Raw genomic sequence first — 142,673 nt, 5'->3', positions numbered from 1 at the left:
CATTATCAGAACATTTTCCTTGATGCGAGTGGTGCGGATGCAGCCGCGGCCAACAACGATGAAGAAGATGCAATGCCCACTCGTTGGAAAAGGCTGAGCCAGTTCTTCAGCGATGATTACAGAGAGTCCAGCCGAGACGAGTGGGAACAGTTCTTGCTGGAGCCATGTATTCCACCAGATGAGGATCCCATTCAGTGGTGAAACGAAAACACGAAGCGCTTCACAAAACTTATTCGCTTAGCACACCGTTATTTGTGAGTCCCGACAACGTCTTTGCCGTCAGAGCGCGTTTTCTCCGCGGCCGGCCTTATTGTTAACAGACTAAGGAGCCGACTTCCCCCCGATCATGTTTACATGCCCGTATTTCTTAACAAGAACATGTAAAACAATAGAAAAAAAGCAAAAAAGATTTGCTGACAGTTTAAAAGTTAAGTGTATAATAGCCTAATTGCTGCAGGCTGCTTTACGTTTTTTCTTTGTTCACTTATTATTATTATATATTTTTTTGCTTTTAATCTGTACTTTTATTTGTTTGCACGCATTGTTAAAGGTTTTCAGCTACAAAACACGATGTGTAATGTTCAAGCTTATTGTGTGTAAGCTTGTTCAAAATGACGAAAACAAATGTTGCTGAAAAATAACAGCTGACTCATTAAACTTAATTTAAATAAACGAATATTCGAATATTCTTTTTTTGTGAGCTCAAATATGCGAATGTGATATTTGTGGAAAACGCCCATCCGTAGTAAGTCAGTCTTGTATCTAGCAATGTACTACAACTGTTGGAACATGAAAACCCTTTCCAGGGATCTTTAATATGTAAATAATTGTTATTCTGCCTTTACAATATCCAATAAAGAACCAGGAAGCGTCTTGCTCTGTTGGTGTGTTTTACTGGAAGTACTGTAAAACTGTAACATACAGAAACCAAGAAAATGCATATTATAATCTCAATAGGGTGAATATACAATGCAAATATAAAATAAATAGCTTAGAATAAACTAAAAACCCCAAAAAAACGATCGCATTAGCAAGCGACTAGCACAATGCCAATATACATGGAAAATGCCATAGGGAAGCTAACAATACTAGCGCAACATATTTCCTTACAAATTACGAAATGAAAACATGTTAAAATTACTAAATTTGGTATCTAAAGGAAGCTAAGATCACTATCAAACAAATACTTACAGACAGATCTTTTTTAGGGACCAAAATAATAATTTACAGACTTTAACACTCTGGAATTCGACTTGCTGAGGAACTGTTTGGAGAATCACTGAACTACGGACGCTCTGCATGGACAAAACGCAAGAAACTCAAAACACAAATAACTCTTCCCACAAGGGGGCAGTACACTCCCCGCCTGGTATACTGCTATAACACTCTTAACCTTTAACTAATAACACAATTTCTGAAATAGGTCTTGTGTACACCTTAGCAGTACCTTCTTTAATTATTCGTACATCTACTTTACGTACTCTCTTATCTCGGCCAGGATAAGTGTCCACAATAAGTCCAGTAGGCCATTCGTTTCTTTTGACCTGAGTGTTCTTTAGGAGAACGACGTCACCAATGTCTAAGTTTGGTTGATCTGCTTGCCATTTTCTTCTTGGTTGAAGCGTTGCAAGATACTCTTCTCGCCATCGTTTCCAGAATGAGTTGGCAAGACTTTGCACCTTTTTCCATTGCTTACGGTACAAGTCCTTAGGATCAAAGTCTCCAGGAGGAACAGAGACGGGACAGATTTTCTGAGTGAGAAGGGCACTTGGTGTCAGCAAGTCGGGTTGTTGAGGATCGGATGACACAGGTACTAATGGACGACCATTCATTATGGCTGTTACCTCTGCCATGAGCGTCACAAGAACCTCATGAGTCAGATTTGGAGAGTGAACTTTCAGCATCATAGCGTCCAAAATACGTCGGGCCACTCCGATCATTCTTTCCCACACCCCTCCCATGTGAGAGGAGTGAGGTGGGTTGAATTTCCAAGTGCATGCCTCATTTTTAAGGTAGGATTGAAGCTCTGGATCTTCTGAACTTATCTGAAGCTCTTTGCATGCTCCAACGAAGTTCGTTACACAATCTGATCGAAAGAGCTTTGTGGGGCCTCTTATGGCCAGGAACCTTCTGAGAGCATTTATGAAACTTGAAGTTGAGAGGGACTCAACTACCTCGATGTGAACTGCTCGTGTGACTAAACAGGTAAACATTACTGCCCAGCGTTTGTTCTCTAACACTCCACCTCTTGTCCGGTGAATGCAGATGTTCCACGGTCCAAACACGTCCACTCCGACATGTGTGAAAGGAGGAGTTTGGATGAGACGATCAGCTGGAATGTCTGCCATCTTTTGTTGTAGTACATTTCCTCTTAACCTGCGGCAGGTTGTGCATTTGTTGAGAAGATTTGTCACCAACCTTTTTCCTCCAAGGATCCACAGTCCAGCAGACCTGATGGCTCCTTCTGTGATGTGTCTACCTTGGTGCACAACCTGCTCGTGGTAGAACTGAACCAGCAAAGCAGCAATGTGATGCTTCTTTGGAATCACAATGGGCTGGCTTTGTTCTTGAGTTATTTCTGCAGAAGTCACACGTCCTCCTACTCGCACCAGTCCTTCTTTGTCCAAAAACACATTAAGATTCTTCAGTGGACTGTGTTTTAGTATGTCCTCTCCTTTGTTCAAAGTTTGTATTTCCTTTTCAAATATCTCACCTTGAACAGTTCGAAAAATAACTAACTTTGCTTGTGTTAAAGCGTCCATCTTTGATTCATTTGACTCAGGAGCTTTTGAGATAGATCTGACCTTTTCAATGAGTTTGGCAATAGCTTGTGTAAGACGTTTCCAACTGGAGAAGCGTTCAAACCTGTGTGAGCCGAGCGATTTTGTCACAGTCGTAGTTGCAAATGTTGAGACTTGTGGGCGGACTTCAGTGTCTGTGGCAGGTTCAACAAGTTGAAAGCTGTTTGGTTGCACAGGACACTCTCCATCACTTTTCCTCAAGAAGTCAGGACCTGTAAACCAATTGGTAGAACTTAGTAGTGAAGCTGGCACATGCCGTGTTCCATGATCGGCAGGATTGCTTTCCGTGCTCACAAAGTGCCACTGACTGGGTTCAGATGACTTTCTGATGCGAGCAACACGGTTGGCCACGTAGACATAGAACCTTCGGCTGGTGTTGTTGATGTAGCCTAAGACTACTCGGCTGTCAGTGTAGTATTTCACTTTGTGAATTTTGATGTCAAGTTCATTTAATAGCATGTCTGCCAGCTCCACCGCCAGAACTGAAGCACATAGCTCCAAGCGAGGTACTGTGTGGACTTGTCTAGGAGCTAATTTGGACTTGCCCATGCAGAAGCCTACGTGGACGTGACCTTCGGTGTCTATGGCTCGAAGGTACGCAACTGCTGATATGGCTGATGTAGAAGCGTCTGCAAAGACACACAGCTCTCTTTGACAGGTAGATTGCAGTGACATGTTCACATACTGTCTGGGGATTTGTAGTTTCTCAAGGTCAACAAGCGAGTTTTTCCAAGATTTTCATTGTGCCTCTTTTTCTGCTGGCAGTGGAGTGTCCCATTCACAGTTCTCTGAGCACAATTCTCTGATGAGAGCCTTGCCTTGCATGATGATGGGGGCCGCAAACCCAAGGGGATCATACAAGCTGTTAACAGCAGAAAGAATGCCCCTTCTTGTGAATGGCTTGTCTTCTCTTGACACGAGGAAGGTGAAACAGTCATTTTGCAAATCCCAGTTCAGTCCTAAAGTTCTCTGTAAGGGCAGGGGTTCTGCACCAAGGTCAAGGTTTTTCAGTTCCTTTGCACGTTCTTCAGATGGAAACGCTTCCATTACATCTGGGCTATTGGAGGCTATTTTGTGCAAGCGAATGTTAGAGTCGGCAAGCATTTCTTTGGTGCTTTTCAGAGTTTGGATGGCACTGGCGTCTGAAGGAAAGGAAGCCAGTCCGTCGTCCACGTAAAAGTTTTTAAGAACAAACTTTTTGGCCTCGTCACTGTACTCCTCTTGTGTAGCCAGCGCCGCCCTCCGGAGGCCATATATTGCTATAGCAGGAGACGGGCTGTTTCCAAACACGTGTACAGTCATCCTGTACTCTCTGATGACCTTTGTGGGATCGTTACCTTCATACCATAGGAAACGCACAAAGTCACGGTGGTCCTCACGAATGACAAAACAATAGAACATTTGCTCTATGTCCGCAGTGATTGCCACAGGTTCTTTGCGGAAACGCAAGAGGACCCCAATAAGTGTGTTGTTCATGTCTGGGCCGCTCAACAAAACATTGTTCAGAGACGTGTCTTTATGAGTGGCACTGGAGTCAAACACCACACGTATCTGGTTAGGTTTGCGAGGATGGTAGACACCAAAGAACGGTAGGTACCAACACTCTTGGTCTTTGTCGAGTGGCGGGACGGGTTCTGCATGTCCTGACTCAAACATTTTCTGCATAAAATTCAAGAAATGCTCTTTCATTTGAGGCTTTTTGTCAAGCACGCGACGCAGCGAATTGAGACGTTTGACCGCTTGGTCTCGGTTATTGGGTAGTCTGTGCCTGTTTGGTTTGAAAGGTAGTGGCGCTACCCAGCTGTTGGACTCGTCCAAAAACATTTGCTCATCCATGATCTCCAGGAAAAGTTCATCATCCACTGACATAGCGGGTTTGTCATCATGTGGTGTTCTCATGAACAATTTGTTGGTGAGACAGTCGTTTTCATCTATGTCAACCAAGCTGGTCATGCTCAAAGAGTTAAATGGGGAGACAGTGCTCAGGATCTTTTCTTTGACATGGAATGAGTTGGGGCAAGAGTCCAAAAGAGATGTGCGTCCATTGCTCAACACTGTTGTGCGGTAAACATTGATTTTGCTTGGCACGTGAGCACCCCCAAGGCAGACCTCTCCTATTATGACCCAGCCAAGGTCAAGGCGCTTGTGCAATCTTGGTATGTCCCGACCGAGGAGGATCAGTATTGAAGCATTAGGGTCCAAATCTGGAATCTTGGCTGCCAAATGCTTGAGGTGAGTGTGGTGTATTGCGACCTCCGACGTTGGGATCTCAGATCGATCATCTGGGAGCATGTTGCACTCGATTAATGTGGGAAGCCGGACGCTAGTTTTGCCGTCGAGAGATTCTACTATGAAACCGTCAGCTTGGCGTGCCCTTGTCTCACTTACACCTGAGCAGGTTTTCAAAGTGTAAACTTTGGTGCCTGTGTTAACGTTAAAGATCTCAAAGAATTCCGTCTTAGCTAAAGACCTATTGCTTTGCTCGTCTAACACAGCATAGGCTTTCACTGCCTTTTCTTTGTGTCCAGCAGGATAAATGTTTACTAGACAGATTTTGGAGCATGAGCGTGAGCTGGTACCCTTGCCACAGATCTCTGTACATTTGGACACAATGGCTTGGATAGAACTTTCTCGTTGCTCCCCGCCATGCCCGTCTGCGGCTGCAGAGCCTGGAGCTTCTGTTTTCCAGGGTGCTGGGCCAGGGTGCAGCGCGGTGGTGTGGTAGTCGCTTTCACACTCATTGCAATGTACACTTGTGTCGCAGTCTTTTGCCATGTGGTCGACAGAGGAACAGCACTTGTAACAAATGTTCTTTTCCTTCAGAATGGCTTTTCTCTCATCCAAGGTCTTTGCTCTGAAACCACGACACTTGCGGAGGGAGTGTGGTTTGTTGTGGAGCGGGCACAGTTTATCTGGATCAACCATCTTTTGGTCAGAGGCGTCACAATAGCCTTTTGGAGCAGTTATTTCAGTTTTTCGAACAGATACTGCAGTTTTGAAGTTGGGCTTGTTCAGTCTTTCAGGCCTATAAACACTTGGGCAACCAGTAGAGAGCAAGGGGGCAAAGCTTGGGTCATTGAGAGTTTTAGCTTTGTCGCACACAAACTTCACGAAAACAGGGAATGGCGGGTATGAAGCATGGTGATGCTCTTTGTAATAGGATGCTGAAGTAATCCATTTCTCTTGAAGGTGGAATGGGAGTTTTTGAACAATAGGAGTGATGCCCCGGGACGTATCTAGGTAACTCAGGCCAGGTAGGAGACCATCTACATGGGCAGCATCGAGCTCTGAGATGAGATCACCTAGCTCCCTCAACTTATGGTTTTCTCTGTTTGCGATTTTGGGAAAATCTTCCAACCTTTTCAGGAAAGCATTCTCTATCGCTTCTGGGGACCCATAGCTATCCTCCAGTCTTTGCCACACCATTTTGACACCAGCTGTGGCATCATAGGTGTGTACAGCCCTTAATCGTTTTGCTTGCTCTGATGATTTGGGGCCTAACCACTTGCAGAGGAGATCCAACTCCTCTCTTGGTGATAAATAGAGTCCTTCTATAGCATTCAAAAAAGATGCCTTCCAAGCCCAGTAATTTTCAGGCTTATCATCAAACGTCAGGAGCCCTGAGCTTACCAACTCTCTGCGCACCAAATATTTGGCTAAATCTGATGTGGATTGGACTCGTTTGCACTGACAGCAGGGTGTGGAGACGATAGCCTGGGCTGGAAAGGGTGAGACTGATGGCTAGAGCGTGGCTGAATTCTGTGGTCAGTAGTAACTGGGGTTGGATACTGCGAGTGAGATGGGAAAAAGGCATTTTTGAACGAGCTTTGGGCATAAGAATGATCTGCCCCACTGGTGATGCCATACTGTGAGGAATGCTCCATCGGTAGCTCTTGAAACCCATAATCACTAATCTCACTGTTTTGAATGCTGTGCTCTTTGATTTTATTTGGCACAAAATCACCACTGTACTTTACTCGCTGAGCTGCTGGAAGCACTAGTGTGGTAGCTTGTGCAGAGTCACAGCGGGTACTAGCCAGCGGAGGTGGAACTGGTATGGGCTGGGCGACGTTGTCGCTGTTTTTTGGAACCCAGGTATCTCCACCTTCATCCTCAGCTGCTGCCTCCAGGACCTCTGCTTCGGCATTGGCGGCTGCAGCTGCACTCTGTAGATGCAGTTTAAGGAGGTCAGCGCTGAGCTCTGCTTTCTTTTTTGTAGCTTCAGCTTCGATGTGGGCTTGTTGTTTTATCACCTCTGCTTCTCTTTCAGCGTATGATGCCTGTGCTTGAGTGGCAGCTGCTTTAGCACGTACTTTTGCTGCCAAAACGCTTGCGTTGGACCTTTGACTGGCCCGTGACCGCTGACTGGCGCGTGAGATGTTAGAACAGTTCGATCTCGTTTCCCACAGGTCACCAATGTTGCTGACTGTACTTTGGTGGTCCGGGACAGCAGTGTTGTCTTCTGGATCGACTTTTGGCTGACCTTCCATCTGTCTTTTTACTATTCTGCCTTTACTAGTGTGTGTGTACTAGCTTTACAGATAGCTAACAATAAAGAACCAGGAAGCGTCTTGCTCTGTTGGTGTGTTTTACTGGAAGTACTGTAAAACTGTAACATACAGAAACAAAGAAAATGCATATTATAATCTCAATAGGGTGAATATACAATGCAAATATAAAATAAATAGCTTAGAATAAACTAAAAACCTCAAAAAAACGATCGCATTAGCAAGCGACTAGCACAATGCCAATATACATGGAAAATGCCATAGGGAAGCTAACAATACTAGCGCCACATATTTCCTTACAAATTACGAAATGAAAACATGTTAAAATTACTAAATTTGGTATCTAAAGGAAGCTAAGATCACTATCAAACAAATACTTACAGACAGATCTTTTTTAGGGACCAAAATAATAATTTACAGACTTTAACACTCTGGAATTCGACTTGCTGAGGAACTGTTTGGAGAATCACTGAACTACGGACGCTCTGCATGGACAAAACGCAAGAAACTCAAAACACAAATAACTCTTCCCACAAGGGGGCAGTACAATTGTATACTGTAAATATATGAAGGGAGGTATTGGCAAAATCTCACCTGTAGAAAATCACTATGAGAAATACAAGATTAAGAATTTGACTGTGTTATTTAAAATTGTAATTAAAACACATTGGACCTTTTAACCCAGTCAGTGGAATTGTCAGACGGTCCCTTGGGTGCGGTATAGCACGTCAATAATTTCTTCAGTTTAAATTTTCAGAATATACCTAGATTGTTTTTAACTCATTTTTTTATGTTAATATAAATTAGTTGCATATTGTTAAAACTAATCATGGTATTGATATCTTTGTGTGACTGTCGACTTTATAGATCAGTGGTATAATTAATTATAAAGAAAATGCAGCGCATTGGATTCTTTTTGACCCCATTTGCTTGCCTGTATATAGTTTCCATAATCATCAATAAAATCTATTCTGAGATCTGAGGTCTTATATCACAGTATTAATTGACTGAGAAGCATTACTCGTCATTGGGGAATCCTGGAGTGTGACGTGAGGGGATCCCCAGTATTACAGCTCAGTGACGCAAAAGCCATGACACAAAGTTACGGAAACTAAACAACCGAAAGCAATATGTGTCTTCCTTAGATGTAATGTTAGTTCTGTAATTCAGCGTTGGGTAAAACACCATTAGAATACTGCTTACTTGGTAACAGCAAAGAGGTTGAAATAAACATACGCACAATCAGCTTTTCCACATGCCCGATAATCAAAACTTCTGCTTAGCGCTTGCTTAATTTCTGCAGATCAGTTTTTGTAACTGTATTACTTAATCCACCTGTTGCTTTGGCCTTATTTAACAGCCGCTTGCACCACCTACTGGTGAGCGACTGACAGCAGTTGGAGATCATGCCTCTTCTGCTATTCCTGCAGCTCCCGGATGTGAAAGGGCGAATTATCTGCCGAATTTTAACCACTGAATTTGTGGAAGCGAATTTGGAAAGTGAAATAAAATGGACCGAAATTTGCCTGTCGAATATTATACATCGTATTTTTTAACCGATTTAATATTTTGGAAGTGAATTCTTGAACGTGAATATGAATTATTGATTTTTTTAATTATGAAAAGGTGTGTGAAATATTTTCAATTGAATTATTCACAGCTTAAATGAACAACTATATAAAATTTCAGGACCTAACAATGCAAGCCCTGGAAATTCAAGGCATTAAAATGCAAGTACTGTTAATGCAATGCATTATTTTTCAGTTAGTGCTATTCAGCATGCTTTTTTGTTTCAAAGACATAAGTCATTATTTTACTTCCATATTTCACACTCCAGACCAGTAGGTGGCGGAAATGTATAGGGTAAAAACAGTAGCAAAACTCGAGGGCTTGTTGATCTGAATGTGAGAACTTGTCATATTAAAGGTACAGGTTGTAGGACCTGCCACTAGAAGGCGCACTACCAAAACAATAACAATCATGTAGTTTGATGACCCTAAGAAGGAGTGTGGAATGATGGGATTTGTTGCCTTCTACACAACCGCTGACGCGAGTTCACCGATTTGCGTGAGTAGATTACATTACAAAGTCAATGCAAAGATGCGATCAGACTATGAATCAGACACGCCCTCACGCGGGTCTAGAGATGCGATGCCCCGCGTTTGGCGTGTATGCCCCATAATACTAATCTTGTTGATCGTTATAATAGCATACGTTTTCTGTAAAGATACAAATCAAAACAACTCTTCTGTCGAGTAAAACACAAGCGAGATCAACATCTGTGAAGTGCCACTGTATTTGGCGACTGTGAAAAATTGAAACTTTTAATATATATAGTTTATATATACATATATGCACAAACCAATGGCGCTTCAGCCCGCCAAATATATAAGTCGCATAGTAGCACAATTCACTATCTCCACAGCACCTTTTGCAAGCAGTGCTTGCACCTCCTGCCGGAGAAGAAGTCTGAACAAAATCTCTGAAGCAGGGCAGTCTGTGAGCGAACTGCAGCGAGTAGCCTCATCGAATTGTTTTCAAAACACATCTTTAGATTCCCAGAATGGCTGCCCAGTCCATATAATGGAAGGTGAGAGGTTTTTATTTTCTCGGACAAAAGCTAGCCTTGAAAAAGCAGGGAGTCTACGTTTGTATAAGTGATTGCGAGAGGATGAGGAAGTTTGCTCTTTAAAGTTTGTGGGTCCGATATCACAGCGTAAAATATTCGGGCACATGCTGCACCTGCAGGACATGGCCCACTGAAAATAAAACTCAGAGGTGTTTGAAGAGGTGAGGAGTGGAGGCGAGCTGTTTTTGGGGGCGTTCCGGCCGAGGCGAGAACAAGGCACCTCTTTTTCCTCTCTAGACTGGATTGCTGTTTTAGCCTAGGCTTCCTCTGAGGCTGATGCTGCGCTGGCTTTGCAGGCTGAGCAACGGGGCTCTTCTGTCGGCCTGCAGCTGACGTGACAGGGCGTTTAGGGAGGAAGTGACCCAGCGCCTGTTACGTCTTCTGAGCCTCCGAAAACCATTCAGTGAACTCATAAACAGTGGAGCCGAATAGCCCTTTCGGCGAGACTGGTGAGTCGAGGAAGGCCATTTTCCCAGTGTCCCTGATCACTGTCAGCGTTAGTCAGCGGTGGTGCTCCAGCACCACCAGGCTGGCCATGGTCTTGCCGATCGCTTGTGCTGTGGCCTTTGTAGCGCTCGGAGCAAGATCTGTTGCTGTGCGCAGCTCTTTAAAGGCCTGCTGGTGCTCTTGGCCAGACTTGTTCATACTACGGAGAAGTTTGGCTTGAAACACAAAGGATCGCCATTGTGTGCAATGCCAAGCCGGCCTGTCCGGCTGCTGCGTAAACCCTGTTGGCAATGGCCAAGGTAGTCCTGCAGGTCTTGGAAGGATGCGCTGCATGGGCCTTTAAGCCGAGGGCAGATTGTGGGCACAGATATGCAGCAATCGCTTCCTCCCTGGGGGGAGTTTGGTGTATTCTCTTCCATCAGCGCCATCAACAGTGGTGAGAGCTGCTGTAGGTAGAGGGGTTCACCCGTGCTGAGTAGGGGGCTCGCCATGTCTTGGTGAGCTCGTCATGGACGGCTGACAAGAACGGGGCAGGGCGCTGGTGGGAGGATTGCTGGTGGGTCTCTGGCAGAAACCATTCATCCAATAGGTCATGGGCGAGCTCATCCGGAGCCGACCACTCAAGGCCCAGATCCTCCACAGCCTTTGCGAGGTCGCGGATCAGTTCAGCGTCTGGCTTTGGTCTCTGCACCTGGGGGGGAGGGGCTGCTTCGGGCTCCTCGTCGGAATCACCCCTTTCCTCCATTTCTGATGCTACAAAGGTCACAGAGTCATCGACTGTGACATCATTGATGACTGCTCGCATCCGAAAAGGTGCGCTGGTCCTCAGCATGCGAGGACATGGGGAGGGCGGGGCACGCAGGTGCTGAGCCGACGTGACACTGCCCGCTGGAAAAAGAAATTCGCTGCCTGCAGTTTTTTCCTCTTAGGGGAGGATAAACATGGGATGGACTGGTGGTCGGAATCACCTTGATGGAACAAGACGACTCGCGAGCATAGATTGGAAAGGATTATCCTCCCACAAAAAGAGCACAAGCCATCAGCGAGCGCAGCCTCTGCTTGGTCGCAGCCGAGGCAGGCGTCGCACTCGCTATGCATGTCTTCAGCATAAAAGATTCCCTTGCATGAAGTCATTTGAAAAACTGGTGCTGGCCCACCTGAAGGACATCACTGGACCCTTGCTGGATCCTCTTCAGTTTGCCTACAGAGCAAACAGGTCTGTGGACGATGCAGTAAACATTGGACTGCATTATGTTCTGCAACACCTAGACAGACCGGGGACTTATGTGAGGATCCTGTTTGTGGACTTCAGCTCGGCCTTTAACACGATCATCCCAAACCTCCTCCTGCCCAAACTAACTCAGCTCTCCGTGCCCACCTCCGTCTGTCAGTGGATCAACAGCTTCCTGACAGACAGGCAGCAGCTAGTGAGGCTGGGAAAATACACATCCAGCACCCGTACAATCAGCACCGGAGCTCCCCAGGGCTGTGTTCTCTCCCCACTGCTCTTCTCCCTGTACTCCAACGATTGCACATCTAAGGACCCCTCTGTCAAGCTCCTGAAGTTTGCAGACGACACCACACTCATCGGCCTCATTCAGGACGGTGACGAGTCTGCTTACAGACAGGAGGTTAAAGAGCTGGCTGTCTGGTGCAGTCTCAACAACCTGGAGCTTAACACACTCAAAACAGTGGAGATGATCGTGCACTTCAGGAGAAACCCCCCTGCACTCCCCCAACTCACAATCATGAACAGCACTGTGACTGCAGTGTAGTCATTCAGGTTCCTGGGCACCACTATCTCTCAGGACCTGAAGTGGGACATTCACATTGACTCCATTGTGAAAAAGGCCCAGCAGAGGTTGTACTTTCTTTCTCCAGCTGAGAAAGTTTAACCTGCCACAGGAGCTGCTGAAACAGTTCTACTCCACCATCATCGAATCCATCCTCTGCACTTAAGTAACTGTCTGGTTCAGCTCAGCTTCTAAATCTGACCTCAGAAGACTACAGAGGGCAGTCCGGACTGCTGAGCGAATCAACGGTTCAACCCTCCCTTCTATTCAAGAACTGTACTTATCCAGAGTGTGCAAAAGGGCTGTTAAAATCACTCTGGACCCCTCACATCCAGCACACTCCCTCTTTGAACTGTTGCCATACTACAGAGCACTGAGCACCAGAACGACCAGACACAGGAAAAGTTTCTTCCCTCAGGCAATCCATCTAATGAACAATTGATAAAAACTGTGGAACACACTACACTTTATATTTATATATACATACACTTATTTATCTAACACCGTACTTATCCATACATAATTATTTTGCACATAATATACCTGTACATACATAATGCTCATTGTAATATACCTGCCATACATTGTCAATTTGTATATTTTCGTTCCTTACCTACCTATTTGTATTTTTTACATTTTTTATTCCATTTTGTGTTTTTGTTCTGTCACTGTCATTATGTTGCACTGTGGAGCTTCTGTCACAAAAACAAATTCCTTGTATGTGTGAACATACCTGGCAATAAAGCTCATTCTGATTCTGATTCTGAGATGCCGGATGCCAGCAGTGATGTTTGTGTCGCTGCTTCGGCTTCTCCATGGCGTTGTGCAGAGCTGGAGCTTCTTAACGGCTTCTTGCTTACAGAAGAGTCAGCAAAGAGATGATCCTTGTTGCTGAAGGAGAATTATCTGATGAATGTCACTATGGGCTGATATATATAACGATCGGCCCAGCCCCTTTTGGCATGCTGAAGCACCATTGGTTTGTACAGCTACACAAACATGAACAAATCAGGCTTCAGCAGAAAGGGGGAAAAATAGTTTTTTCCATACATAATGAGAGTGAACGTTCTAAAGGGAACTCACTTGTACACTTGTATATGCAGATGTGAGAGAGCAGAGCCGGGGGCGGGGTTGTGGTGTGAATGAAGACATTTTTATTAGTCATGACTTGCCAAGAAAGAAATTTGTGTTTTATGCATACGTATCAGTTATGTGTAATACAGTGCAAACTATTTGTACTGAGTATCCTTAGCTTTTACAGAATTTAAATATACTGCATTCATTTTGTGATTCAGGTATTGTCTGGTGAGAAGCACCCGGCTGCAGCCTGCAGATAAAGGCGGGGGCCCTGCATGTGTTGCCCCACCAATACCTACTGTGATTGGTTTGATCGTCTTTCATAGGGATACATGATAGGAAATGTGTGTGTATATAGGAGTAGGATGGAGTATGTTGTTTAAAAAGCTAAGAACGCTGTGCAGTTTTACAAAGCCTTCATTATAATGCACAGAAGAAGAAGAAGAAGAAGAAGAAAAATATATTAGCCTGTAACCCTCCATGTCCCTGAAATTATTGTTTTGCTAAATTAAGCTGATCTTTAGGCTAACAGACGAACAACCCAATACATTTAGTAAATTAATTGGGTTAATTATCCACAGTGGGAGGATCAGGTCTTCAGATAGAAGAAATAATTATTAATTAAATAACTTTTGTAAATTTGTTTATTTTATATCATCAGAGTTTAAGAAAGGAAATGAAAAGGATGTATCATTATTGTTTTAATTTACATAGCATGACAAGACAATTATTTTTACATATAATTATCTTTCATCTGATAAATGACACAGCAATAGGCTAATGTGTCTGCTGTGTGCCATTTAAATTTTTATGAAACTTTCATTTTCTTTACTACACTGCAAAGCACAGACTTTTCCTCCCATTTATTTCAGGAAAATATGCTGCTCGTCATTATTTTAAAAGTGAAGAAATCATGAAACTTTTTTTTCTACCTGCAAGTGTAGATTCTAAAAGCACATACCTGTAATCTGCTGCTATAGTAACGAATGTGATTTCATGCGCATCATGCTCTTATTTTAGTGCAGTTGTTAAGATTGTGGTTATTTCAGCAAGCAGTTTCATACATTTGAACAGTGTTAAGTTAAACTTTTATATATCATTCAGTGGTACTATTTAGAGATCAGTGATGTGCATGCATTTTAGACACTTATTTTTATTTTTTTTACTCAAAGTCAATGTAATAAATTCACATCCTTGCATAAGCCACATTTTAAGCGTTTAGAAAACAATTGGCCTAAAAGGAAAATGCTTAACGTGGAGTAATGCATTAAAACGTGTTTTAAAATGACCAAACTCAGTAAACATTTTTAATTATATTTACAAACAAGCAGGTTATGGGAGGAAAATGCTAACACGTAATTAAACACATTGCGTTCGTATTCTGGCCTCAAATCTGCTTGCCTGTGAATAGCATGCTTTATTAATAGTTTGTTTACTGAGTTTGGTCTTTTTAAAGCACCGTTTTAGTGCATTAAGCCACGTACTTTCACGTTAAGCATTTTAGAATGTCCCAATGATTCATTTGTGAATTCGAGTGGTCCAGAAGACTAAACTTGCAGCAGCTAACCTCTCGTGATTCAATAAATCAGACATAGTGAGTCAAGTTAACAATAAACATGTGCATTATAATGAAGGCTTTGTAAAACTGCAGTTTTTAGCTTTTTAAACAACATACTCCTTTCTACACTAACTACGCACACATTTCCTTTCATGTAGCTATGTCTATGAAAGACGATCGAATCAGAGTAGGTATGGGGCAGGTGCAGCCCCGCCTCGATCTGCAGACTGAGAAACAGTTGTGACATGCTTTGATCTCACCGCCACACGGTCACGTGGTTCATGGATAATTCCAAACAACTTTGCGCTGTTAATATTATTTTTGAATGTGATCAATTGTTACAGACCATAGTTTCACTATATTCGCAGCGATTTAGTAAATATTAACACATAATGTGCATTGATTGTGCATGGACAACTACGCTGAATATGATTTACAATAGCATTTTATTCTGGGGAATGAAACAGCACTATGTTCTCATACTCTTTGGCAGTCAAATGTGACCAAACACCTTAAGTGTAACTTTTAACCAATAAAATAATTGTACTACATTTTAACTCAGTTCTGTTTACTTAATTTGGAGAGATTAACGAATTCGACCATAGTGTTTACATGTAAGCTAAATAAAGTGATCGGGTTGATATGCACGTTTATATGTCACAAGCTTCTAATCAGTTTTACTCTTTTGGCATGCGCACACTGCATGAGTATAAAGAGTTTCCCGCTGTTAAACAAATTAATGTAATTAATGTAAACAAATTAATCACCCCTTACGATTTGATCGAAATTTTACTTGTGGATCTGGCCAATTCAATCTGACTGACATGTTTACATGTGACTTTTTTATTGTGATTGTGCTTCTAGTCCTATTACGATCAGAGTGGCATCCATGTAAACGCAGCTTCACATCTGCATATACAAGTGCACGAGTTCTGCAACAGGAATACAACAAAAGGAGTAGCAAAAGTCAAATCTCTAGGATTTGAACTTGTACTTCCAGATCTGAGAGGTTGTAAGACTTGACGTTGTGCAGCGAAATTGAATTAAAGTGCAAAAGTAAATATGTCGTAAACATTTGTGTCATTTTCTTTGTGTGAATGTCATTCTACACGTTTGTAGCTATTAATCTACAAATTCCAATTCAAAACACGGGTGTTTTGATTATTGTCTGTGTGTGCAAATTGAAAGATTCAGCTTTCCACATCAAAGCTGAGTGAACATTTAGTGTGAGAGTGTTGTTATGTCCTGTGTTCATGTTTATAGATTGCAATACTGTGTCAGTCCACTAGAGGCTGCAGGAGTCAATGTTCTGTGGTAAGAAGAGCAGAAGGAGAAAAGGAATAAAGAAGTCTTCGTCATGATGTGAATCTAGGCATTCTCTGTCTTTAATTCTTCATTACATGTCCCAAAAACTGGAAGTACTACAAATACAAATATTAACATGCAAGTTCTCACATTCAGATCAACAAGCTCTCGAGTTTAGCTACTGATTTACCTCCAAACAAATGCACCTTTAACGTTGGTTTGCCAATCCGCCAAAAAATTTGAGAGAAGAAGAAGACTGTTCATGTGTAAAACATTTTAAGACACCATGCTCACATTTGTGTGGTTTTTGAAACATCAACTTTTAAGTTTACTTGATCTACTTTCATTATATAGAGTAGACTGATGGTCTGTTTAACTTAAAAACCTTTAATAAGTTGTGTTAGTCTGAAGAAAGAAAGTCGTCTGGAATGGCATGTTTGGGTGGACTATCCTGTTAAAGTAGTTAATAGATAATCTAAAAAAATTTTCCTTTCACTATTTCCACTGCCTGCAAAAGCAATGCAATATTTGGCAAAGTGAGAAGTAAGAGACCATGAAGAAATATTCTTCTTCTACTTCTTTTTTTCCTTGAGCCAGCATAAATGTCTATTTAATTAATTTAGCTTTTTTTTCTTTCATCTTCATTTACTTTCAGTCTGTAATCATTTTTGTTCCATATTTGAATAACGACATTGGAAGCATAAATTGGGCAATTTTAAATTTAGCAGTTGTTATCTGTGAATTCCAACCGATCTCACGGCAATTCTTAACATATTTTACAAGGTGGCTAATTCGTATGAATTCGTACGACCACACTTGTACAAATTCATATGATTTTTGCCAAATCGTACATATTTTACGAGTTGCACAATTCTTATGAATTTGTACGAGTGACCTACACCTAACCCATCTCTAAACCTAACCGACACTGGGGATTAGACAAATCGTATAAAAGTGAGGTTGTACAAATTTGTACGAATTAGCCACCACATAAAATACGTACGAATTGGTCGTGAGATAGCATTGTTAATTCACAAAAATTGTCAAGTTTTTTAATCTTCCTATTTTTATTATGAGGTTATAACAGGAAAGACAGATAATCTGATTTATATAATGTCACGATCGGTGTTACAAAGAACCACGGGAGAGATCCAAGTGCAGGTATGTGACTTTATTAAAGGGGCAAATCCAAAGGGTAAACAGTCCAGGCAGGGTCAAAACCAGAGAATCCAAACATAAACCAAAACAGATAAGAACACACAGCAAGGGCAAGACAACGGGTTAACATGAACATTAAACAAGGACTCCGTGACTAAGACTCAGACAGACCAGGTATAAATACACAAAAGGATAATGGGGAAACAGGAGACAGGTGGGGAACAATCAATTAACTAAACAAGGAGGAAGGTGACCAAATAAGGAGACAGGAAGTGATAATATGATAAACACCGTGGGAACTGAGGACACCTAGTGGAAACCCAGGGAACACAACCCAGACACTGTGACAGTACCCCCCTTCTACGGAGCGGCTCCCAGACGCTCCAAGACAGACACAAAACAGAGACCAGGAGGGAGGCGGACAGGTGGAGGCTCAGTGGGAGGGACGGAGGGCCAGAAAAGAAAAACATGGGGAACAGGCACCAGAATGTAAACACAACACAGAAAGACCAGGAGGGAGGAGGACCGGAGGAGGTTCAGGGGGAGGGACGGAGGGACGGAGGGCCAGACTAACAGAAGGGAACAGGGACAGACATTGACACAAAAAGGAAAAAACAACATGAAGCCCCCCAGGGCGGAGCAGAAGACCACCACACCCTTGTGGTCAAGGCCAGAGTCCTCCAGGGCGGAGCGGAAGACCACCACAACCGTGTAGTCAGGGCCAGCGCCCCCCAGGGCGGAGCAGAAGACCACCACGTCCGCGTGGTCAGAGCGGAAGCCACCCAGGGCGGAGCAGAAGACCACCACGTCCGCGTGGTCAGAGCGGAAGCCCCCCAGGGCGGAGCAGAGGACCACCACGTCCGCGTGGTCAGAGCGGAAGCCCCCCAGGGCGGAGCAGATGACCACCACGCCCCTGTGGTCGATGCCGGAGTCCAACAGGGCGGAGCAGAAGGCCACCCAGTGACTTGACCTGACTCTGAATGGTCCACGATGACTAGCCTTGTCTCTGGAAAGTCCATGGTACCTAGCCCTGGCTCTGGAAGGTCATCAGTGACTGGCCCTGACTCTGGATGGTCATCGGTGATTAGCCCTGACTCTGGGAGGTCATCGGTGACTAGCCCTGACTCTGGGAGGTCATCGGTGACTAGCCCTGACTCTGGAAGGTCAACGGTGACTAACCCTGAATCTGGAGGGTCCATAAGCACCTGACTAGCCTCTGGAAGTTCAACTGGAACCTCACTCAACTCTGAAAATTCAACAGTCACCTGACTCGACTCTGGAAGGTCAACAGGAACTTGACTCGACCTTGGAGGGTCAACAGGAACAAGCCCTGACTCTAGACCGGTCTCGGGCACCGCATCGGGAGCGGCCTCGGGCACCGCCTCGGCCTCCGGAACAGCATCGGGCACCGCCTCGGCATCGGGCACCGCCTCGGCCTCCGGAACGGCATCGGGCACCGCCTCGGCCTCCGGAACGGCATCGGGCACCGCCTCGGCCTCCGGAACGGCATCGGGCACCGCCTCGGCCTCCGGAACGGCATCGGGCACCGCCTCGTGCCCGATGGCATGATTAAAACAATAAAAGATGATGATGCATATTTTCAAATATGCCACACCTGCCTGATAACGCATGTTCTGAAAACCCCTGGGGAAAACTGCATACCTTTCTGTACAGCACTGTAAAAAATGATTCACTTTATTTACTCAATAAAATTGTCAACAGATTACAAGCAATATTATTAATACAATTTAACATAGAATTCATTAGAATTAATCAAATGAGATGAAACAGGTTGAGGTAAAACAATGATTATGTAAAATCATAACCAACACCACCTGATTATCTTTTCGCTTAGCTTGTCTAGCTGTTATAACTGAGTTATAACAGCCATACAAAACGTGATATAAAAAAAAAAATCAAGGGTCAAGAGCCCAACTAAAGCAAACTTCTTCAGTGATTCTGTTCGTGAACTTTAGGTGTCTTCAATAACTCTGTTTTGGGGGCCTTAAGACACAAGCTTTTGAACATGATGCCTGTATCATAAGCAACAAAAATGTGAATTTGTAAAAAGGTTGATGTCATGTGCATGCATATAATGTTTTTGAAGAGTGTTTCATGATCACTAACTACTGGCCTGGCATGCATAACATAGTATTCTTTAGCATAGTGGGTTTTTTGTTGTTGTTTGTTTGTTTGTTTTTTGGTCCAATGAAATCAATATTTTTGTCAAAATTTTACTTAATTTTTTCATGTTATTCTACTCAATTGGAATGGTTGCTTGTAAGCATCTAATTTGATTGTTATTTTATTGAGTAAATATAGAGAATCACTTTTTACAGTGAGCCTTCATACGGAACGCTTCTTTGATGCAAAAAATTTGGGGCGATTCCGTGCTTTATATGGTTTTGGCAACCGCTGTCACGCATTTGACGTGAGACACATGCTTTGAGGCTCTGCCTCACAATCTCACTCTGCAATCTCACGCCAAAGTGGCAGCCCTGCTTGTGATATGAAACAAAGTCTCAGCATTACATTTTTTGTACGTTTTATTTAAAAAAAAAAATACAATAATTGGCATTTTGGCACACATAATGTGGCGTAATTCAAGGCAACTTTTGGTAAACATTACAGCATATTATGCATTAATTATTACGTTGATGACATTGCCAGTTTCATTTTATTCTGGAGAGTGATGTAGAGGCAACATTAATATGTTTTTCTTGTAAGGTATTCCTTACTTAGAATGTGGCCATACACATGTTCTATATTTTAGTTCAGTTATATTCATTTAATATTTTGAGAAGCTTGTTTGGTATTAAATAATATTTGTGCAATAATTATTGTCCACTGATGACAACTTAAAATATTTTTTTCTAATGTTTCTATTATTCATATTACAATTAGTGTAGTCGGCCTATGTAAGGTTAAAATAGAGGAAATTGTTTTAAATAGTAATAGAGTAATTTTGTGGTGAAACCACAATGGTTTACCCGCTAGGAATCTGTATGGCTCTTTAATAAATATACATGTATCTACTAGTTTCTAGTTTCTCAAAAGAGTGCTGCAGGTCATACCTGCTTACTTTTTTTTAAGATTTGCGTTTGAATAAATATTATGACATAATTAAACACAATGTTTATTAAATGTGAAATTTAAAAAGTTAATAAATTACATCCTTTTAAATGTTTTAATGATACTCGTATTACACACAAGTGAATATTAATGAAAACAAGCAAATACTGAATTTGAACCAAGAAAAGTTTTAAATGGTGCTAAAAAAGGCATTCAACTGTATTCAGCAGAAGATTTATCCCCTTATACATATGTATATATAAAAAAACGTGCTACCTGTCAGTGCTCATGTTATGTTCGCTCGGTGTATATGTAGCCTATAATTTATGAATTTATCCATTCATTCATTCATGACGACGGTTTAAAATTGCACTTCCTCCATGGTTCCTTGCTTCTCCGTCAAGATAACTTTCAGGGGGAACTCGTCGATCCCCATAATATCGAGTTGAAATAATGGAAGAAAACATTTAACGTTTACAGTGGTAATCTTATTCTGGAGAATATTTAATTAGCCCAAGTGTGTACCCTTCGAAAACGAAACCATGTTCATTAAGGAAGTGACGTTAGAAGCCTATGGGCGTGTCCAACTACAGTACTTTCGATATAAAAGTATAGAATAATATAGTTGAAAATAACCCTGAAATCTTCACACTGAGAAGAACTGGACTGATGTCTGATGACTTATCTCACAGAGGTAAGAAAATGATTGAAAGGACCGTGACTTGTCATGAACTGTGCGAAAAATAGTGTTTTCCACGCCGCGATAAAGCTCAAAGGATACGTTTTTAATTGTTTTACTTTTCAATGATCAACGCTGATCAAAACGTAGGCCTATAGAATGAATTTTTAATTTTTTGTTATTTTTGTCTTTGTTGTTGTTGTTGTTTAAATCGAAGTAAATTAAGAGTGACGTTTCATGAAGTTTCTTTGAATAGTAATCTGTTTGTGTAAAACACGGTTCTGTTCCACTACAAGAGCGGATTTGGATCATGTAGCCTGGTTAGAAATCGGTTGGACTTTTTTTTTTCATCGCAGTGATGCCTTTACAAAAAATAAATAAATAAATAAATAAATTAATTAATTAAAACCTTAAATTGATTTCTTAAGTGATCCTTTTTTGGGGTACAGACACAGTCGTTGATCCAGTAGGCATCTGTTTTTGTGTTATGAGTCATTGAGTTCACTCGACTTTCATTCATCTTATTCCCCATCTCGACCTAAGTATGTTAAAATAAGTAACTGATTAATTAAGTGTCTGGGCTGACAATTCTGAGCTAGATTTAATATAAAATGCTGTGCTGGCTTGACATATTTTAAAAACTATATTTACTACATCTTTGTCTTAAAACTTGGATGGCAATCAACGCAAAAAGTTCAGGCTACTGTTTGTCTGACACAATATGAGTCACTACTAGTGATCAACACCAAAGCATTGTTGAACAGTAACAAAAATGTGACACTGACCTAACTAGATTTCAGTAGCATGACAGTCAGTAGTTCAATCTTATTTGAAGATTACAGCTTTTCCATGACCAAACTTGTCTGAGATGGGAATAACACACTTACCTAACAGTTTGTTCTCAGTTTAAGCTTTAAGTTGCTTTGTTAACACACACACACCACTGTATAGTTCTTTAAAGGTTCTATATATATATATATATATATATATATATATATATATATATATATATATATATATATATATATATATAAAAAATATATAAGTAAATATTTATTTATCTTTCCAAAGCTTTATAGGTGACCTGCATACAGATACAGTACCTAAACAATGTATATAATTTGAAATATGAGAAAGATTGAATTGAAAATAAATAAATAAATAAATAAGAAGTTAGACCTAAAAGAAAAATGTAAATACTAGAATTAGAAAAATAGAGTGAGACAAAGTAAAATGTGGTGGAAACAGACATAGGAAGGGCTGTTTTCTATGATTTTTCTTCCTCATTCAGCAGCTACATTTTCCTGTGTTTTGTGGTTTCTGTGGCAAGGTTGTGTCTGCGGAGTTTGTTTTCTGTTTTCAGGTGTAATCTCTTTCATTGTGTAGACTGCCATAGTGTTAGATTGTCTTTTTAGGGTCAGACAATACTGCATTTGATTTTATTTTGCTGTTATGTTTCCCAATCATTTATAATATTATATCACTTATTCTCTAATATTAGTTTGGCAGTATTGTACTGTATATATATATATATATTTAAATGTTACAATGAAACATACAGTGAAAGTCATTATTAATATTATGCTTTGTACATGAAGGAAAATAGGCATGATAAAGAAAAAGTATTGAAAACCTCAGCCCTAATAAATCCTTTGTGCATGACGTCAGTGTGGGTGAGGCCAGGTTCATTAGTCACCCATGATTTAGGTGATTTTTCTTGAGTAGTTCAGTAAAGATTTTAAACTGAAACCATCGTATGAAAACAGCATATAGAGGATTACAAAATTAATGGATTGCTCCTGACACCTTATTGAGGTCTTATGAAGTGGAACATTTGATCTGAGAAAGAAACTGAACATTATTTATAACATTTTTACCTGTTATCCAGAGCCTCAGGCAACAGGGAAGTCTGATGATGGTCATTAGCTACATTTAGACTTAAGTTCCAAATCTAGGAAAAAAGATTGTGCATAATGTTTATACAGTATACAGTGTGCACATAGAAATGTGGGCTGTTTCTTGTTTTAAGGAGCTAGAAGAATGATGAGCTGCCATATATAGGTTTCCGTTAATATCTGTATAAACCAAAATTTGTTGTGGGTCATGAAAAAAAATAACCAAGTAAAATAAAAAGGACTAGTGGTTTTGCAATGTTAGGTAATAATACAAAATACAATAATACTATCACTATGTAATAATAAAAATTTTTTTTTTTTTTCAGCTCTACAATTTTTCAATAATCTATAATAAACCTGTTGAATTATATACTGTATTAGATACATATATACAAAAAAAAATCCAATTCACTTAAACCTATATTCAAACCAAACCAAACAAGTTTTTTTTTTCAGTGTATCTCTTGTGATATGGCATTGTGGGTCAAAAAATGGATTGCACAGCACAGATCATCTTTATCTGTATTCACAACTTGGTTGCTTGTAAATTCAAATTTAGTAAATAGTATGCAAAATAAATCTAAATTTGATTGCAGCGGTGTTATGCGTGTGTTATAGATGCAGACAGATTTGGAGTTTCAGCAGGTGCTGTTAAAAGTGCAGGAGTCTCTCACTGTCAATGAGGTGCAGGACCTGGTGTTCCTCTGCTCTGAACTTCTGAGTCTGAAAGACCTGAGCACCATGAGCTCAGCCGGACAGCTGTTCAGTCTTCTGGAGAACAGGGACCTGCTGTCAAGGGAGGATCCGTCTCTGCTTCTAGAGCTGCTCAGGATCCTGAAGCGGAACAGCCTGATCCGCAGTCTGACCTCAGAGGAAGTTATGCCAACCAACGGCACAACATACAGTCGACTAATCTCCACATACAGGTGAGGATGCAGCTGCTAGTAATAGACACGTGTTTGATCAGGTCAAAGGTCAGAAATCTGACTAAGAAATGATCTACTACCAAGGAATGTTTATTTTGGCAGTGGCTAAACAGCATATTTTCATAGCAATAGATTATATTTACACTAAATGTAAGTAGCAATGGATTCTATTCTATTTTGTTTTTGCTATTTATTTTACTTATTGCAAATAGTGGCAATTATCTGCACCTCGGTATTGTAGTACATTATAAAACAGTATGCAATAATAGCATATTAAGTGTAAATGAGACGTGTTGCGTTTGGTCTTGTACTCTATCGCATACGTTATCAGTGTCGTGCGCTTGATTAGACCTTTGTTGTGATAAACAGTAAAGTGTGTTCATCTGAATTTAATTTGCGATATAAGTGTTGTTTTGATTAATCCTTTTTCCTACTACTTGTTTCACTTCTGTTTTATTTTTTATAACCAATTCTTACTATGTGTTTCCAGATCCCTACTATCACTACCACTCGCAAACCATGCATCACACACTGTAGGCAGCGCAACCTTAACAATCTGCACACTTTGCCTATGTCTAATAATACACTACTTTCATTTTCTATTGGTCTCTGGAATTGCCAGTCTGCTGTAAACAAAGCTGATTTCATTACTTCTATTATTAGTCATTCAAAGCTTAATCTCATGGCCCTGACAGAGACCTGGATCAACCCAATGGACACTGCTACACCTGCAGCACTCTCCAATAATTTCTTATTTTCCCACTTCCCCCGTTTGACTGGAAGAGGTGGAGGTACTGGTCTACTCATCTCTAATGATTGGAAATTTAATCCTTTACCATCTTTGGGTATCAACAGCTCCTTTGAATCTCATTCAGTTACTGTTACCTACCCTCTTAAAATAACTAGGTCCACTAGGTAAAATCACTAGGACCACTAGGAAACTTTTTGGATGAATTAGATGTGCTGCTCTCAACCTTTCCTGAGGAAGGTACTCCAAGCATACTGGTAGTTATGCTTGGAGATTTCAACATCCATCTAGATAAACCTCTGTATGCTGATTTCAACACTCTGCTTGACTCTTTTGATCTCAACCGAGTGTCAACTACTGCTACTCACAAATCAGGCAACTAACTGGACCTTATTTAAACCGCGACACTGCTCCACAGATCATGTACTGGTTACTCCACTGCACACCTCGAATCACTTCCTCCTCACTCTTAACCTCAACATGGTCCCTGACCAGAGGTGGAAAGAGTACAAAAATATTCTACTCAAGTAAAAGTACCATTACATTAATGAAATTTTACTTAAGTACAAGTAAAAGTACCAGTCTAAAAATCTACTCAAGTAAAAGTAAAAAGTAGCTCATTTAAACTTTACTCAGAGTAAAAATTACTTAGTTACATTTTAACCAGTGGGAGGGAGTCAAAAATGGGACAGACCAAGGTTGTCAAACTCAGTTCCTGGAGGGCCACAGTCCTGCACAGTTTAGATATAACCCTAATTAAACACACCTGATCCAGCTAATCTAATCATTTAGGTTTATTTGAAAACTACATGACATGTGTGCTGGAGCAGGGTTAGAACTAAACTCTGCAGGGCTACGGCCCCCCAGGAACTGAGTTTGACACCCCTGGGATAGGTCTATTAATCTCAAACTAGTTGTTTTTAATTAAAGGAATCAGTTATTTAGAATAATAAAACATTTGGGCTGTTACCAGGCAAATCAATATCAACAAACTCATCTTTTAATGCAGAGGAAATGCAGAAGATTCATTGGAAGTGGCATTTAGATGTATTACACTAGTTCAGGACAAGAATGCATTTAACCTGCAGTTACAAATGCATGAATAATGTTTTGATATACAAGACATAAAATGTTGAATACTCATTTGAAATTATAAGAAATTAATTATTTAAAAAAATCAAAAGATACTTTAAATGTGAAATTAAAATGGCCAGTATGTGTCAGCAAGTCACTGTTAATAAGGGAGTCATTGCGATTGAACCGAATCATTTAAACGGTTGATTCATTCAGGAACGAAACACTGTCACGTTGCTCAGAGACACAAAACTGTGCTTTGGTGGCTGTGTTTGGAATTATTTTCTGTTGTAGAAATAGAGCTAAAAAAGGCAATATGGTGTCTAAAACGCAAGTCTCTTAATTAACTTGTTTACTGAACTGATATATATATGTATGTATATATTCATGATGATTTTTGGAGGAAACGATGGCATTCTTTGTGTGATTTTGATTTAATATATGAAATTATATAAATATGTGAATTTTCTGCCCCTATATCTTCAATTTTGTGATCATTCTAAATGCATTTTAGGAGACTGAATCACACAGTGAAAGAACGCACTGTAAATGCGCGCGCACATCATTAAAACAAAAATAGCACACTCCTCACCACTGTCTTTTTGGCTAATTTGTGCAAACCCTCTTGCTAAAATGTCAAAGCTTCATTTTAACCACCAATGCAACGATGCAATTATTTAGCTTACCTCTACATTCTTGCGAAGGGTTGATGTCTTGTCGAGATTTTATAAGCTGCTAGTTTGGTCTTCCTAGGCAAGTACAGCTCACACTGCATAATAGAGCATACATATGGCCAGGGGTTCACTTCATTTCCTTCGAGTTCAACTTCAGAATATGACGGGGTTTCGTTTTCAGCGGTGTCTGCACCACTAACGCCTGTTTTGTCCGTCTGCATCTTTCTTGTGATTTTAGCGCCAGTTTGCCCTCCTGCTCATTATGCCGTAGTTTCCAGGGAGCGATTTATTTATTTATTTATTTTTTTTTTTACTCAGTAATTAATGTGTTTTAAAATGTAGCGAAGTACAATACTTCAAACAAAATATACTTAAGTAAAAGTAAAATTACAGATTTAAAAAATTACTTTAAAAAGTATTAGTACACAAAAAAGCTACTCAATTACAGTAACGCGAGTAAATGTAATTCGTTACTTTCCACCTCTGTCCCTGACACATCATTTACCCCTCCACATGTCATCTTTCGACGTAACTTACGCTCACACTCAGCCTTTTGGCTATCTGCAATGGTTTCATCTTCGCTTCCTTCCCCTAAATTGTTAGCATCTTTGGATGCTAACAATGCTACTGATGCTTTCTGCTCCACTCTTACATCTTGTTTAGACACTGTCTGCCCCTTATCTTCCAGGCCAGCCCGTAACATCCGTTCTGCCCCTTGGTTGTCTGATGTTCTACGCGAACATCGTTCTAAGCTTAGAGCTGCTGAAAGGGTGTGGTGCAAATTGAAAAATACTACTGACCTTAATATGTATCAGTCACTCCTATCTTCATTCTCTGCTAATGTCTCCACTGCTAAAAGGACATACTACCATAACAAAATTAATAATTCGTCTAACTCTCGCAGGCTTTTTAAATAATAATTTTCACTCTTTTGTCCTCCTCCTCCCCCTCCTGCTTCATTTCTAATAGCTGACGACTTTGCCACGTATTTCATTAATAAAATGTAAAACATCATTGCACAATTTTCCACACCATAATCCATCAAGCACATCTCACCAGCAAACATACACTGATTGACATCCTTCTCTTCACTCTCTGAGGCAGAAATCTCCAAACTCCTCCTATCTAATCACCCTACAACTTGCCCGCTTGATCCTATTCCATCTCATCTCCTCCAAGCGATTTCTCCTACAGTTGTACCTGCACTCACTCACATCATCAACACATCCCTCCACACTGGTGTTTTTCCCTCATCATTTAGACAGGCTCGTATAACTCCACTACTTAAGAAACCCACCCTCAACCCATCTCTTTTAGAAAACTACAGACCAGTTTCCCTTCTTCCTTTCATTGCAAAAACACTTGAACGAGCTGTGTTCAACCAAGTCTCTACATTTCTCACACACAACAACCTCCTTGACAGCAACCCATCTGGCTTCAGAAGTGGATATTCAACCGAGACTGTCTTGCTTTCAGTTGTTGAAGCCCTAAGATTGGCAAGAGTGGATTCCAAATCTTCAATACTTATCTTACTGGATCTGTCCGCTGCTTTTGACATGGTTAACCACCAGATCCTCCTATCAACCCTACTGGCAAAGGGCATCTCAGGAACCACACTTCAGTGGTTTGAGTCTTACCTACCAGATAGTTCCTTCAAAGTATCTTGGAGAGGTGGGGTGTCCAAGTTGCAACATCTAACTACTGGGGTGCCTCAGGGCTCAGTTCTTGGACCACTTATCTTCTCTGTCTACATGGCATCATTAGGGTCTGTCATTCAGAAACATGGCTTTTCATACCACTGCTATGCTGATGACACTCAACTCTACCTCTCATTCCATCCTGATGATCCGACGGTAGCTACTCGCATCTCAGCTTGTCTAACATACATTTCTTGCTGGATGAAGGACCTTCACCTTCAACTCCACACATAGTTTCATCACAATTTCACCACCAAGTTAGGCACATCAACCATAACTCCTTCAAAAACCAGAAACCTTGGGAGTAATGATTGATGATCAGCTAACTTTCTCAGACCACATTGCTAAAACTGTCAGATCCTGCAGATTTGCGTTATTCAACATTAAGAAGATCAGGCCCTTTATTTCAGAACATGCTGTACAACTCCTTGTTCAAGCTCTTGTTCTGTCCAGGCTGGACTATTGCAATGCTCTTTTTTGCAGGTCTTCCAGTCAGTTCTATCAAACCTTTACAATTAATCCAGAACGCAACAGCAAGATTAATTTTTAAATAGCCGAAAAAAATACACGCCACACCTCTGTTTATCAATTTGCACTGGGTACCAATAGCTGCTTGCATAAAATTCAAGGTATTGATGTTTGCATACAAAACTACCACTAGCTCTGCACCCATTTACCTAAATTCATTACTACAGACTTATGTGCCCTCTAGAAGCTTGCGTTCTGCAAGTGAACGTCGCTTGATTGTGCCATCCAAAAGAAGTAAAAAGCCACTTTTAAGGACTTTTAAATTAAATGTTTCCTCCTGGTGGAATGACCTTCCCAACTCAATGCGAGCAGCTGAGTCCTTAGCCATCTTCAAGAATCGGCTTAAAACCCTTCTTTTCCATCTTTATTTGACCCTCTAACTTTAGCACTCACTATTCTAATTATATTCTTAAAAAAAAAAAAAAAAAAAAAATATATATATATATATATATATATACCACCTTTCTAATATTTTTGTATTGTATCTATTTTCTTTTCATATATTATACAATGATAAAAAAAACCTCTAACACTAGCTTGCTCTATTCTTTTCCTATTCTATCTGTTTTCTTTTTATTTATTATATTATTTAAAAGCCCTTAACTTTTTGATTGTTTCCTTAATTTTTCCTGAAAATGTATATCTTTTCGATGTTATATGAGATTTGAAAAGGGAGGGAACAAAGTTTGGCAATAGGCGGATTTGAACTAGGGTCGGGTCAGAAAGACTATAAAGTACATGATTTACCATCTATGCCAATGGAGTGTTGTCTACCCCAATCACGTGTTGGTGGGCGGAGTTAGGCTAAATAGCCTCTGTCAACACAGTGAGGGCTATTTGCTCTTAGTGTAAATAGACACTCCTTTTTCTTTTTTTTTAATGCAGTAGCATTTGTGTCTTTTTGGGGTGGCTGTATTTTTCAAGGAAGCTCAAAAATTCTTTATAGTACAGTAGCTTTGTAATAATCATTATTATTTGTTTTTATGTATTTCAGACAGTTCTTGTATGAGCTGTCAGAGTCCATCTGTGAGCAGGACCTGAAAAACATCAAATTCCTCCTGTTAAAAACACTATCGCGCAAAAAACTGGAGAAAGACACGGTGAGGGACACGGCCTCAGTGCTCTGACACACCACATTTCTGCTTGGGACCAGAGTGAGGACTGACTAAACTAACTTACCTATAAGCAATCTTGTCTTTTAGACGCTGTTGCAGTTGTTTTTGGAGATGGAGAAGGAGGGCCTTTTGGATGAAAATAATTTGGACTTTCTGCAGAAAATTATAGCAGATATCAATCCAAGTTTAGGAAAAAGAATCATTCAATACAAAACGGAGAGTTTTAAGAGTGAGTAGCTGTTTTGTTATTTGATGATGTGATGTTAATTTGTCTCTGGTATATTTAAAATAAGCTATAAATCAAAACTACGAAGATGTAATGGATTTATGCATAAGCTACTGTCTGAAGTGTTAAATCATAGAAATAAACATTAATTCGCATTTCTACAGATATTTGCATTTTTTTCTTATTGCAGCAGGTGGAATGGTTATTGCTCAGGAGGTCGGGGATATTACTCGTGCTCCGGTATAACTTCATTTGCCTAATTTGCATGAATGTACATATTTTTGTGGATGATTTACTCTTCACCACTCAATATTTTTTCTGTGGAACACGAGAAGATTATATATATATATATATATATATATATATATATATATATATATATATATACTAATTTCCATGTTAATGCATGAATGAGTTTTAAGAGCTGGAGAGGGAGTTTTTTTATTTTTATAAACTTATTAATCTACATATTTATTTAATAAAAAGTACAGTAAAAAGTATAAATATTGTGAAATATTATTAAAATTTAAAATAACTGTCATTCTGTTGGAATATCTTGTAAAATGTCATTTATTCCTGTGCTCATTACTCCAGTCTTCAGTGTCACATGATCTTCAGAAATCATTCTAATATGTATATTTAATGTTGTGCTGACTAATTATTTTGTGGAAACCCTGTGATAATCTTTTTCTCTTATACAGCCCTCATTGCTGACATCACGTGCATCGGGTGAGTTTATTTTGCATTCTCTGCAGGAAGTAATTTCATAAGAATCTCCATGTAAAACAATGACCTTTAAATCAGAAGTCAGTATTGTACTGGAGCTTATGTCATGCTGTACTGCTGGAATAAACAGATACAGGTGTCAGTATAAAGACTCGAACCACTGACATATTGGCTAGTGAAACAATCTGGAAATTACTAATTTAACATTATTCACAATGGAAAGAGAAAGCATGCATACTGAAATAACCAAAGAGATACGCTCTTGTGTTTGTTTGCTGTTGTTCTTTTTGACAGTTGACATAGTGAAGGAGCAGGTGAACAGACTAAATCTGACTGAAGGTGCTGATGTGGCTAGTAGAGGTACTGTAGGAAATCTCCAATTCAACACCATACTTCATGTCTGTTTACAACCTAAACTAAAAAAGCCCTTGTCTCTGTCTTAGATCAGAGCCAGAACTCAGTGACTGAAAATGCAGAAGTAAGCCTTTTATACATTAGATCTTTATGCTGTGTTCAATACATGTTTAGCTTAATCAACACTATTTGTGGCATGTTTTTTTTTGACTCCTCTCTTGAAAAATTTGGTTACTTAGACAACAGACGTGAATTACTTCTACTGAACCAATGCACCTTTCAAAATTTCTGCCTGCTGTTATGAGTGCTAGATTAAACTTTCAGAATAAGTTCAAATGTTGTTGAAAATTGTGGTAAGTGTTTCTGTTCATCATTTCCTGTGAGGGAGAAAAGTGACATTGCGTTTTAGATCCTGTGCTCATTAGCTTGCCTATACAGTGCTTGTTCTGAATAAGGTGCAAACCTTCGGTGTCCTTTCGGTGCTATTGTCTTTATGACATTAAGCCACAATAAGTTCTCTCTTTATAATGGTTTTATTTTCAGAATATTTAGATGAAGTCTGCTGCATTAAAAATGTTGCCAATATTTCATGTTTCAAATATGCAGTAATAGTTAGATATTTCTGCAGTATGTGCTATATTATATGACCTTATTATATGCTTTGTCTGTAAATGAATCCACAGTAAAAAGTAAATGAACAATGGACCAAGTTCTTAATGACGCCTTCTGGAACTTCACTGAAAATAAAGTTATTGTTGGCGCTCTTGTCATTAAAGGAGCATTGCGTAGGTTCTGAAATTTCTAACCGTTACTGACACCAGTGGCCGTTAGAGGAACTGCAGCCAGTCTCATGCTCGTTCTCAGTACGCACGCTCTTTTTTTAACTTACGAGGAGTGTCCGTGGGTGTCTGAATTGTGCTGGAGCCTGGTCGCTTCTTTCCATCCGCAGAGTCCATTTGAAAACACTATTGCCGCTGCTAACTATAATGGCTGGCGTGCCGTACGGTTGTAAGCCCAAGTAGATGAGAACGCGCATGACGTCACATTTTGTGAATTTTTGCGCAAATTCGGGCCCGACTCCTCCACACACAATTGAGCCTACAGGCTGATAGAGGCAACCGTGGTGGACAGTCGAGGTGTCATTTTTTTTTTTTTTACATCATGGTTGGCTCATACATGTACAAATGAAAACTCTATCTTAAAGATTTTTTTTAAGTAAAAACCTCCACATAGCTCCTTTAATCTACTATGTGAATAGATGGGCGGGGCTAAACAGACAGATACAACAAAAAATGACTTAAACATAACATTTTCACTTAATTATTAGCAAAAATAGAATGAATAATTATATTGCTCCAGATCTTCAGTTACAAAAGCGGACAAAAATCATACAAAACCTACAGATTCTTTTTATTTAGGTCTACATAAATAATAACGTAAAGCATTTTGACATTCCTATTCAACAATTAGGGTGCCCATCGAAAAAAACGCTAGAATTATTTGTTGTTTGTGGCACAGTTCCTTTGATTGATTTTTGTATAAATATATGCTCCATGTGTGCCGCATTAAAAAAAACTTGGTACAAGAAAACACTTTACAATGAGATAGTATTCACTATTAATGCATTAGTTAATGTAACGGTGGACAGAGCTGCAATTATTAATCTTGATTGTGTTCATATATTTTAAACATTTCATGTTGTATATCTTAACATTACTTGTATTACAACCCGAATTCCGGAAAAGTTGGGACGTTTTTTAAATTTTAATAAAATGAAAACTAAAGGAATTTCAAATCACATGAGCCAATATTTTATTCACAATAGAACATAGATAACGTAGCAAATGTTTAAACTGAGAAATTTTACACTTTTATCCACTTAATTAGTTCATTTAAAATTTAATGCCTGCTACAGGTCTCAAAAAAGTTGGCACGGGGGCAACAAATGGCTAAAAAAGCAAGCAGTTTTGAAAAGATTCAGCTGGGAGAACATCTAGTGATTAATTAAGTTAATTGATATCAGGTCTGTAACATGATTAGCTATAAAAGCTTTGTCTTAGAGAAGCAGAGTCTCTCAGAAGTAAAGATGGGCAGAGGCTCTCCAATCTGTGAAAGACTGCGTAAAAAATTGTGGAAAACTTTAAAAACAATGTTACTCAACGTCAAATTGCAAAGGCTTTGCAAATATCATCATCTACAGTGCATAACATCATCAAAAGATTCAGAGAAACTGGAGAAATCTCTGTGCGTAAGGGACAAGGCCGGAGACCTTTATTGGATGCCCGTGGTCTTCGGGCTCTCAGACGACACTGCATCACTCATCGGCATGATTGTGTCAATGACATTACTAAATGGGCCCAGGAAAACTTTCAGAAACCACTGTCGGTAAACACAATCCGCCGTGCCATCAGCAGATGCCAACTAAAGCTCTATCATGCAAAAAGGAAGCCATATGTGAACATGGTCCAGAAGCGCCGTCGTGTCCTGTGGGCCAAGGCTCATTTAAAATGGACTATTTCAAAGTGGAATAGTGTTTTATGGTCAGACGAGTCCAAATTTGACATTCTTGTTGGAAATCACGGACGCCGTGTCCTCCGGGCTAAAGAGGAGTGAGACCTTCCAGCATGTTATCAGCGTTCAGTTCAAAAGCCAGCATCTCTGATGGTATGGGGGTGCATAAGTGCATACGGTATGGGCAGCTTGCATGTTTTGGAAGGCTCTGTGAATGCTGAAAGGTATATAAAGGTTTTAGAGCAACATATGCTTCCCTCCAAACAACGTCTATTTCAGGGAAGGCCTTGTTTATTTCAGCAGGACAATGCAAAACCACATACTGCAGCTATAACAACAGCATGGCTTCGTCGTAGAAGAGTCCGGGTGCTAACCTGGCCTGCCTGCAGTCCAGATCTTTCACCTATAGAGAACATTTGGCGCATCATTAAACGAAAAATACGTCAAAGACGACCACGAACTCTTCAGCAGCTGGAAATCTATATAGGGCAAGAATGGGACCAAATTCCAACTGCAAAACTCAAGCAACTCATAGCCTCAATGCCCAGACGTCTTCAAACTGTTTTGAAAAGAAAAGGAGATGCTACACCATGGTAAACATGCCCCGTCCCAACTATTTTGAGACTTGTAGCAGAAATCAAAATTGAAATGAGCTCATTTTGTGCATAAAATTGTAAACTTTCTCAGTTTAAACATTTGCTATGTTATCTATGTTCTATTGTGAATAAAATATTGGCTCATGTGATTTGAAAGTCTTTTAGTTTTAATTTTATTAAAATTTAAAAAACGTCCCAACTTTTCCGGAATTCGGGTTGTATGAACTAATGGGATTAAGAATGCACAATATTATATTTATAAATTAACATGTTGTTTTTTTACTATTCAGGGTTCCCACTCTATTAGCTGATGTTAATGAATTTAACTTTACTGTAAAGTGTTACCGTATCATATGTATGTACAAAGAGAATGCCTAATGTAATACACTGATGAGGTAATTATGATTACTCATTATCACATTATGATTATTCATAGGTGTAATAAATATTTCACAAGGTCACATGTGAAGGTGTGGGTAACTTACAGTATACGGTAAATGAACAACCAGTCGGTGCAGGAGAAATGGCCAGGAATAAATATCTAAGTGACTTTTTGATAAGGGCCAAAGTGTGTCAGAGCCTCTCTGAAACCGCAAGGGTTGTGGGGTGTATATGTGCACACAGATACTGGAAACCCTATTGAGGGTCTAGTGAATTGTTTAGGAGTTGTTTTGCTCTGTTTGGTCATGATCTGTGTAGCTATCTATTTTTGTATTTATACTATATACTGGACTGGATGTTCTTGCTAGCACCACTGCTTAGACACCTGTGTCTTTTGTGTGGTAGATCCCACAGTATGAGATGAAGGGGGACAAGAGAGGTGTCTGTCTGATCATCAACAACTATGACTTCAAAAAGTGTAGACTACGGGACAGAGACGGAACAGACATTGACAAAAGTAAGTGTAAAAACACGCTTGTACAAACCAGTCACCAAGCACGTACACATGCCAGTAAGCTGATAACCATTTACCATTTAAATGCATGAATGTTTCACCAATCATTATTACATATTAGTGTCTTTAAAGATCCAGACCTATATATCCAGCACTGATGGATCTCTAACTGCTGCATTTCCAAAAAAAAAAAACCTCTGATATTTTAAGTACAATTCCAGAAGAATAAAATAAAGCATATAATTTGAGCAGATGATTTACCATCACTGTCATCGTCAAAGGGCACTTTCACAGTACATTCAGCTTCTTGCTCACATTCACGATCTCAAACATATTTACAAAACTATCGTTTTCAGTGACTTCAATTTATATTCAATATTTTGATCACTGGCAGCTTATTCACCACTTCCCCCATCAATTGAGAGTGACATTTATATTTCACACAAATACAGTATATATTTAAAAAAATGATTTCCATGTATTTCCATGTGTATATTTATATTAATATAACTTTAAATGTATGAACATAAAATATTTTTCTTAAATATATACATGCATGTGTGTGCATTTATATATACATAATAAATATACATAGTACACATATATTATGTAAACAAAAACTTTTATTTTGGATGCGATTAACCATGATAAATTGTTTGTCAGCATTAATATGTATTTTTTTATAAGTCCCTAACTTGGAAAATTTATGGGGGGAAAAAACCCATCCAAAACAAACATCCAAAACCACCTCAGTGAGGAGAAAAAATGCACTAATGCACTATTTTGGGCTGCAGAGAAATCTGCCCAACTAGTAAGACCAAATAAGACATGCTTTTGGTCACGTGCACAAAGCCGTTGCTGTTACATAATATTTGTGTCCACTTTTGTCCACACAGAAAGTCTGGAGGTTGTGTTCGAGTGGTTGGGCTTTGAGGTCGTAACCAAACAGAACTGTGATCGCCATCAGATTCTGCAGGTGCTGAGGGACCTGGCCGCTCGTGATCACACATCAGCGGATTGCGTGGTGTGTTGTGTGCTGAGCCACGGAAAAATAGAAGGCATTCTTGGGGTCGATGGAAAGATTGCCACCTATAGGGAGCTAATAGAGACCCTGAGTCCGAGTCAGTGTCCCTCTCTCTTCAAAAAACCCAAACTGTTCTTCATCCAGGCCTGCAGGGGTACCAACGATCAGCCAGCAGCACTTCCTCAAATTTTCCCAGATGATGAAGTCATGCCAGTCAGTGATGCAGCTGTACCCAGAGACTCCATACCTGAGATGGCAGACTACCTGCTAGCCATGTCTACTGTACCGAACTACGTCTCATACAGGGAAAAACACCATGGAACCTGGTTTATACAGTCCCTCTGCTACCACTTGAAAATGCTGGTGCCAAAGTAAGCAAGTCTTTTTATCAGGTTTTCCTCACCAGGGGGTGAAAATGAGACACTGGGGGGCTGCTGCATTTTTACTGCCCCTTATAGTCAACTAACCATTAGAAGACGAGAAGAGGCTTAGTTGATCAAAATTTTATTAGACACTTAGTTGCACGGAAAAAAATCTACAGGAAGTGGCGAAGTTGCGTAGTCTGTGATGGACAGATTATTAACAGATGGTCTGTGTGGTTCTGCAATTACAGTACAACAGTCAGGACATGCAAATGTTCATTTTGTTCATCGACTTCAAATGCGGCTTATCATCTGAAATGTTAGTAGTAGCATCATTACATGGCCGCTCGCTTTAACATTAATCTAGAAAAAAATGTACGCTATTTGTGTGGCGTGTGGAAGCTGAACAGTCCTTTTGGTCATAAAGATAAGAGTTATACATCTTTTGAATCTTAAAAGTTCTACTTTAATTTGTGTGCACTCACAATAACAGCACAATGTTGTGCTTTTGTAAAATAATGAAAGCAAACATGCTGCACTTTCTGCTGTCTCAGTCTCTGTGAGCTTGAGCGCATCAAAAAATGTTGTAAAAACCTATCCAAAAACTCACACTTGTTTCACAGACATGAAAAGAAAATTGAAAGTGAAATGTCTGCAGATTCCTCAGGGTCTTCATGGTCCACTGTTTTGGAACTGACATTGATGAGTGGCACTGTTTGTAAAAGTTGAAATTCTTTTGACTTGACATTTTAAAAACATGGCGCTAATGTGTAAGATGCTGCAAAAGATGCAAGATGTGCATGTAACAGGCATATATATATACATATATGAATTAAATAAATCTATTTAAATGTATGCATTTAGCAGACGCTTTTTTCCAAAGCAACTCAGTGCATTCAGGATAAAAACTTTTACCTAACGTGCTCCTTGGGAATCGAACCCACAACCTTTTGCACTGTTAACATAATGATTTACCACTGAGCCACGTCACTTGGGCATGTTAACATAGAAAACAATGTGAAATTAGCACATTGGAATGGGCAAACGCATTCTATGAATGGCTTCTTACAGTCTAAAGTGGATCTAAAGGTGCCCACTGCTGTGTCATAATCCAGCCCTGTAAAAGTTTTTTTTTTCAGAAAGTATGTTTCTGTATACATGGATGATGAAATGCTGTATTAAATTTGCCAAAAAGTGCAGAGCACACTCTATGGAGTACTGCAGTGCACTCAACTAGACCTTTCAGTTGGATAGATGAACTTAAAGTGTTATCAGCTACATTTAAGAACACATTTTTATTTATTTCTTGACTCATTGGCTGAATTTGGCCATATATTTCAGAATGAATGACTGTTATGAGCTGGTTCTTTAAATGAATCACACAAAAGAGGGACTGGGTGGATGGGGTTTCCCACTGTCTGCATCTGTATCTGTGTCCTGATTTGACCCTAGATGTTGTTTGGGTCTCTGATCATGTGTCTCTGTCTTATGTGCATGTAGGGGTTACGATCTACTCTCCATTCTGACGCAGGTGAATAGCGATGTGAGCAAAAAGACGGACAAAAGTGGTTTGAAGAAGCAGATGCCACAGCCAGAGTTCACCCTCACCAAGAGAGTGGTTTTCCCTCCACCCAAAACTCACACTCCATAATGTCCTACTGCAGTTCATGATGTCTCTCAAACACATCAGCATGCACAGACACAGATGTTCATCAGAAATGTTTACATGACCTGTGATGTTATTATAATGATTATTATAAATACGGTAATATCCACTTCCCCATCAAAAAAATGAAAATTTTAGATGTTTTATGTAATCAACAAGTAGTTGTTTTAAAATCTTAGTGACAATAATACACAGTGTGCACAAGCTTCAGAAGAGCACAATACAATCTATGCAATTTACATTAAACTTGAATGGATTTGTCATGCTGTCACAGCCAGCCCTAGACCTTTGGGGGCCCTAAGCAAAATTTGGTTGGAGGCCCCTTTGACCATTTTAAGTAAGGCCTAAAGAAAAGTAATGACTACCTTATAACTTATACTGTACATATTATATGTACTATGTACCTTGATTTGGTAATTTCGGCAGGTTTCCCTGTCAGTAATATAGAGATTGATGAAATCTGTGTATCAGATCATTAGCCAGTATTGTTTAACACTGTACTCAATACTTCAAAGGTTAATGTTAAGTCTTGTGATTGTCCAATGTGGTCTGTTAATTCTGCTACATCTAAACATTTTGAAGACGCATCTTTTAGTGATTCTTGCCTTACTGTCTTCATTTTCAGAGATGTCTATTGATGATCAACTTAATTATTTTAACACTCTGTGTGGTAATGTTTTGGACGTAGTTGCTCCATTTAAAACTAAGAAACCTAAGTTAAGGTCGCGACCTTGGCTTAACAAGGATACAGACAGGAATGGAGGAAAGCTGAAAGAAAGTGGAAGAAAGATAAGCTCCAAGTATCCTATGAAATCATGAAACATTGCATGGTGAGCTACCAGCACGCTGTTAAGGCTGCTAGGAAAAAATATTTTTCTAACCTGATAGCAAAGCATGCTCACAGTCCAAAGACTCTGTTTAGTACAATATATAATGTACTAAATCCAAATTCACTCTCATTTCCTGATGCTACACCTACAATTTGCGATTCATTTTTGAATTTTTTTGTGGATACAATTAATGTTATTCGTTCTTGTATCCCCAAGTCTGATTTGAAAGCACCTGTTAATGACCCATGTTCAGTCTGTTTAAATGAGTTTGAGCCTATTTCTTCTACTTTTCTTGTTGAGCTTCTTAATAAAATGAAGCTTTCCTCTTGCTCCTTGGATGTGGTGCCTCCACGTCTTTTTAGGGAAGTGTTATGTGTACTTGAACCTTTTGTTTTAACCATTATAAATAGCAGCCTATCTCAAGTTACTGTTCAATCAATTCTGAAACACGCAGTAGTGAATCCACTCCGCAAAAAGGCCAGTTCAGATCCTTATATTTTAGATAACTATCGTCCAATTTCAAAATTACCATTTTTATCAAAAGTAATGGAAAAGGCTGTTTTCCATCAATTGACGGTATTTTTAAGAGATAATTTTTTTCTTTTTTTGACAAATTTCAGTCTGGTTTCAGACAACATTACATTACAGAGTCAGCTTTGCTGAAGGTGTTGAATGATCTTTTGCTGGTTGTGGATTCGGGTAACTGCAATTTTTTTCCTTTTGGACCTCAGCGCTGCATTTGATACCATTGATCATGCTATCTTGCTTGAGCGGTTGAGTAATTGTGTAGGAATTCAAGGTACCGCATTGAATTGGTTTAAATCGTATCTTTCTGATAGAACATTTTCTGTGGAGATTGGAAATTTTTCTTCCTCTTCTGTACCATGTGGTGTACCTCAGGGGTCTATTTTGGGCCCGCTGTTGTTTTCGCTGTATTTGCTCCCTTTAGGCTCGATTTTCTGAAAACACAATATTCCATATCACTTTTATGCAGATGATTCACAGGTGTATCTCCCTTTGAAAAAAATGGGGATAATCATGACATAACGTCTTTGTTGAACTCGAGGAGGTAAGAGGCTGGCTGGCAGCTAATTTTTTAACATTGAATGACTCTAAAGCCGAAATTGTAGGTTTTGGATCACCAGCTTCTAATATACAGATTAAAAAACAACTGGGTCCTTTAAGTGAGAATTCTCATGCTTACACCAAAAATCTGGGAGTGATTTTTGATAACGGCCTTAAGTTTGACAAACAAATTAACTCAGTGGTGAGGAGTAGCTTTTATCATTTGAGATCTATTGCAAAATTAAAAGCATTTTTAACAGTAAAAGATTTGGAGACAGTGATTCACGCCTTTATTTCATCCAGGCTGGATAATTGTAACTCGCTGCACCTTGGGGTGGCTAAGTTTTCCTTATCCTGCCTACAAATGGTACAAAACGCTGCTGCCAGGCTTCTTACTGGGAATCGAAAGAGGGAACATATTTCACCTATTCTTGCTTCGCTTCACTGGTTGCCGGTTGAATACCGTGTCAAGTTCAAGGTATTGTTTTATGTGTTTAAGGGGTTAAATGGCCAAGCTCCTCAATATATTACAGACCTTCTCCACCTGAAATGTTCTAGATCCTTAAGGTCCTCGAACAAGTTGATACTCACTGTGCCTCGATCTAGACTGAAATTAAAAGGTGATAGTGCCTTTTCTGTTGCTGCTCCGCGTCTGTGGAATGATTTTCCGGAAACACCTAAAGTTGTCTTCCACTGTTGATAGTTTTAAATCTTCACTAAAGACTTATTTTTTCTCTTTGGCTTTTGGTTCAATGTAATTTTATGATGTGTTTTTTATGATGGGTTACGATGTGATTGTGTCTGCTGACGTATTTATATATCTTATATTGTCTGAACTGATTGTACAGCACTTTGGTCAGAAGTGGCTGTTTGAAATGTGCTCTATAAATAAAAGTGCCTTGCCTTTCCTATGTTATTTTTCACATTTTTTAGTCTATTAAATTAAGTTTTAATTATTCTATGTATGCTATATGTTAAATATCTGTTTTACGCTGCTGGTCCTGAGTATTTCATTCTTATGTGGCAACATGTACAGAATGACAATAAAAGACCTTGAGTTATTGAGTTGAGTCCCATGTTTGATGTCTAACAGGAAAATTATGATACCACTGAGCTGAGTGTCAGTGCATTGCAACGAACACACACTGATGAACTTGCTGAATAAAACGACTGATAAAGTGATTTTCACTGACCATCAAAGAAACATTTTTAATTGAAACCAGAGTTAAAGAGGCACAAACAACAGCCTATATATAATTTATATTAAATAGAGAAAATAGAATAACATTTTAATAAAATATTATATAAAATAATAAATAAAACATTTAAATGTTAGAATTTTTCAAATAAACAAAATTAACAATAACATATCAAACAAGATTAATAGTAACAATAATAAGAATTAGGTAACATTTCAATAGAACTATTAAAATCCAAACTTGTGTATTTGTGTGCGCACATGCATACATGGTCTCCTTGGAAAAAAGTAATTTGCTAAAAAACAAAACATTTAATTAAAGGTTGTATCAGCGATTTATGGCCCAAAAAAGGCCCAACCATAAATAATCACATTCATCTAATCTTTCCTAACGATCCGCTAGCTGCCTGCCCCATAAGCATGCCGTCAAAAAACGCATCTCTGTAGGCAGCCTAGGCTCTGAGATCTGCACACAAAAACAATTGTGTTCCAACCAATCACCGACAGGGGAGGGTGTTGTGAGGTTTGCGAAGTCGGAGAACACAAGCACAAAACCTTGTCATTGGTTTGGTTGGAACACTATTTGTTTGGTCTTTAAAAGAGTGCAATAAGGTGCCAATACTTGACTTATAAGTAGGCTTTTAACCATGTATCATTGACTAAATATAATCATAAGTTTACAATGATGCTGATCATATGTGATTTTCAAAAAAGACATTTGTGGGAAATGCCTTCCCCTCTAAAGTTCTTCAAATCTGTAATGCTAAGCATCCATTTACTCAATCCTCAGAATTGTTCTCTTCTTGCCTTCCTGGATGCAAAGTCATTTATAACCTCATCATATGAGATCTGGCTGCCTATCTGGTGATTGATGCTAATCATTGCCATTACGCTCAGACGTTCCTGACACGTGGAGGACCTCAGGAAAGTTTAAGCTTAGAGAAGCTTCTCTCTGCAGTTGCCACTGTCACTGGAAGAGTGCAGGCTATCATCAGTGCTACCCAAAGATTTGGGTATAACTCACACAGCCCCCTTTCATGTATGTAAATAAGAAGCTCCAACGCTGTCGTGACTTCTTTGGGAAGCTCTGGAAGGCTCTGCATCTCCATGGCTAGCTCTCTCCAAACCTTGCCTTGCCTTGCCTTGAATCGGTCCTCCAAAGACTGGATGCTACAGTCCAACACATATACACTCGTATATAAGTCACTAAATGACCTAGGACCAAAATATATTGCAGATATGCTCACTGAATATAAGCCTAACAGACCACTCAGATCATTAGGATCGAGAATCAGCTTCCAGAAGAGATCAGATGTGCTAAAACACTAGTCACATTTAAAACTCATCTGTTTAGCTGTGCATTTATTGAATAGGCACTGTGCAATGTCCGAACTGATTGCACTGTATTTTCACTGTTTTTTTTTATTTTTATGGAAAATCATTTTCTAACTGTTTTAAATTTATTTTAAATTTCATTTTTTTAATTTTAAAAGTTTTAAAATTGTTATTATTTTTCTTCATTATTATTTTACTTTCTTTTATGTAAAGCACTTTAAAATACTATTGTGTATGAAATGTGCTATATAAATAAATTTGCCTTGCCTTGCATTAATTTTTCTGAAAAAAACTTGTCATACGTGCACAAACTGACAGTCACCGCTTATAAGCTACTACCAAATATTGTAGAAACGTAATTTTTTGTAAAGTTGCTTTGTAACGATTTGTATTGTAAAAGCGCTATACAAATAAACTTGAATTGAATTGAACAAATGTAGAATAATTGTTTTTATTGACTTTCTTTCACAAGAAACTGTTTAAAAGTTTTCAGTAATGTGTTTTGTTACAGTTTACAGATGATAAATAATCCTGTACAATCATGAAGTGTAAATAGAGTATTAAATTTGCCCCAAAACAATATGTTTCTGCTGGGGAAAAGACTATGATTGCACTTGTTTGTATCTGTCTTTTAAATTAAGTATCACATTTGCATGTTCACGATTCTCTGACGTTGGTTAATGATCACACTACATGTAGTTAACAACATATTTCATCTTTTTTTAGCAACTCTTTCATTTTGATGGTTATTTTTTAAATTGTTAAGTTTTACATTTTCATGATTTAATTACATTTTCATTAAACTCACAACCCCCTGCAGTTCATTTACCAACTTCTGTTTGTGAAGCCTTGATAATGTTATGTTTAATGCAGTTCATGTCATTGATTAGAACAAATAGAACGTATTTTCTTACTTTTTTTTTATCAAAGATTGTCCTACTTAAATTTGATAAACAAGTTAGGTCATCTAAAAGTAATCCAAAAGTAGTCTGATTACATTAGCTTACCTAAAATGTGTAATGTAATGGATTGTTTTACTGTACTTCACTCAAAGACAACTGATCAAAGACCGTTTGAGATATTTTGTTTAATTTAATGCTTAAGTGTGACAGTCTGTATTATGTTAGCCTACTAGTGCAATGAGAATCTTCCTTTTATTGTGCCAAAATAAAGATTTAATCGGAATCCGATTGGTTCCAGAAACAGACTGTTAAAACCTGTTTACTGTCACTCACATTTTTGAACATAGACTTTGAATAGAGAGTAGAAAGTGCATGATCCAAACCTAAATTTTTGTTATAATTCATGAATGAACATTTTGTAACATGACATTGATGTACCATTTTCATGGTAATGCAATGTTTGAATTTAAAATAGGTTTCAAAGGATGAATTTTGAGATTTTATGTTTTCAAGTGATATATAATTTCTAATGATTTCTAAAGTGTGGTAGAGAAAAAGGCAACAAAGAAGACTTTTTTGACAAAGGTCAGAACAGAAGAAGGTTTTTGGGGTGCACTTTTGCCATAAATTAATCTATTAATTTTCCTACATAATTCACAACAAAAAAGATTGGTAAAATATGTATTTAGGAGTCTTAGACCTTTCCAACGATATATAGTTTGCCATGATTAGATTAGGATCTATTTATATAGTGAAGTAAACGTAGGCGGCAGGTGGCAGTTAACAGGTAAAAAAAAAAGAAAAGAAAAACAAGGTACAAAAATGGGTACAATCTCCAAGTCCAAGAGAATGGTGGCCAGAGATCGTATTATTGAAAGAGGAGATGACACACTCGGCGTCAAACTACATGACTGGCTGTCAAAACCACAGATATACATATTGTGTACAAAATGGTCAAGACAGCAGAGAAGTGAATGGGCTGTGCCGTAAAATGAACCACACGTATCGCAATACCATCCCGGAATTCTACTTATACTCTCTAAATTTAACATGTCGTGCCAAAACCTGTTAAAGATCAAATGATAGTCAGCCTTATATACTCTGTCGAGTTGTTCCCACATAAAAGCGGTCTATTCGGCGTCCTTTATTGACTCCATTCAAGAAAAACGTATTCCGCAACGTTACACATCACAGAGGATTTCCCCTGTAGGAGGGGCTCTTGCGCAGTACGCTCGGAAGGCGTGGCTTATAGTCAGAATACTGGAATTCTATTGGCCAGTGCTCTTGCCAATCCACGAAGAAGCGGCATGCTCCAGCAATAATGGCCGATTTTCAGTAAGGAGCTTTTTATATTTTGACCTACAGGTTCTTTTTCTCTTCACTTTCACCCACACTTGTTTAATAATTGTTGTATCTTAACACGTGCGTGTCTGTTTAATGTAACCTCTTCAGCGGGTCCGACTGAGGTGGATGGCAGATTGTTTATTAAATAGTCAGAAAGGATGTACTGTTTGTTACAATACATATTTTGATGTGTTTTGGAGATGCATTTGTCCTTGCGCACTCCAGTTTCTGTGGTTCACTCTTATCTAGCATGTTTGTATTATGTTCCATCATTACTCTGACACATTGTCTTCGTCTCAGAGTCACAATGGCTCATCAACGCTGTCAGGAGAAAACACCCGTCCAGATCCTGCATGAATATGGCATTAAAATGGGCAGTGCTCCTGTGTACGAGCTCATCCAGGCTGATGGAGGCATGCACCAGCCCTCCTTCATGTTCACCGTCACTATAGCAGACTTCACATGCAATGGTCTGATATTTACATTCATATTTATTTATTTATTTATTTAAATAACACCTAGTAAGTGTAAATAATATATAGTGAACACCATATTTTGTTCTTAAAGGTCGAGGATCCACTAAAAAGGCTGCTAAACATGAAGCTGCAGAAGCCGCTTTGAAGTTATTGAAGCGAGACATCCAGCTAAAGTAAAATCCACACTGTAGATGTGATATGAATTATTATAGATCGTTTACTATAGTCATGCATGTTTTCTGAATCTTTCACAGTGATCAGAGAGATGGTGTTTCTCCTGAAGCCGATGACACATCCAATCCTGTAGGAGTACTGCAGGTATCTACTGAGCCTTATATTTTGTGTCTTATGCACAAATAGTTTTAAAAAGTGTATTTATCAGGCTAGACCAGCCAATGCGCATGTGCAGTCCTTAAAAACACTGATGCTGCATCTGAACTCAAGTATTCCCTACTATATAGTATGTGAGTAGTATGTCTGAATTCATATAATGCATACTTATGCACTATTCTATGATGTTTTGTAGTATAAATAGTGCAAGTAGTGTTCACACTGAAAATTCCAAATAGACAAAGTGCACTATAAATATTGAATGATGCACTTAAATAAACGGAATGTTGGACACTTTGTGCACTCAACTTTAAATTCATACACTACACAGTTGAGTACATAGTGCAGTACTGTTATGTTGATATGTCTTGCTGATAAGATGAACAATACGTGGGTCTGTCTGAGGGTCTGTAAAAGGTCTTTAAAGGGGTCATGAAATTGATTTTTCTTTATTATTATTGTATTATGCTCTTTGAGGTTCACATATAATGTTAATAAAGTTTTTAGTATTTTTGATATTGTTATTATTTATGAATGGATGCATATTTATTATTAAAAATGGTCTCAATCAAAAATTACCATTGCAAATAATCTTTTAAAATACAACCAAATGAAACGTTTACTGTGCTGCTCATATTTCAGTAGCATTCCTTTTGCATTCATAGACATTATATTGCAATTTGATCAAGTGTACAGCCCATCTTGTTTATTTATTCATCCAGAATTCCATGATCCTCAATTTAATTCCATTTTTATGACTGGATTCCATCTTTCCGTCCATTCTCCCCATCATGCATATCATAGAACCCTATTATAGGCACAATAAACTTTAACAGTATGAAGATGCATTATAAAAGAGTTAAATAAAAATTGCCTTCTGTGCATCCGTGCATGCAAATATTACCCACAATCCCTTGCTATAGAAGAAATTGTGCTTGAGGCAGTGCTTCTTTTATTTTTATTTTATTACACAAAAATCCTAAAAATTAATGCATTTTGAGAAGATGAATTTTGAAGTTTGAATGCTGCTGTGTGTTGTGTCAGGAGCTAGCCATGCAGAGAGTGTGGTGTCTGCCGGAGTATGTGGTATGTATGGAGTCAGGACCAGATCACATGAAGGAGTTCACCATTACCTGTCGTCTGGAAGGACTGGAGGAGTCAGGTGCATTAGCTGTTCTCTCGTTCCATGACGTCTCGCTGCGCTCTGAGCGCTCAGCTACTGATGCTTTGTGATGTGCTTTTGCTCATCAGGCTCCGGCAGCTCCAAAAAGTTGGCCAGACGGTCTGCAGCCGAACACATGCTGGGGAAACTGCAGAGTCTGTCCGGATCTACTGAGATCACATGGGTTAGTGATGGTCGTCTGTTCACTCCTGCACTGCGATTCTTTCACCAAAAACTCTAGCTCCATCAAATCTCTAAACCTAGAGTCCAAAAACCACCCAAAGATGCATTTACACTGGTATGTTAGTTTACACAAAACATACCTGAGAGTCTTCAATTGAGTCCAACAGCCGAGGACAGAAGTTATGAATATGGTTTATTTTTGGAGACTGGAAAAGAATCAGCTAGACAGTGTTTGCCAACCCTGGTTTAGATGATACTTGTATAATACATGTCTTTATGATGAATTTTCATAGTTTAAGACTGACTAAGTCTGGGTATGGAACAAGGGCAAAATCTTCACCTAGTGAAATCTGCACATTAAAGTTTCAAAACTAAGCATTTAAGCCATGATAAAAAGTTCCCAGTGTAGTTATTTGACCTTCATGTAACAAAAAGAAAAATCATCCCCATCCTAAATGATTTGTCCTCTTATGCCATTGTGTGAGTTTTTCAGCATGAGGAATGGTTTTGGAATTGAATCACGGCTGAATGAGTCACCATCAAATCCTGAGGTGCTTCTGCTCACAAACACGAAATTAGCAGCAGGGTTAGGATTTCAGTCAGATCAGATGTGCTCATATTTTGACCCCTTGTCCCCAGAGTCCACCATCTCGCGTGTATGTGGAAAGCTTACGGCAGTCCACGGGGGAGAAGATTTCCCTCCTGAGGAGGACGCCGCTCAGCACCCCGAACTCAGAATACATTCAGATGCTGCTGGAGATCTCACTGGAGCTGGGCTTTCAGGTCACATACATAGACATCGGTTGGTTCTCCTTTCTCACTTCATGTCTTTTTGTGTCATCAGAGCTGGATATGTTTGGTATATATGACTCTGGAGCACAAAACCAGTCTTAAGTCACTGGGGTATATTTGTAATACATTGTTTGGGTCAAAATTATAAATTTTTCTTTTATGCCAAAAATCATTAGGATATTAAGTAAAGAACATGTTCCATGAAAATATTTTGTAAATTTCCTAGCATACAGATATCAAAACTTAATCTTTGATTAGTAATTTAGGATTTCATTTGGACAACTTTAAAGGTGATTTTCTCAATATTTAGATTTTTTTTGCACCCTCAGATTCCAGATTTTCAGATAGTTGTGTCTTGGCCAAATATTGTCCCAAATTTCCTGCTTTCAGATAATGTACAGTATAATTTCCCTTATGACTGGTTTTGTGATCCAGGGTCATATGTGTGTTAGAGATCTGCAAGCCCATCGGTTCCTGACACGCCGAGTCTATTCGGGCCAGGCTCGGGCAATTTATTTTTCTTTACAGATCGGGCTTGGCCTCATTTAGCTTCTCTCCTTTTATTGTGCCCATATATATGCAGAGCACACATAGGCTACCGTATGGAAGACTGTTATAATGATTACAGGCTATTATAAATATCATACACCGCCTATACGCAACGCATATACACACACATTAGCATACAGATGTCAGTTGACCATGCAGAGCATCAGGGAGAAGTTGGAGCATGGGGAGTTACCAAAAGCTCCCAGTGCTTCGGGAAAAGCTGCATTTTGAAAGAGTTTTGATTTGATTACCGCGACAAACAACGAGCCAATTGGTCATGTGCAGTGCTCGCCATCTCATTAGACGCGCGTTTAAGAAATGCATCTATACGGATTATGATTATAATAAAAGAGTTTTTGTTTTCGATATGTTTTATTTTGTTAAGAAGTCATTTAAAGCATTCTATAGATATATTTATCATGTCTGTGAGGCATGTATTCATCGAGTTTTGGTTCAAGACCAGACGGCAGAAATCGCATCATGTTTGTTTTCTTTATTTTATAAAAGCACAATGTTTTGTTGATATTGTGAGTGAACAAAAGTAAAAGTAGACACTTTACAATTACAAATGATGAATAAATCTTAGCTAATAAGCAAAAATGATGGCGTATCCACTGAAAACATACAAGTGATTGCATGTCCTGCAAAACACGCAGCTTCCACTCTTAACTATTGGATAAAGCGCACATTAATCTAGGTTTAACGTTTAATTTTTGTTATATGCTTGAACTGTTTTAGTATATTTATAGATTTTATCTTAGGTAAGTCGTGATGATTTGAGAAGGCTAAATTGATCAAACATATATGATCAGCTTACTGTCTGCCGCTTGGTCATTACTTTAAAAAACAAAAACGTATATTTAATGAACAAAAAATACTCCAAATGTTTTTTGAAATTAACTTAATAAAAAAAAAAAAGAAACAAAATGTGATCACTTTGCCATTATATACAAAACTGAACTATTTTAATAGCTAAAACAGTAGTATAAGCTGTTTTGGGAGAAGGGGCGGGCTTGGGTCGGTAATTCTGATAAGCTGTCATGCAGGGCTCTAATGTGTGTGTGTGTGTTTTTCAGATGAGCTGACAGTGAATGGTCAGTACCAGTGTTTAGTTGAACTGTCCACCCGGCCGGTGACGGTGTGCCACGGGACAGGGATGACCAGCAGTAACGCCCACAACACCGCAGCACACAACGCCCTGCAGTACATCAAGATGGTCGCTAGTAAACACTGACAGCAGGTCTGGGATCAGTGTGCGCATGAATTCTGACCTGCACCTCCTGATCCCACACTAGCACTTCAGCCAATGGACACCTTCTGCTGTAAGAGACCCGACTCTGCAGAAAATAAATCCATTTCTGGGTTACCACACTGAGTTTGTTCTTGGATGTTGCAAAACACTACATTTACAGGTATATATCCATATTTACAGTGAACTGGATTCAGTCAGATGTGTTTCTGATCAGTATTTTTATTTTTTTCATAAATCCATTGTAAACATCATATTACCTTTTTTGTATTGCTTGAACACTCGAGGTACACTCACTGAAACCATTCACTCATGCACCGAATATTTAGACCAAGTCTGCAAAACTGCAAACACATTATCTCATATTTGCAAATCGTTTCATTAACACGGTTCTCTACATTAGATAAGTTATTCAAAACTAACAGCTCGTTTCATTTGGGAAACACTGCCTTTATAATGCTACGCCTGCTTACCGATCACCATTTATAAACAATGTTTTCACTTAGAAATCAAAACTCAATGGTTTGAGCAAGATGGAAATTATTTTTACCTGCTTGCATTTCATTTTATAGTATAAATATACTTAATTTGATCAGTTTGTTTCTCAAAACTTCTTATGAATTATAGTATATTGTCAATATATTCTGAATATGCATAGAAATCAAGCTAGTCCCCTTTATTTCAATAACAAAGTGACGTGACATTCAGCCAAGTATGGTGACCCATACTCAGAGCTCTGCATTTAACCCATCCAAAGTGCACACACACAGCAGTGAACACACACACACAGCAGTGAACACACACACACAGCAGTGGTTTTTGCTGCGGTGCCCGGGGAGCAGTTGGGGGTTCGGTGGTATTGTCGTGGTCGTGGTATTGCCGGCCCGAGACTCAACCCCACAACCCTAGGGTAAGAAGTCAAACTCTCTAACCACAAGGCCACAACCTCCCTTTATATAATGCTTTATACAGTTCAGATTGTTTAAAAGCAGTGGTAACAGAATCAAATTCAGCTGTAAAGCAGCTCTAACAAGCCAGTCGTTATACAGATCCATTCAGGTGGACATGATCTTTATCCTAATGATTTTTGGCATGAAAGAATAAAATTATAATTTTGACCAATACAATGTATTTTTGGCTATGCTACAAATATATCCCAGTGACTGGTTTTGTGCTCCAGGGTCACATATACTGTAAAAAGGTCTTAATTTTTTCTTGTTGTTGTTGAATGACCAGTTACAGTGTCGAGGGGTCATGTCACAAAACCAATTTACAATTGACATTTAATTTTGTGACGCATTACATATGAGTTCAATATGCTTGAGAAACCATTTATCATTGTAATTTTTGTTTATTGGTAACAAATTTCATTTAACACTTTTGTTTGTTCACAGCAGTTATAGAAAATGAATTCATTTGAACTTTTTTACTATTTTGAAGTTAAACCAAAGAGACAAAAACACTTTACTACAGGCTAATTAATGTCACATTTTGCTTGTTCGTTTAAAAGCATTGAACTACATATGTTGAAGGGAGCTGGAAATTCATTCGGATTCAACATTGCTTAAATCCCACTTACCTGCATTATAACTAACTACTTTGATAGCAAATCCATCTTTTATTTGAACACATTGCTTTCTGCTTTTATCATTTTCAAACAAGCGTATGCTACGTGTGAAAAAGCTGAAGTGAAACCGTCTTAAAATAGTAGTGCATCTTCTGTTTCTGGTTGAGCAGTAACCAGAACTGAAGCCCCTCGAAATGACTTACAAGAGCCAATATACAAAAAAACAATATTGTGTCTAAAATCTGTCACTTAATATTGAGTTTTCATAATTGATTGACATGGCTTCAAGAAGTGATTTGACCAAACCAACACATCCATGCAAGTACTGTAGGCTTTGACTATTAATTTGACTGAATATTATATTATTTATCTATTATATTAGAGAACGTTTTGAGGGATATAGATATTTATTGATTGAACTGGGACTTCATTGTTTGCAGACGTTTAAAATCCCATTGTATTGATTGCAATATTGAAGTGTTGTTTTATTTGTATTTTAGAAAATGAACATGATTGTTCTCATAAATCAGCTGTTTCTAGTTGCAATATTTCATTAATCCCTAAAAAGGTAAGTAATTGTGTTAGCTACTTTTTATGAAAATTAAGTTATGTTACTTTTGCGTTACTTTTTCTCACCTGGGCTTGTTTGTTTTTAATGAAAAAAAGTTATATTTTTGGCAAATGCAAACCAAAAGTGGAATGAAGGAACTGTAAATTAACGTCTGTACAGTAGTGGCCCCAACTCAATCCAATCGTTCAGCCGTGATGCCATTCTGGACAGGGTTGCCAGGTTTCCACAACAAAACCCACCCAATTGCTACTCAAAATCACTTTCTGCTGTAAAGTTGGGCATTTTAACATGGGGAGTCGACTGACCCTTTTGCAGCCATGAATTGCAGTTTTAGTCACTTCCGTATTGGTTTCATGAGAGGGAGTGAGAGGTTGCCGCTTGCTCGAAACTAGCCCAATCATGTTTCGAGGGGGATCCCCCGGTAAAGTCACCTTCTGGTGAGGTAAAATAAACGTTTTTAATGGGATTTCCTGGGTAAAATTTGTATTTTAGGGGCTAAATATCACTTTATTGTGGTCGCTTTAACCCGCAGACATGAAAAACAACCCGTGGCGACAGTGTTAAAGTAGCCCAATTCTGTGGGAAAACTGTGGACTTGGCAACACTGGTTCTGGGTTACAAGAAGATTAGGACACGGGAGAGAAAAGTTCAACGCCGAAAAAAAAAGTATTTTTTTTTTCTTAGTATTGTTGGATCATCAAGGGTCAGCAGTAAAATAGGAATAAAATGGGATTAAATAGAGGATATTTGTGTTGACGTTTATTTACTGCAGGTGCGCGTCATATTCTAAGTTTGCATTTCACTGTTTTTATTCATTTTAAGGAATACTGAATCTGTTTTTTGTGCAAGTGAGATAAATAAATCCATGTTCATATTTAGTCGAGTCCACGAAACTATGTAAACTATGTAACATCATGTTCACACAGCACACACAACGCATCTGCTCTCATTCCCGATTTCTCTCAACATTGCAACACGATAAAACTGGGTCAGTTTTGGACTAATGGCCCAGCCTCCTCATCTCACCTCTTTAATATGAGGTTCTGAATTCTAGTTGAATAATGAGACCGATAGTAAACGACAGACGCAGGATACAGAGCATGACTTAGAACACAGGTATGTATTTCTTACTATGAATTTAAAAGTGAAACAGCGGGTCTGGAGTGTGTCCTAATGACACATCAGGAGCTGCACAGCAGTAGAGCAGCTGCAAACACAATGTCACTGTACAATTGCACTTCTTCAGAGGAAAGCTGAACACATGATTAAAACCCCCACACACAGTGCAGGACATCTCAGTGAGGATCTAACCAGATAGAAATTAAACACATTTTAATAAGGCATCAGAGATCATTGGCAGGCTGTGACATGTTTTCATGCAATGGTGAGAAACTATCGAGTGCAAATGCAGTCACTACAACGCCTTGGAACCTAAATTTCCTTCTCATCTTAGGCTAGATAAATCTAAAATAATCTTTTCTATAAGCTTCAGAAACATTCAGTCGGTTCAGCTCTTGATGAGTGGATGCATCAAACTTAACAGAAGAAAACAACGTTCATGAAAAGTCTTCAGTATAAGAACTGGATACGTCGTTTTGTAGGTGCACACCTGTGTGAAGGAGTTTCAGACCTCCTTGTTTGTTTCTGCAGCTGTTCATATCCAGCGGCCGGTGTTTTATAGAGTGCTTGAGGACCGTGTGTCAGTGTGCAGAAGATGAGGATGGACTGTGCTCAGTGGAGTGTGTTGATATGGTTTCATCTGCATTAAGGCACAGTGAAGGACTCAAACACTGACATATGGCTCTACTAATGGCAGAGATCATCTCGGTCACTCTGACTACACGGTTTCTGCATGTTTCCTTTTTTTAATCTACTCACATAAAATAAAAAAACTTTCTAAAAAACTACATTTAAAGAAAATAAAACTTCAGATCTGCGCAGGCGAATCGAATTCAACAAAACACAAGAATCATTTTACGAAAGATTTTGTGTTTGATGAATGAGGTCCAAATGGTCCAAACACTATGGAAAACAGCATGCATTGTGGAAATGTATTCTGCTACATTGTTGTCACGTGATTTACCTCAGCAAGTTTAATTCAAGAAGTAATTTTTAATCTAGGTAACAAAAATTGTCTTTTTTAACGAAGTCTATAGAAATATCTTAACTTTTTGGTGTATATGTATATATTGTGAGGTATTTGGCAGTAGCATACTAGCATACGTCAGCAACATATTGCTGTAGTTTGCACATAGAAGTTTTCAGTATGCACTAAATATGTAGATGATTCATTTGGAGTTCTGAGTTCAGATCCGCATGATAGAGCACTGCTTTTACTACTTCATGTCTATATGTGCCCAAATTGTAAGAATAGTATGACAGGGTGCAGTTGCAAATTTACAATGCAGTATACAATTTGAGTATGCCGATTGATGTACCCCACAATGCATCATGCTCTGCTTCACCGTCCATTTCCGTGATAGATTAACCAAGATTTTTTGTAAAAAAACAAATTTAATTAGTATTTACTCAGACTTCCAAAACTCGAATTATTTTTTACAAAAAACAAATTTTTTTCAAAGTGGCTTTTTTTTTTTTTTTTTTTTTACAAATTAAATCAGAGATTAAATCTGTACTTTGCTGAATTAAACCCATGGTGAGGTCATGTGAAAATGTAGTATGCTACGTGAAATGTTACAGCATACTGTGTAGTATGCAGTAGGATAGCTTTCCATTCTACACACTGCTCCGGTCTTTGCTGACATCATCTCCTGTACAGTATGATGTAAGCAGAGATGTTGGGCACTGAAGTATGTAGTATGCAGTAGCACTGAGAGGCCAGCAGAAGCCGCTGCTGCTCTTAGTGTGAAGTTCATGCTCAGATCAATGAGACGAGGGAAAATATAGTGTACACGTTTACAGTGTACTTGTCTGCTGGTCACTGGTGTGTTTTGAAGGGATAGTTCACCCAAAAAAGACAGTTCTATCATCATATACTCGTTCTAAATTAACTTTAGTTAATTTTTTAAAACACAAATGAATATATGAAATCTGAGAGGTTTTCTTGCTTACGTTGAAACTCAAGGTATCCAAAACTTAAAAGAGATTTGGCCATTTAATATCATGAACTGACCATTTTCGTACTTTTATTTACATCTAAACAGTGATCGACACGTACACAGAGCACATCAAATATGGTAAACATGGGAGCTTGTTTTACAACGACTTGCGACTTTTACAAATCTTGGTTACCTGAAACTGTCAACGGGAGGACAGAAACTGCTCAGGTTTATTATAAATTAAACAAAAAGGGTTTGGAATGACATAAGGGGAAGAAAACAACCGGTTTTTATTTTTGGGTGAACTGTCCCTTTAAATGCAGTGTGCGTCTGACTTCTGGCTCAACCAATGGCATGACTTCAGGGCAAAACTACCATTAATAATCTGTTTTGCAGAGCACTGACTAGTTTTTCTGAAGCTGGCAAGTGCTTGTAGAGCCTGTCTGGAAAAAAATAATTTCTTGAATTTGATTTGGTGCAATTAGAGGAGCATAAATGTCAGACTTCTGCTTTAAATTAAGAGCACTAATGTACAGTTGCAGATACTGGGGTTCAGGAGTCTGAGTCCTGGGGTGTCTTTTCTGGTCTTGCAGGTTAGGTCCAGGATCTTTCTTTCAGGCTCGATTCTTTGGAGGGGTTTGAAAGGTGGAGCGCACGATTATAAAAAGTCACATGTTCAGCACACTGATGGCTGCCGTCGAATACGAGGAGGGACAGATCGAGTCACAGCACAGCTTTAACTGCCAAAGCAATTCCCTTCTTTTGGACGTTTACAAAAATACCACTAAAACTGTCTAAATGTAGCTTTGATGAGTTCGTGTAGCACTTTGCCGATGAAAGCTGCCATCTACACATGCAGAATTTAACCCAGAGCAAATTCAGTTGAGGGAATTTCACTAAAAGCGCAAAACTTGGTTGTTGAGAAGTGACTTCTTAAGGCAAGGACTTCATGTGGACAGCTCTACAGCTCTCACTTTTGCCCTGACAACATCGCAGTCTCTCTGTTACTATAGAGAGGGAGACTAATGAGGCCAAACCTGCCCAAGTGATGAGGAGAGAGTGTTTGTTTCTTGTTTTTATTTTCAGTCCGTTTCTGGAGATAAAATCCAAATCTAGAGGGAGGTCCTGTTCTGCATAGTAAGCGTCTGCAGTCAGCAGTGAAGGCGTCTGGATCTACCACAGCTCAGGGTTTTCTTGTTTGAGGAAGCCGGGGTCCTTGCGCAGTTCCCAGTACGTATTGTTAGACACCCATCTCTCCCTCTGGTGACTGTCCATAACCTTCCTGTTACACAGAGGAGGCACAGGTTAAACTCACATTTGGTTAAGTCTCAAATGTGATCCTAGACCACATAACCAGTCATAAGGGACAATGTTTTGAAATTTAGATTTATACATCATTTGAAAGCTGAATAAATAAGCTTTCCATTGATGCATGGTTTGATGGGACAATATTTGGCAGAGATCTGAGAATCTGAACCTGCAAAAAAATCTAAATATTGAGAAAATTGCCTTAGCAATGCATATTACTAATAAAGACTTAAGTTTTAATATGTTTACAGTAGGAAATTTACAAAATATCTTCATGGAACATGATCTTTACTTAATATCCTAATGATTTTTAAAAAATTAATTATTGTAGGCCTTGCTGATCTAAACTCATACACCTCTGTTTTTTTTGGGGTAATTTTGTAAATTTTCACTCAAAAACAGAGGAATTAGCTCACATGAATGAGGTCTACAGTAAAATGGCTGTAAAAAGAAATAAAAAAAACCTTTGATAATTTGACAACTTTTAAGACAAGTTGATTTAAAAAGTTGAATCCAATATTTAGTAATAATTTAGCATAAGACACAATCTCATTTTGTGGTCATTATTGACAGCACAAGTTGGGAAAAAAGTCCCAAAAAAGTTATATTAAATTATTTTAATATAATAATCATTAAAATTGGTCAAAATAAAAATGCTAACATTACTGTGACGGTTGAATTTCTCTGAAATGCAATTCCACTTAATTGAATCGAAATTTCAAACTGTTTGTTTGTTTTTATAAATTATGAATTTTGGCCAAAGCCTGTGAAATGGGTGAATCCTTATTAAACTTGAGAGCAGGAAGAGATCAATACAGAGAGAAGGTCCCGTCTACATGACAGGAGTTCAATAGCAGAAGAAGAAGAGGCAGCAGATGAAGTGCACTCACTTAAAGAATCGCGGCTGGTGTCTGATGTTGTTCTCCTCCAGCCACTTCCTCCTGTTTCTCTGCTGCTCTTCGATTCTTTGTTTCTCAGCTGCTGCCATCTGAACATTTCCTTCCTCCAGACACCTGTGAGACACATTAAACCAGAGCTTCACCACAGTGCAAACTTTGTTCCACGGGTTTCTAGGAGTGTTGAAAGAGCTGAATGAAGATACATACTTATTGAAGAAAAATACATCTGAGACACTTTAAAATGGAGTCTAATTACAAAGTGACATGTGAGGCTAAGCATTTCATTAGTTAATTTAAGTATTTTTACTCTAAATATCAAGTAAAAACAGGCTTTGATTCTCCGGAGATGCACAGCACAGTTTACCTGGTTAGTGTTTTTAAAATGAATCACATACCGTATGATTGAAAGATCGTAAACACACGTTCCAGTTAATTTCGATGATATTAAAACAACATATTATCACTAGATGTTCCTAAAATTTTTAGTTATAATAATTAACACTAAAATAAATTTGAAATTTATAGCAGTCAAAAAAAATCACATACAGCACCTTTAAAGGCTATTTTAGTGTTATTATAACTAAAACTATAAAAAAGTATTTATGATATGTAATAAAAATACAGTGATACATTTGCAGATTTGTAGAAAAACATGCTAAGAACACATTCTTATTTCTTCTTGAAAAAAAGCTGCAGATAGTTATTATAATTTGAAATGTGTTCCGTGTTGGAATGTCTGTTTTTGTTTAGCTCTGTGTGACTCCGCCCACTGTCAGTTTACCCAATAGGATTTCAGCACCCAGATTGTGGAAAACGTACTCGGTTACTAAACGTAACCTCGGTTCTCTCTAGAAGAGCGAACGAGTACTGCGTCTTAGCTAAGACGCTACGGGAAAAGTCTCTTTTCACGAAATACTGAAGCAAAAAATTATCCTTAATTTTGTATTTTTGTAAAGCGCATTTGCAGCAGTACACAGCCATAGGCGAGACGGCTTCGCGCCCTTCTTGCCACTTCCCGCCGAAACGGGTGTGGCCCAACCTATAAAAGGAGCTCGAAAAGGCTGACTCACCTGATTTATTTCATCGCCGAAGCGAACCAGAGTGAATCGTACGCACGGCAGAGAACGCAGTACTCGTTCGCTCTTCTAGAGAGAACCGAGGTTACGTTTAGTAACCGAGTACGTTCTCTTACGAGAGCTCTCTCGTACTGCGTCTTAGCTAAGACGCTACGGGAACCCGATGTAAAACGCCGTGCGCGCAGGGATCACACACCAATAAACCTGAAGCAACGCCCAGGATTTACAGTGCACAGTCACCTGAGGGACTCACAGAGAGCCCAGGACAGAAAAGGGGGAAAGCCCTCCGTCCCATATCTAGCAGCATCCGTAGATGCGGCAATATGACATCACACAGCCGAGGCAAGGCCTGACCAATGTGGCAATGCGGGTCTTACGCAATACTGCCCATATAACAGTCGGCAGCGCATAGCGCTCATGAATTCAGAATTCCCCTCAGGGCCCTGATTCTTCTATACCGACAGCAGCCTTGCTTGCAAGGCGGGAACCTCCAGGTTATAGAACCTGATAAATGTAGACGGCGAGGCCCAACCCGCCGCCATACATATATCCTGCAAGGAGATCCCAGTAGACCACGCCCACGACGAGGCGACGCCTCTTGTGGAGTGTGCTCTGACGCTCAACGGGCACTGAAGGCCCCTGGAAGCGTAAGCTAACGCTATGGCGTCAACTATCCATCTGGATAGAGTCTGTCTCGAAACAGCCATTCCTTTGGAACGTCCACCGAACGAGACAAATAGCTGCTCCGTCTGCCCGAAAGGCAGCAGAGCGAGACACATAAGCTCTTAAAACCCTGACAGGGCAAAGAAGACTCGAGTCTCCATCCTCCCCTGACACCGGCAGGGCAGACAGGGCAATAACCTGAGCCCGAAACGGTGTGTTGAGGGATTTCGTCACATAACCGTGCCTAGGTTTGAGTATGACCCTTGAGTCATTGGGCCCAAACTCCAAGCACGACTGGCTCACCGAGAGCACGTGCAAATCACCCACACGCTTCACAGAAGCGAGAGCCAACAAGAATACTGTCTTGAACGACAGATGCTGAAGGCTAACCGATTGGATAGGCTCAAAAGGGGGAACCTTCAAGGCCTCCAAAACCGCCGCGAGGTCCCACATAGGGACTGACGGAGGTCTGGGAGGATTCAGCCTCCTAGCTCCTCTGAGGAACCGGATGACTAAATCGTTCCTTCCTATTGACTGACCGGACGCCGTTTCAGAAAACGCCGCGATGGCCGCCACATAAACTTTGAGCGTGGATGGGGCTCTGCCCTTATCCAACAGCTCCTGTAGGAAGGAGAGGACCTCCGTCACCTCACAACTAAGGGGTGAATAACCTCGAGCTGTGCACCAGCTGGAGAACACCGACCACTTCGAGGCATACAGACGTCGTGTCGACGGAGCTCTAGCCTGAGTGATGGTATTTAGCACTCCCACTGCGAGATCAGCGGGTAACCGTTGAGTGCCCATACATGGAGGGACCACAACTCCGGTTGAGGGTGCCAAATCGAGCCCCTGGCCTGCGAGAGGAGATCTCTCCTCAACGGTACCGGCCATGGGGCGACATCTGCTAATTGCATCAAATCTGGGAACCATGGTTGGTTCTTCCAAAGAGGTGCCACAAGCAGTATTGAACATCTCGTTTCTCTCACCCGTTCTATCACCTGCGGAAGGAGGGAGACGGGAGGGAACGCATAAAGCGGGCAGCACGGCCATTTCCGTGACAGCGCGCTTTCGTTCTTGGAAAAGAACGCGGGGCAGTGATCGTTTTCGTGGGACGCAAAGAGGTCCACCTCCGCCATGCCAAATCTCTCCCACAACAGCCGGACTGTTTGCGGGTGTAGAGACCATTCGCCCGTAGGGACATTGCCTCTGGACAGCCTGTCTGGACCCAGATTCTGCAGTCCAGGCACATGCACTGCTCTCAGCGAGCGCACGTTGCGTTGAGCCCAAATCAGGAGGCGTTCCGTCAGCCTGTACAGGTTTCGGGACCCGAGACCGCCCTGGCGATTTATGTAGGACACCACGGACATGTTGTCCGAACGGACTACGACGTGGTGATCCTTGATATGGGGACAAAAGCGTGTCAGCGCGTTCTCCACTGCCAGCATTTCCAGGCAGTTGATATGATGGAGCTTTTCCCGTTCTGACCATAGGCCAAAGGACGGTCTGCCTTCGAGCAGCGCTCCCCATCCCGAAGTGGGGGCGTCCGTCGACACCATTTTCACACTCGGGGAAGTCCCCAGGCTTACACCTGATCGGTACCAGCCGTTCGCTGTCCAAGGTGCTAGAGCCGCAACACAGCTCTGATCGACCTTGAAATGCAGCCGGCCAGACGCCCATGCTCTGCGCGGCACCCGAGCCTTCAGCCAGAACTGCAGGGGGCGCATGCGGAGCAGGCCCAGCCGCAGAACCGGAGATGCTGAGGCCATGAGACCCAGCATCTTTTGACAGTGTTTGAGCGACACAGTCGCGCCGCAGCGGAAAGAACTCGCTGCGCGCTGAATGCCCATCGTGCGCTGTGGTGACAGTCGCGCCGTCATGGAACACGAGTTCAGAACTATACCCAGAAACAGGATCGTCTGACTGGGGTTCAGCGAACTCTTCGCCCAATTGACACTGAGGCCGAGCTTCTCGAGGTGATCGAGTAAAACGGCCCTGTGGTCCACGAGCTCCGCTCGTGATTGGGCCAGAACCAGCCAGTCGTCCAAATAATTCAGCACTCGTATGCCTCTGAGTCTGAGAGGAGCAAGCGCTGCATCCATGCACCTCGTAAACGTACGAGGAGCTACGGACAAGCCGAATGGCAGGACTGCAAACTGGTATGCCTGGCCCTCGAAGGCGAATCTCAAAAATCGCCTGTGGTTTGACGCTATCTGTATTTGAAAATACGCGTCCTTCAGATCTATTGACATGAACCAGTCCCCTCCGCGAATCTGCGCGAGGAGCTTCCTGGTCGTGAGCATTTTGAAACTGCGTTTCATCAATGCCTTGTTCAGCTGTCTTAGATCCAGTATGGGCCTGAGACCCCCGTCTCTCTTGGGCACCAGAAAGTATCTGCTGTACAGCCCCCCCTCGCTTTGAGCTTGAGACACAGGCTCTACAGCCCCTTTGCTCAACAGTTTTGATATTTCGGCCCGAAGTATGTGTGCTACTTCTGTTTTGACCGTAGTTTCGACGCACGCTGAGAAGCGCGGTGGGCGTCGAGAAAACTGTAGCGAGTAGCCTCTCTTTATAATGCCTAGCACCCAATCCGAAACACCTGGAAGCGCTGACCATGCATCTGCATGAATGGCTAAGGGCTGGATGTGACACGCGCTCTGTTGACTGGGCAACGGCGGCGCTCGAGTGTGCTGCGTATCTGAGGCGGGGAGCGCGCTGATCACAGCGGGCAGAACGCTCATCCTCGACCCCGTTCCGGCGCTTAACCGACTGGAGGGAGGCTGAGCGGGTCCCGTGGGACTCAATATATCTGCGAGTAACCGTGGGCTGCATGTGTGCACTTTTACCACTTCCATCTCGCCGTCTGCCTGTGCAGAATGTACGTGCACGGGCCTCGTTTTTACAGAAGCCCCGCGCCGTAAGTGACATAGTGTATGTGGGCACTGGGAAGTGGGCACGTTTACTATGCGGCGCGCTTGACCGATCTGTGTCGATCTTATGTGCGCCAGCCCTGTGTGCAGGGCTGTGCTTACATGCGGGGATGGGCACTGGGTAGTGGGCATCGTCACTGCATTTAAAGCACCATCGGCCGTGGCCGGACGAGCGTGCACGGGTTTCGTTTTTACAGAAACCACATGACGCGTGTGACATAGTAATTGTGGGCACTGAGGGGTGGGCACGTTTACTATGTAGTGTGCGCGACCGACTTGAGTCGACATTATGAGCGCAGGCCCTGTGTGTAGGGCTGTGCTTACATGTGGAGATGGGCACTGAGGAGTGGGCATCGTCACAACATTTATAGCACCATCGGCCGTGGCCGGAACACCAGAAAAAACACTGTTTTTGTGAAACATCTGGGTAGCCGTGATAACGGCTTTTGTGTGCAGGCAAGCGGGCACTCGTGCAGGCTTGCGCATTGCAGAAGACACTGAGGCAGTCACAACTCTTGGAACTGCAACAGCGGCGCGCTTGGGTGAGAGCTCGGCCGCAGCGGAACTCGAACACCGGCGCTTTCCCAGCAGTGCTAGGATGCTTTCGGGGCTTCTGGCTTCACCGCAATACTCTGCCGCGGCTTCCGCGGCGCGGGGCGACGGCTCGAAGAGCGAGAACGGGGTCCCGAGCTGCGTTGCTGACGCTGTCGTGATGGCGCAGCAGGAGGCGGTGGGCGTGACTGAGAGCTCTGTGGGGCCGGTCTAGAGCGGCTAGCTGCAGAACTGGAGCGCTTCGGCAAGAAGTGCTTGAACGCCTGTGAAGCTTTCTGGTCCTCGGCGAATCTCTCCACAAACTCGTTGATGGAAGATCCAAAGAGGCCGGCAGGAGTTAGGGGAGCGTCAAGAAACGCAGCGCGCTCAGACTCCTTGATGTCAGAAAGCGTCAGCCACAAATGCCTCTCAGCCACCGTAGCGGAAGCCATAACCCGTCCCATGGCCTGTGCAGCGGACTTAGTAGCGCGGAGGGAGAGATCCGAAGCACTCCTCAGATCCGCGAGACAGATCGCTTCAGGTCCCATCTCATCCAGCTTGCGGAGAAGATCGCCCTGGAAAATCTGTAGCGTCGCCATGGTGTGTAACGCAGACGCAGCCTGCCCAGCAGCAGAGAATATCCGTGCGAGCAGCGATGACGTCATGCGGCAGGCTTTGGATGGCAACGCCGCCTTAGTCCGCCGTCCAGCAGAGGGCGGGCAAAGGTGCGCTGCTATAGCCTGTTCCACCGGCGGAAGTGACAGGTAGCCTCTGTTCTTAGCACCGTCCAGTGTGGAGAATGCTGACGAAACAGATGAGCGGATTCTCGCCGAGAATGGAGCGTCCCAAGCTTTCGCCACTTCTTCGTGAAGCTCAGGAAGAAAAGGGGCGTGTTTTGAGCTTGAGGAAGAGCGCTCATCCGGAAGATAGCTACCATCCAGCCGGGAACGTGAAGGGGGCGCTGGTGCAGACCACTCGAGGCCGAGGCTCGCCGCGGCCAACGAGAGTACACGCATCAGCTCCTTATCGATATCCCCCCGTCTGCTGGGCCTCTGAGCAGCGGGCGCGAGATCCACGGAGCTCGCTCAACCCTCACTGCCCGAAGCAAGCAAAGAGCACGTGTCTTCTTCCTCCGACGCGGGCCTGAGATCCACTTCCTCCGATGACGCGTCGGCAAGCAGCGGACGCTGAGCATCGGGAAGCGATGCAGGGGAGACCGGCGAAGCGGAGGGAACCGGCGAGCTCGGCCGAGCTGGAGGCGGTTCTGGTAGGCGCTGCAAGCGGCGCTTCTTACAGCGCTGCGGCGCAGCGGATGATGCAGGCTTCGAGAAGGATGCCAGGCGAGTCCTCAGAGTCACCATAGGCATCAACTCGCAATGAGGACATCCACCATCAGCGAGCGCGAGCGCTGCATGGTCTTCACCCAGACAGGAGACGCAGATGACATGACGATCTCCTTCGCTGAGCGGGGTTCTGCACGAGCCGCACGAAGGCATCTTTAAAAAGACGCAGCTCTTTTGTGAATGTGCGTCGCAGGGCGAACACACACACAGAATATCACAGAACAAGGATTATAAAGGATATGGGCGCCGGATAGCGCAGCAGGAACGGCAGTGGAAGGCGGCGGTGCCAGCGGCTTCAGGATGGCTCGTCCTGCTGATATGCTCTTCCAGACGGCGCTTGCTTCCTCGTGATCCAGCGATGCGTGAGCTTCGCTGAAGAGATGAAAAATCAGGTGAGTCAGCCTTTTCGAGCTCCTTTTATAGGTTGGGCCACACCCGTTTCGGCGGGAAGTGGCAAGAAGGGCGCGAAGCGCCCTTATTGGTCTGATGTTGCATCAGCCTGCGCTCGATAGGCTGTGCAGTTGCCGCAGAACAAGCCAATGAGCGAGCGAGCCGTCTCGCCTATGGCTGTGTACTGCTGCAAATGCGCTTTACAAAAATACAAAATTAAGGATAATTTTTTGCTTCAGTATTTCGTGAAAAGAGACTTTTCCCGTAGCGTCTTAGCTAAGACGCAGTACGAGAGAGCTCTCGTAAGAGAACTCAGTGTACTGTAGCCATGGAAGCCAGCAAACAAACTGGGTCAGAGATCACAGATTCTACCCCACATAAAACGCAAAGGAACTGACTGGGATTATTCCTTTTCATGAACCGTCTTCATTGTTCTCATCTTATTCATCTATGTTACTTTCACTTTGCGGTTTCACTAGTAAATACGCCAATACTGCGTGTGTCACACCATTTCGTTGAGTCTCATGAAGCTGAGGTTTTCCTACAACACAAACACATGAAAAGCCACAGCTGTCAAAGCCTTACAAAGATGAGCAAGGCTTTACGAAATCCTTCAAAACAAGGTCAAAATCATTTTTAGAGGCTGTGGATCACTCTAAACTACAGTGTGTTTTTGCAGTAAGAGTGTAATATGAGAAGAGAAAGCTGCATGTACCTCTGGTCCGGCCTGAAGCGAGCATCTGTTGGTGGCAGCAGCTCCTTCAGCTCAGGGCAGAGCTCATTGAGCTCTATGGCAAACCTGCTGAAGCCGTAGTACAGCTCATAATCTGTAGGCATAGACCCTGAACACACAAGCCCAAGAGAATCATCAGTGTATGTGGAACATTAGCATTAGCATCACTCAAACATCTGACTGCCTACACAGCATTAGATCTGCCCTCTGTTGTGTTGTGTAAGGTCATAATGGAAATGACTGCTAAATTGAGAGCATTTACTCTCATGGATATTTCCTACTGGCCATTAAAATTTGTCATGTATTTTCTACGGATCTGCCACAGTGTTTGGGTAGTTATTTGTTGGCCCAAGTTGGCCACTTACTTTTTTTTCTTCACCAGACAAAACTCATAAAACATTTTTTTACAGTAAAATATTAATTAAGGGAGATAAATAAACATTTTATTACCTTTATATTACATACTGTGCCAGTCCACTTTCTACTAGTAACTGCCACATTGTGGACCCTGTGAGTGTAAATACCTGGTCTCCAGATGCATTTGGCTGAAGGTGGGATGCCACAGTACAGACCCTCATGCCATTTCCCAAACAGTCTGTGAATGACTTTTCCCTCCTGGTCCATCACTGATCCTTGCACCTCATTCACATTTGAGCTCCAGTAGTTTCCCTGGACCCACACACCCACACACACACACACACACACACACACACACACACACACACACACACATTAGGGCTATGCAAAAGTGCCATTTAAAATAAATGTGCTCTTTTAAACGTTTTATTTACGAAAGAATCTGGAAAAAGTATCACGGTTTCCACTAAACATGACAACTGTTTTGAACACTGATAATCATAAAAACCATTTCATAATTCCCAAATCATCTTAAATGATTTGTAATTCCATCACAGGAATAAATTACAATTCTAAATATATTCAAATCAAAAACAGTTCTTTTAAACTGTAATAATGTTTCACAATATTACTGATTTCAAGTCTTCTTTTAAAAACATAAAAAAAAAACATTACCAAGTCAAGTCATCTTTATTTATACAGTGCTTTTAGCAATATAGATTGCAACAAAGTTAAATGTGACGTGTGGAAAGATAGCTATAAGTTTGTCATTTGTAGATTTATTTACCATATAAAGCCCAAAACTGTCAGTCTGCTTTCACACTGCTCTGTTTAATTTGAGCATCCACAGTGAGAGATTACACATTGTACCACACAAACAATGTAAAATAAAGACTGTTCATTCTTTTTGGCTGTTAAACTTATCTGAAAGCTTGACTAGTGTATGTTAGTTTGCACAAACTAATCAGTCGATCCAAAGTTCCTCCTATCTAAGCTATGACGAGGCGTCTGAAGTAATTAAACGGGGCGAAGACAAAAAGTATCCCAAGCTAGTGGATCGTTCACATATTCGTCGTGGGCAAAAACCATGAAACTAAAAAAGCTACTAAACAGCATTCAGATGATTAATGAACTGAATTTAATTGACCTGAATAATATTGCTACATAAAACAAAATAAAAATTGCCCAGGCTAACATATAAAAAAAACAAAAAAACTTTGACTCGATATTCATGAAAAAAATATATAGCTACATTTCATACAATTTAAGACTAGTGGCCCCCTAGTGGTTGAGGATCACAGACTTATCCATTTGTGATATATATTATATATGCAGCTGCGGATGAGCATGTACCTTCACAAAGGTGAGTTTGCAGATGCAGCTGGTGTTTCGGCTGTTTCTGATCGTGACCTCGCCGTAATGTTCGATCCATCGCCTCCCGCTCAGAATATTGTGGATGCACGTCGTCACCTTGTTCCACTCATAGTGATCGCCATAACTGCCGACACATGCAAAGACAATGACACTGAGAGTCAGGCGGACGAAGGGACAGATGCAGGGTGAATAAACAGTGCAGAGAAACAGACCTGGGCAGCGTGACATTCACTGTTCCGATGGGAAGAATCTCCATAGACTTTCCCCAAAACTTATTCTTCCATCTGACGTCTGACACACACACAAACACTTGAGTGTGGTAATAAGAAGTCTTTGAGAGTTAAATATAGGAGTGGTATCAGTCTTACCCTGCCAGAAGGTGAAGTTCTGGGACTCACAGTGACAAGCGGAGATGGGCGGATGATGGCTCACCTGTACACAGACAGAAAGATTATTAATAAAGCACAGCAAGAAGCATTTCTATAGCAAAATTACATAAATGATGTATAACATCACACGAACTAATATTGACTAGATTTCTGTTATGACAACTCTTAGAGGGTTTGGCATGGTAATATACATGACAATGTTACTGTGCTTGCTATTGGGGGAATAGATCTGCTACGCTGCTGCGTTCTTCATTCAACTTGGTACTGTTTCTTTCATTCAGTGAATATTTTAGGAAACCGCCTTTAGATGGTTCAGTCCAATTTGGTGAACTGGTTCAACTTGTGCACCGAAAAGAACCGGTTCAAAAGAATGATTCATTTGCGACTGTTTGAGGGCTGAGGCTAGGGATTACAGGTAATAATGTAGTAAATGAAATTATTTTCTTGCACAGGCTAATCGTTTCGCAACATAAGATCTCAATATATCATCACAAGCCACGGATATTGATTTTGTGTTGCCACTCGGATTAATGGTAGCTGGTGACTTGCATTTTATGAATCATCAAGGACCGTTTTCAGATAAAAATCTTCTTCATTGATCTACTCAAGTAAGAAAGTCATCTTGGATGACCTGAGGGGGAGTGAACTAACAGACAGTTTTCATTTCTGGGTGAACGATCCCTCCTTGAGCCATTAAAAACTGCCTCTAAAAGTTTCCCCTGGAATGGTTGCTTTACTTTCTAAAGGCCAATATAAAATTAAAGTGTAATGTTCAGCTGATTCAAGTCAAAAACCACAAAAGTTTGAAAGGTAAAATGAAGGCTGCAGAGGAATCGGTTTCATTCTCACAGATCAACAGACTCCAGTAGAGAGACACATGTCGGTCAGTTTATTCCAGAGTGTGTGGATGAGAGATAAAGCAAGATGAATTACACTACAGTGAGCCTGTGCAAGTGTTTCTCTCTCATCACGGCCCTCTATGAACACACTGCATTATGTCAGACACACGCCTGTGGGAAAGTTCACTGCTGACAAAGACCCTTTTCAAGTCATGCAGGATGAGCCTCAGCCAGAGGACTATTGATGGCCTTGCCTCCAGCAAACACACACACACACACACACACACACACACACAGTGGAAGTGGTGCAGTGCTACAGTGAAGGACAGGAACTCACCTGGAACAGGTACTGCAGCAATAAATTGTGTGTGCTTGTGTTTGAGAGATACAATAATTCATACCTGTTCAGAAAAAAAGCAGAATCCTTTGTCTTCACGAATACATTCATACGTTTCCCCCAGAAGGGGGTTAAAGGGTTTACTGCCCGCTCTGTAATAGGTGGAGGAATATCCTGAAACTGCAAACGCTGCAACGATTGCCTTCACACACAAACAAAAGCAACCTGTCAGTGAACTCATTACTGCTGAAAACATGGAGTCCAGACAGACTGTGTGCTCTTTATACAGACAGAACAGAGCTCACTGAAACAAGATGATGGGATAAATGTGCCTTAAGAGAGCATGACATCCACACAAACACACAGTCTGCCAGTCTCAGGTCAAATCCAAATCTTCTCTGTGTGTGCATTGTGTCACTGTTTTCATAATAATAATAATGGTTATATGATGATCATGATTATTAAAACATCTTATTTAAATGGTAAACTACTTTAAATGGTAAAGTACAGTATGTGTCATTGTAGAAGTTGCTGTTTATTAAAACATCAATTATAATAGAAAAATATAGTTTTTTTTCTGGAAAATAAACCACATCACCCCCCCCCCCCAAAAAAGTAGCATTACTGTAACAATTTATAATAATAATAATACTTAATTTTTTTGTGTGCTTTATGACATTTTCATGACATCTTAGAATTATCAATAATAATAAAAACATTTTTATAGAATAAAATTTACTTTTTTATCTGGAAATCAATAAATCAATTTTACCCTGAAGAAATCTCATTACTGTAATCATTCAAGATAATAATAATAATAATAATAATAAATCTTTATTTAAACTGCAAGGTGCATCATGATAGTATTTGCTGTTTATGCTGATAATGAAAACATAAATTATTGAAGAAAAATTGTATTACAGTAAGGAGAATCTAATTAAAAGTAGATACACAAACCTAAAATTCTTCTGTATCGTACTGTATCACAGCAGTCAGCCGCCTACACTGCAGCATCATTACTACAGTATCAGTATGCTGCAGCATCACTGTGTGTGGACACAAACTAGGCTACAGGAAGAGGACTTAATGAGGCCAGAGGTACATGCCCACCTGCCTGTCCTCAGGGGACATGTGTCCCTGCTTCAGGCCCTGTTCACCCTTCCACCAGCCATCTAACAGCTCCTGTTACATCACTATGTATGAAGTGTGTGAACATTCGTATGTGGGCACGTTTCTGTGTGAGCTCAAGTCTGTCCTCGCACACTCTGGACTACCTTTCCCTGCTGGGAAATCAAGATAAAGCTATATGTAGCTGGTTTTGCTTTGCTAGTCAGTTTCAAGCCAATAGTCTGGTCTTGATGGTTGATATTAAGCTGGACTACCGACTGATGAACTCAACATTATAGTTAAGATTGTTAAGCAACTAGAACAGCAACTGTACCTACACTCTTCAAAATAAAGGTCTCATAAGGGTATTTTTACAGTGGTGCCATAGAAGAACCAAAGAAACCTTTCAAACCTTTTTAGTGATCATTTCTTGAATGTTTCCATAGATTCTTTCTTGGAAACATTGATGCCAATAAAGAACAGTTTCAAAAGCTTGTTAGGTTTATGTCTTTTGAAAATTGTGTCCCTGGACGACAAAACCAGTCATAAGGGTCAATTTCTCGAAATTGAGGTTTATACTGTACATCATCTGAAAGCTAAAACAAATAAGCTTTTATTGGATGTATCTGTAAGGATCTGACAATATTTGGCCGAGATACAACTATTTGAAAATCTGGAAACTGAGGGTGCCAAATACTGAGAAAAATCATCCTTAAAGTTGTCCAAATGAAGTTCTAAGCAATGCATATTACTAATCAAAAATTAAGTTTTGATATATTTATGGTAGCAAAATTTACAAAATATCTTCAAGGAACATGTTATTTACTTAATATCCTAATGATTTTGGGCATAAAAGAAAAATCTATAATTTTTACCCATACAATGTTTTTTTTTGGCTATTGCTAAAAATATACGGCTGCGACTTAAGACTGGTTTTGTGCTCCAGGGTCAAAATTCTGATCCATTAACTCTCTTAAAGGGAGAGTTCACCTAATAATGGACATTCTGTCATTATTTACTCACCGTTATGTCATTCCACCCACTTTTGTTCAACTTCAAAACTCAAAATGATGAAAATTTTTAATGAAATCTAAGCGATTCCAGTCTTTACATTTGAAAGTCCATGTAACAAAAACTGTAATAAAACTATGTAATTACTATGTAATAAAAAGTTCATTACGACTTTAGAAAAGTAATCCATGGAGATGAGGTTTTTGTGCATCAAGCAGGCACATTTCACCTTCCGCTGACCATAATTGATGTGCTCTGTGTGCACTGATAAATGTTTACATGTGACTTAAACTTAAATGTTCATCATATAAAGTGACTGTGTCCCTTCAGAAGACACGGAGTAAACCGCTTGATTCATATGGATTATGATTAAGTCTTTATGATTTTTTGGAATAGTTTTTTTAGTGGAGGAATAGATATTTTGCAGGTTAATTTGTGTTTTAAACAAAAGGTTAATGGGTTTGGAACGACATGGAAACGAGCTACTGATGAGAGAATGATTATTTTAGGGTGAGCTGTCCCTTTAAGAGCTGGAGCATACCATGCGTTCGTAGGGGTCGTCGGTTTGAGCTGCTTTATCCAGCAGCTCTGTGTACTCCAGCTCCTCACACATGTGCTGCAGTGTGTTCAGCGGCTCGTTCAGCTCCACTGGCATGGACACTTTCGACAGGTCTTTCCCGATGTTGTTCTTCAGGATGTTCCACAGGTTAATGTTGGAAGTGTCAGGGGCGGGAGCAGGGAGACACGTACGTCTACCGTTACGAAACGCACCACTGGCCAGATCACCGTTAGGCACTGAGGGAGAAACACAAGGTTAAGCATCAGGGTTTATATAGTTAACTGAAACTAAAACTAAAACCATAAACACATTGTCATCCCTTGAAATAAAATATTAAATCATGTAAATTTGTTTATTCATGCAGATTGCCAAGGCAACATTTCTCATTTTCATTTACTTCATGCACTAAAAATAAATAAAAACTACATGTATATTGAAATGAAAACACACAACAAAACTACTAAAACTAAACTAAAAATGGAAAACCTAAAATAAAAAAAAAATAAAAATTTATACAAGCTAAATTACTGTAGTACCTCATTAATTATACAGTGACACTGTCTGCAGTATAATGATAGTGATACTTTAATTAATTCAAAACTAAGTCACGTCTTCCCAACATAGAAGGAAAAAAAACTAAAATTTTGTAATAAGAAATGACACAATTTTCATAACACCCATAATTCTACAGTATATTACATAAATAAAATAAAATGTAACTATTGTAATGTGAATATATATATATATATATATATATATATATATATATATATAAATGTGATTAAGTTTCCTGAAAATAACATCAGAATGCAGACTAAAACAAAACGAAACACTCAGTTCAAAAAGGTCCTAAAACAATCTTTACATTTTTTTAATATTTAAATACTTTTGTCTTTTATTTTGGTTTTGGGATGAAATATGACCCCAACATGCTCTTGGCAGATCCTGTGATATTAATCCCTTTGCATTTTATATTTTGATATTCACATTACAACAGTCATAAATTTACTTGCTTTACATTACACACTGTAGATAATATATTATATGCGTTTGTGAGAGGATTTGACTTTCAGTTCATGCGTGTGAATGTGAGCGTGTGTGTGTGTGTTTGGATCTACTGGAGGGAGAGAGCATGTGTGTGTGTGTGTAACACAAAGGTCATGTGTCTCATCAGGACAGCATCCTGCTCTAGTGAACGGAACAAAACGAAGAGGAGGGAGAGTGATCTTACTCTGTCTGGAAACGTTATCTGTGACGCTGGCGTTGTCCTCTGAAATGTTATCACTCACATCGCTGATGTAAGACTCGTCATCAGAAGCCTGAGAGAGAGAGAGATGATGTTACTCACTGTCTTTCATTTGGCGCAGTGCTGACTAACCGTAAAATGTGTGTGTGTGTGTGTGTAATGACCTACTGCAGTGCAGTGTGCAAGTATACAAATAAACAAACAGAGCATGCTTACACAGATGACGCTGACTGCTGACAAATCCTAACTGGTAATTGCAATGATTCACTTGAGCTTGAATGTGTACAAGTCTGAACATTTTTGTTTTGGTTGGTGATGGTTTCCACAAAAATATTAAGTAGCACAACTGTTTGCAACATTGATAATAAATGTTTCTTGAGCAGCAAATCATTATATGAGAATAATTTCTGAAGCATCATGTGACACTGAAGACTGGAGTGATGATGCTGAAAATTCAGCTCACAGAAATAAATGATACTTTAAATTTATAACAACAGAAAACCGTTGAAAACCATGAATCAATCTTTTCCGGTATTTATTTCAGCAGATCATATTAAACGTGAATCTTATCATTACTCTTCTCCACTAGATGTCACTCTTTTTTACGTTGCGCGACAGAAAGCTTCTCATTCATTCAGCGCGTATCATGACAGAGATAATGTTGATTAGAACCAAGAACAAATCCATACGTGTGATTCTCAATGGTCAGGTGAAATGCTATAAATCTGCAGAAGCATTTGATATCAGGCATAAGGAGCCATGATTTCTGCAATCAATGAATGAATGGTGGATGGTGCGGCGCACTGTTTTGTTTACTAACTTACACACATACTAAAGCGCAGACGACTTGCTGTGTTTTCAGCTTCTGCTGTCTCACTATGATGATACGAATACACGAATATCATCTCCTGCTGCTCTGAGCTTCACTTCATTAGCATTTGAGAAAACGACTGTCATATCACATACACAGAAGCTGTAAGTTCCTCATGGCAACCCGTCAAAATAAAAGTATAGTTTAACGTTAAGAAACGTAAGGATATATTACTAATTAGCAGACTTAATGCTACTACTGCTAATACATATTAATAAATCTTTATTTTTAAAGGAATAATCACATTTGTTTTCTTTTTTCATTTTAACAGTAAACCTCTGTTGTGCAGCACTTTGTTTGCCAAAATATAAAAGGGTTCAATTTTCATTTGATTAGGATAAATGAAATTAATGTTTTATGCCTTCATCTGATTACCAGAAAAAATAAGAAGAACATTTTAAAGGACCCTATTATTGTTTAAAAAGGAACTGTGGTTGTGGTCCTTAATTTCTTTTAATTAATTCACCATTTGTAAACTGATGTTTACTGTTCATTTTTTAGAAATATCAATACCATTTGTATTAAAACTATATTCACTGAATGTAATAATAATAATAAAAAAAAAAATCTAATCGAGAGCTTGAGAATCGAAATCGAATCGAATTAGGACATCTGATCGATACCGAGCCCTATATATATATGGGTTGCTTGCGTTGTTACCGACATCTGGTAAAAAATGTCTTGTCAACAGCACATTTAGAACTAGATCAACTGGGAAAAAATACACACACACACACACACACACTACATGTATATATAAATTCCATTTAACATTAACAAACACACAAACAGACTTCTAACCTCATTCTCTGATGAGCTGGCGGACAGAAGCACCTCTTGAGCATCGAAGAACTCAGACACGGACTCTGACATGGAGAGTCTGCTCTCATTGGACACCTGCTGAGAGAGAGGGATGCCCACGTGGAGCGGCTCACCTGCCTACAAAACACACAAACATACACGATTAAAGGATCCCAGGGTTACTTCAGCGTGCCACTTGCAGATTTATGTTTGTAGAGCTACAAACCCGATTCCAAAAAAGTTTAGGAATAGGAATGTTTTCCCATTCTTGTCTAATACAGGCTTTTAGTTGCCCGACTGTCTTCTCTGTCGCATCTTCCTGTTTATGATGCGCCAAATGTTTTCTATGGGTGAAAGATCTGGACTGCAGGCTGGCCATTTCAGTACCCGGATTCTTCTTCTACGCAGACATGATGTAGTAATTGATGCAGTATGGGGTCTGGCATTGTCATGTTGGAAAATGCAAGGTCTTCCCTGAAAGAGACAATGTCTGGATGGGAGGATATGTTGTTCTAGAACTTGGATATACAGTACAGACCAAAATTTTGGACACACCTTCTCATTGAAAGAGTTTTCTTTATTTTTATGACTATGAAAATTGTAGATTCACACTGAAGGCATCAAAACTATGAATTAACACATGTGGAATTATATATGGAATTATATACATAACAAAAAAGTGTGAAAAAATTAAAATATGTCATATTGTAGGTTCTTCAAAGTAGCCACCTTTTGCTTTGATTACTGCTTTGCACACTCTTGGCATTCTCTTGATGAGCTTCAAGAGGTAGTCACCTGAAATGGTCTTCCAACAGTCTTGAAGGAGTTCCCCGAGAGATGCTTAGCACTTGTTGGCCCTTTTGCCTTCTGTCTGCGGTCCAGCTCACCCCTAAACCATCTCGATTGGGTTCAGGTCCGGTGACTGTGGAGGCCAGGTCATCTGGCGCAGCACCCCATCACTCTCCTTCTTGGTCAAATAGCCCTTGATGCCAGTGTGACTCTACAATTTTCATAGTCATGAAAATAAAGAAAACTCTTTGAATGAGAAGGTGTGTCCAAACTTTTGGTCTTTACTGTACCTTTCAGCATTGATGGTGCCTTTCCAGGTGTGTAAGCTGCCCATGCCACACGCACTCATGCAACCCCATACCATCAGAGATGCAGGCTTCTGAACTGAGCGCTGATAACAACTTGGGTTGTCCTTGTCCTCTTTAGTCCAGATGACATGGTGTTTTCCAAAAAGAACCTCAAATATTGATTTGTCTGAACACAGAACAGTTTTCCACTTTGCCACAGTCCATTTTAAATGAGCCTTGGCCCAGAGGAAACGCCTCCACATCTGGATCATGTTTAAATATGGTGTCTTTTTGACCTATAGAGTTTTAGCCAGCAACGGCGAATGGCACGGTGGATTGTGTTCACCGACAATGTTTTCTGGAAGTATTCCTGAGCCCATGTTGTGATTTCCATTACAGTAGCATTCCTGTATGTGATGCAGTGCCGTCTAAGGGCCCGAAGATCACGGGCATCCAGTATGGTTTTCCGGCCTTGACCCTTACACACAGAGATTGTTTCAGATTCTCTGAATCTTAGGATTATATTATGCACTGTAGATGATTATAACTTCAAACTCCTTTCTGATATTGCTCCACTATTTTTCGCCGCAGCATTGGGGGAATTGGTGATCCTCTGCCCATCTTGACTTCTGAGAGACAATGCTACTCTGAGAGGCTCTTTTTATACCCAATCATGTTCCCAATTGACCTAATAAGTTGCAAATTGGTCATCCAGCTGTTCCTTAAATATGAACATTTAACTTTTCCGGCCTCTTTTTGCTACCTGTCCCAACTTTTTTGGAATGTGTAGCTGCTGTGTAGCTGTGTAGCTGAACGAGATAGCTGCTAACGAGCAGCTATCTCGTGGGACCCATTATGACTAATTATTGCTCTGTTTGGTTGTATTGTAGAAAAAGTGTATGAAGCCAGAGTACTGAGTGTCACTTTCTATCTGTTGCATCCTTTAAGGATCGAAATGAGAGCAAACGTAAGAGATTTCAGGCTTAAACAGTGACTGTCTTCATCATCAAGAAAATGGGTGATTAAACCTGTAGCTCCAGGTGGTTTTATGCTCTTCTCAACCATAAAAAAGGACAATCTGATCCACATATCCTGACCTGCCAATTGAAGTCTCATCCACATCCAAAACATTTCACTGTTAGGAACTCAAATGGTTTGGAGCAGAGGAATATCAGACCTCGTCAGGACTGCTGATGAAGTTCACACTGACGACCTGTTCAGACAGAACCGACTCAGAGTGGATTCGGCTCAGACGGGTCTTGAGCTCAGCATTCTGGGACAAGGCCTAGACAACACAACCATCCAGAACAAGTAAGTAGATGAGTGTATGAGGGGTCAAAAAAATCAAACAAACAAAAAACACTGTATCTAGAGACATTAACTTACATTCAATTAATACATTTTTATACCAAATCTATTTGTCTTAGACAAGAGGATGAAACTGTGAATTTGATTCTGAATGAGTTTGGGGTCGGACAGATTTTTTAAATGTTTTTTAAAAGAATTCTCTTCTGCTCACCAAGGCAGCATTTATTTGATTAAAATAAAGTACAGTAACATTGTAAACTACTATTACAATTTAAAGTTCAATTTAAAACTGTTTCATATATAAATATTTTTTAAATTGTAGTAGTTTTATTTTTAGTTGTAGCAGTGATAGTTGTTGTAGTAGTTATTGGCATGTCAGCATCTAAGGCTTCAATCTTCAATTTTTGAGGCTATTTTCAATTTATTCACTTGGAATAATACAAGTTAACACAAAAACACAGCAAGATACAAGATTAGAGTGAGCGTACTTCAAAACGGTTTTCTCCTTCCATTAAAACTGTAACAGTCCAATAAAATATGTTTAATGGAAATGGGGGTAATAAATATAATTAATTCCTGTGATGCAAAGCTAAATTTTTAGCATCGTTACTCCAGTCTTCAGTGTATTTTTGTGGAAACCGTCTTTTTTGTTTTTTCCACGATTCTTTGATGAATGAAAGTTTAAAAGAACAGCAATTATTTTATATATATATATATATATACCAATCAATTTAAAGCATCCTTACTTAATAAGATTATCAATTTTTTTTTAAATAAAAACTTACCCCAAATTTTAAACATTACTGTAAAAGTCTCTGTTGAAAGTCTTACTCAAAACATACAGCAATTAATGAAGACATATGTAAATTGTGTAAATGTACACAAATGAAAGGTGAACTCTGTTTTTGTTGATTATAACAGTAACAGCGTATGGTGGCGGAGCTGACTTGTGAAAGGGAGCGGTGGAGAGTTATAATCTGATTTGATTGGCCGGTCTGCTCCTGTTCCATCAACACCTGTTTAATCTTCTCCTTCTCTATGGCCACAGTGTTGAAGGCAGACTTCAGAAGAGAGTGCACTGCAACAGAAACACACACAGGTCCATACTGAGTACAGGCTGTGTCTCCGATTCAGAACCTCTGATTGTCTGAAGCAGTGTTTGACATATCCAGTGAACCTCCAATAATAATTTAAAAAAAATATGCATCCTTACTCCTGACTACTTTTCTAATTATAGTCTTACAAACGTGTACACAACACTGAAACAGTAACAATGAGCTCACAGATTCAGAAAGTTTACCCCCCAATTTTTTTTCTTCACTTCTTCAAAATTGGTAACTTTAGAGTTTGTGAATATTTTTAAGCAATTCACACACAAAAAAAATCTCCAATTAAGAACACAAAATTTCTCTTGCCATGGCAATGTAGATCCAGTGACACTGGCATGAATGCTTTGTTCACCTTTTTGCGCAACTAGGCAGAAATCTTCCTGCAGTTTGATGTAGTCACTGGCGCTGTCGATACTGTCAGTCAGGCGTGTGACTGGGGTTTGAAAATCAGCCAGCTCCGCACATAGGTTAGGATTAGAGGAGTGGAGACGCACTTGAGACATACTTGCACTCAGGGGAACCTGAAACACACACACACACTACAGTGAGACAGAAGTGATCCCAGACAGAGACTTGGGATAACCAGCGATGTGGGCCTCTGAACACAGCCTTCTCAGAGTTGAGTGATTCCATGGACTGAGGAAAAAACCCAAGTGGGGACATCTGAAGTTTAGATTAGATGAGTAATTTTTAGTTAGATTTCAGTAAAGCATCAACAGACACACAATAACACACATCAAGCCAAGCAGTGTAAAGTTTAGCTCACAGGTCAACAGTGAAGTTAAGTTACTTCATACTTCAGCACAGGATGACATATGAACCACCAGCATGCATTAATGTGTTAACATGAATCAAAACAACAATCACATAATCATACAAAATCAACACAGGCTTTACAGCACTTAGGTGTAAGTAGAGGTGGCTGTATCAGAACAAAACCCTATCATTCAGAGCTGCTGACATCCAGTTTATTTTAAAACTTTGTTCAAAACCTTTTTTACTGCATCAATTGTATGCTTTGACTTTAAGGATGCAGATAAGATCAGAGTCTGCTCTAATTTAGTTGACTCACTCAACATCTCATTATGGTACAGTACATGCAACTGTGTCCATTCATAAAGCTTTACACAAGCCTTACACTAGACCACTTGTCAGTGCACTAGGGGTCTCAATTACAGTCCTCGCATATCACTGCTCTGCATATTTTGCATGTTTTTCTTATTTAACGCACCGGATTCAAATAACCATCTTATTAGAAGAGAGCGCCGTGAGTAAACTGTGTTCCCAGTGACATGGTCCCTACTCACGGAGCAGAGGAAATACGTTAAAGTTTAATTCACTTCAGAACATTTATTTAAGGATTTGCACTACACCACTGCCTGCAGCATCTTCACACACAGACTAAACTTACTAGAGAAGTGTGAAGTATGACATAATACCTTTGTAAATAAAAACTAAATTCATGTCTTGTGCACTTGTTAATGGAACATATAGGTCCCTTTGGACTGGAATTATGGTGAAATATCCTGTGATGTCTACTTTGCAGGGTACTTAAGGTCGAATAGAACAAACGTCTGAAGCAATAAGAGAAAGATACCAAACGTGCAGAGCATTGGTGTGCGAGGACTGGAATTGAGAACCACTGCATTAGGGCATTGGCTCCCAACCCTGGTCATGGAGTAACCACAAGTCTGCACATTCTGTATGGTTACCAAATCAATCACACCCGAATCAACTCATCAGCGCATTAGTGGAGACTCCAAAACCTGAAATGGGTGTGTCAAGTAACAGAGACATCCAACATGTGTACCATTGGAGTTACTCCAGGACCAGGTTTGGGAACCAATGCACTGGGGAAGCTTCCCTCTTACGTATATGCCCTACTGCACAGGCTCAGCATTCAATAAAAAAATTTTCCAACCTGTGCCATCTACATATGTCCTTAGTACACTACGCGTTGTGTAACCATCCAGAGAGAGAAAATGTAGAGTTACTATTTATTTGGCCGTCAATTTTGAGAAATTTTGGTGAGTAAAATACCTTTTTGTTCTTTTTTTTTTCTATGGCTAGGTTTCTACAAGGTTTACAAAGTTGTGTGTATCTTATATATAAGGGTGGGCAACTCTGGCCCTCAAGGTCCAATGTCTTACAGATTTTAGATTCAACCTTCAGGATCACTAGAATGTTACACATAGGTGAGTTTGATCAGGGTTGGAGCTAAACTCTGAAGGACAGAGGACTTCAAGAACCAGAGTTACCCACCCCAGCTGTCACAGATAGATAACAATGTGCTTTCTTGAAAACAGGCTCACCAACATTGAACAGAGGGAAGATTTCATTTCACTGACCAGCCAAACATTTATGGCTTCCATAAAGAGTTGTCTCCAAACAGGATCTCACCATCTGTCTAGTGTTCTAAGGCACTGCTGTCAATTGCTTGCTCTCATTACCACATTCCCTTTCCAAGGGTGATTCACAGAACAGCAATCTTTATGCAGGATTAAACACCTTGTAGGGGAAGGTGTGCCCGCATTCATGGTGAGTGAGGTCTTCACTACTTTAGAGGACTTTAGGTTCACCTTCTCACCTAGTCTGAGGACCAATAATCAGTGTCATTGTTGGGGGGAATATTGTCTGGGATGAAAGGCCACTTATGTCTTCTATGTCTTTATCAAAAAGGAATGAGGCATTTTCCCTGTTTCCTTGATTTGTGCATCAATATTCTGAATCTCTGAAATTTTCATTGTGCCACTGTGCTCAACAAGACAGTCCAATCACGTAACAGGCAACGTGCTGTCCAGTGGTGAAAGGACGTGCATCACTGCACACATCTGCTGCACATTACGGCTTCATCGGACATGACACAACAAATACCAAAAGTAAACCAATAGCCGCATTATATTTATGATATACTGATACAAAGTTCAAATTATTTTCAACGGTCGCATTGTAGCGATGCAGACATGGTGTCAGTATAGTTTGTCAGAACAGTCAGCAAAATATCAGATTGAAAAGTTAGTAGACTAGTGTCTGTGAATATTTAACTGCAAAAAGACTATTTAAATACAAATCCTCATGTTCTGCATGTTCATTTGATTACCAGACAATACACAACACAAAATTTGTGAAAAAATAGTATTCATGATTATTATTTATTGATTTTAGATGTTTACATTTGGAAAAAGCTGTACTTCCTGCATAAATCTGCACCTGTTGGATTGGCAGTAGCTTGCTTGCCCTACACAGATACCTTGTTTATTTTCTTAATTCAAGTTTATATATATATATATATATATATATATATATATATATATAGTTCTATTTGTGTTTCTTAAGTTCTGTTTATGTGCAGTATACACTGTATTCTATATACAGTACCAGTCAAAAGTTTGGGCACACGAATGGGAAGTGTCCAAATTTTTTCTATAACTGTTTTATAATATAGCCTACACATAAAGACACTGATATATATATATATATATATATATATATATATATATATATATATATATATATATATATATATTTATATATATATATATTTATATATATATATATTAAACTATTTAAAAAATGTCTTTTAAAACAGGTCTATTGTACAATGAATTATAGGCCTATGATTAAAATATTAATACTGCAATTATCTATAAAAATCAATTCAATTAAAAAGACATTGCACGTTTGTGTGATGTCCACTGTGTCACGCTGTCTAGTCTCTGTTTCCCTGGGTGTCCACTAGTGGGCTCATGTCCCCTTAGGCACTTCACCGTAGGCACTACAATTCCCACTAGCCTTGTCCCTTCATCACAGTAATTGCACTCCTGCTAATTGCACCAGGTGCCTTCACTTAATTGTCATTAGTCTCCCTATATTTTACAAGTCCTTTCCTGTTGTCTGTATGGAGTCCTTACCTTTCGTGATCCCAGTTTTCTCGTCCTCTGAGATTCCTCGTCTTCCTGTTCCCTTTCCTGTTCCTTCCCTGTTTGTTTTATTTTGGATTGTTTTCTGGTTTTGACCCGGCTTGTTGGATTATTCTTTGGATTACCCTAAATAAACATACCTGCATTTGGATCTCTCTCTCCCTGTGTCTTACTGGATCGCGATCGTCACAGAAGGACTCCATCCTTAAAGATCCAGCGGTATGTCGTTTGATGTTTCCCGTTCCCCAGCCAGTATGGTGGAGTGGAGAACTAAATATTTAAAATTAACCACCCTCCACCAAGAGGGCAATGAGATGGGTGCCATGGCACAGGTATTCTGGTCCCTGGCCGAGGGCATGGGATATAATGATGTGGCCCTAAAGGACTATTTTAATAGCGGCTGGATGACCCAGTTCCTCAAAAGGAAATGGCTCATTTGGACACATTTGGGTTCTAGGAATTCGTGTGCTACTTGCAGCATCGGCTTCCGTGGGATGCCCCAGCCACTCCTGTCTCTTCCGGTGGGATGGCCGCCAGCCCAGCGCCACTGCACAAGAAGTCTGCCAGCCCAGCGTCACAGCACAAGGTGGTCGTCAGCCCAGCACCACTGCCCAAGATGGCCGCCAGCCCAGTGCCACAGCACAAGGTGGCCGCCAGCCCAGCGCCACGTGGCAAGATGGACGCCAGCCCAGCACCACAGCACAAGATGGCCGCTAGCCCAGCGCCACTGCCCAGGATGGCCGCCAGCCCAGCGCCTCAGCACAAGATGGCCGCTAGCCCAGCGCCAATGCCCAAGATGGCCACCGGTCCAGCGCTACGGCCCAAGATGGCCGCCGGTCCAGAGTCATGGCACAAGATGGCTGCTTGTCCAGCGCTGTTTCCCGTTGACCTTCCAGAGTCGAGTCAGGTACCTGTTGACCCTCCAGAGTCGAGTCAGGTTCCCGTTGACCCTCCAGAGTCGAGTCAGGTTCCCGTAGACACTCCAGAGTCAGGGCTAGTCACTGTTGACCTTCCAGAGTCAGGGCTAGTCACCGTTGACCTTCCAGAGTCAAGCCAAGTCACCAGTGAAATTCATGGACAAAGGCAAGTCACCAATGATCTTCATGGGCAAAGTCCAGGCACCAGTATTCTTCATGAACAAATGCAAGTCACCAATGATCTTAATGAGCAGAGTCAGGCCACCAATGATCTTCATGAGCAGAGTCAAGTCAGCATTGATCTTCTGGGATCCAGTCTAAACACCATGGGATTACCAGAGTCTCTCCACGTCTCTGTGGAACTACCAGAGCCTCCCCACGTCTCTGCTGAACTAACAGAGCCTTTCCACGCCTCTGCGGAACTACCAGAGCCTCTCCACGTCTCTGCTGAACTACTAGAGCCTGAGCGCTCGACTGATCCTGTTGTGGCCACGGAGGCTATCCTTAACTTGTTCATGTTCTCTGTTTCAGACTTGCCTAACCAGACTTGCTCTCCTATATCATCGATCCCACTGTGGTGGTCTTCTGCTCCGCCCTGGTGGGCTTCTGTCTCGACCGCACGGATGTGGTGGTCTTCTGCGCCGCCCTGGTGGGCTTCGGTCTCGACCACACGGATGTGGTGGTCATGGGCTCCGCCCTGGTGGGCTTCTGTCTCGACCGCACGGATGTGGTGGTGTTCTGCGCCACCCTGGGGGGGCTTCTGTCCCGACCGCACGGATGCGGTGGTCTTCAGCGCCTCCCTGGGGGGCTTCTGTCTCGACCACACAGATGTGGTGGTCTTCTGCTCCGCCCTGGTGGGCTTCTGTCTCGACCACACGGATGTGGTGGTCTTCTGCTCCGCCCTGGTGGGCTTCATGTTAGGTCCTTCCTGGACTTGTGTTTTGTGGTTGTTTTGTTTTTGTTCTTCTGTCTGTTTTTCACCTATGGACCTGGCCCTCCGTCCCTCCCTCCCGGTCCACCTCCCTCCTGGTTTTCTTGTTTTTGTCTCTGTTTCCCCATTTTACCTGTTCCTCTTGTCTCTGTTTCCCCATTTACCTGGCCCTCTGTCCCTCCCCCTGATCCTCCGCCGCTCCACCTCCCTCCTGGTCTCTTTGTGTCTTTGGTCTCTGTTGGGTTCGGGTGGAGCATCTGGCAGCTGCTCCGTGGAGGAGGGGGTAATGTCACGCTGTCTAGTCTCTGTTTCCCTGGGTGTCCACTAGTGGGCTCACGTCCCCTTAGGCACTTCACCGTAGGCACTACAATTCCCACTAGCCTTGTCCCTTCATCACAGTAATTGCATTCCTGCTAATTGCACCAGGTGCCTTCACTTAATTGTCATTAGTCTCCCTATATTTACCAGTCCTTTCCTGTTGTCTGTATGGAGTCCTTACCTTTCGTGATCCCAGTCTTCTCGTCCTCCGAGATTCCTCGTCTTCCTGTTCCCTTTCCTGTTCCTCCCCTGTTTGTTTTATTTTGGATTGTTTTCCGGTTTTGTCCCGGCTTGTTGGATTATTGTTTGGATTACCCTAAACAAACATACCTGCATTTGGATCTCTCTCCCCCTGTGTCTTACTGGATCGCGATCGTCACACACTGGCTCACCTTTATGGTTAAAACTTAAATATTTTCAACATTGCGAACCGTGACGCCACTGTGTTGTATCGAACAGAGGCTTGTAATCAATGTATAGTTACAAGCACTAAGGTTGATCATAATCCTACTAAAAAAAGTTGTCTTTGACAAAGTTTGCATTCATGGGGCTGCACTTCAAGGATCCAGCATTCATGTTGTAACAGAAGAGGATAAGATTTCTGAATAGCCTGAACCAGTTCAGTCTGAAGACACTGGTGTCCTTTCTCCTTTGTCTGAGTCTAAGAATCATAGCAGTGGAACTGTTAGGACTACTTTTGAGAGATACTTTAAAAGAGGGGTGACTTCTTCGAAGTTGACTCCCTCCAGACATTTCTGCAGATATGCTCAATGACTAAAGCAATTTACATTAGGAGGAACAAGAGTCTCTGGGAAGGTAGTTCAATGATGGGATGAACCACAAGGTTCACCATGACAGACACGTTTATGCATGACTGGGGATTTGTGAACAGGACATGGCATTCCTGTTGAAAAACAGCATAAATTGGTTAGGTATGTTTTGAAGCATTTCTGCTGATTTGAGCAGGTCCTTAGCTAGTAATGAGCTGGTTTAAGCTGGTCTTTAGCTGGTAATGTGCTGGTTTAAGCTGGTCCTTAGCTGGTCATGTGCTGGCCCCGAGCAGGAGCTAGTTGCTTACGACCAACATATGACCAGCTAAGGACCATCTTAAACCAGCATTTCTACCTGTCAGCTGTAATCTTCCCACTCTGAATAGAATCAGATTGGGTTGGAGGAGAATGATGAAGCTAGCCCCACTATGACCAGGGAATCAATCCATGATTTAGCGTAAAAAGTGTGAATGTTAAAATAGCTTCAATTTCTCTGGTACAATGGGAATTACTTCACCACCATCCACAATATTTAAATATTTGTATTAAAGGGCCATGAAACTCCAAACTATTTTTTTTTTTTTTTAATTTCAGCAGAGATGTTTGTGCTGCATATCATAGAAGAAAATGTTGGCATCCCTTCATTTAAATTTTTGGAGAGAACTGGTTCATATTTGCGTTATTTTCATCTTCCCGGTTTAAAATCTACATTGTGTTGAAGTCACAGTTTGTGACATGGCAAAGGACTATAATACTTTAATGATGCATTGGTGTCTCATAATTATTGATGAGACCGTTTACTCTTATCTTATGATAAGACACTTCATTTAATTATTCACAATAACATGTTGATTTGCTTTGAGATTGCGTACATTAGTGATAGATGCACGTTCATGTGCACCATGCCTATTTTTGTAGCATTTTTCAAAACTATTGTGAAAACTAGAGATGTTCCAATACCACTTTTTTTCAAAACTCAGCCGATATAGATACTTTTATTTTTGGTACTTGCCGATACCGAATACCAATACCGGTATTTTCACTTTATTTGTACTTTTTTTATTTTATTTTGGGTCCAGAACCAAACAAATTTGTATAATGTTTGTTGATTAACTTAGATATATCTTGTTATTTTCACACTTAATTGTGCCATTTAAAGTAGTTACCTTCACTGTAAATTATTTTGCTCTATGGTACATCAAGTTTAATTTAATAGCATTTGAGATGCTTCATTGCAGCGGCTCTGTACTGTAATCACGCCTCTTGGTCAAATAATGCAGGAAACCACTCGTTATAAATCTTTCAGAAATATAATTAGTGTTTTTTTTTTCAGAAACGTGCTGTGATTTATATTTCAAAACGACTTGTATAATGCAGAAATACTCATGAAGCAAGCAAAACACATTTGTATTGATGCAGAATGAGAGGTGCAAGTACAGTACAGCCTAGCGCATTTACATTGGCTTACAGTTTCACTTTTGCCATAAAGTCGTGTAGCCTATGCTTAAGGCTGAAAATAAATGTTGTTTATAGTGAAAGCCCCTATAAATGTTTTTTTTTTTTTTAAATTATAATTTAGTTTTAATCCAAATGATGATTTACTAAGTTAGCGAACATCAAATATCACGCAACAGAAGTGTGCTCTCTCACTCTCTCTCTCTCCCTTAACCCTTTACCCTTAAGTACCTTGCATTTTTTTTCTACTTGTTTTGACATATCCAACCAAACTACAAACTCTCCAGTGATGTCTGTGAGAAAAGGATATTAACCTGACAAGCTCACGCATGTGCGCCAGGCATGCTCAATCCACTCAGCGTGCTTTGTTTATCAGCTCGTGCACATCAGCTATACAGGTGTTGATACTGAATGTTTAACATTATATTAATTGCATACATATACTTCGTAGACAATCCTTGATCTATAATTATAACTGGATTGTCCATTGTCAGCATTTCTTTGTCTGAATATGGCAGTTATCACATGCTTTGTGGTATCTGCGTTTGGTATCTGGGCATTTTAATGCGTATGAGTATGAGTACAGGAGCTCAGTATCGGAGCAAGTATTGGTATCGGTATCTCCAGTATACCCAGAATCGGTATCGGTGCATCCCAAGTGAAAAACTAACTGGAGCTGAAACAGGGGGTCTCATGACCATTTAAGGTTTCCAGTCCAAGTTAAACTGCCATGTTTCCGAATGTCACTGATGTAATTCTGAGGCCTTGAGCTAATTCCATTAGGTTGTTATTTGACTTAAAAGAGTAAAAACATTATGCCTTTACAACCTAAGCAGATGATTCCATCTTGAAATTTCAATAGGGTGGATATCAAGGCTGTCTGATATAAGATTACTACCCACATTCCCCACAGAGATTCATGTCAGTGAGCTGAAGAGTGTTTCTATTAATCCTACAATTGCCTTAGGTTCACATCTTATCTGAGATAACTTTACACCCAATCTGGCATTTGTCCCTACTGCGTCAAACTGGGTTTTTCTAGTTTGGAATTACAAATCCCAGCTTTTCATCCAACCCCATTCAGGTGTGGGGATAAGAAGAGATGTACTGTTTATATCTGGTGGATGGTGTGCAGTCCTTTTGTGTGTTTTGCAAATCCAGCAACAGGTACAACAATCTAAAACACTTTTCGCACCTAGGGCTGTGACGGTCGCTGTGACAACTGCATCACAGCAGTGGTCAGTTGCCACCACGGTTGTCTACTGCCACCGGCACGTGACGTCACGCACTCTATAACAAGCATAATATGAAGTATTGCATACTAGTGTAATAGTTGCAAATTATTTTATTTAGACTATAAGTCTATGGTAATTCACAAATTACTTCAAACACCATACACAGCGTTTCCTTTAGATTGGCAGGTTAGAGTGCAGTAAAATACACAGTTTATGCATTCAACAAATGAATGTTCTGTTGGGCGATGGACCTTGTTGGGAGACCAAATACTACATCGTCATTCTGGAGCCATCTCCATTCATGTAACCCATCCGCGTTTGTACAAGTTTCCATAATCGCAAATGCCTGGCTGGTCAGGTTTGGTGAGGCTTTCTCCAAACTGGTCAAATACAAACGAGACGGTGATAAATGAAAGATGTTAACAAGAAATGTGGCAACAACTCCTTCAAAGAGAGCGCGTGCAGACAAGGAATTAATGCGCTTGCATGGCGGTGGAACAGTGAACAATGTCTACACAGAACATTTGGGGCCCTATTTTAACGATCTAAATGCATTTTTTAGGCGTAACATGCAATAAACCAATCAGAGTCTCATCTTCCATTCTCTTTAAGAACCAGTTTTGCTCGTTCCATGATGGATTTGCAATTTACACGGTGGAATTTGGCAAGCGAAAAGACAGAACGCCTCTCCGAGATGAAATGGAGTTGTTTGTGTGCAAGCAAATAGATAGCCTAATTCTGATACATGCGATGACTATCCATTATATATATATATATATATATATATATATATATATATATATATATATATATATATATATATATACATACAAAAATTCTTATGCATTGCAATCCTTTAACTCTACCTGCGCGACTCCACCGAGCAAGGACACCGACTGGGCACTTGAGTATTGCTTTTCTCCTCTTTCGTTACTTTTTGTATACCTTGTTCTCAAATATCTTACACTTGTAGTCACTATGTGCTTTCAGATCTCTACTATCACTACTAACACTCGGAGAGCACGCTATGGACGTCGCAGGAAGGCCTGTCCCTCTGACCTCTACTACTACGCTCTCTATTCCGGTTGGTCTCTGGAACTGCCAGTCTGCAGTTAACAAAGCAGACTTCATTTCTTCTCTTGCTACTCATTCCGGTCTCAACCTCATGGCACTGACAGAGACTTGGATCAAACCTGAAGATACTGCCACCCCTGCAGCCCTCTCCACTAATTTCACTTGTTCCCACACTCCTCGTACCACTGGGAGGGGTGGAGGGACAGGTCTCCTTATATCAAAAGAATGGAAATTTGATCTTCAGCCATCACATACAGGTACTGGTTCATTTGAATCACATGCCATTACTGTAACCCACCCTGTTAAAATCCACTTTGTGGTCATTTATCGTCCCCCAGGTCAATTGGGAAACTTCTTGGAGGATGTGCTGCTATCAAACTTTCCTGAAGATGGTACTCCTCTGGTACTGCTTGGTGACTTCAACATCCACCTAGATAAACCCCAGGCTGCTGACTTCAAAACTCTGCTCGCCTCATTTGATCTCAAGCTAGTGTCTACTACAGCGACTCACAAATCAGGCAACCAACTGGACCTCATCTACACGCGCTGTTGCTCTGTGGACAACTCTTCAGTTGCTCCACTGCACACCTCAGACCACTTCCTCATTACTGCTAACCTAGCACTTACTCCTGAAGTGCCTCACACTCCAACGCAGGTCACCTTTCGACGGAACCTACGCTCACTCTCTCCATCTCTCCTATCTTCTGTGGTTTCATCCTCGCTTCCTGCACTCTCTCAGTTCTCTGCTCTGGACACAAACAGTGCTACGGACACTCTTTGCTCCACTTTAACATCTTGCTTGGACAACTTTTGCCCACTGTTATCTAGACCAGCACGCACTGCCCCATCTGCCCCCTGGCTGTCTGAGGTTCTCCGTGAACATCGCTCTAAACTCAGGGCTGCAGAGAGGAAATGGCAGAAATCAAGAAACTCTACAGACCTCAGTCTGTATCAGTCTCTCCTCTCTTCCTTCTCTGCAAATGTCTTCACGGCTAAAACATCCTACTACCACAACAAAATTAACAGCTGTTGTGACGCTCGGACACTCTTCAAGACTTTTTCTTCTCTTCTTAATCCGCCGCCACCACCTCCTCCATCGACTCTTACAGCGGACGACTTTGCAGTTTTCTTCACAAATAAGACGAGATCCATCAGCGGCCAATTCTCCACACCGCAGACTGAGGACAACTTCACAATGACCGATGCACACTCTTTCTCCTCCTTCTCCCCACTCTCAGAGATGGATGTCTCCGAACTTCTCCTGTCCAATCATCCTACTACTTGTCCACTTGATCCGATCCCCACTCACCTCCTTCAAGCGATCTCTTCTTCAGTCATACCTTCGCTTACTCACGTTATCAACTCCTCTCTTCACTCTGGAACATTTCCCTCAGCATTCAAGCAGGCTCGGGTAAGCCCACTGCTCAAGAAACCATCTCTAAATCCAGTGCTTCTTGAAAACTAAAGACCGGTATCCCTTCTTCCATTCATTGCAAAGACACTTGAGCGAGCGGTGTTCAACCAGTTTTCTATGTTCCTTGTACAGAACAACCTCCTGGACAGCAACCAATCTGGCTTCAAAAGTGGCCACTCAACTGAGACTGCTCTGCTCTCGGTTACTAAGCCCTGCGACTAGCAAGAGCAGCTTCAAAATCCTCGGTACTCATCTTACTGGACCTTTCTGCTGCTTTTGACACTGTTAATCACCAGATTCTCCTGTCCACCCTCAGAAAGATGGGCATCTCTGGAACAGCACTCCTGTGGGTTAAGTCCTACCTCTCTGACAGATCCTTCAGTGTGTCTTGGAGGGGTGATGTTTCAAAGTCACACCACTTTGCTACTGGGGTTCCTCAAGGCTCAGTACTTGGACCACTTCTCTTCTCAATCTACATGACATCATTAGGATCTGTCATTCAGAAGCATGGCTTTTCTTATCACTGCTACGCTGATGACACCCAACTCTACCTCTCATTCCAACCAGATGACCCGACGGTAGCTGCTCGCATTTCAGCCTGTTTGAGTGACATCTCTAGCTGGATGAATGACCATCACCTTCAGCTTAACCTTACGAAGACAGAACTCCTGGTGATTCCAGTTAACCCATTGCTTCATCACAACTTCTCTATACAGCTGGGCTCATCAACCATTACTCCTTCGAGGACAGCTAGAAACCTAGGAGTTGTGATGGATCATCAGTTAAGCTTCACAGACCATATTGCTACAACTACCCGGTCCTGCAGGTTTGCCTTATACAACTTTAGGAAGATTAGACCCTTCCTGTCAGAGCAAGCAACCCAACTTCTTGTCCAAGCTCTTGTTCTCTCCAGACTGGACTATTGTAATGCTCTCCTGGCGGGCCTTCCTGCATGTACTGTCAAGCCTCTGCAATTGATCCAGAATGCAGCAGCGAGGGTTGTCTTCAATGAGCCAAAAAAAGCTCACGTTACTCCGCTCCTCATCAGGTTACACTGGCTACCAGTAGCTGCTCGCATCAAATTCAAGGTACTGATGCTAGCCTACAAGACGACCACTGGCACGGCACCAACTTACCTAAACTCATTGGTTAAATCTTATGTGCCCTCCAGAAGTTTGCGCTCTGCAAGTGATCGACGCCTTGTGGTACCATCCCAAAGAAGTTCAAAATCACTCTCAAGGACCTTTTCCTGGACTGTGCCCAGCTGGTGGAATGACCTCCCAATCTCAATTCGTACAGCTGAGTCTTTACTCATTTTCAAGAAACAGCTAAAGACTCATCTTTTTCGCCTGCACTTAACCAACTAACACTAGCACTTTTCCTTTTCTTGTCTTTTTATTAAAAAAAAAAACCTACCTATGCGTTCTATACTAGACTAACTGAGACTTGTCATGGCACTTGTACACTGTTGTTGTTCTCTTGTTGACCTGACTGCTTCTATTGCTCTCATTTGTAAGTCGCTTTGGATAAAAGCGTCTGCTAAATGATTAAATGTAAATGTAAATGTAATTTTTAATATTTGTCATGTTTGTGGGCTGCTGTGCGTCCCTGTGTTTAAGCAGCGTGTACGTGTGTTTTGGCCCCGCCTATACTAACACGCTCTTTAAATAACAAAGAAAAAACATTGCACCAGACTTTAGACCAGGTTTGCGTTGGTCAATGGCGCAGTCTACCACCACGCCCATGGGCGCACAAATTGGTGCAAATGCATTTGCGTTGGACGATATTGATATTTATTTTAGTGTTTTGCAGGCTGCATATTCACTGTGCTAAAATAAACATGAGCTGACGAGTTAAATTGGGTGTGTAAGATGAGTGAGACGGTGCTGAGCTGCTCCAGGACAGTTTTGAAAACCATTTCAAAGGCATGTTCTTAAATGTAACTCTCATAAAATATATTAAATGCATGCATAGTGTTAAGGCAGATTTAATCACCTTTTTGGTAACTCCATGACTTAACTGACCTTGACATTGCATGCACATTGTTTAATTCGTGTTTTGATATGAAAGAATACAGGCTACCATGTATGAAACGTCTTACTACATATATTAATTATTTAGGCCTATATATATTTATATCAACACCGTTTCACCAGTGGTAGTTGGTCCATTACCACCATGGTGGTAAAAAGCTGCCACCGTCACAGCCCTAGTCTCACCAGTTAAGGGTAGCCATCAAGATGCATTATTAATTAAAAGTCCTGTATAGAGGCATCTCAACAGAAGACCTGTTTACTGGTTGATTGGGCTTCCCCTTCAAATGTTGGTGAAATTTTATAGCCTAGAACTCACTAAAGCCAATGCAATGCTAAAAGCAGGGACTTGAAGGGAAAGAATAGTTCAATCTAAAGAGAAATGCTTTTTTTCATCATTTACTCACCATCTTGTTGTTCCAAAACTGCATACCTTTTTGGGGGTTGGGCATGTGCAGGTGATCTTATTTTAAGATCTTTACAAATGTTTGTCATATCCAACAATGAGATGTCAAACAAGTGAACTTTAAGTTAACTACTGGTTACAACTGTAACCCCAGTTTACTAAGGAACAGCCTGAATGTGTGATGGTATAGAGTTTTATGGACTGCAACACAGATGTGTGTCCAAAGAGAGTCTGGATGGCCCCATATCCCTCTCATATCCCTCAGAGAACTTGGGTTACAACAGTAACCTAAAGCTATTTCTAAAAAGGTCACACTGACAAAATGTTTTGCAGAGAGAATGTAAAGCAGCACTGCATGCAAGGGATTGAGAGACTACAGCATGGTGATGTCATAGTGTAACACCAAGATAACATCACAGTGAAGGTTCTGCTTACTTTAGCACTGTGGGACTGGGGAAGTGGCTGGACCTGGGGTGAACACAAGAGCCAGATACATATTTAACCAAACACACCTCAAGAGTTACTCAAACACACATCCTATTATTGTCAACAACACAGAAAACTTTCCCCGTTTATTACGGATGGCCTTATTAGGGAATGAAAACAATAAGGTCTATCAACAGCATATGTGGATCTGTCCAGTAACACTTTTTTTTTTTTTTTTTGTCACTCAGTTTAAAAACAAGCTAAAAATTCCCCAAGTAAATAAAAAGTCATATATTTAAAATGCATTTATTTCATGCTAAGTATAGTTCCAATCTATTAACATATTTACAGACATATTTATTGAGACTTACTGATCTACAAATTATAATTAAACTGTATTTGGAGTACTACTTGTGAACAATGCTCATTTCTTTATAGAAAGCCTAAAATTAGTTTTAATGTCACTACTGATGAGGATTATATGATCTTTTAATAATATCCTTCTTTAAATGCAATAGGTCCTAATCACTCGATCAAATATCCTTCATTTAATATTTAGTTGGACTTCAGCAATTCTTCCACACAATTAAAGTGCATTATTAGTTGTTCAAAAGTACAAAATTAGTTGTTCCAATTTAGCTGATTTTAAGAATAACATTTTAGAATAACAAAAGAACAATTGCATTTTGCCTTTACAAGTACATAAATATGTAAATGTATTTGTACTATAATTAGCATGAAATAAACACATTTCAAATACATTTTAGTATATTTATTTTTCACTAGGTTGGTTTTACAGTAATGCACTTATGATGAATGTCTATGGGGCAGACATTCTTTCAAACAACATAATTTTACACATGCAGCTTTGGTTTCAGATGTATTGTACCCTACATATAACTTTTATGTTTTCTGAGTTGTTCTGAGCTGTGTTTTTTCATTCTTAATTACTGATCAAAATAAATGACAACAAAACATGTATGAGGAAATCAAACAGAAATGCCCAGTCCCGTTCGCTCACACTCTTTTGTCTGTAGCAATCCATTATAAATGAAAAAAGTCCTTTAAACCATGGCCGATACACTGTTAAAGGTGCAGAAACAGTTTAAATGGTTTATAATGGATCCACTGAGTCAAATGTCAGGCCTTCAGAGTGGTAGACCGCAGCAGGCTGTGTCCTCTGATGCTTTGGCTGAGGTTAAGGACTGCAATAATGAGGATGTTCAGAGGGTAAGTGAACATGCATGTGTGCGTGAAGGTTAAGGAAACTGACACACACTAAACTCTATCAGCTGCAGTCCCTGCTGCATTGAGACTGTGTGTCAAATTCACTAAACAATTGAGCCACTTGTGCATGCCATGCAGGCACATTTTTGTCATTTTAAACTGATGCAGATGCCTGAATTGCAATGTTGGAACTAGAGCCCTGCATTTCAGCACGGGCCTGATGGGCCTAAATTTTTAACACCCCTCGGGCCGGGCTTCAGGGCCAATTTTCACTTCATAATTCAGACACGGGCCAGGCCTCAGGCCTCATGAATGTGTTTGGGGGAAAAGCAAGGAGATAATTGAATTATTTACTAATAAAATAGTGTTTTCTAAGTTCATGTCACAAAGATGAAGATGATAAAGCCATCTCTTCATTAGACGCGCCTTTAGAGAGAAGTGCATCTTTACAGATTATGATTATAATGAAAGAGTTTTTGTTTTCGATTTGTTTTATTTCATTAAGTAATCACATGTCTGTGAGGCATGTATTCGCTGAATGTATTTTTCTGAAGTGCTCCTGTTCAAGACGAGATGGCAGAAAGTGCATCATGTTTGTTTTCTTTATTTTATAAAAGCACAATATTTTGTTGATATTGTGAGTGCACACAAATAAAAGACCCTTTACCATTACGAATTATGTATTACTCTTACCTTTATGAGCAAAAATTATGGGGTAAGCTATTTTAAGTTGTTTCAACTGAAAAAAAAATTCATGTCCTGCAAAGTGCAGCTTAGCTTCCTCTCTCCGCACAAACTTGGATATAACGCACTTTTTTTTATAGTGCAGATTTAACGTTTAAACACTTTTATGTGCTTGAACTGTTTTAGTAGGTATATCTAGATTTTATTTTAGGGAAGTCATGATGATTTGAGAAGGCAAAGTTGATAAAACATATGCTATGATCAGCTCCCTGTCTGCTGCTGGCAGCTTGGTCATTACTTTACAAAACAAAAAATAAATTTGAAGCAGGTGCAGGGCTCTAGTTGGAACAATGCTATACTGTCTCAATAAAGTATGCCAGATTGTTGTAGTCATATATGGCCTCTATAACTCAGAACCAGTATGCAAGAATAGTAATTGCCCAATTTTCTGGCCATGTTTGCACTGTTACCCGATTTGCATAATTCCGGTGAATCAGATGCTAAAACGATGCAATATGTTCCATAAATAATAAATATTTAACAGTAAATTCCTCTCAGTGTTGACTGTGGGTGTTGTGAAGATGTACCTGCTGTTGCAATTTTGCATCTTTGCTGACACTTTTAGTCCTCCATCTTCTGCTGACTCGCTTTTCTTTCTTTGTCAAATTTACACAGTTACTCTAAATTACATGGACACATAGACACAGGCAAAGCAAAGGGGTGAAAGGGTTAATAGCAGAAAACTGAAGCACTGAAGCCATTGGCAGTAACAAAAGAAGGTGTTTTAAATGTGTGATGAGATTTAATTTAATCAGAAGAGACGATGAGAATGACATCAGTGAAAATACTGAAGGTAGAATTATGCTGTTGTGTTGGAGGGGTTAAAATTTGTTAAACACAGTTTTATATATATATATATATATATATATATATATATATATACACACACACAGTACAGTACAGACCAAAAGTTTGGACACACCTTCTCATTCAAAGAGTTTTCTTATTTTCATGACTATGAAAATTGTAGAGTCACACTGAAGGCATCAAGGGCTATTTGACCAAGAAGGAGAGTGATGGGGTGCTGCGCCAGATGACCTGGCCTCCACAGTCACCGGACCTGAACCCAATCGAGATGGTTTAGGGGTGAGCTGGACCGCAGACAGAAGGCAAAAGGGCCAACAAGTGCTAAGCATCTCTCGGGGAACTCCTTCAAGACTGTTGGAAGACCATTTCAGGTGACTACCTCTTGAAGCTCATCAAGAGAAAGCCAAGAGTGTGCAAAGCAGTAATCAAAGCAAAATGTGGCTACTTTGAAGAACCTACAATATGACATATTTTCAGTTGTTTCACACTTTTTTGTTATGTATATAATTCCATATATAATTCCACATGTTTTAATTCATAGTTTTGATGCCTTCAGTGTGAATCTACAATTTTCATAGTCATGAAAATAAAAAAAACTCTTTGAATGAGAAGGTGTGTCCAAACTTTTGGTCTGTACTGTGTATATATATATATATATATGTAGATAGATAGATAGATAGACACACACATACACACGTGTGTTAAGCGAATGTAAACAGATGGGATAAAACATCAGATACTGTTGGTATCAGAACCTGTAAATAGGTTTACAGTGTAGGCGCAGCCAAAGAGAAACACAATCTGTCTACAACACAATCTGTACATATACTACAAGCTGTGTGTGTGTGTGTGTGTGTGTGTGTGTGGATATACCTGCATGTCGGTGAAGTTGGGAGCTGACTGCGTCCTTTGTAAGATCTCCAGACTTTGCAGCAGTTGACTCAATTCTAAAAGACTAGACTGGCAGTAGGCAAGTTCTGAAATACAAACACACGTTGACTTCTGCAGGTTTGTGTGAGACACAAATGCAGTTTTTAAAAAATACAACAGAGGATCAATTGTACAAAAAGCCACCCCCCACCCAAAAAAGTAATTGCTTATTTTAGACACTAGATTATATTTTATGGACATCAGCATAAAGTACAAGTAGTACCATTATGTCTAAATTATTGTCCAAAATATTATATTTTATTATGCCTCTAAACACACACACACACATATGGTTTCTTTGTGGTAACACATGGCACTGATATCTTCTTGACAGGTTTTGTGAGCTATAAAATAAAATCTTAATTACTGAAGTGTGTGTTACCTTCTGTACACTTGTCCATCTCCTCAGACTCCTGTAACCAGGCTGCCACTTTACTCTGTCCATTACTACAGGATGGTGGCAGCTGCCAGGGTGGACCACTGGGTTTACCCTGCTGAAGAGCACATACACACACAAATACACACACGTTTCACAGATGCCTGAAGCTTAAATTTGATTTGTTGTTGTTATAGTCAACATGAAACTGCATTTGTGACCAATAAAGCTTCTATTGAGAACTGGAGGGAGAAAAAAGGCTGTTACATGCCAGAATGGAGCTAGAAGTGAATGTGAATAAAATGTGCACAATAAAAAAGCATACCAATAAACAATGTCAAATTTGATTTAATGTTAACTTTTAATAAATGTATAATTGCTACAGACAAAAACATGAACACACAAACTGAAGACAGGAATGACCTTGTTTTGGTGTGCGCTGGAAGAGGTGTTCTGGGGTGACTCTGCGCTGGCCGACGGAGGGAAGGTGCGTAACGTGGCATCACGAGGAGAGCGAACAATCTCGTTCTGACGGAACAAACGATGGTGACGCAGCTTGCACACCCAGATGTCAAAAACATCTGGAGACTTCACCTTCAAGGTGAAAGAGATACAGACATAGACAGAGTTAGGAAGAATAACTCTCAAGAATAAATGATGGTGCCATGAAAACAAGTTCCAAAGCAGATCTCCTTTACATAACAAAAAGAAAAATAGGAATACAAATAAACCCCAAAGACATAAAACTGTCTGAAGAAATGCTGCTTCTCTCCACAATATTTCGACGAGTGCACATACAGATCAAGCAGCTCACAGACCTTCAGATGGTAAATGTGCTCTTCTGTGTCCAGATCTATGCGACGAGCTCTTTTCTTGATGGACATCACAGACAGACCCACATCTATACTGCCGTGAAGCTTTCCTCTCTGAATCTGAAACAAACACACACTCATTTAATACTCGTGTTCTGCTCAAGTTCTTCCAAACCTGTGTCAGTCTTTTTCTTCTGTTGAACACAAAAGAAGATATTTTGAAGAATGTTTTGAAACGAACAATTAGTCCTCGCTGACTCATACAGCATGGAACAAAATACCATAGAAGTCATCGGGAATCAGACCTATTCTTCAAAATAACTTTTTTTGTGCTCAACAGAAAGACAAAAAATGATATCTAACAACTAAATGATGATGAAATGCTCATTTTTGGGATGGGCTATCCCTTTAAAGTGTATTTCAAAGTAAAAGGTTTGCACACACACATTCCCTCTATCCTTGTTGCGTCAGTGCTCAGTGATGTTTCTGCTGCTGAGTCTGAGCTCATCTGAGTCACGCTACAGCGAGAGCACACAGCCAATCACAGCTCACCGTCTCTCTCTGACCAACCTACACAACTCATCATTATTATTCACCGAGCAGCACTGCAAGCACTCCACATTTAAAAGAAACTCACATCTACAGGAGATTTGGAGTACTTCAGGATCCCGTTATCCAAAACGAAAAATCGCTGTGTATAAGACAAGAGAAAAAAAAGAGTATCTAATCAATATTGACTGTAAATACAAATTGGTAAGGAATAAAGTTTGAAATATAAGTACAACATTGTTTATCAAAACCGAGAATACACATTAAGATTGCTGGTCTTGTTGGTTTAAGCTGGTCTCCTAGCCTGGCGAAGTTGGTTTAACCAGCCTCGGGGGGGCGTTTCCCATACAATGACGTAACTCGCTGATTAACCAACATAGTACAATGCAATGTTGTGGAAATGAACTAGTTAGTCATGACTGTTTCCCGAACCTTTTTTGTTCCCCGTCATGTCTAGTGTTGATTTCGTCAACGAAAATTATGACTAAATATCATCGTCAACGAACCTTTATCACGTGATGAAAACGAGACAAGATGCAACGTAAATGCTGGTCATGTGATGATGAGTATAATTAAATGTATAATGCAATGTTGTTGATGAATAAAAACGAGACTAAACAAGGTTTACAAAATAAAAACTATGCTAACATGTCTCTTCATTTTCATTCACCAAAACGAGACGAAACAAAATGTTATAACGTTATTTTGTCTCGTTTAGTCATGTTATTATTATTATTATTTTGCAGTATTTGTGTTTCCTGTGTTTCACTTCAAGGGCATCAGGTCACACTGCACAGAAGCAGGCGATGTCACTTCCTCAAGCCCCACTCATGGCTTTATTGAGAAGACAACAAAAAACTAAGTTAAGTCTGACACAGAAAATAAGGGAGCGATGTGTGTACTTCTAACATGTTTGGCTGATAAAATAAATGTTGTAAATTCAAATCAGAGCATCCTCCGGTGTCTGGAATGGATGTATTCTTGAGACTATATGGTAACAATAATACAATAAAGATTACCTTGTTTGAAATGGGTTTGGCTAAAATAAAATTTTGGTTTCGTTTATTCTACTAGGTAATTATACTATATTGACTGGGTTAAATAGAACTGCATTACTAAAAAGAGACCAATACAATTTTCATTGACTAAAACTAAATGAATGACTAGACTAAATGTCATCAGTTTTTGTCGACTAAAACTAGATGAAAATAGTCATGGATAATTCTGACTAAAATTAGACCTAAAATGCTTTTAGTAGACTGAAAGAGTACGAACGTGACTAAAAATAATAAAAACTCAAATGACAGCTTCACAAAGACTAGACTAAAACTAAAATTAAAACAGGCCGCCAAAAACAACACTAGTCATGTTGCTTCATTTGATGTTTGATTCATCGCAAGTTCCCTCTAATGTCATACTCCAGGGTTCCCTTAAGCATTTATTGCACATTTGCACCCTTAAAAAATGCCGTTTATTAGGGACGCACTAAAATACTTAGATTAAAATGCATTTATATTTAGATAGAATGGAATATATAGATTGTAATGCATGTTAGATTGCTTATTGTGCCCAAGAGCATAATTTATACAAGCCAATATGTCTTATTAACAAAAAACTATGCTTCTAAGCACAGGTCGAGAGCTGTAGTTCCACCACGCAAGCTGTTCGTTTGAACTATGGTTTCAGGAAACACCGAATCCTTGAAATATGATTGGTAACGATGAAACTTTCAACCATAGTTGGCTAATGACGCTTTGGGGAAACGCACCCCTAACCAGTGGAAACCAGCTGGTGGTAGTCATATCCAACCTTGTGCCAGCCCTTCAGAGGCCATTTCCTCCTCTTCAGCATAAAACCTTCATGTTTGTCTGGCCTCAGGATATGAGTGTGACCAATCCTTAGCCCCTCGATGATTTCCCAACTATCTGTCTCCTACAAAGGGACAAACGAGATTAAAACCACGAGAGTGTTAGTATGGGTATGAATGAGTGAATATACACAGTGAAGTGTTGTAGCAGCTACTTTAGTTTGGGGGAGGGGGGGCATCACAGTAAAAAAACAGCTTTAATTTTGAAATTGTTTACGGCTTATTTCACCAACTGATCAAAATGCCCAACTCATTAGAAACATCATCAAACAGACATCAGACCAGTGAGGCTCTACACACAAATCATGAGATAGGAGAGGACTATTCCTACAACTAGATTTACACACTTTTAGATGATAACATGAGTGCTGCTTGCCCATTACATGCACAACACCAGCAGAATAAGTTGCATTTTCTGATTTATCCTTCATTCTGAAAAAGATCCGCACAAACTCCACACTTATTGAATTATTCATTTATACATATATAATCAGCATTTTATAATAAACGAATGCAATTCTGCCTTCTTACTGTTGATTAGGCTTTACTCTGCACAGTAATTTAATCAACTAAAAAAAATTCTCGTTTATGTCCTCAACAATGACATACAAAAGAACTGCGGTCCAACGGATCTCAAAACTCATATGATGGATTTTAAGATGCTTTTGGATCCAATATAATGTTCACTTCAGCAACTGTATTTATAAGAAAACTTGTCTTGTACGTCTACATTGAAGCGCAAGGGAATGTGAACGAGACTTGGAAACATATGCAAATGATACACTTTCTCTCAATGATGGTTAAACTTTGCAACTGCTCCATGAATACTATGTGTCTTTCAACTATACTTGCGGTATAAGAACTAATAGTTTACTGAGATTATACTTCAACTGTACATTCATTAACTAAAACGTGGATATGAAGTAATCTGCTACCATTACACCTTAAGTACACTTAAAAGTATACGTTCATAAACTAAAAAACTAAAAAGTGGGCCAATTTAGTCTCAAGAAGTACTGAGAGAGTAAACTTACATGCTAGACCATTGATTTTGTAAACTTGATTTATACACTGATTTTTATTTACACTTGGAAAAATATGCTTGAACGACACTTGAGTGTACTTAATAAAATGAACTTGAAGTATGAATCAGAAGAAGACAGCTGCCTTAGCAAACATCGCTAATTAGTTTACATTAATGACAACTATCATTCTCCTCCCACTGTCACCATGGTAACAGCTGACAGAGAGGTCAGGTTCATCTAAAGTGTATTAATCAGTATTAATCTGTATTGATCGGTCAGTGAACCGCTCTCACATTAGCTTTGTTATTTTTTGTAGCTTTTTTTAATTAATGCAAAACAAATAATTAAATATTTTATTCTTTTAGTGAAAATGCTGGATATAAGTGGAGTAAGAAAGAATAAATTGTGTATTATTCAACTCGTTATTTGATTTCAAGATGTTGGCTAGATCTTATTAGTCTAAAGTTACTAAGATGACATCATCATCATAAACATGTAATTACATTTTAAAAGTACACCTGTGAGCTATATACATATATACACACACTGATTTTTTGCTATTAATTTAATTGTTTTATTAATCCCTATAAAACAATTTTCAGTGCCTAGATGAATCGTTAACTCCCACTTGAAATTTATTGTCTTGATTCATCTCGGAGTTGGTTGGTTTGATTGTTAATCCACATGGACAAACAGAATCTGAAAATCATTTCTTGAACGACTCTGAAGATGTAGCACAAACTCTGTCAGGTCTTACTTGTCGACTGTCTCTCTGAGATGAGGAGGAAGAGGATGCGCTTTTGTGAGTGGGGGTGGAGCTCTTGTGTGAGGGGGTGGAGCTCTTGTGGATGGGCGTGGCTCCCTTCTCCTCCAGGCTGGTGGCTCGGCTTTGATGACGAGACATGGTAGCGGCTGCTGACTAATGTCTCTTCTCTCGACTCTCTCGTCCTTTCTTATTTAGCGTCTCTTCTTGTCCCTCCAAAGCACAGCATGACCAGTGAATCCTTGTGCAGCCAAACTACTGTGCACTTTCACCTGAAACACAAACTGTGAGAATTAGAAACCTGATGATGGAGGTCAGAGAGAGTTCTTTAGCTGTGTGAAGATTTCTAATTTCTCATGGTTCAGTTTTCATACTGGCTCTGTGGTCACTGTTTCAGTTCACTAAAAACTTAATGTTGAAATCACTTATACAACGATTACAAAATATGAGGGAAGTATTGAAAACATTTAATGTAACACTCTATTCAGTCTCTTTACCTACAATTATAATATGCAACCATAAAATTTATTTTAAATTAAATACATTTACAAAGGCTTGGTGATATCAATTACATTTGTAAAGCCAAATGTTTTTTCAAATGTTATTCCTTGAATATTAAATAATGTTCATTTTCATTTCATGTTGACATTTCCAGCTACAAAAGCAGTCAAAAGCCATTTTTCTTATGTATTCTTTTTTCGTTCCAGCTTATTGGCCTTTTCTGTCTTTTTATTGACAAATCAGGCAGCCCATCTTGTCTCCTCAAAGCCAGTTCATACGGCCACAGCAATAAAATGCATGGATTATGAATAACACTAGAGTTTGGAAATTGGATGGTCATTGATCAGGGAAACTGTCCACTGAGCATCGAGCAAGGATCATTATGTGTTTCACCCTGTCAGTGTCATTAAGCATCACTCTATGGACCGTACAACAGTCCATGGGCGCAGATGGGATTTTTTAACTGGGGGGGGACCAAGCTGCTCACCAGTAAAAAAAATTCAGTCCAGAAAAATCACCAGCTCAGTCATAGACAACAGTACAATTGCATCTCAAAAAATTTGAGTATCATAGAAAAGGTCTTGTAACTTAATTCAAAAAAGCAAACTTTCTTATATTCTAGATTTATTGCACACAAACTGAAATATTTCAATATTCTTTTGTTTAAATTATGATGGTTACGACTTACAGCTTAAGAAAATAAAAAGAATCTGTATCTCAAAAATTTTAATATTCTATTTTGAGCTTGAATGGTTTGATTAATTTTGAGTATAAATACAGGGTACCTCCTGGGCTAGTTCAGAACATGCAACCATACTTATGGGAAAGACTATTGACTTGACAGTTGTCCAGAAGACAATCATCAACACCCTCCACAAGGAGGGTCAGCCACAGAAGGTCATTGCTGAAAGGACTGGCTGTTCACAGAGTGCTGTATCAAAATATATTCATAGACAGTTGATTAAAAGGAAAAGGTGTAGTAGGAAAAGTGCACAAGCAACAGGGATGACCACAGCCTTGAGAAGATTGTCAGGAAAAGCTGATTCAAGAACTTGGAAGAGTGTCACTTACTAAATACACAATTACGGTAACTGTGAACGGTTATGTAAGCTGACTAACTTACTTTTACAACTTACCTTACAAAAACTACTCTAACCATATGGATTTACTACTCTAACCATACTTTAACCATGGTATTTGTACAACTGTGGTTATACAAATGGTAATCAATACTCAAAAAAAATGTAGCATTTGGAGCTTGTTTTTGTATTTTGTTGTGTTGTGAGTATTTGGAGCACGTGTGCTGTCAAACTGATGAATATGTTTTCTTAATTTGCTGGTGCTTTTTCTATTTGAACGCGTTTTGTGAAGTTGCAGCACGTTGAGCTCTCTCGGCCACCGTGCCTCGCCCCTTTTATGAAATTTTCACCCCACAGGTACATACGCAACCATGGCAACGACGATTGCGGAAACAAGCAAAGATGACACAGAAGCAAATTCAAACAAAAGCCAACATGGATAAGTTGTGTGAAACAACGCAAAATCAACGTTACTCACCTATCAAAAAGAAACAAAGAAACCTCGGCGTCCAATTCGAGCCCTTCCCAATCCTTGAGTTTCTCTCCACTGCTGGAAAGCTGCTCCGATATTTATGTGGGTCCTACCTCTTGCCTGATTGTAAACCCTCTTTTTTATCTGCAATCTCTCTCAATCTGTAGTCGATCTGCTAATATGCTAATTTTGAATAAAAGCGTCTGCTAAATGACTAAATGTAAATGTAATGTAATATGCATCCTGTGCAGTCAAATTGAGCGCTCTCTTCTCGCTATCAGGACAAGACACGCCCCTTACCGCTGATTGGCTACAAGTGTGTTTTGGGACTCGGTCAGACACACTGCGGTCAAAAGCGTGTTTCAAAAATTGTTTAGTACACGTTTAAGGAGCGGCGGGCCGGGTCGCCACTACTTAAGCTACTGTACATAGCGGAAACTCAGATTAATCCTCTATTTACAAATAGAGCCTTTCATTGAGACAGTGAGGGTGACAGATCGGGTCACTATGAATCTGGGGGGGTCATGTCCCCCCTGTCCCTAGTGCCATCTGCGCGCCTGCAACAGTCCTTGAGTTACAGGCTTCACTAGGGTTGAGGATCACAAGGAATTTACAGGTTCGGATTCCAGTTCAACTTAATGATTTTATTAACGATAGTTTTAACAGACCTGTGCCCCAACCTACATACTAAATAAAAAAACAATGATATTTTAGTAGAATATTCTTTATCTTTTTTTTCCTTTTTTTAATTAAAATTAAGTACAACAAACTTTGTTTAAAATCCGTTGTATTTACAAAGACGGGTTGACGTGAATACCTTTACAGTTCTGTGTATGTGATATGATGCTAGTTTTACTCAAATCAAATGGTCAGATACGCATGAAGGCTCTCTCAGAGCAGTTTTGTTCATGTGTTTTCATCCTCATTTAGTGAGACGGCAGACGCTGAAATCACAGCGAGTGTCACACACTTCAGTAACGTTATATGTGTAAAAAGTGAAACCTAGCGTCTGCGCAATTCATGTACAGAGTAACGCAGAACATGCAGGATTTATATTTAAATAGACTTTTGTGGTTAGTCATAGCTAGACATTATTACTTTAATGCTTACTTAAGTATTTTAAGAAACGGTCATGAAAGTGTGCTGTCTTCAAGTATACTTAGGTGGCCTTTTATTTCATTAATATTATCTATAAGTACAGTTTTTTATTTAAATATACACACGCATTCAGTGCCCATACACTGAAGCTTACTTCTTGTTAAAAGGATATTTAGTCAAGTGCTCCTGGAGGAAGGGTTTCAGTTGTTATAATTGGAACTGGCAAACCTAAGCTTGTATGTGCTATAGCTACATGAAATGCACTGTTCAAATGTGCAAGTGTTTTTAGGAAAGTATAATGTATGTTGTTTTGGACTCCCTGTAAGTACAGTGTAACCATGAGTGTGAATGTGTGTCCTACTGTACGTGTTACAGTCTCTGCATGTGTCTTCCAGCAGCAAGATTGATTAGTCATGCAGTATGGAGATGCTCTGACCAGCTTAATTAGACCCAAAGGAACACACACACTCATCCTGATGGTCTGGCGCTACAGTTGTGTGAGACAGTTTAAGAAAAGCAGTTTCAATAGTGGGCACAGTTACAAGTGAGATAACAGGATACATCTGTATTGGCCTTCCTAACACAAACATGCTTAGCAAGCACTCTGGGGGAACACAAACACTGCATGAACACACACATCTATAATTGAAGGGCTTCCACCCATCCTCCAGCACATTAACCGAGCCGTGGGAGCCTTGGGGATACGTGGGGAAACACGCATCAGAAGCTAGAATCGCTACATGAAGAGCTAATGTCTCTATCGGCAACTTTTTAGCCATTTTCCCTCCACAACAGCTTCATACTCTGATAAATGAAACCTGATCTGAGCTCAACTAACATCTCAATGTTGACTGATATACTGAATTTGAAGCACAAACTTGTTTATTGATTTATTTTTCTCTTTTCTTTTAGGTCTTGTCACAGTTTACACAAGTGAGAAGAAATTTCTCCATCAGCGACACACACACACACACACACACACACACACACACACACACAGAGTCAGTGTGAACGTGTGAAACACAGCTGATATAGTAGCAGCAGACTCTCTGGAGATGGTTCAGTAAGGTTGTCTGCAGTTAATGAAGCAGGTCTTTTACTCTTACTCACCTTCTCAGCTTCACTTCTATAGGGGTCGACCATTATCGGCCTGACAGATTATCCGCAACGATATTTAGCATTTTTTTGCTGCATCAGTAATTTTATAAACCGATTTGCTGATAATTTAACAAATTTAACAAAGTTCCACAAATAACATGCAGAAGAAAAAATATATATTGTGACTACAAATTAAGAATTTGTTCTAAGGCTGGTTGATATGGCCAAAAAATTATCACAATAAAATTGTTAAGTCAACATCGATAATTATCATGATAAATGTCATAATCTTTATTTCTTTCAAGTTTAAAAACAGCTCCTGAGTAAAAGCTGTAGAAAACCTGCCAGTTAATTGTGGTTTTAAAATGCCCCATTATGGATTTTTTTTTAAATTACCTTTCTTACAGTGTGTAACACATCTCTAAGTAAATGAAAACATTTTGTAAAGTTTTAAAACTGAAAGTACAACGTATACATTTATTGTCTATCAAAAGAAAGAGTCTACTCTGAATCATTGAAACAAGTCATTTTTAAAATAAAACCCAAGCTGTTTCATCTTGACGTCAACATGAAACATATTTCCCGCCCACTTGTTGGTCTTTTGGCTCTGAATGAAAATGCAAATTCATTCTTGGGCATTAGGTGCCATTTTTGGAGTGGTAAAATAGCTGTTTACCTGGTAACGCTGTACATTAAACAGCGCTGCACTCACAAACGCTGCTTTATTCACAAATTTGGATTTTTGTAAAAATCTACCAACAAAATCAGGGCTTGAATTTTGGTGCAGAATTGCGCATAATTCTACTGATTCCCGCAGTTTCTGTAATTCCCGTAAATATTTTAATGTGAAAGACGCTTGCGACAGATGCATAGACTGTAAAAAAACTTGGACATAGTGTCCGTGATGTCACCCATTGGTTTTCGAAGAGCGTTTATAAAAAGGTAAATGTGAGCGGAGGCGGCCGTTGCCATCTTGGCAGTGCGTCACCAAGCATCACTCCCGGATAATCGAAAATGGGCAAAAGCTGGTTGCTGAAACCACGCCCACCTAGCTCGACAGCGATGACAGCAGCGGCAATTCACCTGTCATTCAAGTGGCCACGCCCTTAATTATGCAGAACTTTAAGGCTTAATATAATTTAAACGGATGAGGTATAAAAAAATTCACTCCCCTCACAGTTGTCATGAAGGGTAAAATTAGCTATATAGACCAAAAAAAAATATTTCACCAGGCTGTAAAATGTTTTTTTTCTGCTGTAAAGTTGGGCATTTTAACATGGGGAGTCTATGGGACTTACTCCCTTTTGCAGCCAGCTTCTAGTGGCCAGTAAAGGAATTAAAGTTTTAGTCATCTCCATGTTGGGTTCAAGAGAGGGAGTGGAAGGTTGCCGCTTGGACAGATGATGGAATGTATCATTTGCACGTGCTTTTGAGTCTTATAATTTTAAACATTCAAGTGCTCAATTCAAGTGCTCAATTCAGTAGTGCTCTCTGTAATGTGAGGCCCTTTCTATGAGATGCCTCAAAATCAAAGCGTGCGCACATAGAGATGCACACGTTTGAGAGTGCACACTTTTGCGCGTAAACGGCTAAATACATACAAAAATGTCAAAGTGCCCATCTTGATGAGTATTCATGTAAACAGTTGATTTATACTAAACATTGTTGTTATATGGGCTATTAAGTTAATGTAAACAGTTGAGAAACAAAATATATGTGTAGAAGTTTGATCCGTGCATGAGGTCTTAAAGAAACAACAAAATACACCTGCTACTCTGTCATTGATGTTTATTTATACATAGAATAAGAATAACCAGTTATCTTAAAGTTAAATAGATTATTCTGCTTCTGTGGTATTTCTGTACCTGAATATTACTGTTAAACCTATATGAAAAACTTAAAGCACAGTTAATTTTATTTGTATCTTGTTATTGTATGTTTGTGCCATTACTTGTCATCAATCTATTCTTATTTTATTACTGACTGTTCACTTCTCTTTCTTAGTTAAAATAAATTCAAATCAGAGTTAGAAAGTTTTTTTAAGTATCTTCCTCACAATATAAATATGAATCAACAACATTATAAATAGTAAAACACAAATACCCTGGGTGACGAAATATATACTGTAGGTTGGATTATTTAAGTTTAAAAATGTCTAAAAAAAAATACCCTAACTCCCCCCTCAAATAACCCCCCGCCCACCATAAGAGCCACCTAATGGGGAACCCCCCCCCCCCTTTCCAAAACAAAATATAGACCCTGAAAATAATATCAAAGTATATCTCTTTGACTCAAATCACATCCATGTCAGTTTGCTTCAGTTTATTCATCATTAGAGTGCAAAACTATTATTTGAACTATTCAAATGTAAACAACTATCTCCATTTAAAATGTGAAACATCAAGATTTTAGAGTAACCACACATCTGTACATACTTCGATTCCAATATAAAACTGTCAATATGATGAACTTTCATTCTTTTAATGGTAAAAAAGTTAATTAAAATAGATAAACAAAAAAGAAGCAAATATTTTAAAATGTGCTATTTAGCTGCTCTGGATCTGAGTAGCATATGCTGTTCAAGCAGGTCAAAGCAGCAAACACTAGATTCAAGGCCAGAATGCTCCATTATCTCGGAGAGGACCAGCCTGTTCCACTGGAATATTCCACTGTGAATCAGAAGAGAAGTGAGCGATGGAGGCCAGCAGGAATGTTTTTATGAAGTAGATTATGCTAAACAAGGACACAATGCACATTAGCCCAGAACAGCTGATGACAAATGAATCCAGAGTGAGGAAAAGGACTCAGAAAATCACTCTGGATCCCTCACATCCAAGTCACCCCATCTTTGAACTTTTGCCATCTGGCCGGCGCCTCAGAGCCGCAAATACAAGAACAGCAAGGCACAAGAATAGTTTCTTCCCCCAGGCAATCTACCTCACGAACAGTTAAATGTTTCCCACTTAAACTTATGCTTATGCAAAAATGTGCAATATCCTTATATTTATTTGTTACCCCTCCATCCTAGAACATTCCTGCATCTCACTCAATCCTATTCCATTATCATTTATAGCAGTGGTTCCCAAACTTTTCCATTCCACGACCCACCTAGACAAGTGTAATCTATTTCATGACCCACCACAATATTTGAGGAAAAAAAAAGGTTGATATTACTTTAAGCCTAATCTTACTTAAAAGTTTGATGACAGAAATGAAGTATTTAAGAAAAAAAACCTTTTTATTTTAGAGTAGGCCTACACCTGAAAAAAATCACTATTAATATTTAAGTTTTAATTTTTGTTTACAGACTTTAGAATATGTAGTGTCCATAAAAACGTTAAACAGGCTCACTCCAGTGAACTGTAATCTGCGCTGCTGTGTTTTGTTGCAGAAAATGCATTCACGATCCTTCCGTGTGTGTCGGTGAGAACGGAGCACAATCCAACACTTTTTTTAGAAAAAGCATAAGAAGCAAAGCAGAACTATCTAAAACTGTTTGGAGATTAAAATAATTGTGAAATAGGTAAAAAATAATAATAAACATGTGTCTCGTTTTAAATAAACAAAAAAAAAAAAAAACTGGATGACATTAAGTTCAGGCAGAAATTTATTTTAGCAATGGTTAAATTAATGTTCAGCAATATCTTCAAAAGATTTCTGAACTTTGGCAAATTTTTCTCTAAAAAGAGATGATACGTCAAGGAGTATTGCATTATTTTTTTGTGCATTTTGTTATGTGGAAATGTTTAAATCTTGTAGTGTTACAATTAACCCTGCGTTTGTGCACTGCTCACCCTGTACATGTGAAATGCTTTTTACAAACCGTTTCCCGAACGAAAAAAGTGCACAGAGCTCAAACGGACGATAGAAATGAATGAACATGGCCTACCTGAAACCGTTTTCGTAACATTTGTTTTCTGGTGTATGCAATCTCATGCGGAATATAGTGTATTGAAGTGAGCAAGTTTTTCTCTTTTAATAATGCGGACCGATTGAACCTTTTAATGACATTGCTCTGAGACCTTCACTGTTATTACAACTCGTGCGCGCCCGCGCTTCAAAACACGCAAAGCACGCGGACTTAATTGCAATTCGAAAATCACACTAAGGATATTGCAGTCCTTATTAATGTTGGTGGGCTATATCATTGTGACGAGTGGGTTCCCGGTTCCCGCCTCCTCCTTCCCGTGATTGAGAAGTTTTTAATGTGTTAGACTGGTGCCGAAGCCTGGGAGGAAGGAGGGACGCGGTGCCGAAGATCCCTCGGCACTGAGGTGAATCCGCAGTGCCATCGAGCAGGGCGAAGGAGGATGCTCGAGGCGGTGGGCTGGAGTGAGTTGCCGGGGAGACGGACGCTCCTCTTTTGTATCCTTCCGATCTCCTCCGTGGTTCTCGAGACTGGTGAGTCGAGCAGGTGTCGCTCAATTCCAATCACTCCACCGGCCTCGCACCGTTCCCACTCGTCACTTTCGTGCAGCCCTAGACTGAACTGTGTGTGTGTGTGTCATTGAAACGCAAATTTAGCTGCAGCCAAGTGACTTTGTGCGACCCACCTTGTTCCATTCTGTGACCCACAAGTGGGTCGCGACCCACAGTTTGAAAACCCCTGATTTATAGCACAATTGTTTATACACTTATTTATTTGCCAATTTGTAATTCTCCTGTAATTTTTTTTTTTTTGTCTGTGTGTTGTTGTCTCTGTTTACTGGAAGCTTATGTCACTAAAACAAATTCCTTGTATGCGCAAGCATACTTGGCAATAAAGCTCTTTCTGATTCTGATTTCTGATTCTGATGAAGAAGTTGCTCATACAAATCTCCAGCTCTGTCGCTGTACAGTAGCACAGCATAAAATACTTAGATCCTCTTCGCACAAAAACACAAAGAGGAAGAAACAAAGATGAGAACTGTAGGCAGTAGTATGGAAAGTGGAAGGAAAAAAGAGAAGTAGTCCATTTATATTTATAATTAGTTGCTCTCTGGTTAGACTTATCACCACTAACGTAACCATGAACTGCAAAAACAATGACTGTTAGCAAGCAGGTTTCCTGAATGTTTCCTACTGGCTAGATTTCTTACACCCTGAAATAAAAAAAAAAAGCATTTTAAAAATGCATTGTTCATGTTCTGCATGTCTCTGTGTGGATGAATGGCGCAGTTTGGCAAAGGTTTGTTTACTAAACACTAGTATAACTGCCCCCGGTGGGTATAAGCAAGATGTGGAGAGTCTCGACTGATGTCCTTACGGTTTCTTTATTTCCTTTTCCATTATCCGTAATACACCGTGAAAACGATGAAAATATACAGATAAATACAAACATAAATACTTTTATACACATTTCCTGTAATCAGATAAGCGCTGAGCCTGCGCTCACAAACGCTGCTCAAGCATTACACGCAAGATGAAATTAAAATGACATTCATAATTTTCTGAAGACCGTTGGTTTTCTTCAGAAATACAGTGATATAAAAACACCCGCACCGGGTTTCGACTTTGACTCGTGCATTGCTAATGTAATGGAAAATCTATTTGTGGTAGTCAGATTTGATATTGTGGCAGACCGCCACAAATAAATCAATGTATGGGAAACACAATGAAACTTGCATGCTTTCATTTTATCTTAGTTTGATGTTTCCTCATTTTGATGTCGCCATGTCTCAGTGCTTTTTCAGGTAGCCCATCAAGAACTGGGTTGAATGGGTACTCGGTACCACCGGTACTTAAACAAATATGGTACTGTAACATCTAAATATTTTTAGTACCGACTTGGTACCAAAGTACCAGGTCTTTTGACAACACTACTAAACACATACTGAAGCACTTTTAATGCCTGCGGTTATTTCAGCGTCTGCCTTCTCACTTAAATGAGTTCATAAATACATGAACAACATCCCCAGAACTACACTGAAATACAATCCATGAGCATTTTACCCTTTCATTTGAGTTGAAGTAGTGTCATATGTTTACACAGCAACCCGTCAAAATAAAAGTTTGGTTTAACTTGAAGACATTGTGGCAGAAATATATTACTATCATTCAATAGAATGTAAGTAATACAGCTGGGCTACTACTACTGTTGAAAAATTAATAAAACTGAATTTTTTGAGGAATAATCACACAACATGTTTTAATTTGACTAGAAAATCCCATTTATTGGTCAAAAAATTAAGTTAGTTTCATTTTCATGTTTTATGCCTTCATTTGATAGCCATAAAAATGTAAATAAACAAAACAAGACTTTTTTATCACTTCCGCTGACTGTTGAACATGCAAGCCGCTCTGGGCAGAAGACGTAGGATATACGCGTCGCACACATGATGGTGAATAGTGATGAACACGGAAGCATAGAGGAAAGACGGCAAAACAAAACGCTTGTCACGAATTACAAACACAAAACAAGGATTTGTATAGAAGAATGGATTTCGATATAAGCTAAGAGGAGACTGGGTTTCCTTTTTTTTATTAAAGTAAGGAAACTTTGTTTCTTTTGCTCCTGTAAACAAACTCACGAGACGCCTATTTCACAGGCACGTATAGCAGCGCATACGTTCTATGTCATCTGCTTAGAACAGTTTGCTCATATGACAGTCAACAGAAGTGAGAAAAAGTATTTATAACATTTTAAATATGGAAATTTTTCTTACAAAAAACACATTGGTTCGCTACATGAGGAGGCCTTTATATACCCCTCGGAGCCGTGTGAGGCACTTTTCATTATGGATGTGTGAACTTTATTTGATTACTTTTGGACTGTTGTACAAAAACACCCACCTACTCCCATTCAAGCGCTTAGAAGTGGGCACATTTTCTTTTTTTTCTTTTGGGTGAACTAACCCTTTAAAAAGGAGTCCAAAAAAACAAAAAACATAGTACATAATTTTGGTCAAAAATAAATAAGGATATTTTACAGGCAAAAACCTGGAAATGAGTAAGCATTTTAGCACTACTAGGTCCAACATCCTTAAGTCCTTAACATCCTTTTGGTGTATGAAATGCTTGAAATAAGGTCTGTGTTTAACATGAGATCAAAATATTTTGATGTTTTATTCTACAACATAAAATACCTCAGTAATATCCACTTACAGTTTTTTTAAGCCTTTCACTTGTCTTGAAAAATGCAAGTGAAATTGGACAACAGATGTTATTGAGGACCTAAAACATCACATCACACTGAACAGGTAAACACTAACCTAACCGCATCAAACGGCTGAGCTACAGACCATGTCACTCAAGATCACCCTCTTGTTGGCCTTAGCATTGGTCAGACAGGTTGGTGACCTGCGAGCGCTCTCTGTTAGCATGTCTGGAGTTTGGGCCCAACTGTAAACTCGATCTCAAACCGAGATGTGGTTATGCAGGGGTTAAAGTGGAAAAAAATCCTGAGCCTGAACTTTTTTGGGGGGGGGGGGGGGGGGTGTTTGGAGAGAAACTCCAGACAGACTTAATTCAAATATTGACGATAGTAACAAAAATACAGTAAAAAGAGCTTAAAGTGCTTAAAAAATGGTAAACAGACTGAGATAGACATGAATCTCTTCAATGATTATGTTTGGCACCATTTATTTAAAAGCACAATGTCAAATAAAGTGTTTTTTCCTAAACAATAACAAGTGCTTAAAGTGCTTAAATAATTAAGTGCTCAACGTGATTAAAGAACTAAACTGCTAAACTGAAGATTAGAAGTGAAATCAAGGCTATTATCACTTTTTTTTCTGGGATGTAACTCGCATGTTGATTTGAAACCAACAGTCTAGTGAACGCTTTTTTTTGTCTTCTGCCAGTTTTCTACACAGGGTGACCAGTGGCTGAGATATTCTGAATGACAAATCATTTTCTGCTATAAATGTGCACACACGTATTTTTTAATTGCAGACATGGTCAGTCATAGACAACGGTGTGTCAGCTAATAGTTGCTCCCGGCTAGAGAGCTGCACTCCCGCAGGAGTACCGCGGAACCCAGCGCCACCGAGTGCGGCGCAGGACAATATTTGATGGGTGAATGCGGACGCGGGCGGCAAGATATTATTGTGTGCGGGTTGCGGGAAAATAAAATTATTTGCGGGACTCCCGCAAAGTGTAAATATCTAACAAAATTAAAGAACTAGAAACAAATAGACCTTTATATATAATAAAATAAAATAGACTTTGCGGAATGGGAGGATGCGGATGATACCATAGACAGCGACGCGTAATTCGATTCATAAATAGCGATATATTTAAATGTCAAATTGGATGGATTAGAAGCACACAGACCGGATGATGTCCTCCAGTGGTGGAAAAGACGAATTTCCGAGATTAAGCAAACACGCCATGTACTTTGTATTCCAGCTAGCGCACCATCGGAGAGGGCTTTCAGTATTTGCGGTCGCATACTGGAGCAGAGACTGAAGCCCTCAACAGTGAATGACATGATATTCCTGCATGGGCACAAGTAGTCGTAAAGTTTATTTTTATTTATTTATTTAGCTTAATATTTAAAATTGGTCTATTTTGTTATTGAGGAATAAGGATATTTTTTGTTAAATGTTTGAATGAATTGCTCAGGCCCCATAAGCTACTTTTCCTTTGAAACTGAAATAAACCCAGGTTTATTATTATTATATAATTTATTAGGCTATATAGCCTAATTATTAAAGGTATATATTTTTTATTTACATTTCTTACTTTTTTTTACTGTATTTATATGTTCTAAGTGCCTTGTTCATGTTCATACTTTTAATTAAACGCAAATAAAACGAAACATTTGTTTATTTTCCGTTTCTTTTTTAATTTATATTCAACAGGGGAGCAAGTGAAAAAATAAGAGTAGCAGGCAGAATATGCAATGTATTAAAAAAAAAAAGAAAAAACACTATACGTTTACCCGCGGGATTTTGCGGGCGGGAGCGGGACGAAACTTGATTGTTTGCGGCCGGGAGTGGGAGAAAATAACATATTTTTGCGGGAGCGCAGGTCTCTACTCCCGGCAACCTCGTGGTAAGTTTGAGTGCACGGGCAGCGGCTCTATGACCGGAGTCTGGTGCTGCGTTCCAGGCAGGTTTTAGCTCGCAAACTTTCTGAGCGCAAAGAAATTTTGCTAGATTATTAATTTTATTGCAACGTTACATTGTCCTTAAAATCTATTTTTCAACGTGTACCACTTGCATAAACACTGCATCCGTAGGCAGTATTATCCGTAGGCGCTGTTGTTTCGCGTGCTGTGTGACGTCAGAACTCGGAGTACATCGATCTAGTACGAGTTCACGGGTGGGAAGTCACGGGTTTGACTGCCGTTCCAGTGCACTTTCACAGGTTTAAGGTTGGAAAAACACGGGTTACGGGTTGCCTTGCACGCGACGTAAATCATAACGAGCAAGCACTTTCTTACCGCTGCTGGCATACAGTAGCTTCCTCGAGCAAATCATGCAGAAACAAGCCCCGGGCTCTCTCAGTTTCTTGCACCAACTGCCAAAAAGCGCCATTTATTTTTGAGTCCTTTATCTATTGCTAGAAGTCTAGGACATCATCCCAAGGCTTCATAAACTTACGCTCCATTTTTGTTTTCTCCGACAACGCTAACGTGACATTTACGTATGAGCGTCAATCATCCTGTGTTGCAAGGACACGCCCTTCTCTGCTTCTGATTGGTATAAGAAATAAATTGGCTCGAAAATATTAAACTGCATGCGCAGGCTCTCAAATATTATATATATATTTTTTCCTCACGGCCACACGCCGGAGATCCGGCACGGTGCCCTGGGTTATGTACCTAATCAGACAGTAACTGAGCTCAGCACCACCACACAGATCCCACCACCCCTCCACAACACTGCACACACATTTACATTTATAAAAATAGCAAAATATATCTCAGCCCTACATGTACTTTTAGGAAGAGGACTGTTGGATTTACATCGTATTGGTAAGAAACAGACCTGTAAGCAACTGACCTCTCCATCAAACTGAACCAAAACAAAGCTCCTTCTTAAACATACAGGTATTCAGTTACATCTGATACAGCCCATCTCCACAAGCAGACAGCCACCTAACCTATAATAAATGCAACAGTGCAACAAAAATGGTAATTAGGCAACTCACTAAACAGAAGCCCTTAATAGTCTATAACACGTCATTATGAAATTAACCCAAGATAAACCCTCAAAATGTGTTGCCTTATCTTAATATGTTACCAAGAGCAGCACAGGTAGCTAGTACAGTAGCTCACACTGGATTCACAGTAAACGTTAAATATTAATGTGAATTAGGTATGGCGTAATTCAGGAGCGTATCCTGTGAGATTAGCTCTTAGTATTCCTGGGGCCCAACCAGGTTCTGCACTGCAACAATGATTCTTGTCGTTTTTTTTTTTTTTTTTTTAATGAAATCTTTCTCAGGAGCTTTTCCAGAAGTGTTCGGTTGCTCCTAAGGAGCTGCTTCGTGAGTTTGGTTTTTTTTATCAGGCATGCCATTCTGAAGCATTTAATTTCCACTCATTTCTCAGATTGTAACAAGACTTTACAACATTACACAGTAATGGCTCTCAGTTTCAGATTGGATACGATCAAAGGTAATGACAGTTTAGTCAGATGTTAATTCAATAATAGCTATGTTAAATTATGTGCAAAACTGGGATATTGCATAAAACATTTGCAAATAAAGCACAGATTCCATTCAACGAGTCAAAGAGAACAAAATTGTCACTTCCTGGTAAACTACCACTGAATATAATAATTTTCATATGTAATAAATTACTTTAGCTTCAGAGAGAGGTTGTAACACAATAAATGCGGTCATTGCTTTTAGAGGTGTTTTAGAGGAGTCATGAGTGAAAGTAATTATACAGAAATACTTTGATGACAGACTTTCCTCAGGCATTTCAGAATGACCAGAACAACATATAGATGCTGTGAACAAGATCGGTCCACTACTTAGTCAAGTTATCCCATCTCATAGCGTGGAGTCACATGACTTTTTCAATGCTCATGGTGGAATTTATTCAGTAAATGTGTTTCCATCAGTTTATGCAAATTTTTCCTTAGCAGATCAAAAGTTTATCCTACTCAGTTGTGTGCATATGTTTTTTATGCCCATTTTTAGAATTTATGTGCATCTTGGCATTTCCTTCCAGCGTTTTTTTATGCGATAATCCAAAATGTGCATAAAAATAGGTGGATGGAAACATTGCTAATGAGAGCTCAGACTGTGAGCCATTTGTGACTGATGAGTCTGAGACTTTGAGATTGAGTGGTTTAAAATGAATCAGCTCACACAACATTAATTTGCAAATCGGACTGGAACTAGTTCTGAATAAATTTAAACATGTAAAAGTGAGTGGTAGCTTTGAACTGAAAGTGTCCCGAATACTACTGTTGTCATTTTCAATCCCACAGGGACAAATTTCCACAACATTCCTGTTGTTCGGGACTCCTGTTGTTTGGTATTGACAGTTGTGAGTGGGATGAAATAATAATAAGAAAATTAATTATAAATTATTATAAGACAGAGTCATATTAACATTGCTATACAACTGCACATAAAATAAAAAGGATATTTCATAATAATTGTATTAGTGGTCAAATTTAAATACTTGTGACTTCATTTATGCACTTTCAAGGGTTCAAGGTTTTATTTTGTTGGGGAACTGCAGAGAGTATGGATGTGCGATATGAATCGTCTTCGTTGTTTTAATGATATACAAGCTAACAATATCAAGTCACTAACATTGCAAAAAACAAACTTGAGAGTCCAAAGCAATTACTGCCTGATGAAGCTTATTAGAATGCAGTTAAAATATGGTGTGTGAGAGTGGTCGCGAACGTGACATTAAGAAATTATGTTAAAATAAATGGATTGGTATACATTTTTTGATTGGTTTGATTAGAATTACTTAATCTCCAACCCATTCCAAAAATGAAAATGTCTCAATATTCCATTTTCATTCAGTGCATCAGTAACATTTATAAAGTCTTTCAAAGCATCTGATATAGATTTCCCTTGACTCAGCACAATCCTCCCAGCTTGGAATAACGGGAAAACCTTCCCCCACCTAACTGACACTGCTAACGGAAATAGGTTCGTTCTTCCATTTATCTCACATGTTAGCATACAGGTTTTCCGTAAACTGTCCCTCAGCAACAATGGAGACTGATGAAGACCTTTAGAGAATGTTGTTGTATTCAACTGTGTCTGCTAGATTCTTGTACTGAGCAAACCAACACAATGACTAGGTCACATTTGGTGTGAGGTCTGTGAGGGGCCCACGTGCCCCCATACTGTGCACAGATCAGCTTCACTGTGAGTTCCAGTCATTTAAGACCTCATAAATGTCACTGTGAGTCAGCACTGGTGACAATCAACAGTACAGGACTCAATACGCATGACAGTCACAAGCTTCTATTTCCAGTTCAACAGAATAAAATAAATAATTAAAAAACAGATTTAATGTGCATTTTCAATCACTAAAAAAATCAATAAATCATCTCCGAAGGTCTGGAAAAATAATTCCGCAATAAAGTGCAACAATTACCATATGGTCCTAGAAAAGTAACCATACTTAATAACATTTCACATTGTGTGTTGTATGACGGAGCTGAAGGGGTGACATCACGTCACAGGTCTCTCTTTCTCTCTCTCTGTAGTGTATGTAACGAAATTTGGCACCGATTGATTTAACGTTAATCAGTACTCGGTAGTACCGGAGCAATTTGGTCGGTACCCTGAAAAGTACAGAGTTCGGTACCCAACCCTAGTTTACAGATTTAAAGACTTTGCCACTAATGATTCAAACGCGAGTTTTGAGCAGTTCAGAGCAGTGCTTGTTGTTTGTTTTTATGTTTATGCTGTGCAATACACAACTAAACACGTAAGAAGACAGTATAAATCATTATAATCAGTTATTATGTCCACACTGGATGCAACAAATGCCTCGTTTGTAATGGGTTTTATTGGTTTTCTCTCGTCGCGCCGGAGTACACGGCATCACAGTATAGTAAGAGGCGTAACATTTCTTTCACACACTTGAGGTATTCAACCAATCACAACACACTGTATAGCTGGCCATTAGAGCACACCTCTCTTTACTGAACAATGGGAATTGTAAAAATTAGGAGCTACAATAAACGTACATTATGTGGAAAATAATGTTTTTGTACCTTAAACCACAGAAACACATTGGATTACACCAAATACACAAAATAATGTTTTTTTAGCAACGTCATATGACCTCTTTGACAGGTTTCTTATTAGCATGCATATTCCTAGCATATTGGTTGTTTATTAGTACTCTGTTTATTAGATTATTAAGTTGTTTACTAGTGGTTGTTTATAAAGCACATATTGATGGCATATTCTGCATGACCAAGTCTATTCTATGACCATATACCTAAATTTAACAACTACCTTAATAACTATTAATAAGCAGCAAGTTTTAAGTTTATTCAGGCAAACAGTGTAGTTGATAGTTAGTCAATAGTGAGATCTGTGCCCTAAACTAAAGTGTGACCCCATTTATTTTAATGGATTCACAGATAGGGAATATTTTGGTTTTTATTTCAGACTCAATGATTGGTGAATTTCTAATCAGGATTATGGGTTGTGTAGTTCTTTGTTACTTCCGAGTATTAAAGTCAGTCTTTTTAAGATTAAGTCACATGTAGCTTGTCTACAGTATTGTACACAAATTTCTCATGCCCCCATAATAAATAAATAAATATATAAATAAAACAAATAAATGGTATTTTTCAACCTGCGCTCCTTCACTTGTGACTGTATTTCCCAATATTTGAAATCATTAAAATAATCAGCCTAAGTGGCATTTGTTTCAGATGCTGAATTTCAACAGCATAATTCTAATGATTAAAGATGTTCTTCAGCAGATATGTAGTTCAGTTGTTCACAGGGGACACTGCCAGGGGACAAAATGTTTTTGTGCCCATCTCTTTTTTTATTGTTCCAAATTGCTTCTTGCAGTGTAAAGACCTGGGAAACCATAGACTGTAGCCAACGACTGTTACCTTTTCAACAAATAATAAAGCTTGTTAAAGGAAAGGTACACATACAGACAAATGTCACCTGTTTGACTTTTTTCCTTGAAAGAAAATAGATGTCTTGCTGTGGGTCTTTCACTTAATAATTGCATAGATTATTTGTATTTATACACACATTTGCAATGATTATTCATATTTATATGTACTTTTGAACTTCTCATGAAAACTTTCTGCCTAATTCACAACACTTAAGTCCGCACATGAATTTGTTCTTAATCTCATCCTAATGCTAGTGAATTTGACCTATTCTAAATGACACGCCGTGTACATTATATACATGTACATTAACATATTTAACGTATATAATTAAACATTCATCATATATATAGTTTATACAGTATATTATATAGCTCATTAAGACCGGCCAGATATTGTGATTTTTGCGTACGTGTGCTTTCAGCTGTCTCTAATTTTTCCCTAAATTTAGAATACATTTTAGCACAAAAGTTTTAGTGAATTATGATTTGTTCGTGAAAACGTTTGTACGCAGGTTTCATAAAAATTGTGCATACATATGCTTAGTGAAGGAGACCCTTTGTTTTTATCACACTATGACTGGCTCACAACACGCAAGGTTTTCAGCATATGGAAGCACATATGTGAAAATTTTCAATGAATAAAAACCAAACATCATTCCGTTCATGACAGACTTTACAGGTTTAAATATAGTGCACAATTTATGGACCACTTATATAATTCTCTCATGGTGCTTTCTGGAGTCTGTCAGCTCGAGGTCACTTTGTCCTTTCACCATATGGGAAAACAACAATGTGATAATTCTGCTTAACATGAAAGAATGTCACACAAAGTACATTTTCATTTTTGATCAATTATTTCTAAATTGTGCCTTCCACTGTGTTTCTAAGAACTGTTTCCTAAGCACTTCCCCTGAAGTCGATGATGTTGAGGGGAGCTGTGGTTTTAAGCGCCTTCTGAAGTCTATTATCTCCACCATCTTTTGATCAGTTCCAGGCAGTTTTGTTTCTTTAACTCACCAGCTGTTCCACCTCCTGTCTGCACGCAGATTAGTCACCGTAGCTTATGAGGCCAATCAGCGTTGTGTCATCTGCAAACTTAACAGAGGGGTCAACAGAGGTGCAGACATTTATGTCAGGAGACAAAGAAGTTCCAGCTCTGGTGTGTGCCATCTCAGCTTCACGCAGTTTCCTGTCAGTTAGGAAGTCTGTTCTTGAGCAGTAGAGAGCTTTGTGGTCCTCTAAGGGTTTTGGATTCTCATAACAGCTCCGATGGCAGCTATGATTCCCATCTTCAGTTTGTACATAGCTGACTGCTTGAGTAGCTAAGGGTCCTCCAATGTAGTTTAAAGGGTTAATTTACCCAAAAATGGAAATTCTTCATATAGTCACCTATACATGCACCAAATATGAAAAATAGTGTCATAAAAGAGGCCCATAAAACTTCATAACAGAGAAAGCTCTGCATAAGGATCTGCCAAAATTTTCATTCTGTTTCTCACAAAAAGATGTCATGTGACTAAAAGATACACTGAAGTGCCTTTTTTAAATGAAACAGGAAGACAGCGCAGGATGTATCGAGCAGCTCCACCCCTTTCTTAAATAGCATTTTATTTATATCAGCTCCGGCCGGGCCATTGAACTTGGTAAAGCCATACTGGATAGCTTATGACACCCAGTCTCATAGATTCAATATGAAACTTACTAAAGCAAAACGGTGAGCATAATTATGCTGAGGATGTGTAGTTTGTGTGTAATATACTGGTGAATGGCATCTGTGTTATCTCTTCTACTCATCAGAGCTGTTTGTTCAACCATCTCTTCTTCTAATCTTATCCATATCGCTATAAAATATGGCATTTTGTGTAGAATTCAAATGGGTCTGTGAACAAGTGGCTGATTTCAGCCGCAGCTTCAGCATCTATTCATAGTGTAGGCGACAGGACACTGCAGATAATAGAAAGCAATTAATTGGACAGAAAATCTTATGAAAAGCCATGGGTGATGTCATCAAAATCTCTCATTCACACTGGCAGAAGTCGTGTAATAGACTAAGTTTTAAAAGCTTACATCATCTAAATGAGAATTTTGTCAGTTCTGGAGCACACTTTCTAATAGATAACCTTAAGGCTAACATATCCATACTAAAAACCAAAAAAACGTTATTTTTGTTTTGATTTCATGGGGACCTTTAAGGACAGTTGGAACAGAGGGCTGCAGTGACATCTTCCTGGTTCCCTTACCAAAAACACAATAGGAATTTTCCATTGGCTTTCAGTTTACTGCAAAAGAAAAAAAATGCTCCAGCAAAGGTTTATGCGATATTCAATATTCCATACGATATTGCTTAAAGTGTGAATTGTATTTGTATTTGTGAATTATATTTTAAATATAATAAAATTTTGGAAAAAAAACAGCATTTGCTGTGAAGCACATTATTTATTCTTATACTTTCCATTTTTTCCCAAAAAACAGCAAGTGGGCAGAGTACAGAGCTTTTCTTATCGTACTGCTTCAACCTGTCTGAGGATTTCATAGCAAAGCATGTTAAAAACTCCAGTAAACACAAAACAGACAGTGAACAGATGGACACACTAATCAACCTGCTGAACCCGGCTCAATCCAGCCCTCTGTAAAGCAGGATAATGTCCCGTGAAAGACACCAGCCAAGATACAGGAAGAATCAAGCGCTTCTATGAAAACTCTGGATTAGAGCGAGTCAGCACACGACACACACACACACACACACACACACTCAGACGAGCACACAGCACACTGGAGATAAAACTCATTACTGTTATTGATCAGGATGTAGCTTCTTTTAAGTGAAACACCCCCACCTCAACATTGAGTGTGGGACGGCCAGAGTATACTACTGTAGCCCACTTACAAAACCACTGCTGTTTAGCTTCAAAACACGCACGCACAGCACACTAAATAGTGCTGTTTGCTAAGACAACACTCTCTGTTATTGCTAATATACGTGTAGGGGAGTGACAACCCCCCTCCCCCCAACCATAAGTATTAAAGGCAAAGTTCACCCAAAAATTAAAAAAAAAAATAATTTAGTTTACTCTCTTTCTCTAACGTGAATTCAAAGTTTAAGTTGAAGTACTAAAATTACTACAACTAACTCTTTAGTAAAAATTTATTAAAACAAAAAATACATAAACAAGCACATAAAAACACTAAAATTCTACTAAAGATATACAAAAAAAGGTGTTTCAAAATCCTGTGGAACACAGAAGAAAATATTTCTAAAAAGTGTTCTTTTTTTAAGTCTATGTGTTCTAGTTTTGTTTCAGACCCCATTGACTTTCATTATACACACATTTTTCAAAACATCTTTTGTATTTCAGAATCAGAATCACATTTCTTGCCAAATACAATGGATTTACTTAGACGTACAAAGGAATTTGTATTTATAAGATACACACTGTTAGGTTAGATGAGCAAATGAACACGAGCAGCAAAAATAGAAAGCTATACCACGTACTACTGGGTAAAATATTAAAATATTAGATATAGTAGAGAAAGCTATGTAAATGAGAAGCAAGAATATAAAACTATAAGCAACTATGAAAACATAAGAAAGAAGCAATTCATTGAATGGCATCTTTGGTGCATAATTTATCCTGCACTGATTGATAGATAAATGATTCCTGAAATGATTTACTTCTCTAAAAGAACAGAAATACAACGTCTGACCCTATAAAGCAGTGACTGGCCACACAGACGGTGTCCTCTCCAGCCTCCTGCATAATTAAAGGAGTCTGTAATTGGCAGAATCAGCCACTGGGTCAGTTTACAACCGTTAGAGTATTTTAAAAGTTTAGCGGCATGACATCAACACGTCTTACCTGAACAGATGACTGAGGAACACTCAATGACTATAGCCGTGAGGTCCAAATTAGTAGTAATTACATAATTATAATGACATTATGCACTTATAAAAATGAAAGATTGGCAGAAAGTAAATTAGTTTATATTATCAACTAACTATATTGCAATGTAACCTGACCACACACAGTTCTGCCTTGTTATCAAACCAAGATGAACTATTTGATAAAAAATATACAAATAAGAGCTAATTCAATATATAAATGATTAAAAGTCACTCCATGTCAAATACAAGAAAGCGAAGACTAGTTAAATAATACTGTTTATCCTATTTAACGTTAACTGTGTTCCCACTGAAGCTGTGTATAGCTATACAATCATATGAGCCATTTTTAACTGGGCTTTTATGATATTTTTGGAGCCTGAAAGCCCCTATTTATTCTAATTGTGTAGAGCAGCCTGGATATTATACTAAATGTCTTCTTTTGTGTTGCACAGAGGAAACATCCTAGTTTGGAAATCCATGAGGGTTATATATGATTATAGTTTATTTTCAAATAGGATTCAAGAACTAATTACCAAATAAACACACACAGACTCTATTAAAAGAGCAGGTGTGTTGAGTTTTGGTTGTACTGTGGATCACAGAGTTAAACTAGAGCCGCACACCAAACCAAACTGACAATGAAGTCAAACTAGCCACCTCAGTTTCGTCACAACAACTTAATTTAAGGAAATACTAGTGCCTCCATAAGACACACCGCAAAGTCACCACCTGACCTTGGTTTTCTGATCCTCCCAAAAAGTCCCCAAGGTCGTGTTTCACCGGGCCAGCCGCCCATCATCATCATCATCATCATCATCATCATCTCACCTGATCAGGTAACGTTATCATGAGCAGCTGCTGTTCTCCTGAACTAAAGCCTGATCACTGAAACTCGAGGAGACAGGTGTTTATCACGAGCAGCACAGCACGCTCAGATTAACAAGGGTTTGTGTCTCGGCACAATGAGCTCCGGTTCTTGAGGAAACACAGCATATGAGACTCAAGATATATCATAATTCCCACAGGCTTCGTTTATAATAATAAGCTGTGAGATAACTCTAGCGGAGACTTTCGCATCTGCAAAGATGCGTGGCTGCCATTCATCCATTTTAATCAGCTTATCAATATCCAACGGACGGCATCTCTCGTTAGCGAAGGAAATTAGCCGTTGGAGGGTGAAAATAAACTATACAAACCACGGAACGGAAGCGGTAACGTACCAGCGGTTCGGTGTCCACATCATTTCTTGACGCAGAAACCCGCTGCTGAGAATTAGCGAAGCTGCTAGTCGCGGTTAAAGGGTTGTATCCCGCTCGGTCCTCGCAGATAATCACTGATATACTGAAGGAGAATGTCAAGGTTTTGTGTGTTAGGTGAAGAAAGTGATGTAAAGTGCTGTGTACGGCTGGATTTGAAGGAGGTTTAGACGGATGCTGCGGTAACGGTGACTGAGGTCTGTGGTAAAGTCCGGACTGGATCTCTTCCCGAGGAACTTGAAACTGGCGAGACGCAAAACCAGGAGCCTGTACTCAATGATGGATCCCGGATCAGAATCAGAAATATGGAGTTTCTTGTGTGTTTTAAGACTGAATGACAGAAAACCGAAAAGCTTATTAACCCGTTTAAACAAATTTTTCACAGACATGAAAATCTCCAAATATTTTTTATGAAAATTGTGGTTGGTCACAAGGGTGGAATGTATATACTGTACATTCCAGTTATTAACTCATTTTACACAGTTTCATCGCATTCTATGGTTACTATTATACATTAAAAAAAAAAACTTATACAAAACTGAATAGTTATACTAAGAAAAAAAACTGTTAGTATCCCTCTAGTCACTATTGTTGCCATCAAAATGTTTACACTCAACAAAAACTAAATCATTGTGAATTTATATATTAATACTAGGCACCTTAAAGATAATGTGTACCGAAAATCTTTTGTCATATCTTTATGTTATGCTACTGACCTTCTCGTGGTGCAAACAGGAAATAAACTGGTCTGGTCATGTGACAATTTGCACTAAATATGTGAAACTGCACATATTTAATTGAGACCCTTTATTTTTTACACCAATCAGTAACATTTTTAGAGCTTTATAAATGAAAACCTTCTTTACAGTCACTGTTGTGACCAGTGGGATTAAATTTAAATTAGCAAACATCCTATCATAAAAATTATAAGCACACGTCACATACTTTTTGACAGTCAGTGTGTATTTAAACAAAAGAAAAAAGTTAAGTTTTTTTTTATTTTAATAAGTTATAAATAATAATGACCTTAATAATAATCTGTTAATAAGTTAACAAAGCATTATAAAGTTATTATAAACGTCTAATAAGTCCTGAAACTGAGCCCATTTGAACCTAATAAATTATTAAAATAAATATGTGTGGCCATCTTAAACTGAATATTATTATATAAAAATGGATAGTGTAGGGGCTGTTCTGATTTCTGTAGGAAGACTATTCCAAAGTCTCGGAGAGGCTACAGCGAATGCTCCATAACCCCTAGACTTGAGTCTGGTCCTAGGAACCACGAAATTAAATTAGCACTCTTGCAGGTTGGTGGTCTATCAACAGATCACAGAGGTATGAGGGTGCTAAACCATTTAAAGACTTAAAAACCAATTAGAGCACATTAAAATAATTAATCCTGTAAAGGTAGCTAATGTAAAGACTGTAGGACATGAATAATATACTCACACTTTCGAGCTCCCGTCAGGATTCTGGCAGCCGCATTTTGAACCATCAGAAAGCGGTTTAAAGAAGATTGACAGATCCCCAAATAAAGAGAGTTACATAATCAAGCCTTGTGGTGATAAAAGGATGGATTACTCTTTCAAAATTAGTAAAAGAAAGAAAGGACTTAATTTTTATCAGTGTTCACAACTGATAGAAGGTTGACTTCACAACTTGGCTGACTTGTCTATCAAGCTTTAAGACACTGTACAACACCGCACCCAGATTTTACCAAGATTTAGATTTGGTATACAGTGTCTATCAACAGGGAAAAACAGCACAATCTCTGTTTTACTCTCATTCAGACTCATTTAGGGGCATCCTTTAACATCCAAGAGGCAGGCGGCCACCGGGTCTAATCCATTCTTATTTTTCAAAGGAAGATATATTTGTGTGTCATTTGCATAACAATGATAACTTGTACCATACTTGTCAAAGATAGATCCGAGGGGAAGCATATACAAGGAAAATAACATAGGAGCTAGAATAGAGCCTTGAGGGACCACACAGGTCAAAAGTACAGAAGAAGAGTGAAATTTGCCCATATTAACTGAGAAACTCCTGCTCGTAAGATAAGACTGGAACCAATTTAGGGCTGAACCTCTAATGGCCACTACCTGTTCTAAGCGGGACAGAAGAACATTGTGGTCTAGAGTGTCAAAAGTAGTCCTCAAGTCTAAAAGTACCAGTGGTACAGAATCAATACAGAGTCAATAGCTGAAAGAATTTCATTAAACACTTTTAAAAGAGCGTTCTCAGTGGAGTGACATTTTCTAAAGCTTGATTGGAACACATCAAAAATGTTGTAATGACCAAGAAACTTTGGTGTTGATTAAAATTTTGGCTAAAAATGGAAGATTAGAAATGGGTCTAAGTGTGATAAATCAGAGGAATCTAAATTTGGCCTCTTAAGTCTGGGTTTTACAAAAGACATGTTATAAATAGTAAGGAACAACCCCTAACTCGAGGCATTTATTATTAAAACTTAAAAGTGTTGGACCGTTACATTGAACACTTGAAAGAAATCTGTAGTTTGTCCTTTTTTCCATTTCCTATTGGCCCTCTATGAGCCTGTCTCAATGTCTGAGTGGTATTATCCATCCATGGCTCAGGTGTTAACTTGTGATATTTAGTCCTCATTGGAGACAGACACAGAATCCAAAATTATAGTGCAGACAGAATTAAAACTATAAAGCAGTTAATCAGGACTGAGCTGGGAAATGGGAACAGAAGACAGTAGTCTACAGTGGGACAGTTGAATGGGAAATCTCCTCAAACAGTGAAGAAAAAGAAGTAGAAGTAGCAGCAGTGTTCCTCTGCATCAGGTGAGCTGATACATGAGGTTTTACAGCATTCAATGACAATGACAAGCGGTGGTCATATATCTCAGTATCAGCAATAGAGAACCCATGAGACATTATTAGATCGAGAGTGTATACATGTATATGAGTAGGTCCTTTAACAAGCTGCACTAAATCAAAAGCTTCTGTTAGGCTGAAAAAGTCTTTAGCGAGTGAGTTTTGGGGGCAGCATATGTGAATCCCAAATAATTAAGATCCTAACAAAATTGGGGAAGATTCTGCTATAAAAACTTTGGCTTTGGAGGCCTGTAGGCCACAGCAACAACTAACAGAGTGTCCAAGTCCAACATAAACCTGCATACACTGCAGTGCCATGCCATTAATATTTAACAAAAAAAAATAGTAAGAAATATGAAATAAAGCATAGTTCTCTTGTTCAGTTGATCTTGGTGAATGAACTACATCACTGAGGTCTTCAGAGAATGCAAAGATTCATACTACAGTCTTGTGAAAATATTACAAGCAATACGGTAATATAAAAATCTATTCTGAATTGCCAAAGTTGTTTAATATACACTCATTATTCATGATAACAATTTAATTTAATTCTATTAATAACCTTGAGTGATTTCTAATCTTAATATCATTATTACATATTTATGCAAAACAGTTTTAACAATACAAGACAATACAATACATTATAACAACAATAGAGCACATTTGATCAGATTTTTTTCTTTCGAAATTACCTGAATTACTGAACCATCAGGGTGCCTCCACCTGCTGGACACAGAAGATCACTTCAGGATTTGCAAAATGCCGAACCTGCTGCAATGACACTTTTTGGGTCAACTTTGAGTCAACTTGTTGCTACCTCCATAAAGTCCCACAGCACATTTTCCCCTTGCTTGTTCGAATGTCGCATTTTTCTCACTGACATAAATCATATTATGAAATAAAACAGGTTGACTTTCAGTTTTGCACCGACAAGGGACGTGTACATTCTCATATGTTGCTTTATGACTCTGTATAAGAGGCTCGGTGAAGCAGTCATAGCTGTGCTTTATTGTGAATACAACACAGCTGATGACAAATCATTATATTAAGAGATTTCGCACTGTTTTCACATGTTAACATGCATATTGATTAGCCTATGTCTTGTGTCCATTTTGTTGAAACAGTGAGTATTTTAACAATAATTATCCATGTTCAATTTTAACAATTGGCCATATTCACTTTCATTTTAAGTTCCTGGCAGTAACCCATCATTTTGCTAAAAAGGGGGGAACAATTGGAAATTATTTTTGTAGTTATCAAATATTCTGCCACAACTGCTCTCACTGGACTTAATTTACGCTGAATCTGCAATATTCCTTTAACAGCCCTGTGTGTCTGTGTGTGTGTCAGGATGCTGGAGTCTCTCTACAGGAGATACCTGGAGGAGATCGAGGTCATACTTGGGGGAAGATACAGGGCCAGGAGCTCAAATTCTACCAGTGAGACTGAGCAGGTAAACAGTGAAATGTCAGCTTATCTCTCACACATCTGACCTGTGACTTCCACTGTCTAATATAGAAAATGAAAAGAGAAGACTAGTGTTGGGCTCTTTTAAAAAAAGTGCAAGTGTTAAAGGGTCAAGAGTTATATATATATATATATATAAAACAAATAAAAACATACATTAAATCGAATGACAATAGTTAAAGTTAGAGGGTCACATGAAGATGCATGGAAAACATCCTATATCAATGTGCTTTTCTAATCTACTATAACAGATCTACAGTTGGTTACAGTATCATTCAACCCTACCGAATAAAACAATCATCATATCAAGATCATCTCAAGCTGAATTAAATAATGATGAAGCTTTGGAAGTCCGAATTTATTGAATTAATTGCTTCAAAAAATGATTCACTCTTTTCAACTTTCATAAAACAGAAGTTTTATAGAAAGTGTAACCTACTGAATGAAATATACAAATGATTAAATACAATTAAATATGAAGAGTAATCTTTTAAAAATATATAGGCTAGTGCTTGTTTTGTGCCATTTCACCCAGTGTTTGGTAAATAGGAGATCGCTGGAGACTCAGTGGTGAGTATAGGAGATCGCAGGAGACTCAGTGGTGAGTATAGGAGATCGCTGGAGACTCAGTGGTGAGTATAAGAGATCGTTGGAGACTTAAACGAGATCATAGGAGATCGCTGGAGACTCAGTGGTGAGTATAAGAGATCGCAGGAGACTCAGTGGTGAGTATAAGAGATCGCAGGAGACTCAGTGGTGAGTATAAGAGATCGTTGGAGACTTAAAGGAGTTCATAGGAGATCGCTGGAGACTCAGTGGTGAGTATAAGAGATCGCAGGAGACTCAGTGGTGAGTATAGGAGATCGCTGGAGACTCAGCGGTGAGTATAGGAGATCGCTGGAGATTCAATGGTAAGTATATGTGATCGCAGGAGACTCAGTGGTGAGTTTCTGAGATCGCAGGAGACTCAGTGGTGAGTATAGGAGATCGCTGGAGATTCAATGGTGAGTATAGGGGATCGCTGGAGACTCAGCTGTGAGTATAGGAGATTGCTGGAGACTCAGTGGTGAGTATAGGAGATCGCTGGAGACTCAGCGGTGAGTATAGGAGATCGCTGGAGACTCAGTGGTGAGTAAAGGAGATCGCTGGAGACTCAGCGGTGAGTATAGGAGATCGCTGGAGACTCAGCGGTGAGTATAGGAGATCACTGGAGACTCAGCTGTGAGTATAGGAGATCACTGGAGACTCAGCTGTGAGTATAGGAGATCGCTTGAGACTCAGCGGTGAGTATAGGAGATCACTGGAGACTCAGCTGTGAGTATAGGAGATCGCTGGAGACTCAGTGGTGAATTTCTGAGATCGCTGGAGACTCGGTGGTGAGTATAGCGGATCGCTGGAGATTCAATGGTGAGTATAGGGGATCGCAGGAGACTCAGCTGTGAGTATAGCGGCTCGCTGGAGATTCAATGGTGAGTATAGGAGATCGCTGGAGACTCAGCGGTGAGTATAGGAGATCGCTGGAAACTCAGTGTTGAGTATAAGAGATCGCTGGAGACTTGAAAGGAGATCATAGGAGATCGCTAGAGACTCAGTAGTGAGTATAGGAGATTGCTGGAGACTCAGTGGTGAGTATAGGAGATCGCTGGAGACTTACCATAGGAGATCGCTGAAGACTCAGTGGTGAGTATAGGAGATCGCTGGAGACTCACCATAGGAGATCGCTGGAGACTTACCATAGGAGATCGCTGAAGACTCAGTGGTGAGTATAGGAGATCGCTGGAGACTCAATGGTGAGTATAATAGATCGCTGGAGACTCAGTGGTGAGTGTAGGATATCGCTGGAGACTCAGTGGTGAGTATAAGAGATTGCAGGAGACTCAGTGGTGAGTATAGGAGATCGCTGGAGATTCAATGGTAAGTATATGTGATCGCAGGAGACTCAGTGGTGAGTTTCTGAGATCGCAGAAGACACAGTGGTGAGTATAGGAGATCGCTGGAGATTCAATGGTGAGTAAAGGAGATCGCTGGAGACTCAGCTGTGAGTATAGGAGATTGCTGGAGACTCAGTGGTGAGTATAGGAGATCGCTGGAGACTCAATGGTGAGTAAAGGAGATCGCTGGAGACTCAGTGCTGAGTATAGGGGATCGCTGGAGACTCAGCTGTGAGTATAGGGGATCGCTGGAGACTCAGCTGTGAGTATAGGAGATTGCTGGAGACTCAGTGGTGAGTATAGGGGATCGCTGGAGACTCCGCTGTGAGTATAGGAGATCGCTGGAGACTAAGTGGTGAGTAAAGGAGATCGCTGGAGACTCAGCGGTGAGTATAGGAGATCGCTGGAGACTCAGTGGTGAGTATAGGAGATCACTGGAGACTCAGCTGTGAGAATAGGAGATTGCTGGACACTCAGCGGTGAGTATAGGAGATCACTGGAGACTCAGTGGTGAATTTCTGAGATTGCTGGAGACTCAGTGGTGAGTTTCTGAGATCAGAGGAGACTCAGTGGTGAGTATAGGAGATCGCTGGAGAGTCCGTAGTGAGTATAGGAGATCGCTGCAGACTCAGTGGTGAGTATAGGAGATCGCTGGAGACTTACCATAGGAGATCGCTGAAGACTCAGTGGTGAGTATAGGAGATCGCTGGAGACTCACCATAGGAGATCGCTGGAGACTTACCATAGGAGATCGCTGAAGACTCAGTGGTGAGTATAGGGGATCGCTGGAGACTCCGCTGTGAGTATAGGAGATCGCTGGAGACTAAGTGGTGAGTAAAGGAGATCGCTGGAGACTCAGCGGTGAGTATAGGAGATCGCTGGAGACTCAGTGGTGAGTATAGGAGATCACTGGAGACTCAGCTGTGAGAATAGGAGATCGCTGGACACTCAGCGGTGAGTATAGGAGATCACTGGAGACTCAGTGGTGAATTTCTGAGATCGCTGGAGACTCAGTGGTGAGTTTCTGAGATCAGAGGAGACTCAGTGGTGAGTATAGGAGATTGCTGGAGAGTCCGTAGTGAGTATAGGAGATCGCTGCAGACTCAGTGGTGAGTATAGGAGATCGCTGGAGACTTACCATAGGAGATCGCTGAAGACTCAGTGGTGAGTATAGGAGATCGCTGGAGACTCACCATAGGAGATCGCTGGAGACTTACCATAGGAGATCGCTGAAGACTCAGTGGTGAGTATAGGAGATTGCTGGAGACTCACCATAGGAGATCGCTGGAGACTCAGTGGTGAGTATTTGAGATCGCCAGAGACTCAGTGGTGAGTATAGGAGATCACTGGAATCATGAAGGTGAGTATAAGAGATTGTTGGAGACTTGGAATGGAACAGGTAAGACTTTGATGAAGGTAAAATCACCTGAGGGTTGTTTAAAGGCACAAGGAGGGGTTCCATAAGGGTGATCAGACAATGGGTGATCCCAAAATGAAAAGACACTTCCTTATAAGGCTGCATATCTAAGCTGTCATGTCATCAAGCTCCATCAAATCATGTCTCTATGTGAAGGATCCTTAGTAGGCATAGAGGCGTCCCCCTCAGTAAAAACCACATTCCGGGCACCCTCTCTCTCACTGGGCCCTTGGAATCGACTTCCTGCCTGTTATGGTGCCTCTGCACTTACTAAACCATCTCATTCTAGTGTTAAATGCTTTAAATGACTCTAGCCTTGAAGCCTCAGAAGGATTTGTCTAGGAAGAACACATCTTCCCTTTTCCAAAAAGCTTCAGTACAAAATGTGAAAAAAATGCTTACGGTTATTTAAAAAAAATGATGTAAGCCTATCCCTCAGTTTGTGAAAAAACAAACACGTATTGTGTGTTCATGAATTTACAAAGGAAGCCTGTGAGGGGCAAGACTTTGCATTGAAATAAACGTTAAAATATAACCATGCATAACCATAAAACATATACATTATACTTTATGATAAAATGGTTACTTACCATACGGGCAACATTATATTCATTTTTAACTGCTTTGATGACAATGTAAATCCGGTAATTTTCTCATGACACGCATTTATACTAGAAGTTGACTGTTTGTTTACAGAGAAAACTTGGCAATACTTTATTTTACATTGTCCTTTTTACGTTACGCACACCTACTATAGTATAATAATATTAAATAATGCATAACTGCTTGCAACTAACTCTAAATTAAAGTCCTAATTCTATACTAGTACATATTAATATTACTCAGTGCTTAAATTTACATTTACACCTTGGACACTGTAAAAACAAACACACACACACTGAATATGCATATAGGCTAAGTAAGAAAGTCAGCTTTATTTATAAAGCGCTTTGTACAATATAGATACAATGTAAATAGAAATGCCATAGATAAATAGACAACATGATGTTCCCAAATGATTCCCAAATAAATCAAAAGAGCTGTTAGTTTTGAATTATGTGTATGTGACGAGTGGGGCGGGGCCGAGGGACATGGGAGCGAGGCCGGGGGAGTGATTGGAGATGAACTACACCTGTTCGTCCCACCGGTCTCGAGGCCCATGGAGGAGATGGAAGGATATAAAACTGGAGCGACGACAGTGAAGGACGAGAGAGGACCAGGCCTGGGCTTTTAGTTGTGTTTTGGTTTTTATTTTATGCGCACCAGTCGTCCGTGAGGGGCTGGTGCGCTGTTTTGTGTTTATTTTGTTATTAAAATGTTTTTGATTGTCCGCCGGTTCCCGCAGGTCCCCGGGAGCGGCCCCCCCGGAGGGAGGGGGGGGGGGGGAGTAGAGCGCAGTCTCGGGAGTACCCCCCGGCCTGCGAGGGGCGATGGGGGTATGTGACGAGTGGGGCGGGGCCGAGGGACATGGGAGCGAGGCCGGGGGAGTGATTGGAGATGAACTGCACCTGTTCGTCCCACCGGTCTCGAGGCCCATGGAGGAGATGGAAGGATATAAAACTGGAGCGACGACAGTGAAGGACGAGAGAGGACCAGGCCTGGGTTTTTAGTTGTGTTTTGGTTTTTATTTTATGCGCACCAGTCGTCCGTGAGGGGCTGGTGCACTGTTTTGTGTTTATTTTGTTTTATTAAAATGTTGTTGATTGTCCGCCGGTTCCCGCCTCCTTCTTCCGGATGAATATGAAGGTTGATATCATTACAGTGGTGCCGAAGCCCGGGAGAAGGAGGGACGCGCTGCTGAAGATCCCTCGCCGCTGTGGTGAATCCGCGGTGCCATCGAGCTGGCGAGGAGTGTGCCGCCATGGACGCTCGAGGCGGTGGACTGGAGCGAGTTGCCGGGGACGGGCGAGCTCGCTACCGGCCGCCCACGATGTGGAGAGACGGCTGCCGTCCGTGAGGGAGCGGAGGAGTCGGCGCCGTTCGCCAGGTGGCCGGAGCCTGCTGCCTCCGCCGGAACGGGGAGGAGCAGGGAACGGGGGACTCCTGCCGGCTGCCCAAAACCGGAGGAGCCGTCGCCGTCCACCGTGCGGCGGAGGAGTGTCGTGCCGTCCGCCGAGGGCCGTCCAGTGCCACCGCCAGGCACCGCGGAGGAGATCACCCAGCTGGTGGAGGGCCGAGCAGCGGTGCGTCTGGGAACCGGAATTTTTTTTTTTTTTTTTTTTCCTCTCTCCCCTCTCTCGTCTCTGTCGCTCCTCCTTCCATCTCCTTTTCTCTCGCCTCGCCTGTCCTACCCCCAGGTTCCCGCAGGTCCCCGGGAGCGGCCCCCCCGGAGGGAGGGGGGGGGGGAGTAGAGCGCAGTCTCGGGAGTACCCCCCGGCCTGCGAGGGGCGATGGGGGTATGTGACGAGTGGGGCGGGGCCGAGGGACATGGGAGCGAGGCCGGGGGAGTGATTGGAGATGAACTACACCTGTTCGTCCCACCGGTCTCGAGGCCCATGGAGGAGATGGAAGGATATAAAACTGGAGCGACGACAGTGAAGGACGAGAGAGGACCAGGCCTGGGCTTTTAGTTGTGTTTTGGTTTTTATTTTATGCGCACCAGTCGTCCGTGAGGGGCTGGTGCGCTGTTTTGTGTTTATTTTGTTATTAAAATGTTTTTGATTGTCCGCCGGTTCCCGCCTCCTTCTTCCGGATGAATATGAAGGTTGATTCATTACAGTGTAATGTATAGAACTGTTTATAGAGTTTTGCAAAAGATGTATGTAGTGCTTTAAAATTAATTCATATATCAGGGAATAATTATGAATATTGACATTCAAGGGGGGATTTTTTAAATCTAAATAAAATGTAAAAAAAATTGGATTATGTTCATTTCTTTTTTTATAAATAATACATTTTCTTTAGACCTTAAAAAATATATTGCACCTTTTTCATTCGTTCATAATTATTGGCGTCATACCACTGAAAAGTTGACAACCTGAGCTAATTTTGCATGTTGTGATGTATATTTTTACTTTTAATGATAATAAATATTTTAAGAGACTACCATTATGTCCTTTCTGTCACATGACAGTAAAATGACTTCCTGCATGTTGGTTATACCATTATGACTTGACTGATTTGACAAAACTATCACTTCTTGTTTTAGTGATAAATAATAGATTGCATAGTAATAGAAAAGTAATAATAGTAATAAAAAGAATTACAATGCGATTCAAAAGTGTAGGATTTTGCTGCTCAAAAAAAAAAAAACCTTAAAAACAGTTGTTTCTTAATTTTTTCTTAAAACTACAATTCTTTTTTTTCAGGATTCTAAGAATATAACGTTTAAAATAAAAATCTTTTGTACAGTTAAAAATGGTTTGGATCAATGTATTGTGTCTTTGCTGAATTAAAGTATTAACTTCTAATTACATAAACTGCTTTATTTTTACGGTACATTTCTGCCATAAGGACATCAAATAGAGATAGTCACCACTAATAAGCTATTACTAAAAATTATGTAGAAACTTAAATTTTCTGTAAAGCTGCTTTGCAACTATTTGCATCATGAAGATTTAAAAAAATTATAAGAAATCTTCCTGACCCCATATTATTGCGCAGTATAGTGTTTTAATAGGATTTCCTGTTTTGCAACAAGCCTGATAAAAAATATCAAAATATATGAATATTAACACAAAAATGTAAGGCATGTTAGAACCTCATTATACATAAAATGTGTTCTTAATATTTTTTGAACACTGTATTAAAATAGAATGAGCTTAAAGATTTTCTTTCAGTAGGCATCCCTTTACCAGTAGTTTCAGTAGAATTATTTCCCCTTGTGTCTGAACCAAAGTGCCCTCCTCTGGCACAAAAATCCAAACCCTGGCATACCTCATATTGGGAACGATCCAGAAGCAGAAGAGGAGAGTGAAGCCCACTTCTCTAAATCAGGCAAACACAGCCTGTCTGAGGAGCAGGTACTTAACATCACCTGTGTAAGATATCACACATAAACACACTCCAGGACAGTTTCAACTGTTATATCAAGAAGAAATAAAGAGGCTATGTAAGACAAACTTCACTTGTCAAACTCTTTTTATTTGCTCATTCCATACAGACACATAGAGGCCATGCACGAGCTCAAACTCTCCTGAAGCTCTGTCTGTCACCTTTGTTGACTGAGATAGTTCACATGTAACAATCCTGTCATCATTTACTCAAGCTTTTATTTTTCCAAACCTTTGTAGAACACAAAAGAAGTCCCTTCAATTAGTAAAAGGAATTTAAAAAAAAAGAGACAGTAAAACACTTTTTAAAGAACTGAAACGGCAGTGAGGCAGTCAGTGTCCGTCGTTATGAGGTCGTGTCATCATAAATAGCCGTCCTGTCATGTCGGGGTCATGCGTCATGTCATCTTAACCTCTGTAAGAACAAACACAGCACAGTCACACTTCTGCAAGTCCACAATCTTGAGAAACTGCTCAGAATTCAGTTGAATGATGGGTCCATTCATGTCTTAACCTCATAACCCAAAGTTGCCATTAAAAGAAATCTGCAACCAACTTTTAGAATAATGTTTCAGCCACTAAATGTATATGAATAATTTAAACTGGGGGTGTCAAACCCTTATTAAACACACATCTGATCCAGTTAATCAGGTCCTTCAGGCTCAGTTGAGAACTACAGTAATATGGTTTGTGTGTTGGAGCAGGGTTGGATCTGAGTTTGACACCCCTGGTTTAAACAATGGTCCCATTGTCTGCTGTCAATAATAGCATGAAGCAGCACTTAATGACACACAAAGGGTTCAACATGCCACACAATATTTTTCCGGATATTTAAGTGCACCATCCATGTATTTAAAGCACCCTTTTTCTTTATGGAATATTCAGCGTGAACACACTACTCGCACTATTTATACTACCACACATCACAGAATAGTGCCTCAGTGCATGATGGGATGCACCTATGGAAGAAGCCTTTTGCTATTGACCATAATGGTTATAATTGTGAATTTTCACATAATTATTTTGTACATATTTTTTGTGCTTTTGATGAAGACTAACTACAAAACACCATTCATTTAGCCAGTTTATGGAATGACGGCTTTAAAACAAACATCCCATAATTCCCCGTGGCATCCTGAACTGTTCATTTTGTTGCATTAGACCAGAGCCACTGAGGGAAAGTCACTAAACAGTTTCTGAAGGCCGAAAATCAGCTTTGCCATCGCAAGAATAAATTACATTTTAAAACTAGGGCTGTCAGCCCATTCCAATATTTTTATTTTTTACAATTTTTGATGCGTCGATTAACTAATCTAATTAATCGCAAATTACATTTGGCTGTGAAAATACCCCCAAAATGTTAGTTAAAGCTATTTGTGTGTTTAGAAAGGACTATTTTATTTGATTCGACATCAAATAAACGTAAACGTTTAGGCTACAATGGCCAAACATTATCTATGGAACATAAAAGAAGATAATTTGAGAAATATTTCCATTGCGACGTTCAGTCAGTGAGAGTCATTGGTAACCAAAACAGCTTCGTTACCAACAGTCTCCACAAAATTCAGGTTTGAGTAAATGATAACGTAATTACATTTTTTGGGGGGAGAACTAACCCTTTAAAAGGTTATTTTTTATTATTTTTTTTTTTTTTTTAAATGAAATTATAATATTTATGCTTCATTCATTAATTCGAACGGCTGATTCATTCAGGAATTCAATAAACGACTCTCGAATCTTTGAATCACTCGATTCGTTCAAAACACGGATTCATTCAGTTACCACGTTAATCTGACCTCCCTATTTAAAACATGAAAATAGAAGACAGTTAGTATAAACTATTTAGCTAGTATGATATTGTTTCTTTTTGATCAAATAAGTGTAGCCTTGTTGAGCACAAGATTATTTAGTAAACGTTTGTGAAAACCTGTCAGGCTGCTGAAAGAACAAGTGTAACTCCGTGTCCTGCCACTAGTGCTAGTGAAATTTCACACATGCACTTCTGAACAATATCATACAAATGCCACAGGATAATTGTATGAGCTCAAATCAATGGCAGAAGACAGGGATGATGTTAAAAGCATTGTATGCATTGTTTGAAAAGATGTTTCTGTTTGACTGGCATGACATTATGTTGTCTGACTGGTAGAAAGACAAACAAATCCTTTCATGTAAGTAGACCAAAAGAGACATTTCTAGAGAAGGATTGTTTCTCGGGCAGCATAGGAGCAGTTAAGTTCAGCTGTCAGTGCTACACCACGTCTCAAGTCATCGACTTATTCTGGAGCTCAACAACAAACCATCTACAGAGTATTAAAGACTCTGTCATGACTTTCACATTGCTCCTGGATTATCTTCGTTTCGACTCAGAGCAGAAATAACAATGTTGTGGTGGATTCAAAAATATGTGAATAGCTTGTCTTTTACCTATTGAGCTTACTTACCCGAGTCTGTGGGGAGGTCAAAGGTCAGTAAGTTCTCTGGCGTTTGTGTGATTCCTCTTTCGGTGGGTCGGCCAGCATGACCTTCATCTTGATGCCGTTAATCACTTTACCGTGCAGCAGTGCTATGGCTTCGTGAGCAGGTTTGCGGTCTGCATACTTTATATATCCCACATTCCGGCCTGGAACCAAGTAAACCTCCATCAGCGAACCGAAACGACTGCATGGAGAAAACACACACACATACCAAAAAAACAGGAAATGAATCGAACTTATCTTAACTCTTTAAAAAAATTCTACTGCGATTTATGAAACAAGGAAGGATTGTCATGCATGCATACAGTAATTTCAAATATACTTCAGGTCAACAGTTTGGAATATTTATAATTGTTTTAATGTTCCTGATAAAAGGTTCTGATGCTCACCAAGGCTGCATTTATATGATAATACAGTAACACTTATTCATTTAACTGACGCTTTTATCCAAAGCGACTTACAATTGCTACATATGTCAGAGGTCACACGCCTCTGGAGCAACTAGGGGTTAAGTGTCTTGCTCAGGGACACATTGGTGTCTCACAGTGGATTCGAACCCGGGTCTCTCACACCAAAGGCATGTGTCTTATCCACTGTGCCAACACCACCCCAGTAAAAGTAATTATACAGTAAAACCTATCTATGTTAATATCTTAAAAAATGTGACTTTTTTCAGTGATGCAAAGCAGAATTTTTAGGAGCATGACTCCAGTCTTTAGTGTCACAGAAATCACTCTGAATTATTGACAATAGGGGTGCTCCGATCATGATCGGCCGATCGTTAATGCGCATCTCATCAGTAAAGCCGGTTCTCTAATCAGCGGTAAATTCCCTCAGGTGCGTGATTTCACATAGAGCAGCTGTTACTACACAGAGCCATTGTTAACTGAGAAGATGCGCCAATAAACGCTGAAAATGAACGTGGATTTGCGCATCTTCTCAGTTAACAATGGCTGTGTGTAGTAACAGCTGCTCTATGTGAAATCACGCACCTGAGGGAATTTACCGCTGATTAGAGAACCGGCTTTACTGACGAGATGCGCATAACGATCGGCCGATCGTGATCGGAGCAACCCTGCAAATCAGCATATTATAATGATTTCTGAAGAATCATGTGACACTGAAGACTCTGATCACAGGGATGAAATAAAATTTTAAATATATTATAATAGAAAACTGTTTTTATATGGTTACAATACTTCCCATACTGTTTTCACAACACTTTTACTGTATTTTTGTTTGAAATGCAGCATTGTTGCACATTAGAGACATTAACAACACTAAAAGATTTTATTAAAAAAATTACATTCTGCCAAATCTTTAACCGTGTGTGCGGGTGTGTGTATATATATATATATATATATATATATAATAATTCAGACTATAAAAAATGTGTTCATGTAGGAAAACACTTAAGGAAAATATATAAGTTCCCTCAAGACACAGTACACTACAAGGGTCCAACACTATCAGAGGCAGTGTGTAAATTAATCGTGAACACACACACACACCAGAAGACGTCCTCCAGCACATCCACAGGCAGAGGCGAGGGGTTGAAGATGACGAAGAGCCTCTCCTTCAGCACGCTGTCAGACGCCACCAGCTTCTTCAGAGGAGGCAGAGCTACATCTGTCTGCACACGTGCTTTCTGAGCTACAGACGGTGCTGTGTAGCCCTACAGGACACAATAAACACTGGTCAATAATCAGTTCGATGACTTCTGATCATCAGGTCTCTCAAGTCAAATGGAGGACGAGCTCAAAGTAGATCAATAACACTGCGCTCTTTAACAACAAAGATGGTTTTAGGTTCAGGGACATTCTTATTCTAGAACATGTTCAACTGGACAAAAAGACACACACACACAAAAAACAACATATTAATAGCTAAAATATGTTAAAAACGTTGCACATGGAAGAAAAAAAGACAGATGAGGGCAAGTAAACTATGACAAAATGTTCATTTTCGGGTGAACTATCACTTTATATATTGAAAATGATTTTTTTTTATCAACAAGCTGTGTTTTCAGCATCATTACTCTCGTCTTCAGTATCACATGATCTTCAGAAATCATTCTAATATGATGATTTACTGCTCGAGAAACATTTCTCATTATTATCAGTGTTAAAAAAACGGTTGCGCAGCTTAATAGTTTTGAGAAAATTGTGATTTTAATATATATTAAAATGTAATTTTTGTGATGGTAAAAGATAGTTTTTGTAACTTTATTTATGCCTTGCATCCTTGCTGAATAAAATAATTACTTCCTTTTTTTATATATATATATATATATATATATATATACATATATTTAAAAAAAAAAGTACTGACCAAAACTTTTGAAAGGTTATGTAAGTTTGACATATGTGTCCCTGGACCACAAAACCAGTCATAATGGTTCATTTTTGAAAAGGATGTATACAGCTAATACACATAAATAACTTTTCTATTGACGTTTTATTTGTTAGGATCTGACAATATTTGGCCGAGATATAAATATTTGAAATCTGAGGGTGCATAAAAAAAAATAAAAAAAAAAGTTGTCCAAACGATGTCCTTAGCAATGCGTATTACTATTGGCTATAGCTACAAATATACTTCATGACTGGTTTTGTGCTCCAGGGTCACAAATGAGTTTTCACTGATGATTAATTAACTACAACAGCATGTGGAAACATGAGATAACTTTGGCTTATAAAGGAATAGTTCACTCAACAACGAAAATTATTTTTTGCTCCAAAACTGTATGACTTTCTGTCTTCCATGGAGCACGAAAGTAGAACAAATCTGAACAAGTCACTAATTTAGAGACCTGGCAGAAATGACTAAGAGATCTTGAGAACTGTCTCATTGTTCTCCCACATTACTCACTGCGCTAGTGTTCATCAGCTGCGCTCCAGAAGGGCCGTTCCACACCACAGACATCATCTGAGCGGCCACAAGCTGCATCGCCATCTTCCCCATGGGACTGAACACAGACAACACAACTAATAAACCTGCACCTCCATACATACAGCTCAAGATTTCATATTCTTCAGCTAGCACGGTTTCTAACAATATAATAGTTCAATCAAAATAAAAAACACATCAACCTAAACGTGCCCAGAAGCTAGTAAAGTTTTTAGGCTATGTTCCCCACAACCTCTTATATAACAGAAGAGCCAGGTTAAGTAATGATGGATTCATCAAGATAATGCTAACTGAAGATCCGTGGCATTTAATGAAGCAGGGTGTACAGAAGTACAAACATCAGACATATTGAGTTGAATGGAAAGGTGACTCTACCTCGTCCTGTCCTCTCCATCGTCTATATAAGATACTGAGAGACGGTTACCAGGCGGATACTCAAACCCATTCAGCTTCTCTTTAGCATAAACCGCAGAGCCAAGGTTATTATAGCGCACCAGACCTGCAGAGCACACACATGCCGTCAATCGAACGAGACCCTTCAACTTTACTCATCTTCTCCTTTTGAAGTCATATGTTAGCTTTGTTTGAATAACAAACCTAACTTCAACATAGATTTAATATATACACATCAGTTCAAAGGTTTAGGGTCAGCAAGATTATTTATTGTTTTTAAAGAGTATTCTCTTATGCTCGCCAACGCTGCATTTATTTGATCAAAAATACAGTAAAAAAAACTGTGTAATATTATTACAATTTCAAATAACTGACTTCTATTTGAATATATTTTGAAATAGAATTTATTCCTGTGATGCAAAGCTGATTTTTCAGCAGTCTTCAGTGTCACACGATCCTTCAGAAATCATTCTGATATGCTTATACATTTTTTTTCAGGAGTATTTTTACAACACAATATCTGCGAGTAAATCACTCACATGTGTGATTAAACTTTACACCAGGTGACTAAATAATGTCTGTCATTACCCACTGACTAATGGTTAGATTTCAGCTTAGAGGAAAAACCAGGTGTATTTTGTCTGCGTGTTGTGTCCTCTGACCACATGTGAGCGTTTACGCTGGAAGACTCTGAATGACATGAAAGAAAGCACATTGAACAGGACGTGACGTGACTGTCCCGCTGAAAACAAAGCATCCTGCTGCAGCTAGTAGGGGAAAGAGTGACAAATGGAGTAAAACAAGAAGTAAAATTCCTTCTTAAGCCTCATGTTGTGTTCCAGCCATTTTGACATGAACACGATGTCCTTTTCTCTCGCAAATGCTTGTTAATGTTTTCGCACTGGACTAAAAAACTACTGACTTTGCTCACACAGGGAATAA

The 142,673-nt window shown here is 39.7% G+C and overlaps 5 protein-coding genes across 11 annotated transcripts in view; 2 read left to right on the top strand and 3 right to left on the bottom strand.

The window, feature by feature from the left end:
* Positions 1 to 1,233: 1,233 nt before the first annotated feature.
* LOC132095631 (uncharacterized) lies at positions 1,234 to 3,476 on the bottom strand. The gene has a single exon (XM_059500770.1). It carries the CDS (start codon positions 3,474 to 3,476, stop codon positions 1,389 to 1,391), a length of 2,088 nt encoding a protein of 695 aa, XP_059356753.1. The 3' UTR covers positions 1,234 to 1,388.
* Positions 3,477 to 20,924: 17,448 nt separating this feature from the next.
* casp10 (caspase 10, apoptosis-related cysteine peptidase) lies at positions 20,925 to 38,310 on the top strand. The gene is made up of 9 exons (XM_059499546.1): positions 20,925 to 21,042; positions 23,541 to 23,848; positions 29,564 to 29,669; positions 29,772 to 29,913; positions 30,931 to 30,996; positions 31,080 to 31,114; positions 34,884 to 34,995; positions 35,889 to 36,387; positions 37,879 to 38,310. The coding sequence occupies exons 1-9, from the start codon at positions 21,025 to 21,027 to the stop codon at positions 38,027 to 38,029; spliced, it is 1,437 nt and encodes a 478-aa protein (XP_059355529.1). The 5' UTR covers positions 20,925 to 21,024; the 3' UTR covers positions 38,030 to 38,310.
* Positions 38,311 to 44,571: 6,261 nt separating this feature from the next.
* LOC132094643 (interferon-inducible double-stranded RNA-dependent protein kinase activator A homolog) lies at positions 44,572 to 49,581 on the top strand. Its single transcript, XM_059499314.1, has 8 exons — positions 44,572 to 44,709; positions 45,019 to 45,188; positions 45,286 to 45,367; positions 45,449 to 45,512; positions 46,569 to 46,686; positions 46,776 to 46,870; positions 47,509 to 47,671; positions 49,287 to 49,581. The coding sequence occupies exons 1-8, from the start codon at positions 44,696 to 44,698 to the stop codon at positions 49,442 to 49,444; spliced, it is 864 nt and encodes a 287-aa protein (XP_059355297.1). The 5' UTR covers positions 44,572 to 44,695; the 3' UTR covers positions 49,445 to 49,581.
* A 4,612-nt stretch (positions 49,582 to 54,193) lies between these two features.
* On the bottom strand, positions 54,194 to 124,624 carry osbpl6 (oxysterol binding protein-like 6). Of its 7 annotated transcripts, none has more exons than XM_059499539.1 (24): positions 124,263 to 124,624; positions 100,904 to 101,181; positions 99,064 to 99,186; positions 97,343 to 97,396; positions 96,712 to 96,825; positions 96,317 to 96,487; positions 95,900 to 96,011; positions 95,461 to 95,564; positions 94,308 to 94,400; positions 91,819 to 91,851; positions 77,263 to 77,431; positions 76,749 to 76,879; positions 75,671 to 75,778; positions 73,418 to 73,555; positions 71,731 to 71,818; positions 70,482 to 70,735; positions 67,887 to 68,024; positions 66,626 to 66,689; positions 66,470 to 66,548; positions 66,237 to 66,381; positions 65,051 to 65,195; positions 64,509 to 64,635; positions 56,855 to 56,977; positions 54,194 to 55,938 (listed from the first exon to the last, which is right to left on the bottom strand). In XM_059499539.1, the coding sequence occupies exons 2-24, from the start codon at positions 101,048 to 101,050 to the stop codon at positions 55,830 to 55,832; spliced, it is 2,769 nt and encodes a 922-aa protein (XP_059355522.1). In that variant the 5' UTR covers positions 101,051 to 101,181; positions 124,263 to 124,624; the 3' UTR covers positions 54,194 to 55,829. The 7 variants fall into 7 exon arrangements, with proteins under 7 accessions (XP_059355522.1, XP_059355523.1, XP_059355524.1 ...); XM_059499540.1 differs by having other exon boundaries at positions 95,900 to 96,008; XM_059499541.1 differs by lacking the exon at positions 91,819 to 91,851.
* An 11,397-nt stretch (positions 124,625 to 136,021) lies between these two features.
* LOC132094890 (RNA-binding protein 45-like) overlaps positions 136,022 to 142,673 on the bottom strand; it is an 8,913-nt gene continuing 2,261 nt past the window's right edge. Inside the window, exons 6-10 of the mRNA XM_059499538.1 lie at positions 141,714 to 141,837; positions 141,300 to 141,396; positions 139,940 to 140,103; positions 138,396 to 138,612; positions 136,022 to 136,366 (exon numbers count right to left, since the gene is read on the bottom strand). Coding sequence (XP_059355521.1) covers positions 138,420 to 138,612; positions 139,940 to 140,103; positions 141,300 to 141,396; positions 141,714 to 141,837 — 578 coding nt within the window. The 3' untranslated portion in view covers positions 136,022 to 136,366; positions 138,396 to 138,419. The remainder of the gene's footprint in view (positions 136,367 to 138,395; positions 138,613 to 139,939; positions 140,104 to 141,299; positions 141,397 to 141,713; positions 141,838 to 142,673) is intronic.

Source organism: Carassius carassius, chromosome 19 (assembly GCF_963082965.1).
Source record: "Carassius carassius chromosome 19, fCarCar2.1, whole genome shotgun sequence".
Classification (NCBI taxonomy): domain Eukaryota; kingdom Metazoa; phylum Chordata; class Actinopteri; order Cypriniformes; family Cyprinidae; genus Carassius; species Carassius carassius.
Note: the sequence above shows the minus strand (reverse complement) of the source record. Positions and strands in the feature narration are given on the sequence as shown.

Excerpts from the sequence above, each read along its gene's own strand:
- osbpl6 (XM_059499539.1), bottom strand. The coding sequence starts at position 101,050 with ATGTCTCGTCATCAAAGCCGAGCCACCAGCCTGGAGGAGAAGGGAGCC. Across the intron at positions 70,736-71,730 it reads AGATAACGTTTCCAGACAGA|TGCCTAACGGTGATCTGGCC; the intron begins GTAAGATCACTC and ends TTTCTCCCTCAG. Across the intron at positions 66,549-66,625 it reads GAACTTCACCTTCTGGCAGG|ACGTCAGATGGAAGAATAAG; the intron begins GTAAGACTGATA and ends TGTGTGTGTCAG.
- LOC132095631 (XM_059500770.1), bottom strand. The coding sequence starts at position 3,476 with ATGTCACTGCAATCTACCTGTCAAAGAGAGCTGTGTGTCTTTGCAGAC.
- LOC132094643 (XM_059499314.1), top strand. Across the intron at positions 45,513-46,568 it reads ATCCTGTAGGAGTACTGCAG|GAGCTAGCCATGCAGAGAGT; the intron begins GTATCTACTGAG and ends GTGTTGTGTCAG. Across the intron at positions 46,687-46,775 it reads GGAAGGACTGGAGGAGTCAG|GCTCCGGCAGCTCCAAAAAG; the intron begins GTGCATTAGCTG and ends TTTGCTCATCAG.
- casp10 (XM_059499546.1), top strand. Across the intron at positions 31,115-34,883 it reads CAGTGACTGAAAATGCAGAA|ATCCCACAGTATGAGATGAA; the intron begins GTAAGCCTTTTA and ends TTTGTGTGGTAG. Across the intron at positions 34,996-35,888 it reads CGGAACAGACATTGACAAAA|AAAGTCTGGAGGTTGTGTTC; the intron begins GTAAGTGTAAAA and ends TTGTCCACACAG.